The sequence below is a fragment of the Schistocerca piceifrons genome, chromosome 3, assembly GCF_021461385.2.
Source record: "Schistocerca piceifrons isolate TAMUIC-IGC-003096 chromosome 3, iqSchPice1.1, whole genome shotgun sequence".
NCBI lineage: Eukaryota > Metazoa > Arthropoda > Insecta > Orthoptera > Acrididae > Schistocerca > Schistocerca piceifrons.
In genome coordinates this window covers 535,554,913-535,699,091 of record NC_060140.1, presented here as the reverse complement: position 1 = coordinate 535,699,091, position 144,179 = coordinate 535,554,913, and the positions used below count along the sequence as shown (strand labels likewise).

Sequence of the window (144,179 nt, the reverse complement as noted above, 5' to 3'; positions counted from 1 at the left end):
GAGAAATCCCCATTGTAATAGAAACAATCTTTGTATGAAAAAGAGTCTTAACTTCATCCATTATTCATGGCTCCAGACCAAACCCCCCCCCCCCCCCCCCCCATCTCTTAATCAAACACTTTTCTCCTACAACCCGACGTAACACTATTAACTGTTAATTACACTTTATACCAATACACCCATACCGTTCATCCATGGCGCAGTTGTGCGCAACCGTTCCGTATGGAAGCCCACAAGCGACCCGTCTTACACACACGAAGACAGAGCGTGGGTACTGTTCCCATACAAAAGCAAGACAAAGCTTCCTCAGAGAATATGCGTGCTCATTTTCGAAAGTTTCACAAGCCAGTGGTAAGTAAGTAGTGTAATATCGATACGAGACAACATCAAAGATAGCAGTACTCCTAACACAGTCGGGGAGAGACTTAGAGATAGTGATGAGATAGTGAGTTCGCCTTCTGGGGGTATGCTGATCTACTGCATACTAAGTCTCGGAACTTTGAGTCGTTTTCATCCCTTGTTTATCGTCAGTTTGTGACTTATTCCTTTCTCCCTTCATGTCAAACGGGATAACCTTTGCAGTCGAGTACAAAGGTCTTAAGCATTAGGCTGTGCACTGCATTTTCCTTGTCTCACATCCGCCTTCAAACATCGCGATAACATCGTTTCTGCAACACAATTACCGCGAAAAACAGCCTCTCGCATCACAGACACAGGGACGGAGAATCCGTCGACAACCATGTATGTGAAAGGGAGTAAGGACATGAACACGGAATATGAAAGGTACCGGTCATCGACTTGTCGCGACACAACAAGATGTTCGTTGCGACGCGCCGACCTCGCATTCGCCGCTGATTCCTTCATGCAAGAACAGACTCTGCCAGGTGGTGAGACAGTCCATTGGCCCCTCCCACTTTCGAAATACTGAGTTGTGTCAATCTTCAGCCAAATCGACTTTGAAACTTATATTTCCATAAATTATACGCCATTAAACGTACGTGTTTCCATGCTTCAAATGACTCTGAGCACTATAGGACTCAACTTCTAAGGTCATCAGTCCCCTAGAACTTAGAACTACTTAAACCTAACTAACCTAAGGACATCACACACATCCATGCCCGACCGTAGCGGTCGCGCAGTTCCAGACTGTAGCGCCTAGAACCGCTCGGCCACTTCGGCCGGCGTGTTTCCATGTTTTAAGCGTCTAATTAATTTGCCTGATTTGCTTTTCAGCACATCGAATTGACTACACCACCTAGCTGGAAGTTCGCATATGTTGCCTACTTTCGTGCTTCCATGAGTATCCAAACCTGTCTTTCCCAAGATCCACCTGTTTGTGTTTCTAACATACTTCCCGGAAGTATATCTGCACTGCCTGCTGTGCACCTCTCAGTTTGTGAATGGTTTCGCAGTAAAAGTATGCATACTGACGATGACTCTACATCACGTGACACGTGTGCTTATGACAGTTTGATCATGTTTTTGTACCTTAAGAGGCTACAAGTTTTATTTGTTTTTTTTACTACTTTGAGGACACGGATAATTATGATGATGGGACGGTCAGGGTGGCCGAGCGGTTCTAGGCGCTACAGTCTGGAACCACGCGACCGCTACGGTCGCAGGTTCGAAGCCTACCTCGTGCATGGATGTGTGTGATGTCCTTAGGTTAGTTAGGTTTAAGTAGTTCTAAGTTCTAGGGGAATGATGACCTCAGAAGTTAAGACCCATAGTGCTCAAAGCCATTTGAAACATTTGAACCAATTATGAAGATAATATAAATCAGCGAAACAGTTCAGTACATGAAGAAAACATTTATTATCTAAGACCATCATAGATTTCACAAATTCTTAGTCACTGGTTCTATAACTTCCTTAATGTGATCATGTGACGCTTAATAAAAATTCTTTATTTCATTCCATAGGTAGAATCTGTTAATACACACGTCAACTCTTTAATTCAGCCACATCTAAACACCGGTTCGAATACTCCACCTAGATGAACAAAAGAAGTCGAAGCTAGTTTCGGTCTTTCCTGTCAATCCAGTCGTTGTCTTCAGAAACAAAATGTTCCTTAGGTGAATCTACTACGTCGTTGTTACCGTTTACTGTTTTTTTCGAATGTGTTCATTGTATTAGACATGTTGCTGTTGGTTTCCAGTCTATTTTCGAACTTAAACTACGCTGACAATGTCTGTGGTATGTGTTGACTGAAATTTGTTTCTTATGAGACCTAGTTTTTAGTATTTTCAATAGTACATTGAGTATTTATTTATTCCAATGAAAGTCATTTTCCTTACAGCTCTGTTTTTTATTTAATTTTGATGTCTATCTCACGTTCGTATAATCGATTTCGCGACAATATTGTCTCGTCTTTAGGTACTTGTTAGGCGTACAGCATTAAGTGAGTACCTTAAGTGTCGTAACTGTCATTACATCAGTTGTCGCTCCTACAATGCTGAGGAAAAACATTTTGGTTTCATGATGACTATTGGGTGTTTCTAAATTTGCTGGAACTTTTCAAGTTGAGATCTCAACAAATGTCCAGAGTATGTCCACGTGATGCTTACCGGACCTTCAGAAAGGTCTTATCACTGTAATGGAAAGGTCATACTAAAAGATCCTTAACCAGTTAAACAAAGCCGGTCTAGATATCTTGATATGTCAATATTTCCATTGCGATTCTAGTGAGTAGCACTTTGCAATGTGTTATGTAATGCAGGTTACCGTTGCCCGTACTGGAATGAAAAAGAGGTGACGACATGAACGACGCAATGCACAGGGACTACGACGTTAGATGACGAATAGGTTGACAACGCCTGAGATAAGGGGGATGTTACAATCAGACGGTCACGAAGTACCCTCGAGAACGATTTTCTGGAAGCTGAATTGAGATCTCGAGTTGCCAGTTACCATGCTTAGTTTACCGCTGACACCATACCACAGACAATGGACACTCGAAGAACGTCATGACTCACCACCAATAGGTGCTGATATCATTTCCTTATTAGACAACCATTTTCCGTCCGTAGGGCATCATCAGGACCGAGCACATGGAATGTATAAAAAAAACTGGGCAAGTGCGAGTACGACTTGCACACTGCGTGTTCCGTAGAAACTTAATTACGTATGTATATACGTAATTCTGGAACCCAGAATCTGGACGATTTTTGCCTGTTTTAGATATCGATATTGGCAATATATTGATCCCGGGAAGTCCAAGATCGTATAAAAATCTCTACGGTAGTTCCTGAGATGAGCCCCTACATACAAAAAGAACGAGCAGGGGACTTCATTTTATACATGTAGATATACAAATGATTTATTTCAATATTTTTATTTACTTACTAAACCATGACTACGACTTGCATTTTATATTTGCACCCTGTAATATTTTTCTACCATGCATACGACAGATGGTGAATGTAATGTAAGTTATAATGACAAATTTAAGTTCAAATGGCAGATGTAAGTTTTAATGGTAAAAAGATATTTTTATATGAAGTAAACGAAATTTAACAATTTTCTCCTTTACTTGTACGTAATACCTTGCTTCTTAACACATTTCGTGATTCTAGGTCAAAGGGACGTACAAAATAAGTTTTATGAGTGAGTTTGACGGTATCAGAACATTTGACATACACTACGGGCCATTAAAATTGCTACACCAAGAAGAAATGCAGGTGATAAACGGGTATTCAATGTACAAATATATTATACTAGAACTGACATGTGATTACATTTTCACGCAATTTGGGTGCATAGATCCTGAGAAATCAGTACCCAGAACAACCACTCCTGGCCGTAATAACGGCCGTGATACGCCTGGGCATTAAGTAAAACAGAGCTTGGATGGCATGTACAGGTACAGCTACCCATGCAGCTTCAACACGATACCAATGTTTATCAGGAGCTGTGATTGGCGTATTGTGACGAGTCAGTTGCTCGGCCACTATTGACCAGACGTTTTCAGTTGGTGAGAGATCTGGAGAATGTGCTGTACAGGGCAGCAGTCGAACATTTTCTGTATCCAGAAAGGTCCGTACAGGTCCTGCAACATGCAGTCGTGCTTTATCCTGCTGAAATGTAGGGTTTCACAGGGATCGAATGAAGGGTAGAGCCACGGGTCGTATCACATCCGAAGTGTAACGTCCACCGTTCAAAGTGCCGTCAATGCGAACAAGAGGTGACCGAGACGCGTAGCCAATGGCACCCAATACCATCACGCCGGGTGATACGTCAGTATGGCGATGACGAATACACACTTCCAGTGTGAGTTCACCGCGATGTCGCGAAACACGGATGCTACCATCATGATGCTGCAAACAGAACCTGGAGTCATCCGAAAAAATGACGTTTGGTCATTCGTGCACCCAGGTTCGTCGTTGAGTACACCATCGCAGGCGCTCCCGTCTGTGATGCAGCGTCAAGGGTAACCGCAGCCATGGTCTCCGAGCTGATAGTCCATGCTGGTGCAAACGTAGTCGAGCTGTTCGTGCTGATAGTTGTTGTTTTGCGAACGTCCCCATCTGTTGACTCAGGGATCGAGACGTGGCTGCACGATCCATTACAGCCATGCGGATAAGATGCCTGTCATCTCGGCTGCTAGTGATACGAGGCCGTTGGGATTCAGCATGGCGTTCCGTATTACCCTCCTGAAACCACCGATTCCATATTCTGCTAACAATCATTGGATCTCGACCAACGCGAGCAGCAACGTCGCGATACGATAAACCGCAATCGCGATAGGCTACAATCCGACCTTTATCAAAGTCTGAAACGTGATGGTACGCATTTCTCCTCCTTACACGAGGCAGGACAATAACGTTTCAGCAGGCAACGCCGGTAAACTGCTGTTTGTGTATGCGAAATCGGTTGGAAACTTTCTTCATGTAAGCACGTTGTAGGTGTCGCCACCGGCGCCAACCTTGTGTGACTGCTCTGAAAAGCTAATCATTTGCATATCACAGCATCTTCTTCCTGTCGGTTAAATTTCGCGCCTGTAGCACGTCATCTTCATGGTGTAGCAATTTTAATGGCCAGTAGTGTATATGGAAGTATCTTTTAATTGCATTGCCTTATAACCTTAAATTTTTTTCATCGTCAAGGGACCACAGACCATAGTCCTTCTGACATAAATTTGAACTTGATACGCCTGCCCGTTCCTGGGGAAATGGTTCTTAACATACAGGCAGAAGGATAAAAATGACAAAAAGAAGTATTTTTAACGTGACACATAATTACAAATTAACAATGCTTGTATTTTATCCTTTATTTGTACTGTGAAACCTTGATTCTCGCGTAATTTAGTGACTGCATCCGAAAGGTTTTGATGAGCGATTTGGTGAGTGTCAAAATAAGTGACATAAATGGCCGCATCTTTTGATTGCATTGACCTACAAACTGAAATGTTTTACACCGCCAAGGGACCTTAGAATACTAGTGTACGACATAAATTTCGGCTCGATACGTGTAACCGTTCCTAAGAAGAGGAGGTCTTAACAGACGGACAGACAGAGGAACAACAAATGGGTCTTATAACGGTTCCGCTTTTACCGACTGGGGTATGGAAGCACAAATGATTACAAAATAAAAATGTCACACACGCAAGAAAATGTCACACATTCACATAAAAGCATTTGCAACATCATGAAATAAAAGTGCGACACGCTCAATAATGTTATCAACTACGAACAACAGAAATACATCGCATTTACACAGAGCTACCTGTCATAAAATGTATCAGACAGTGTACTGCTTCATGCTATATCAACAGTCAGCTCTAACATTACGAACGTAAGCATTTTATGTACTGTCTGCTGCACAGTTGATCACTCTTCACCAGCTGAACAAAGATGGTCTAGGAGTCTGCGTACATCGATAATCAGTATGATTCACGTGACTATTATCTTACATTTATAAAAGGTATAACTAAATTCCCTTCACAGTCTTTAAAGACAGGTTCCGTACATTAGACAGGAGAAAACATTCTAGTAAACTTGGACCCTATGCTGGGCACTGCACTGTTCCAGCCTCTACAGTATGTGACTCATTCATATTAGCCGCATTTGGCTCCATAACTGCCATATTAGCGTTAGCGATTCCCATAGAGGAATTTAAAAATTTTCAAAAATTAAATAACCACTGTCTCACTTTAAAAACGTAATTCTAATTATATTTAACTTAAAGACTAACGTCCAATAATACGAATTATGCTAGAAATCATGGTTTAACGAGAAACAATCTGGCAGCACCTATTCTGCTTGTTGAAATTATTCATCAAATGACCTCCCGAAAAAAAATTATAGAAGAAAAGTATAATTTAACTTGGATGTGTGACTGCTCTGCTGATGAAGTTCTCTTTGATTAAGCATGATACAACTCAAGCCTCACTTATATTGGTACATGGGACAAAATGTTACACAAATGTTCAAGCAAGTTATCCATCGTAATTATTACCACTTAAACTACCTGGTGGTATAAATGTTGTTTTATGCTCATACAGCTAATAAACTACATCTTTTCAAAATGATACTTCCTCTCGTAAGCGCATTTTCAACATTACAACAAAGACTAATAATATAATTCCAAAGCTTTCAGAAAATTAATCCCACCAGGTAACAGGAATTCATGTCTAAAAAATCTGTCATTGAAACTTTTACGCATACGTAAATGAATATGACATTAAACGTGATTTATCTTGAAATAAAGTATCAGGATTTCGTGTAATTAGATAGTCATACATGATGAATTACGTTTGCCCTGCATTTAATTCAGGTATTGTCAATGGTTATGCCGTAATGGACACACCGATTCCCCTCGGTTCACTGAAGTCATGCACCATCAGGTCTGGCCCGTAATGTTATCTTCGAGCTCGGCGCAGATTTGTTGTTATTGGAGAGGAGCAGGCCATGTGCCTACACTAGGGTTTCACCTTCCAACTTCTCTCATTATCATCCGATACATAAATGACACCGACCCATTGCAGTCACCAACTAGTATTAGCAAGACCTATACAACATCAAACGCTCACAGTTCAGGAAGGAAAGATGACTATCTGTGCAAAGATAAAACACTTCAACAATTCAGGCGGCTGAACTTGGCTTTCGGTGTCTACCTATTTTCTATAGAATTACAGTACCACATAATTTTGGTGCAGTTGGGTCCAGTATTAAAAGTTGTTCCTTTCGAATTTTAGTAAGAAACATCTCCAATTTACTAACATATATTTTTAAGTTTGTTACATATTCTGCACTTAAATCATATCTTGTTTTAATTATATTCCTCAGCTAAAAAAAAATTGAAATTTACTTCTGTAATCCGCCTCTAAGATTACTGTCGCTGACTTACTATTGTTAGCCTGTATTACAAGCACCTGATGTTCTGATACCTGTCATTCTCTGCTTTTGGTTTTCCCTCCTTTTCTTGGGTAGATATAAACTGATTAATTTTGACCACATCTTCATTACGCTGTGCAGTAGATAGCTGAGCTCCATCCAAAGCGCCCACCGTTTGCTCCCGAGAGCATGCTGTTCGTAAATTGTAGGATAAACCTTTTTGTAAGAACTTCTCCTCTTTTTCATCGAATATAATGCTCGCTAGGTTACGAAATCTAGGTGAAAAATGAAAATGAGTTTTTGGGGGTTTCAGTTTCCTAACCAGCCCGCATTTTCGGCATAGCCCTTCCAGTTTCCTTTGATCTATGGATGATAACTTCAGCTTCAGCTGAAATGTATGATAAAGCCACATGCTAGCAGGCCATGTCAAACTGAACACCACTAACGTGCTTGGCCAAAGCCAGGTGGGCCAAATGTAGTTTCCTATTAATGAAATCTTTCTTAATATAGAAGGCTCTGACCTCATTCAGTAATACAAAAACGCCTAATCCGCTTGAGGCTACTACCAGTGATTCTACAGGGTGATTTTTTTCCACCGTGTATTTTCCAGGACTGATCAATGAGAGGACACGTAACAAAAAAGTTCTAATGAAATTATGTCCAGAAATCACGGTTTCCATGTTAGGTACCATTTATTCAATCATACTTTGTTACAGAGACTGCGGTCTAGAAGGCGCTTTATATGCAGCCGTAGTTACAGTGTGCATAGTTTCGTCCTAGATGGTGGTATGGCGGCAGCGAATCACCAGCATCGGTGCAGCCGGAGTGTGCGGGCCGGGATAACTAGAGACCGTATTTTGGGACCAGTCTTCCATCTCGCCTAACATGCCGGAACTATCGATGTTTTTTGTGGATGACTTTGCCTCCCCTGCTGGAAGAAATGCCATTGATGATTCGAAAAGTTATGTGGATGCTACATGATGATGCTCCACCCCACTGCGCCGTTAACTTCCGAACGCATCTCAGTTGTATTTTTCCTGGTCGATTGATTGGATGAGGGTGTCCAATTTCATGGCCTGTTCATTCACCACATCTCAACCCGTGCGATTTCTGGTGACGGAGTTACCTGAAATGTATCGCGTAAACAGAGCTCATTCCAGATGTGGAGACATTGGAACAGCGTATTCATGTTGCCTTTGACACTGTTAGGATGCAGCCTGGCCGGTGTGAAAAGGTGAGATAGAACATGCTACGGTGTGCACTTGTATGAGTTGAGGCACATGGAAACCTTTTTCATTACATACTGTAACTGTGGCTGCATGGTACAGTTTGTATTAGACCGCAGTCTATGTAACAATGTATGATTGAATAACTGATGATGATGCATTAACGGACATAAGGTCATTAGACCAGTTTTGTTCCGTATCCTCTCATCGATCAGTTGCAACCGTAGTTACAGTGTGCATAGTTTCGTCCTAGATGGTGGTATGGCGGCAGCGAATCACCAGCATCGGTGCAGCCGGAGTGTGTGGGCCGGGATAACTAGAGACCGTATTTTGGGACCAGTCTTCCATCTCGCCTAACATGCCGGAACTATCGATGTTTTTTGTGGATGACTTTGCCTCCCCTGCTGGAAGTTGTACACGGTGGAAAAAAAACCGTATATTTACGGCTCAGCATATCGTTAACATAGTTTGGGATCCAACGTCATTTAAGTCGTTCCTTGTTAAATTTTATATTAGCTTTTAGAATCACTATTGTCTTGCTTAAATTTAAAAACTTATAATAATCTCTCTTACCGCGCACGGCATTTTATCACAGGCTATTTCATATTCAGGGCATCCGTGCTATTGAAAGGCATGATGTTAGGAAGAATTACTCTAAAAGCTGATAAATTTGTTGTTTATTGAAAACACAGCCGGTTTCGCGGCGTAAAGCCGCATCATCAGGTGCAACCTACGTGGTAAAAAGTAAAGTATAGTGGCACGACATTTTGTAGATATTAAAATTAATAAACAAATGTCTAAAATACACTCCTGGAAATGGAAAAAAGAACACATTGACACCGGTGTGTCAGACCCACCATATTTGCTCCGGACACTGCGAGAGGGCTGTACAAGCAATGATCACACGCACGGCACAGCGGACACACCAGGAACCGCGGTGTTGGCCGTCGAATGGCGCTAGCTGCGCAGCATTTGTGCACCGCCGCCGTCAGTGTCAGCCAGTTTGCCGTGGCGTACGGAGCTCCATCGCAGTCTTTAACACTGGTAGCATGCCGCGACAGCGTGGACGTGAACCGTATGTGCAGTTGACGGACTTTGAGCGAGGGCGTATAGTGGGCATGCGGGAGGCCGGGTGGACGTACCGCCGAATTGCTCAACACGTGGGGCGTGAGGTCTCCACAGTACATCGATGTTGTCGCCAGTGGTCGGCGGAAGGTGCACGTGCCCGTCGACCTGGGACCGGACCGTAGCGACGCACGGATGCACGCCAAGACCGTAGGATCCTACGCAGTGCCGTAGGGGACCGCACCGCCACTTCCCAGCAAATTAGGGACACTGTTGCTCCTGGGGTATCGGCGAGGACCATTCGCAACCGTCTCCATGAAGCTGGGCTACGGTCCCGCACACCGTTAGGCCGTCTTCCGCTCACGCCCCAACATCGTGCAGCCCGCCTCCAGTGGTGTCGCGACAGGCGTGAATGGAGGGACGAATGGAGACGTGTCGTCTTCAGCGATGAGAGTCGCTTCTGCCTTGGTGGCAATGATGGTCGTATGCGTGTTTGGCGCCGTGCAGGTGAGCGCCACAATCAGGACTGCATACGACCGAGGCACACAGGGCCAACACCCGGCATCATGGTGTGGGGAGCGATCTCCTACACTGGCCGTACACCACTGGTGATCGTCGAGGGGACACTGAATAGTGCACGGTACATCCAAACCGTCATCGAACCCATCGTTCTACCATTCCTAGACCGGCAAGGGAACTTGCTGTTCCAACAGGACAATGCACGTCCGCATGTATCCCGTGCCACCCAACGTGCTCTAGAAGGTGTAAGTCAACTACCCTGGCCAGCAAGATCTCCGGATCTGTCCCCCATTGAGCATGTTTGGGACTGGATGAAGCGTCGTCTCACGCGGTCTGCACGTCCAGCACGAACGCTGGTCCAACTGAGGCGCCAGGTGGAAATGGCATGGCAAGCCGTTCCACAGGACTACATCCAGCATCTCTACGATCGTCTCCATGGGAGAATAGCAGCCTGCATTGCTGCGAAAGGTGGATATACACTGTACTAGTGCCGACATTGTGCATGCTCTGTTGCCTGTGTCTATGTGCCTGTGGTTCTGTCAGTGTGATCATGTGATGTATCTGACCCCAGGAATGTGTCAATAAAGTTTCCCCTTCCTGGGACAATGAATTCACGGTGTTCTTATTTCAATTTCCAGGAGTGTATAACCACAACGTTGAAAGATCATATGCATATCCATCGCTCCTAGTCACAATTTACTATTCAGCGAGTACGTTGAGGTGACGGAAGTCACGGGATACCTCCTAGTGTCATGCCGCACATCCTTTTCCCCGACGTAATGCAGCAACTCGACCTGATATGGGCTCACCAAGTCGTTGGAAGTCTACTGCAGAAATATAGAGTCACCTCTCGATTACGTCCCATAAATTTTCGATGGAATTCATATCTGGCGATCTGTGTGGCCAAATCATTGGCTCGAATTCTCCACAATGTTCTTAATACCAACTGCGAACACTACCATCCCGGTGACATGGCGCATTGTCATCGATAACGATTCCATCGATGTTTAACATGTCATCCACGAATCGCTGCAAAAGATTTCGAATTAGCTGAACATCCAGAAAACCCAGTCCGTCCCACGTAAACAAAGCCATCACTACTGTAGAGCCACCACCACCTTCCAGAGTGCCTTATTGACAACTTAGGTCCATAGCTTTGTGGGGTCTACACCACACTAGAATCGTATTATCACGTCTTACCAACTGAAATCGGGGCTCATCTAACTAGGAGAAGGTTTTCCAGTCGTCTAGGCTCCAATCGATATGGTCACGAGCCCAGGAGAGGCATCGCAGGCGATGTTGTGCTGTTAGTAAAGGCACATGTGTGGGCCTTCTGCTACCAAGCCCATTAACGACAAATTTTGCAGCGCTGTCCTAATGGATACGTTCGTTGTATGTCGCACATTGATTTCTGTGGTTATTTCATGCAGTGTAGGTTGTCTAGTTACCACTGACAACTCTACGTAAATGGCGCTGCTCTCGGTCGTTAAATGAAGGCCGTCTGCCACTGCAATATCTGTGGTGAGAGATAATGCCTGAAATATGAAATTAGATATTCCACTATCCACAGTGTCAATAATGTGTCGAGAATATCACAACGGTTTCCGAAATTGAATGTCCTATGTATCTAGCTCTATCAAAATATGGCTTTCTTAAATTTTCTGTAGGCATTGTGATGCGGTATCCCTCTTTGTGTGAGAGAGCTGTTAATGCAGATTGGGGATTATTTACGTTAAGGTGTTCCTGAACTCTTATTCAAAATAACCTACCTGTTTGCGTGATATATTACTTACAGCAGTCACTGCAGGTAATGCACCATACACCTGCAGCAGTAGGGTAGTGAGGGCATGAGCCCAGTTTTGATATCAAATTGATACCACATTGATATGCAAATTAATTAAATTGATCAATTAATCCCCTCCCCAGACCACGCCCACCCCCATCCCTGCATGATGTAATGTGTTTTCGTCAGCCTGTACGTTGGTCCCAGTCTCTCCCCGTCACCTCCACCACTCCCCTACCCCACCTGCTCCTCCTGGAAGAAAAGCCTGAGAGTAACCCCCCCCCCCCCCCTAACGCAACTGTACCACTGGAGGCGCTTGAAATTGGCAGTATCCAATAGTAGGCAGCATCGAATCGCATCAGGGCTAAAGGCGGGCTCAGCAGCACTGCAGCCTCTGTTACAGTCAGCCAGTCAGTTAGTCAGCATGAAGCGCCAGCCGTAATCGTCCAGCACCACCCAGCTGCAGCAGCAGAAGGATAGGAATAAGCCGTGGAAGTGTGAGTACCCCTTGCTTAACGTCTGTGTTTACTGTTGTGAGAGGAATATGAAGTCTTCGTGCTTCTATTATCGCTTGTAATGTCCTCCAGCCTGTCTGGGTCTGCAACAGTAATGTGTCTCACCCCGTCAGGGCCCACAGTACTGGCAGCCCCCTAGGATCTTGTTGCATATCTGGACAGCTCAATGGGGCTGGACAATCAACTGTTTCTGTAGGTTGAAGTCGCCTAGCCAGCCCCTGACTCACTAAAGTGCACTGGGAGTCCTAATCAGCATCACGCAGGTAGGTACTGGACCCCATCATATGCACCATCGCAGAATATTCCGGTGATACTGCATGGACAAAGTGAGGATGTAGTGGATGAGAAGATACCAACTAAGCCCTGTGCGCCAGTACTGTTCACTTCAGTGTATAATTTAACCTCTATTGGTTGGAAGCGTTTATATATTTGTTTTTTTTATTAAAAATGAAATTCCTCCAGCCGTACTTAAGATTTTATATTTACTTTTAAGTACAGCTGGAGGAGATTCGTTTTTAATAAAAAAAATTATACCAGCTGTGTCCCACCTTTATCCAATTTAAATATGGATGTACGAAGGTTTACATATTGGTATTGAAGCAACTGCAGACAGAGACTGGCGTGTTGAGCTAGAGATCGATAATGCAGCAACAAGTGTTAAAGTGCGGTTTATGGAGGTAGTCGAAAAGAAAATAGGCGACTTAAGGGAAAATAACTGTTACCGAGAAGGGGCAGCAGCATAAAAAGAAGACCGGATATATAAAACCTCACGCTGCACAGAAGTTCGATTAGTATACACCGAGATGTCGACTAAGCATAAAGTCATGAAGGCCGAGAAGATAGTTCGCGAGAAGTTACGGTTACTGAGATTAGGGCATCTGAAGCGAGAGCAGACACTGCGAGAAACTTTAAAACCAGTAGCTGAATCTCTCGATAAACTCTCAGCGAAATTCCGCAACGACGACGATGACGCTATTGCCGATTTCAGTAACCGTAACAGTGAGGTTAGGATAGACAAAACATTCGGTGTCAGTGGTGGAAAACGATATACACTCCTGGAAATGGAAAACAGAACACATTGACACCGGTGTGTCAGACCCACCATACTTGCTCCGGACACTGCGAGAGGGCTGTACAAGCAATGATCACACGCACGGCACAGCGCACACGCCAGGAACCGCGGTGTTGGCCGTCGAATGGCGCTAGCTGCGCAGCATTTGTGCACCGCCGCCGTCAGTGTCAGCCAGTTTGCCGTGGCATACGGAGCTCCATCGCAGTCTTTAACACTGGTAGCATGCCGCGACAGCGTGGACGTGAACCGTATGTGCAGTTGACGGACTTTGAGCGAGGGCGTATAGTGGGCATGCGGGAGGCCGGGTGGACGTACCGCCGAATTGCTCAACACGTGGGGCGTGAGGTCTCCACAGTACATCGATGTTGTCGCCAGTGGTCGGCAGAAGGTGCACGTGCCCGTCGACCTGGGACCGGACCGCAGCGACGCACGGATGCACGCCAAGACCGTAGGATCCTACGCAGTGCCGTAGGGGACCGCACCGCCACTTCCCAGCAAATTAGGGACACTGTTGCTCCTGGGGTATCGGCGAGGACCATTCGCAACCGTCTCCATGAAGCTGGGCTACGGTCCCGCACAACGTTAGGCCGTCTTCCGCTCACGCCCCAACATCGTGCAGCCCGCCTCCAGTGGTGTCGCGACAGGCGTGAATGGAGGGACGAATGGAGACGTGTCGTCTTCAGCGATGAGAGTCGCTTCTGCCTTGGTGCCAATGATGGTCGTATGCGTGTTTGGCGCCGTGCAGGTGAGCGCCACAATCAGGACTGCATACGACCGAGGCACACAGGGCCAACACCCGGCATCATGGTGTGGGGAGCGATCTCCTACACTGGCCGTACACCACTGGTGATCGTCGAGGGGACACTGAATAGTGCACGGTACATCCAAACCGTCATCGAACCCATCGTTCTACCATTCCTAGACCGGCAAGGGAACTTGCTGTTCCAACAGGACAATGCACGTCCGCATGTATCCCGTGCCACCCAACGTGCTCTAGAAGGTGTAAGTCAACTACCCTGGCCAGCAAGATCTCCGGATCTGTCCCCCATTGAGCATGTTTGGGACTGGATGAAGCGTCGTCTCACGCGGTCTGCACGTCCAGCACGAACGCTGGTCCAACTGAGGCGCTAGGTGGAAATGGCATGGCAAGCCGTTCCACAGGACTACATCCAGCATCTCTACGATCGTCTCCATGGGAGAATAGCAGCCTGCATTGCTGCGAAAGGTGGATATACACTGTACTAGTGCCGACATTGTGCATGCTCTGTTGCCTGTGTCTATGTGCCTGTGGTTCTGTCAGTGTAATCATGTGATGTATCTGACCCCAGGAATGTGTCAATAAAGTTTCCCCTTCCTGGGGCAATGAATTCACGGTGTTCTTATTTCAATTTCCAGGAGTGTATGTTGAGCACACAGGCTATAACTTGAAATGAAATATCTATACAGATCGGTGATAAACAGTTTCAAAGAACACCCTGTATACTGAACCTGATTTTTCTAAGACCCAAAAATTGATAATTATTCGCCTAAAGGTCTGCAAATGCATCATGAAAACCGAAGCAATGTGAAATAGAAATCCATTATAAAACATATATTGGATAGTAAAAAAAAGCAGTGGTGATGGTAATCACATCCAGCATAAAATAATGAGCAATCGACTCCCACAGTACGTATATAACGACGGCCCCACTGAGCCAATACACCGGCTACGACCGCTCATGGCATCAGCTGCCGCTGGTAATACAGCTCATTCCAGTGACGTTGTTTCAGTAATTTTTGAGCTTAGAGAGAAAGGTATCATCGAATAAGTATGGAGACAGTAGCTTGAGAATTGCACAAACCAGCACGTAAAACATATGTTCGAAGATATGTTATGATTAAAGGTTTGGACGAATTGTGGCAGGCGGGTCTTGTCGACATGAGGGAATATTCAGGTGTGAATAATGGATTCAAATATATTTTAACGGTCATTGATATGTATTCTAAATCAGCCTGGGCATTACCCATGAAAGTGACAACTGGAAGGATGTGACGCATATGTCTGAAGGATTGCTCCGGACGGGGACGAACCGAAGCCCAGACAACCTTCAAACAAATCGAGGTAGATATTTCAAGAGTGTGATGGAGTTGTATGGAATACAACACTACTTCACGTTCACCCACCTGAAGGTGAGTATCGTGAAGAGTCTGAACAGAACAGTAAAAACCCAAATGTGGATGCAATTCAATCTTCGTGGCTTAACAAATGGACCAATATCCTCCAGCAAATAATTGTACAATATAATCTACACAAACATTGGATAATAAAAATGAGACCAATCGATGATCATGATAGTGACCTTTAGATACGGTATACAATCATATTATAATGCTAGATCCGCGCAAACAGCTATTTAATGTAGGTGATTTTGTACATATTTCAAACCCAAAAACAGCATTTGAGAAGTCATACGTGCCAAACAGTCCAAACAGTCCAACCCAGGTATTCACAGTTTCCAAATTGCAGAGAACGATTCCTAGGACCTACATCTTAAAGCACAGTAGTGGCGCTGAAACTACGGGATGCTTTTACACGGAAGAGATAGAGAAGAGCTCGGAACCAGATGTGTATCTCGTAGAGAATGTGATACGGCATCAAGGGAATAGAGCATTAGTTAAATGGCTTGGCTTTCCGCATCACAAAACAGCTGGATCGACGCTGACTATTTGGTTCGTAACAGGGTACACAGACCACAGCCACCTCAGTAGCATTACATGCGTGAGGGGGAGACACATTACAGGAGAAGGCGGTGTTCTTGACAAACTATCAATCGAATCATACATTCCTGGACATAACTACTATGGAACTTGATCAGTACTTCAAAGAGGTCGACAGGCAGTGATAAGGGGATAAATCTGCTCTTCGAAGCGTGTATGGAACCCGACATTGCATACGCAGTAAATAAAGATCGTCCGTCACATCGCCGATCGAATTTTATCTAATAAAGCTAAGACAATACGTGCGAGAAGGCATAGGGGAATAGGTCAAAGCATTGCAGCATTTGCAGTTGAAAAAAACTATGCGTCGTTAAGTTGGGCTTGTGTGTGAAAAAGGTTAGCCAAATAATGAGCGCTGCATGTAGGACGAAGATGACAACTAAAGGGTGTATGAAAAACTGTATTCTGACAGCTTTGTATGCAGCTAAAAGCTTCCTGAAGCAGAAAGGAGTGGGGAAAAAAGAGATGCTATACTTGGAAAAAAAACTAGCAGTCCTACTAGACAGTGCGCTTACAAATACAGATCTGCTTAAGTTTGCTAAGAAGAAATTCAACATTCCGAGATGTGTTTATGGGAGCACATTACCGAAGGCTATGTGGAAATCGGGAGAATGCGAAATCGTGAATCTGGATGTAGCAGGAGAACCTGGAACTCACTGGTGAGCGTATGTTAAACAAAGAAATACAAATAACGTGTACTATTTCGACTCTTTCAGCGACTTTCAACCCCCAGAAGAATTACGACACTTCACAGGTAGAAGGCAGGTGTGCTACTATTTTCAACGCTACCAAACCTTTAATGCATACATGTGTGGTCGTCTATGCATCTAGTTCCTCCTCACTGGTATAAAGCATCCATTCACCAGCTGATCTTTAGATGCAGTGTCGTACACTCTTATTTGAAAAGAGCGATCATCCGTACTACGTGCGAATTACTTCCCATCAATTGATTAAAGCATTGGACACCGGAGTATCGCGCTGACTGGACTGGAGACGTACAATACCATCCCAAATATCAAAGAGACACAAAAAACTGCACCTGGAAATTAATGGTAAAAACGAAATTGTGGAAAGTGAACCTGGTGCATACAATATTGACTATTTAAGTTTTAAAACAGTCTGGAAAAGGGATTGAGCTCCGGACAGACGTGACCTTAAATCTGAAAATGACGGTGACTGCATCGATTGACTTTAAGCAGAAAGGTTCAATCGACCCACTAATGGGTTTCACAAAGGGAGGGTTCTGAAGATGGATCCCAGCAAACTTTACAAATCTGATCAGACAGTAGATAATCTCCCTTTCAGTACAATCCCTGTTGCAACGAACTCATATCTCAACGACTGATCGGTTCAATCAACTTATGGATTCTTCCCATCAATTGAAACAGGGTATAAGATTGTTGAGACTCATACCGACTCCATATACCTTCCAGTGGCAATTCATACAATGGACTAACTGGAGCTGTTTATTGTGGATCAGAATAACCAACTTGTTGACTTTCACGGTGAGGAAATCATTATACGACTACATCCAAGCAAGATGGGCGTAGGGTATAAAACCAGCGCACACAGCGCACAGCACAGCACTCCGCAGCACAGCTGCAAGGTGATAACAGGTGCGAACAACGAGTTTCTTAAATCAAATAAAACTTCGCAATGACGTTGTCGCTCAGTACATCTCATCCAGTGGAATATGATGAGCGAACCATATGCCAGCAATACTTCTCGCATAAACCTTATGCTTCAACGACATTTAACAAGAATGCTGAAATTAAGATTGTCATCCAGCACCAAGACGCTTTAACTTTTCATTTCAAGAGTTTCGTATAGTTGGATGGATCATTTAAGAAGAAGGATGGCAGTCATACAGTGGGATCAAAGCTTACACGTAATGCTCTGGCATTCTTGTTCAAGGAAATATTTTATGCACTTAATAGAGAGTAGATTGATCGTACATGTAATGTCAGCATAGCATCAACCCTTAAAAATGTGTCTCATCATCACCCTTGGATTTGAATGGTTTAGAAAATGTAGGATTGTTCATAGACGAGCCTGTGGGCAGAACAGGAAAAAAGTACCGCCGATTTACTGCATGCATGCTTTTAAAATTACTTATGGGGTGAGAAAGTGCAGCGAAGTATTATAAATGCTAAACAGGGCCTTATTCTGGTATAGAGTGTAACAGATAGCAACTAATACATTCAACGATCTCAAAAGGAGAATCAGATAATCATCAATAAAATTATATGGAAAATGCCACAGATCTCTGAGCAGACAAGGGGCGTTTGAAGCTTTTAATGGTTCTGAATACCAGTACATGTCTGCCGTTAACTTTCCGCGCATTGGTGGTTTTTGAGTACCTGGTACTACTGACTGTGAGCAGACAAACATGGGCTAATAAAACCTCTATGCAGCTTGAAACACCTAAATTCATCATACCTGCATTTCAGACCAACGGAAGGGAGAATTTAGCAAATGATTCCATCGTATTTGACAACTGTAATTTAACTAATGCCAGAAACTACCTGAATTCAGAATTCTATCCATGTGACAAGTTACTGCTGCAGTGGGATCAGAATGTATACAGTCTAGCATTTGACATGTATGCAAGGTTCTGTGCTTCTCACTATGAAGGTGTTGACAAGAAAGGATGCCTACCCAGTCCACTGAATTTCAAGGAGCTGGCACCAATCATCGTAATAGACTGTTCTAAGCAGAATAAGATAGTTAAAACAGGGCAAATAGATGTACGAATCAAATTGTAATCCTCATCAAATTTCCCAGAACACACTGGTTTCTATGCTCTGGTACTGCATGACCGTGTGATTAACTATTGCCCACTTAGGGACAGGGTCGAGAGAGTACGTGGCCATTCATACACTCCAGAACTTTTCAAAAATATCCGCAAGCAAGCGCACGTCGGTGTCCATGTACACTCCTGCGTATTCACTCAAATTTGGAGTGTGGAATCAACGCCAGACATTCACGGCCTGATCATAATTTGCCCTAGTTATGGCATCGCCTGTGAGAGTATTGGTAACTGCAAATATGTCAGGTAGCCTGATTTCGTCGAGTTTCGTCTTACTGTCCAGATACTCATCAGGGAACATTCCTTTCCTACTCACAAGCTGAAACTTTTCCTCGTCATGGTACGCAGATCAGGTGATATGCATGTCCTCCAGAGGTAGGGTTTCAACGAGTTTCTAGAGTGGCGCCTGCATAAAACGTAGTGAGTCAAGGGAGCGGAGCGACATTTTTTGTATCCTTTGTCTGGAGAATAAAGTATACTTCTCAACACTCTCAGGCGAGACACTAATCTGATTTTCCTCCGAGCCGAAATTAACCAGTGGCTCAATAATGGAAGAAAACGGGTATGTGTCGTGGTAACTGATAATTCAAATTGCATACATTGTGAGGTGCATTGCGGAGCTTCCCTGTAAGGTGACAGTGGTCCCCACGGGGAGATTCAGCTTTTCTGTCTAACGGCAGCCTACAAATATGACAGTTAATGGAATCATTGTATAATTTTTTATCTTCTTCCGATTTGGTCATGGGGATGCTGGTTCTGTAAAGCCTGTTAATAACCCACGACACTTTTTCAAGCTCAGTGAGCAGCCAAACTGCAGGATTATCCCCCAACATAAGATTCATAGCAGTTAAGACTTGAATCATATGGACATGCAAGTTGTTATATCGCCACATACAGTACGTGTTTTTGTGTGAAGGTGGTATGTGAGCCTGTCGGGTTTCCTTCACAGTGGGTGACAGAGGTAAGGAGACATTCGAAGTCTGCATATACAACAAAAGGACACTGTTCTTGGTGGTGAGCATTCTTGAATTTAATGAACCTATTGTCTTCTGTAACCCTACCACCTTGCCGCAGTAGCGACACCGGTTCACTTCGGATCACCGAAGTTGAGCACTGTCATGCTGGGATAGCACTTGGATGGATGACCATGCGGTCTGCCAAGCGCTGTTGGGAAGGCAGGGTTCACTCAAACCTTATGAGGCAAACTGAGGAGCTACTTGATTGAGACGTATCGGCTCTGGTCTCGTAAACTGACAGCCAGCGTGGTGCAGGTGTTTGAGGAAAACATCGCATCTGTTGGGCAGAAACAAAAATTCTTAGACAAACATCCGTTGTTTGCTGGCAAGTGGCTGGAAAATTGGAGGCAGCTGCTAGCTTTACAAAAACACTCTTTCTTCATTCTGCCGCAAACAGATAGCTTGATATTTCTGACATCAGGTGCATCCATCGAAATGTTATTGCTATTCAGAGTATAGCTGTGGGGTGAGGGCACTAACGTCGCCTTCTTTTTCTTCTTCAAGCAGGCTTGGTACAGGTGGTTGCTGTGGGAGACAAAATATTCTGTGAAACAGATACAAGTCCCTTCTGAGAACATCCTTTGTTTCCCGGCAAGTGGATGGAAAATTGGACACATCTGCTACCTTTAGAAGAACACCCTGCATTCATTTTGAGACAGATTGATAGTCTGGCACATCCTGTAACAGCTGCATTCCTCGAAATGTATGTTGCTGGTTTTGTTAGGACATAGCTTTGGGGGAAGCAAACCTTCGAAAAAACTTATTATTCGTGTTAGATGCCCAACAAAGAGCGCCTTGAGAGCAGTACTGTACATTACAATCACATGCCGATTTTCAACTGTTGGCTGCAGCCCCCTTGCGGCGTGTAAGTTGAGGGCCAGGGGACTGTTAGGGAGGCAGAGAAGTGGTTACCAGTAGACCGTCAGACACCTATGCAAGTGGCACATGTGTAGCGGTTATGTCATTTAAGGCAACCTGAGAGTTAGCACACATGGCTTGGCGCCTTTTCATGTCAAAACTCTCGCAGTAGGCCAGGAGGCTGGGGAAGGCAGGTCCTGCAGTATCCCTTGAGGTGGCTGTCATTAATGTGGCCCAGCTGGGGAGGGATCGAGCCGCCAAGATAGTGTTGATTTGAATCCTGATTCTTCTGCCAAGTTTGAATATATTACATACGCATTGTTTACACCAATGTCAAGAAGATCACAGAAAATTCTCAGGTAATACTTAATCAGTGCCTTCCTGTCGATCTCATGTCACTTTCTTTTGGTCCATAAGGTCCACCCCTCCCATCCACTTGTTGTACTTTCTTATCATAAGAGGACACTGAATATTGATCTTTTCAAAAGAAGCAGACTGACGCCTCTTCACTGTCGAAATTAGTCAGTAGAAATACTGGCTTGTTATCCATCCATTTGAGGATTGTCAGACCATTCCTACTGAGACTGTATGAATCACCTCTTTTCATTTTCTTGTCTGGAGGGAATGTCTTTGGGATGTTTTTACGATTGATGCGCACTGTTCCATATGATCTGATATTTTGTAAACCAAGGTAATACTGCACAGCTGAAGAGTTAAAAAAGTTATTTATGTAAATTTCACATCCCAGTCCGGATAGTGCAGAACTACTGACTCACCAAGCCCTACTTCAGGACCCGAGTTTTTCTTTCTTTTGCCAGTGTATAAATCACACTCAAATAGGTAGCCAGTTTCTGAATCACAACTGCACCAGATTTTGAAACCCCATTTGACTGGCTTATTTTTGGGATACTGTCGTATAATATTATGTCCTTTGAATCTGATCATCGACAGATTGAGCCCTAGTTGCACTAAGAGATTCCTGGAAGGTTTTGTTCAAATGGATAATTACAGGTCTCACTTTATATGTGCGTTCTTCCTTTATTGACTGATCTGCATAGTTGGAAAAATGTAAGTACTTTCGAATCTCTTCAGACCGATGTAGTGGCATAATCTGAGCTATATAAGGAACACCTAAATCGGGTTCAGTTGGCCAGTAGCTTCTAAATGTAGGCAAAATATGGTACCCCATTACCAGGTTCATACCAAGAAATGCCTTGATTTCATCTTCATTTGTGCTGAATGCGTTGCCTGATTGTTCTCCACACCGAATGCTTTCAGGAATTAATACATCATGCACCAAATCTTTTAGGCCAATAGTGGAAGACAAAATTTCAAATGGCTGTGGCATTTAACGATATTCACTGACACTAAACAAAAGCACGTTCCCAAATTCATGATTCGTGTTATCACTGAACTGACTTGGTTGGTAAGTTCTGAACCATTTAAATTCCGGTAAATCTGGAGGGGAATCAGGTACCTCAGCATTTGGTTCTGATATTTCGTCTGTATGCCTTCTTTTGCTAGGTGGCCTACGTATTTATTTTTCAGGGTCTTCTATAATAACATCTTCTCTTTCATCTTCCATATCTCCTTCAAGGAAAATTTTATCTTCTTCATCCAGGAACAGATTATCTTCGTCATCACTACTGCAAGCCTCCAAAATCTGCATAACACTTTCACCAGTGATGAAAAATTCTCTTTTTCTGGAGTACATGACCTAAAAGCAGATTTGAAATTATACCAGTACAGATTTTTTTCCGCTTATTTAATAAAATGAAAGATAATATATTTTAAACCGAATTTTAAATACCATTCTGCTCGTTTTTTTACGTAATGCTAACGATTTTGTGACATTCAAAAACAAGTACACAAATTACCATTGTGGTACATTGGGACAACTATGTCCCAAAGAATGAAAATAAAGATTTCCACTGATGAAATACAGTTATTTTCTAAATGAATGGTCTAAAGTAAAAGAGAAACTTACTTGAATATACTTTCAAGCTTTGACAGTAAAGCAGAGAACACAATACGCACAGAATAAGTGACTAAATTTGTGTGTCTGCTCGAAGTGAGAACCACCAACAATAACCGACGACTAATTGTAGTTATAGTAATTGTTGCCACCAAAGATGTACGATACTAAAGAAAACAAATATCTCTGGAGCATCTGCAGCACATCAACTGTGATTACAGTTCAATTAGTAAGTTGATTTATGTTGTTGTTGTTGTGGTCTTCAGTCCTGAGACGGGTTTGATGCAGCTCTCCATGCTACTCTATCCTGTGCAAGCTTCTTCATCTCCCAGTACCTACTGCAACCTACATCCTTCTGAATCTGCTTAGTGTATTCATCTCTTGGTCTCCCTCTACGATTTTTTCCCTCCACGCTGCCCTCCAATACTAAATTGGTGATCCCTTGATGCCTCAGAACATGTCCATCCAACCGATCCCTTCTTCTGGTCAAGTTGTGCCACAAACTTCTCTTCTCCCCAATCCTATTCAATACTTCCTCATTAGTTATGTGATCTACCCGTCTAATCTTCAGCATTCTTCTGTAGCACCACATTTCGAAAGCTTCTATTCTCTTCTTGTCCAAACTATTTATCTTCCATGTTTCACTTCCATACATGGCTACACTCCATACAAATACTTTCAGAAATGACTTCCTGACACTTAAATCTACACTCGATGTTAACAAAATTCTCTTCCTCAGAAACGCTTTCCTTGCCATTGCCAGTCTACATTTTATATCCGCTCTACTTGGACCATCATCATTTATTTTGCTCCCCAAATAGCAAAACTCCTTTACTACTTTAAGTGTCTCATTTCCTAATCTAATTCCCTCAGCATCACCCGACTTAATTAGACTACATTCCATTATCCTTGTTTTGCTTTTGTTGATGTTCATCTTATATCCTCCTGTCAAGACACTGTCCATTCCATTCAACTGCTCTTCCAAGTCCTTTGCTGTCTCTGACAGAATTACAATGTCATCGGCGAACCTCATTTTATTTCTTCTCCATGAATTTTAATACCTACTCCGAATTTTTCTTTTGTTTCCTTTACTGCTTGCTCAATATACAGATTGAACAACATCGGGGAGCGGCTACAACGCTGTCTTACTCCCTTCCCAACCACTGCTTCCCTTTCATGTCCCTCGACTCTTATAACTGCCATCTGGTTTCTGTACAAATTGTAAATAGCCTTTCGCTCCCTGTATTTTACCCCTGCCACATTTAGAGTTTGAAAGAGAGTATTCCAGTCAACATTGTCAAAAGCTTTCTCTAAGTCTACAAATGCTAGAAACGTAGGTTTGCCTTTCCTTAATCTTTCTTCTAAGATAAGTCGTAAGGTCAGTATTGCCTCATGTGTTCCAGTGTTTCTACGGAATCCAAACTGATCTTCCCCGAGGTTGGCTTCTTCTAGTTTTTCCATTCGTCTGTAAAGAATTCGTGTTAGTATTTTGCAGCTATGACTTATTAAACTGATAGTTCGGTAATTTTCACATCTGTCAACACCTGCTTTCTTTGGGATTGGAATTATTATATTCTTCTTGAAGTCTGAGGGTATTTCGCCTGTTTCATACATCTTGCTCACCAGATGGTAGAGTTTTGTCAGGACTGGCTCTCCCAAGGCCGTCAGTAGTTCCAATGGAATGTTGTCTACTCCGGGGGCCTTGTTTCGACTCAGGTCTTTCAGTGCTCTGTCAAACTCTTCACGCAGTATCTTATCTCCCATTTCATCTTCATGTACATCCTCTTCCATTTCCATAATACTGTCCTCAAGTACATCACCCTTGTATAGACCCTCTATATACTCCTTCCACCTTTCTGCTTTCCCTTCTTTGCTTAGAACTGGGTTTCCATCTGAGCTCTTGATATTCATACAAGTCGTTCTCTTATCTCCTAAGGTCTCTTTGATTTTCCTGTAGGCAGTATCTATCTTACCCCTAGTGAGATAGGCCTCTACATCCTTACATTTGTCCCTGCTTAGCCATTTTGCACTTCCTGTCGATCTTATTTTTGAGACGTTTGTATTCCTTTTTGCCTGCTTCATTTACTGCATTTTTATATTTTCTCCTTTCATCAATTAAATTCAATATTTCTTCTGTTACCCAAGGATTTCTACTAGCCCTCGTCTTTTTACCTACTTGATCCTCTGCTGCCTTCGCTACTTCATCCCTCAAAGCTACCCATTCTTCTTCTACTGTATTTCTTTCCCCCATTCCTGTCAATTGTTCCCTTATGCACTCCCTGAAACTCTGTACAACCTCTGGTTCTTTCAGTTTATCCAGGTCCCATCTCCTTAAATTCCCACCTTTTTGCGGTTTCTTCAGTTTTAATCTACAGTTCATAACCAATAGATTGTGGTCAGAGTCCACATCTGCCCCTTTAAAACCTGGTTCCTAAACCTCTGTCTTACCATTATATAATCTATCTGATACCTTTTAGTATCTCCAGGGTTCTTCCATGTATACAACCTTCTTTCATGATTCTAAAACCACGTATTAGCTTTGATTATATTGTGCTGTGTGCAAAGTTCTACCAGGCGGCTTCCTCTTTCATTTCTTAGCCCCAATCCATATTCACCTACTATGTTTCCTTCTCTCCCTTTTGCTACACTTGAATTCCGGTCACCCATGACTATTAAATTTTCGTCTCCCTTCACAATGTGAATAATTTCTTTTATTTCATCATACATTTCTTCAATTTCTTCGTCATCTGCAGAGCTAGTTGGTATATAAACTTGTACTACTGTAGTAGGTGTGGGCTTCGTATCTATCTTGGCTACAATAATACGTTCAATATGCTGTTTGTAGTAGGTTACCCGCATTCCTATTTTCCTATTCATTAATAAACCTACTCCTGCATTACCCCTATTTGATTTTGTGTTTATAACCCTGTAGTCACCTGACCAGAAGTCTTGTTCCGCCTGCCACCGAACTTCACTAATTCCCACTATATCTAATTTCAACCTATCCATTTCCCTTTTTAAATTTTCTAACCTACCTGCCCGATTAAGGGGTCTGACATTCCACGCTCCGATCCGTAGAACGCCAGTTTTCTTTCTCCTGATAACGACATCCTCTTGAGTAGTCCCCACCCGGAGATCCGAATGGGGGACTATTTTACCTCCGGAATATTTTACCCAAGAGGACGCCATCATCATGTAATCATACAGTAAAGCTGCATGCCCTCGGGAAAAATTACGGCTGTAGTTTCCCCCTTGCTTTCAGCCGTTCGCAGTACCAGCACAGCAAGGCCGTTTTGGTTATTGTTACAAGGCCAGATCAGTCAATCATCCAGACTGTTGCCCTTGCAACTACTGGAAAGGCTGCTGCCCCTCTTCAGGAACCACACGTTTGTCTGGCCTCTCAACAGATACCCCTCCGTTGTGGTTGCACCTACGGTACGGCTATCTGTATCGCTGAGGCACGCAAGCCTCCCCACCAACGGCAAGGTCCATGGTTCATGGGGGGTAGTTGATTTATATGTGGGACAAATGTGTTCCATGTACGTGAAAGGGTTAATAACCGAAAATTCATTTGTTTTATTACTTGAGTAAATGAATGAGTAAGTTTTGTATGTATGTGACGTGTGACTCTTTGCAGTTGTAAGTAACTGAATGTATAAGAGAATGGGATTGTTCATCCGTATCGTGTATATGAGTAAGATTCATGTAGGAACACCCATGTACAAGCCCTTTAGCGCCACAGTTGACCATTGTCTCAATCAACAGAGAAGAAATAATATCAGCCAAAGAAGAACTGCTACAAGGACGTTCCAGAAAGCACCAACGTCATTTAGTGTGCATACAGGAAACGCACAGCACCTGCGAAATACATAGACCGATGATAAATGGAGTGCGCCTTGCCATCTAAAGGCCACATGATAAAAATGGAAGCACTATATTCGTTCGTCCAGACGTCCAAATTCTATTCACAGTCTTCCGAGAGGAAAATTACGTCGAAATCCTTACTATAGAAACAGCTAATTGCACCATTTTGTCTCTCTACAAAGTCACTGTTAATAAACTAACAAATTACCAAAAATACACTGCAGATTGTGACAGGCAATTTAAACAGCCATAGTATCTTTTAATGCTATTATAATGAAGATACAAGTGGGGAGGCAGTACTAGAGTGGGCAGAAATGAATCACCTTACCCTAATCCATAATGCAAAACTACCTGCATCATTCAACAGCAGCAGGTGGAGGCAGGGTAAAGTCCCGACCTCATATTCACCACCAACAGCGTTAGCCAACGGTGCATAAGTCTGTCTGTTCTCCAATACCAAATTCACAGCATAGACCAAAAACCTGCCAATATACGCTGTTGTTATACCTGAAACAATCCCGTTTCGGAGGAGGTTTAACTTTAGAAAGGCTGACTGATCAACATTTGCAGATTTACTGGACGTCAAAGTCACTTGTATGGAAACAACAGCACGACACCTTCTCCACGGCCGTGACTGCCGAACACCTTACACATCTTGGCTCACATCAGACCAGGCAGCCGTATTTACAGAATATAGCAACTTCATATTAACAGAATCTTCTGTCTGTTCTTGGTAGAACAGCATTATAATAATAAATGAAAAGTACCATTTTGCAAAAGCAAACTGGTGCTTTTCATTTATTATTATATAGCAACTTACTTAGAGAAAAGCCTTTCAGTGAAACAACCGAGAAACAGGAAACAAACTCACTTCCTCTTTAAGAGAGTCAAAGAGGGTAAAATGGATTAAAACAATAGAAAACCTGGATCTGAAAAGAGACAGTTGTAGGGCTTGGAGACTTCTGCGACTCTTGTGCAGTGATCCAACTAAGACCACTACACACCAAAATAATACCGCCAACCAAACAGCACACCAGCTACTGCTAAATGAGAAGAAGGAGCAAGAGGAGAATAATAACTTTTCACTCCCATTCATGATGGATGAATTATAGAAAGCTATTAATCAGAGTAAAACAGGCAAGTCAACCCCCTTGTACGATGCACGAAATCAGCAAATTAATCTCTTTAGATGAGCTACAAAGGAATGTATTCTCCAACTCTTCAGTAAATATACAGATAGATGTCAAATCCGAAATATATGGCGGAATAGCCGAGTAATCGCTATACTGAAACCTGGTAAACAACGAAAAAGTCCAAAGAATTTTTTGACCAATCGCACTACTGTGTCACCTTCACGAACTGCTAGAGAGAATAATTTTAAATCGTCTCTCAAATGTTTTTGACCCCTTGCTTATACCTTAGCAAGCTGGATTCCGCTCTGTTAAAAGCTGTACAGGACAAGTACTCAGTCTTACTCAGTTCATAGAAGAAAGTTTTGAAGCCTGTAATATGACAGGAGTAGTATTTGTGGGTTTGACAGCAGCGTACGACACCGTCAACCACCAGTTACTATTAAACGAGGTCTACAACCCATCCAGGGACTTCACCAGACTCATCGCTAATCTTCTGCAGAATCGAAGATTCTTCGTTGACCTCCAAGGACAGTATAGCCGATGGAGGCTACAGAAAAATAGCTTCTCCCGGGGAAGCGTGTTGGCTCCGTTGTGTTCAATATATATACTAAAGACCGACACGTAGTCCCCAACTGTAGGAGTAGCAATGGCTACTGAAAGCACAATCTTCGATTCAATAGAAAACACCCTAAAGATGCTCTTGAAGATCTGTCAAAATACTACACAATAAACCAGTTTAAATTAAACCCATGAAAGACACAAGTGTGTGCTTTCCATCTGAGAAATAGGGAAATCTCCATCAAGTTAAAGATATTATGGTCAGGGGTTAAATTGGAACACTGTGACATTTCAAAATACCTAGGAATGACACTTGACAGATCTCAAACCAAAAGTTCCCACCAGGAACAACCTACTGAGAAAACTGGTCGGATCACAGTGGGGAAGTCAAGCTGAAACAATCCGAACTTCTGCAATGGCATTCTGCCGTTCCGCTGCAGAGTATGCCTGTCCTGTTTGGTAAAAATCAACACGTGCCAGACAGGTGGATACTGCCATAAACGACACATGCAGGGCTATAACAGGCTGCTTGCAGTCAACTCGAGTTGAATGGCTCTAATACCCTGTAGGAATTGCACCACCTCCTGTTCGAAGAGCAATAGCAGCAAACAGGGAAAGAACGAAACTGGAGCAGGAAAAAATGCATCCCATTCGTAGGCAACAACCCTACAACAATGACTAAGTTCAAAGAAAAGTTTCCTCAGAACATCGGAGAAACTAATAACCACTGATGACGAAACCACTATAGAGGCAACTATGGAGGGCTGAGAAATCCCACCCTCCTAGTTGGAAAATATTTTCAGAATCTTTAGCCCATGGTCATGATGAGAATGGGCCAATCTAGAAGTCCTTGAATAGGTTAAGGTCAGGACTGGGCAGATCACGGGTTAACCTGGAGAAATGGGGATACATTGAAGAAAACAAAACACAATGTGGCTGCAGAAAGAACAGACTTCTCAACATATGCTTCAGTGTTTACTGTGTCCAGGTACCTGTATAGAAGATGACCTTCACTAGGCAACGGAAAATTCATTGGATATGGCCAAATTTTGGTCGAAGAGTATATAAAGTGTGCTCATTTTTCAACAATTGTACAAACTGTGTTTTATGCGTGTTTCTGAGACGAGAATAATACTGGAGGAAGCCGTGAATTTTAAGAATCCAATTTATTTCTTTTATTTGTTTATCTGAAAAACTGAAATGAGAGATGTGAGTTCCTGGACCAACACAGCATCAGTGGAAATGATGGTGCACACCTCTCAAGTGCTGACAGTGTCAGACCAATAGCAGACTGAATACTCTTGTTCTGAAACAGAGGTATGAGTAAATAACTTCATCTCAACTCAGGAAACAATACCACAGGCTGTATCCGCAGCTCGTGATCTAGTGGCTAGCGTTGCTGCCTTTGGATCACGGCGTCCCGGTTCGATTCCCGGCTGGATTGGGGATTTTCTCTCCCGGGAAATAGATGTTTGTGTTGCCCTCATCATTTCATCACCATCATCATCATTCGTGACATTGGCTATATCGGACTGTGTAAAAAATTGGACTCTGAAAAAATTGGGACACTGTACGGGTGCTGATGGCCGCGCTGTTGAGCGCCCCACAAACCAAACTTCACCACAGGCTGACAACATTTGAAATCACACCAAAACTTTCAGCTAAGCAATGCTCTGAAACTTAACCGGAAATGCATTAAAGAAAACTTCTGACCTTAAATATTAAACGTGACAGCAGCATGCACAGTGGTTAAGAAAGAAGGATGCTCAGTTAAGCAGTTATACACTTAAAGTTTTTCCAAATGCACAGTTAATAATAGAGGTTACTAATAACAGGATTAAAGAGGGCAGCTAACCTGTTTATAACTAGACGGGCTCCAGCCTGGCTAACATTAAAACGGTGGCAGTACTCTTCTCGCAAACCACATGACATCGACCACCGTCACAGTGTCACATCTCAAACGGATGTGCGTACAGTCTTACTTTAATTGCTAAATGTTCGATACAGAAAACACAAGAGACTTTCTACGCGTTTCTATTAAATTTAACCCAAAGCTTATTTCCTCGCCAATAAACTCACTACTAGTATCATACCACTGAGATGCGGAACAAGTCAGATTTCAAGTACGTCCAACAAAGATCTCATAACAGATAACACAAAACACCAGACAAACTGTAAGCCAAGCCACTAATCTTGTACATAGTTTCTCTACCAAAAACACGCACGATACATGTGTGCGTAGCCACATATCACACTTCATAGCAGAATCACTCAGAGAGGAGCTAAAAGCGATTCCCGAACGCATGATATATGATAAATTAGGAACAAATGCGTCAACCAAGCTCGCTATAAAGCCACTTTGATGACATCTACACTACTGGCCATTAAAATTGCTACACCACGAAGATGACGTGCTACAGACGCGAAATTTCACCAACAGGAAGAAGATGCTGTGATATGCAAATGATTAGCTTTTCATAGCATTCACACAAGGTTGGCGCCGGTAGCGACACCTACAACGTGCTGACATGAGGAAAGTTTCCAACCAATTTCTCATACACAAACAGCAGTTGACCGGCGTTGCCTGGTGAAACGTTGTTGAGATGCGTCGTGTAAGGAGGAGAAATGCGTACCATCACGTTTCCGACTTTGAAAAAGGTCGGATTGTAGCCTATCGCGATCGCGGTTTATCGTATCGCGACATTGCTGCTCGCGTTGGTCGAGATCCAATGATTGTTAGCAGAATATGGAATCGGTGGGTTTCAGGAGGGTAACACGGAACGCCATGCTGGATCCCAACGGCCTCGTATCACTAGCAGTCGATATGACAGGCGTCTTATCCGCATGGTTCTGTTTACAGCATCATGATGGTAGCATCCGTGTTTGGCAACATCGCGGTGAACGCACATTGGAAGCGTGTATTCGTCATCGCCATACTGGCGTATCACCCAGCGTGATGATATGGGGTGCCATTGGCTAGACGTCTCGGTCACCTCTTGTTCGCATTGACGGCACTTTGAACAGTGGACGTTACATTTCAGATGTGTACGACCTGTGGCTCTACCCTTCATTCGATACATGCGAAACCCTACATGTCAGCAGGATAATGCACGACTGCATCTTGCAGGTCCTGTACGGGCCTTTCTGGATACAGAAAATGTTCGACTGCTGCCCTGTACAGCACATTCTCCAGATATCTCACCAATTGAAAACGTCTGGTCGATTGTGGCCGAGCAACTGTCTCGTCACAATACGCCAGTCACTATTCTTGATCAACTGTGGTATCGTGTTGAAGCTGCATGGGCAGCTGTACCTGTACATGCCATCCAAGTTCTGTTTGACTCAATGCCCAGGCGTGTCAAGGCCGTTATTACGGCCAGGAGTGGTTGTTCTGGGTACTGATTTCTCAGGATCTATGCACCCATATTGCGTGAAAATGTAATCACATGTCAGTTCTAGTACAATGTATTTGTCCAATGAATACCCGTTTATCATCTGCATTTATTCTTGGTGTAGCAATTTTAATGGCCAGTAGTGTAGGTCGTTGTGTACCACAAGAAACGAAACCAAACATGCTAGTGATGGAACATGACCGAAAGTAGCCATTACCTTCACCTTTCATCAGCAAGTAACTAAGCCACGTAAGAGCGGACAAAACAATTCAAAAACAGTCCCATGTTGAGGCAAAGCGCTTAGCATCTAACTCTTGGATGTTTAGTTACACATGAGTGAACTGTCTGCACGAACGGTGCATGACGAATATGCAATTCGAATAAAGGATTTCAATAGGATTGCGCATCTCAGATCTGAAGTTCACAGTACTAAGCATGTGGAACAAACTTTCGAGAACTAAATCTCCTAACTTTTCGCTTGCATGGTAAATTTAAATAATCCACTATTGACAGCACGTCACAGTCGAAACCTCGCAAAGCGATCCAAAATGACTTCACTAGACGCCAAGCCTAAATCTGCCGGCAAAAAACACGCTCAGTGGTGTCACTCGAAAAAATACAGACAGATATTAACTATTCCTGCACGCGATTCTCACACCACTCAAACGACATGTATCCTTGATCACTATCCACGCGTAGCTTGTTAAATCACTCAGAATGGAGGCCACGTATTTGAGAATGCGCGATTAATGTCCGAAGGAACAGATACCATCTCATATAGATAAAGCTTAACGGCCAATAATCTTCTTCAGTGCAGATGCACTCGCATTGCCCGACTTTCTCGAGTAATCAGCATAATGGGCAGGGGTACCACAAACGTAGTGTGTGGACAGTAAGTCGGAAATGTGGGTCTCAAGGGGAGCGTGCCGGAGATAAGCCCCAGCAATCGCACTATCCTCGATGGCTCAATCGGACAGTGTGTCTGCCATGTAAGCAGGAGACCCCAGGTTCGAGTCCCAGGCGCGGCACACATTTTCAACTGTCCCCGTTGATATTTATCAACACCTGTAAGCAGCTAAGAATCTGAATTTCACTGTAATTTCATATAAGTACATGTCTCAGTCATACAGTGACGATGATCTACCATCCCAACCTCTACAGGCCGCCATTCCTAGTTGCTAGTCCCGCACTCCAGAAGGTCACGAGAGGGAAGACCTCCTCCCTGGCTGCTGCAACGTGCCATATCGCGACAGCAGTCGATAGGGAGCGTCACTTCGACAGGCAGCGCTGCGGAGGGTAAGTGGATTCGTGCGAGGGAGGACAGCAGAACACAAACGTATTATTCAATAGCTTGGTCTAAGGTAACTTTAGAACATGATTCGCTCAAATTAGGAAACGCGGGGTTGTATAGGTCAAAACCATGATCTGATTAGCTACCTTGGAACAGTCAGTCAGAAACAAGATACTTGACGCACATTATGTTTCGAGCGGGATTACAGTCTGGAGACGTAGAAAGTCTGACGATGGTTGGTCGTTCGCCAATGAGCTCAACAAACATGTGCTGGTTTTGAGTAATGGTGAAAATTATGAGGTTGAAACTGTGAGGTGGGGTTGTTGTGGTAGTAGTTGCGCATACCCCTGACACGCAAAATGGAAGTCCTCGTGATCAGAAAGCGGAATGAAGCTATCTGTGCAGTCATATAAATTTACTTTCAAAAGGTAATGAAACAAGTCTCATTAAATCTGAATTTAACGTGGGTAGGCCCTCCTTTAAAAGTTAGTAGTGATCCCTGAAATACGTAGGTCAAACATCACGTGACACCTCATTTCAGTTAAAGGAGGCAGCTAGCTATTGAAATGAAAATGCACGCTTAGAAAAGATGCTATTTATTCCCCTTAACATGCACTGACTAGGGAAAAACTTCAACAATAAAAAATGAAAGCAAATTTAAAGAGACAGTTATGTCTAATTCTGATCTTGGTACCAATTTTGGGATCACGTAATAATGATGATCAAGCGATGAGCTTATAAGGAAATGCGTCTGAAAAGTGAACTCGGAAGAACAAAAACTATTCACAGATGCAAAGTGCATCCTACAAATCAAACAATTATGTGCAGTCATCGATTACAGAAACCACTAACTCAGCAATACCACGTCTCTTGAATGACTCCTCGGAAAAGCAGTATCGACCAACTGTCGCCAAATAAACTTGCAGTATTCTACTGCATGCGCGCCGCCTGTGAGCGGCAGTTAAGAGCGTACTGGTCCCATCTTCGCGTGTTTGGCCCTTGAGGTGCTGCTTGACTCGTAAAGCCAGAAGACAGCGTGTGCCCAAACAGAAATTCTGATTTCTCTCTCAAGTTTTGGGAAAGCTCCGAGTCATCCACGAATGACCACAATGATTCTTAGCGTTCTCGAACCTCTTTTGCCGAGATTGTGACCACCGCTCCAATGAAATTTCAAGATTTCTTCGCAGTCAGACTTTTTGTTTATTCTGTGGATGGGGGATAGGGCAGAAGCTGGCTGTCGTTGTATCCACGTCCTAGAGCAGTCGTTGAAACACTGTGTCTTGCGGTATGCATGGAAAACTTCCAATTGCCACTTTCTGTATCTGTGGGGGATATATGCGATTTCAGTCTTTCTCGGCGTATTCCACTGATGAATTCTACTCGGGTTATCAGCCGAAACTCATTGAAACGTTGCGACAAGACGACGCCACCACTCGGCTGATAACCCGAGAAGAATTCAACTACGGGGGACATTCATGTTGTCATTGCGTCTTTCCACGAGTGCTTTCAAGCCTCCCGGCGCATTAACTCCTGCAGCGTTGACATGGCCAGTCCCAAGTCGAAGGAAGCGCGAGAGTTGAAGCTGCACCAGCCCTGAAGACAACTTAAAGCAATATGTTTATGGCTGTGGCGAATGTTGAGCGCTTGCATCCCTCTACCGTCTCTATCTGCTAGGCTGCTGTACGAATAAACGAAAAAATACAACTTCTCACAAGCTGAAGTGAACAGCTGACTCAATTCCCAGCTTGTCCGCAAGCAACCTGCAGAACTATACATGCATTTTGCAAATAGTAATACGTATTATGAAAAGAACATTGCTATTTCATTATGTTAATATAGCTGGGGAGTATTATTAGAGCATAGGAACATGATCTGAAGATGTGGCGTGGCGCTACCACATTAATTAATACACCACACAGTACCGGACACAATCATTGTTTAGAAATACCTGCAGGTGAAGTTGTCCGAGATTTAAACAAGGCACAAGTTCAACAAGGACATTTCATCTTACTATTTTAATGCGATGGCAGGAACGTAATTTTTGTGGCCTTTTTTGCACAGAGAACTAGTACCAAAATACATTCTAACTATCGTCACTCAAACTCAAAGTCAGTTCTCCTCCATTCATTCAATTAAGCGGGTGATGAACGATTACACAATTTTTTTTTCTTATTGGCATAATCAGAAAAGCAAATCGCCAGCCAGAAATGAACCTCATGCACTCATTTTAGTAAGCAGTCTTTTAAACTCTTTCATACCAATGTACATTACACAAAAACGGTCTGCTTGGAAGGAGAACTTCATTGCGACTCACACGCAGATGACTTCTTGTTGCGCCCCCGATTCGCACACGTGAATACATTACAGTTAACAGAACCTATTCATACTATTTGTTTTACAAAGATTACACATTTTAACACCTCTCTGGCTACGCGAAATACATGAAACGTTACGTATGGAATGGCCATATAAAATACAAAAATAAACTGTGAAACATCGTGTAGATCAAAGTAATTATTTTGTCGTGGAACATACATTCACATGAGCACAAAAGAAGCGAGATTACAATAAATCAACAACCATTATTTCAATCAGGACAATATTGTAAGATGAGGACATATGACATGACATCACAATACGAAACATACAGAGTAGGGTCAACATAGACAAAAAACACAACATTAAAGTCGCAAAATGAAAGAAATCATGTTACAAAGATTCTCATATGCTAAGTTACAACCTTGTTCATAAATTCAGATCAACTTTAAATAACAACAAAAGATGACACTGGTAAATAAGGAAGGAATATCCAAAATAACGTGTCGTTTCCTAACAAAAAAAGTGGCTCTGAGCGCTATGGGACTTAACATCTGAGATCATCAGTCCCCTAGAACTTAGAACTACTTAAACCTAACTAACCTAAGGACGTCACACACATCCATGCCCAAGGCAGGATTGGAACCTGCGACCGTAATGGGTTTCCTAACATTTTCTAGCTTTGAGACAGCAGATCAAAAATCATCGTCTCTTTCACAAACAATCGAGTTTCTATGAGGTGAAGATGTATACGCATTGTTAAATATGGCAGCTAAAAATGTATGTACGCTACAATAAAAGTTAATTATATAAAATTTATTCTGTATTGGCAATTGTCATTACACATGTTTAATGTCCCTGTAAAATATAAAAAGAAAACAATTATACATAGAAAAACACTAGGTATGGATCGAGAAACTGTTCAGCACACGCTAAGCCTTATGCACATTGCGCAGCTTCAATTGAGTTTTGAACACGAGACAGCACACAGCAAGAGAGAAAACGTGCAGAAATCTTCTCGGGGATGCGCGATACGGGTTAAGAGTTCACTGGACAGGCGTGACCTATTTCGTGGCAAGTTTAGGGCCCGTTAAATTTTCATTTGGATGACTGTCGATTGTTCATGTTGTTAAAAACATGACTGTGACAGTTTAATACAGTTTATGATGTGCCGTTTTGGCGGAGTCAATGTGCAAGGTGAGCTGTCATTTGTTTGAATGGTCGTTACTCACAGATACATTTTGTAAGGCTGTCTCTGAAAATAGTTGAGTTTCTGCATATCGCAACTTGGGTGCTGGAGCAATTCATTACACTGGAATTTTGCACGAAATTTTACCGTTCAGTGCACATCCTCATCTACATATGGAAAATTCCATTATTGAGCTTCTAGCGAAGAAGGCTTTTGGGTTGGTGGTTGTAATGAAAGTCTATAAGCTGCTGGTGACATAATACAGATGATGATCCTTCGTTCGTCGCCGGCGGAAGGCTGGCTGCTTCGCGGCAGTCCACCCGCTCCTGTTCTTTTCGTGTCGCCCGGCTCGCTGCAAAGAAACATCGCCCCCTGGCGTAGTGTTGTGGGTCCTCCCAGGTGGGCTCCGTTGAATGTGAACGCCACAGAAAGTTAACTCCAGGGATGCAAGGGTATTTACACACAAAATAAAAATTTTACATTTTGAGTACTCTAAAGACTTTAAATTCGAATTTATGACGAAAACGACCAAAATTCTTTAAAAAGGAAACAATTTCCCTATCACGAGGTAAATTAATGCTTTTACAAACAGGAAATAACTTTTATTCGTTGAATTAAATTGAATAACTGTAAAGTAAACATTTATTTTTAAATCTTCCGTTCAAACAATTAAATGATCTTGTGAGTACTAAAACTTCCGACCACATTAGTGTTAGTAAAATGCTAACTACCGGTGGAATAAGCTCATTTACATGTAGTCAAGACAATCACATTCTTAATAGATAGGACACATTAGTAAAAAAAATAATTTAATTGGTGCTTTACTCTTACAAACCATACCAAATTTCCATTACTGGCGTGCCATTTACGCCTGACGCAACATAATACAAAGATCTGCACTCCCTAGTAACCTTATATGATGGCTTCGTTGATCTCTAGTTCCTGCTATTTGTCTCGACCTGCGAAAAATACGACATTCTGTCGTCTATTTGCTTTATTATGCCACTCACATTTATTGTTGGAACAATTTCTTTGGTGTAACAAGCAACATGTCCAAACTACAAAATGAAAGATATGAATACGTAATAAGGCCACGAATAGGTTAGAAGCATCTTTACCTAAGCAAAATCGTAAAAGATGGAGAAAGGTATCTCATACCATTCCGTACTTGTCTAAATTGTACCTGATCGTTTCCGCTTTCTCGTTACGTACCAACGTATTGCCTTTCATAGAGATCCAGTTAAGCAAAACATGGACATTCTATCTCTACAAGTTTCCTTGCCTCAAGCATTGCCTGGAGTAAAGATTTTCTTCCTGTCAACAGTATATGCTATTTAAATACATGTATTAATTTCGGCGAACTATGTGCCTGCGTCTAAATGGCTTATAAAGACAATAAAAACCTGTCATAACTGGACAGCGCCCCTTTGCGATTGTCCACACGTCAGAGAAAAATCATCATTAACGGCGCTTCCTCGGCCGCTGTAAAATCGTCATATTAGAGCTCTGTTGTCAACCAAAAAATAAAAATACACCAATCAATGGGTCTGCAAAATTGAGTCGTAACCAAACGACGTACACAAAACCATTCTTTACGGCACATTCACTCACCACAAAAAATACCGTTGCAATCGCCTGATCACTCTACCACACACCCAGAGTCATAACAAAATTCTACCAGGACTCTTCTAATAGATCATTTTCCTTCAAGAAATATATATTTTTTTTTTACCTTTGACCACGATTCTTTACGTGATGAAATGGAGTCATTGCATAAACTTAACTGTTTAATAACTTTTACAGTACTATGACTTCATAGAGACATCTTTGGCAACTGCACAATCATATGGCTTACGTTCACTTCGAAATACAACGCGTACAAATTCCTTTAATTTGGAACCAATATGCAGCGAACGAATATACTGCTTATTCAACTTAAATTTATTCATTTTTATCGACCTGAAACCTTTACACATTTCTTACTATGTCTTATAGGGAGAGCTGTCTCCTATTCCTCATGGGAGTCTATTTATTCCGTGCGTTGGTTAGTATGTTCAGACGCATGACAGATCAAAATTTCTCCAACACACTTTGTTATGTGGCTTCCCCTCACATCCTTTCACAGGATAACACATTCCTCTATTGACAGTAAACTCATACTGGCTAATACTGTCTTTTCTCTTCCAAGCAAATATGTACAAAACTAATCTAGCTTACCCTACAATATCATTGAGACCACGCACTAATTGTCAACCTCAAGTAACATTGCGTTGAAGTAGTTCAAGTTGCGCCTCTCTCTCCTTGCACGCAAGCAGAAGGGTTGGCTTTGTCGAGTCTGGAACACATTTATCAACTGCAAAAACACAAAAACATATGTCTTGCTGGCCTCGGCAAAGCTGCCGCACCCTAAGTATTCATTATTGCCTCCTCGCTTGTCCAGACGTCTTCGCAGTCGTCACTTTCATCTGACTATTGCGCTGTGCTCGACCTATCGACAGGGTCACTCTTTTCGGCCGTTACGGCGCTTGGTTGAACATTCACGAACAGGTTTTGTTGGCTCTCATTTTGTTCGTCCATTGACACATTGTCCTCTATCTCTACAACGTGTACACTTTAGACTGTGACAGTGACGATCACTGTTCCTGGCATGCCAAAGTGTTCGATAGTCAGATTGTCCTTGAACAACAATTTAAATTCCCACCATCCGGTGCATACCACCGCATAGCTGTTCTAGATACATGATTACCTTATAAAAGTTTAGCAAATCGATACCCAGTATAGGCCTGACCATCAGAGTCCCCAAAATTACAAAATTTCCGCTCAGAATGTGCGACTTACACAGAAGTGCGCTGTTAGCTGTTCCTTCGCTTCTGCGCATTTCCCATCATTGCCCCACAGGCTCTCATGCTGTGCACGCAGAAGTTCCGCCATTGTCTGTTCATATGTTTCCTTATCTAGACCGAAACTTGCCTCCCAGAGCCAAGACTTCAGGGTACGGTCGTTTCCCATAAGGTAATGTCAGTGGTAGGGTATGCACGGTTCTCTGTTGTGTTGTCGAACTGACTGACTCCTGACATTGTGACGATCATTTCTGTTATTGTGATCTGCATGACGTTGCCTGTCTTCAGACTGGCGTGACTAGAATTAGGCGAGTTATTTCGGTTCCATTGGTTCCTCCTTTGCCCGGCGAATTTCGGTCTCGCCAGATTGGATTTCTGGAATCATTGCATGGCTGTTCATAACGTATTGCAGCAAGTGTATGGCTCTCTTACACTTCACTGTCATGTCCCAGATAACTCAATAATTGCAGAAAAGCACTAACTTCGTTCATACCACGCTCTGAAAGAACTATCTCCCTTTGGACCGCACTCGGCAGCTTGGTTTGGCAAATCCTTATCAGTTCTCTCTGATCGAAACGTACGTCGGGTAATTGGTTTCTTCGTACCATTTCTCTACAGCTCTATGTCGAATTGATAAAAGACAAGTTTGCACAGTGCTACTTCAGGAGAGCGGCGGGCACAATCAGTTCCGGGTTGACCAATACAGGGGGCGGCGAATTGATTGAAATATGTTCGGACACCGTTAGCTCGGCCGTCTACGTTTTGGTGACGCTCCGCGCTACTTGGCTGTACCCTGTCAGTCGCTGCTCGCCTCAGTAGTTGACAGAAATTGAGTATTCTCTCTTGTAATTGTTTTGAGATTCCTCTCGCGAATGTGTTCGGGTTGTGCCAAGGTGCCTCCCTTGTTCATAGTAGTCTGGTCACTCTTGTATTAGGGTGGTTTCAGCCGTTGGGGTGTGCCCACTGCTGCGTGGAACTTAAACTATCTATAAAGGTAACTCTTTTGTGCCTAAATTGTTATACTTCAAAGGGATTTCACGAGTGTATTCAGTGAAATAAATCACTATACAGTTCCTAGAATTCCGTTGTTCTACGATATTTTTATTGGTCTAAGCTTCCCGTTCGTTAATTTGCTCTTTTACTTAAAATTTATTGTCTAATATTCCGAACTGTTGCTTGTTACACCAATGCGGATTTAGCGCCGGTAAAATTCTGTCAAGTTTGTGGGCAATTATGCTTGTCATCCATATTTATTTGGTGCTATATGTTATCTAGTTGAAAGAAGGATCTTTACTTTACTTGTTTCATTCCATTTACTCTTGTAAAGACTGTGTAGGGTTTTTAATTATGTTTGTTATTGGTGACTAGTGGAAGGTCGGTCTTGTAAAAGATTTTGTAAAACTTTTTTTTGGGATATGTGTAATAAACCTTTGTGAATTACAAGCCTGAGATTGCATTTTCTTGTGATTGCCCTTTGTGACTGATTTGAGGATTGTAAATATCACGTCGCAACTGGTAGCAGAGTTTTATCTACGGTGGGGGTGGGGGGCCCTCCCACGTTTCCGCATGGATTGTAGCGGTATTTCCATTGTGTTTTCCTTGTAATATTACTGGTTATTCCAAAGATATTGATCTGTTCTTTGTTCACAGGAGACCATTCCTGCCATGGCTAGCAGCACATACCCGAGAACAGTGTATCTACATCGCCAACATCTGTTGTATGTGCTGCGCTTGCGCGGCCAATCGTGTGATGGAAATGTCATGGACCTTGTGGCCTGTCTCCGTGCATCAGCCAACGCTCCTGTAACCATATCAGCTGACATCTTCACTGATAGTGAATTCCTATCTCGTCTTCCTTCTGCTATCGATGAGCTCTCTCATACTGTAACCTTAGAATCCGCTCAACCCACTCAGTGACAAATTTGTCGTGTTCAAGCACATTTTAAGCATTATAGGCATTGTTTATCTGATATCGCCTCACTTGGCTTGCCAGAGCCCACTGTAGGAACTCAAGCCCGCTTAACGGACACCGTGTGTTTTCTAGTTGTAACGTTCTCTGGCAGCACGCATCCAAAGAGGAAGTTAAAAGAACATTCCGATGTATGATGCTTACTGTAACAAACAATTTATATGTATTTCTGTTAACTGAATTTCAACAGGACACTTAATTTTGTGAGGAAAAGTATAATTACGAATTTTGCTATTATAAATGATTATTCAAAGAGTGTGAAATACTATCTGTGGCGGAGGATGTGAAAACCGCTACAGAAGAAATGATATGTAACAAGAAATGACAAAGACTGTAGAAGAATTACTTAAGATATAAATAGCCAGTATATTGTAATAGAATCGCTTGTCTTCTGCACGGACTCAATGGGAGAGGAACCCGTGACGTTGCATTAGGCTCTTATGTAGTCTTCATTTGTCATAAGTCGATGATCGACGCCATTTGTAGCTAGGATTGTAAAAGGTGTGTAAAGATTTTAATTGTTTCTGTTAAAATATATTTATCTAGTAAAATCAGTTTGTCTCAATTACTGCAAAGTTCACACCGAACATGACCCATTTCATTTAAGAAATTTCACCATTTTATTGGATATCGCTGGCGGTGCGGAGCTGCGCATCTGCAACAGCGGCAGATATAAATATACGATCGCAATAACGACCACATCCTAAAAAGGGTACAGGTAGAGGTGAACGAAAATAATAACGTGTTTCTTTTCACAGCACTCCAGGCGCAGAATAAAAGGAGATAGTAAATTTTGTCTTGTGCATTCACAGGTGGATGCAAGCCGCAGCTTTTGTAAATTGTAAATGTTCATTCAAAAAAAGTGATAAATTCTGGACATATCGTAATGTGTATTTAAAAGTGGATAATTTTCATGAGAGCTTAGCAATATATAAAAGAAAATGTTTTCATATAGTGAACATAGTCTTATGCTTCAAAGCTAGTCGGGGTATATACAGTAAAACAAAAATCCACTGCAACGTGAAAATGTTTGCCAAGTTCGACGGACAATAATATTTTCATTCTTGCACAAACGGCTTTAGTACTTGAATAAAAGTAAAACTTGAGTAATTGTTTTGGAGTATTCAAAGAAATTCATTTTTATTAATCTGCAACAAAATATTTCATACGTAAAGTAATAATCACAGATGAAAAATTTATTGCAACCTTTCATTTCTCGTGTCCATCCATGTATATGTTAAGTTCAATCTCAACGGTTTCCCAGTCAAATTAAACGCAAAAAGTAAAGAAAGTTTAAAACCAGAGCGTCAGCTCCCGAATAATTAAAACAGACAGAATCGCTGAGGGCGTTAAGTTTAGAGGGGGAGGCTTGGGTTCTGAACCCGGCGCCTCTGTGTCAGCGACCGTGGTCGCGTCTCCATCCGGAGTTGCATTATCGGAGCAATTGGCTAAACTGCTTAATCCTCTTGTCGCGTTGCTCAATGAAGTGGAAGTTGTCGGAGACGTTAAGTCAAATTAGATCTGTTTTGTGGTTGCTCGTTCAATTGCAAATTTGAGGATTCTCTCCAGGTGCCACATATAGAGGCCTTTATCTATCAGCTAACTAAAGTGGTGCTCAGTATCATTGTTTCTGAAGTTTTAAAATCTCAGTGCTTTTTGAGGCAACTTCGCCAGCGAGTAGTGGGGACAAAACTGTCCGCGCGGATTCGTGTGAAATTAGAACTGGATTTCTATTGGCACATGCAGGCACAAGACAAAACACTAGCTCAGTACTTCGACCGTATACGCACATAAGTGGTGACTTTTGATATGTAGGTGTCAGAAGAGAGTTGCATGGAATGCATGATTGAGGGAATGAGCCCCAGGACTGGTCGCGTTTCATTTTTTTCGAGGCGGCCCGAGTCGTTACAGCAATTTCAAGAACTCAGTAACTCGGCTGAAGCTTTAGCTTTTGTCGACGAACAGCGTGAGGGGTTGTCTTGCAGGCAGGTTCCTGGGGAAGGAATCACTCAGCAGTTGCCCAGGTTAGTGAACGCAGGGCGCAACCACGTCCATGTTACCGTTCTGGCTCCCCAGGTCAGTTTGCTAAACAGTGTCAGGTACAGCGGCCTCCTCGTCCTAATAGTTGACACCAGGAAAAGGGGAGGGGCAAGAGGCGTCGCCCTAGGAAACGGCTGGCGAATTGTAAGGCGGTCTGTGTACCTGAGACTACTTCCATCGCCTATATCTGCTCCCACTTAGGTCAAGAACCCATCTATGTTTTACTTGATGCAGGTAGTTCTGTCTCCCTGATTGACCAACACTGGTATCTTGAATTTTGCCATTTCAGTACACTGTATGCCCCGCATCTTGTTGAGCGGAGACGTCGGCTCGCTGATAGGCAATGGTTACCTCTGCTAGGGCAGGTGCGGGCAGTATCTCGAGACTTTTCATGGCCAGTTTCTTTGATTATAGCTAGGAGGTTGGATACTCCCCTCATTCTGTGATTTGATTTTATGCATCGTACCGGTCTCATTTGACACTATGAGGGAGGGATTTTTTGTTTAAAGTTCTGTACTGCCAAGAACTTTTCCTTCTGCTCCTGTAAGCTTTCGGTTGGAATTAACGCTGTATCTGAGGAAGGGATGCAGGTTGTGAGTCGTCTCAGTTCTGAATAGGCCAGGCAAGTTAGACGACTACTTAACCGCTATCCTGACGTTCTGTCGGATAGGTTGTGGGTTACGCATCTGGTGGAGTAAAACATCCAGTTAACTGATAACATTCCGGTCGTCACGCTCCATACAGGCTCTCTCCTCCAAAGATGAAGGTACTGCGTGCTATGATTGATCAGATGCTGCAGGACCGAGTCACTAAGCGGTCCGCTTCTCCTTACGCCTCCCCGGCATTTCTCGTCCCCAAAGGGAAAATGTGGGGATTTTCGAAATGTGATAGATTACCGGGTCCGCAATAAGAAGGTTATCTTAAAATCTGCGCCCTTACCTGATCTCCAGAATTGCTGTACGTCGTTCTCCGAGCTACGGTGTTTACTGTGCTGAATTTAAACCAGGCCTATTATCAGATTACTCTCGCAAAGACGTCAAAGCCGGTCACCGCCCTTTCTACGGACTGAAACTTGTTTGAATATAACCGCGATTCATTTGGTCTGGCCACCGGGGCGGCGGTCCTGTCTCGTCCTTTGGATAATGTGTTAGGTGACCTTAAATTTGCCTGTGTTCACAGTTAAGTCGACGACCCGGTTGTTTATAGTCATTTCTTCTCCGATCATCTGGAGCATTTGGACGAGGTTTTTGCTCGGCTGCGCTCGGTAGGTCTTACGGTCAAACCATCGAAGATCACCTTGTGTAGACCACGTACTTCATTCTTGTGTCATTTTATTTCGGCCGGTGGGGTCCGCATTGATCAGAACAGGACCAAGGATCTTAGAGAATTTCCTCCTCCGTGAGATAAGCGTAGTATTGCCCGTTTTGTTGGAATGGAAAATTTTTTCGGAAGTTCATTCCAAATTTTCCACAAGTAGCGGCTCCTCTTAATGACTAGATAAGAAGCACCTGCAGTTTGTTTGGGGACAGAAGCAGCAGGAGGCCTTTCAGACTCTGATAACTGCCATTGCTAATACCCTGGTCCTGGCTGTTCTCGACTTTGTTGTCCAAACGGGTGCCTCACATACTGGCATTGTTGCCGTTCTCCCGCAAGAACAACGAGAGACACCCAGTCGCCTATGCTTCCCAGTGCCTTACCAACCCCGAGCGTAATTAAACCACCTACGAATGTGAAACTCTTGCGGTCCTATTTGCCCTTCGTTTCTTATGTCGAACACCAAGAAATCATACACGAAACGGTTAACCACGCTCTGAGTTGGGTCTCGGCCAGGTCCCGCAAGAGCGTCGTATTGCTCACTGGGCGGTATGTATTTCAGCCTTTCGTTTTGGAGTGCGTCAACTGATAATTATGCCGCCGATGCGCTCAGTCGCATGTATGCAGAAGAGTCGGAGGTAGGGGAAAGTAATACAGAGCCGGACCTCCGATTTAGCGCTATTCTCTGCGAAATGCTCGGGCTCTTCCGCTATCTTAGTACCAACAATCCTAGGATCCTATTCGGGGGCCGCTCCGTTATCAGTTGGATGGAGAGGTGGTTCCGGATTTTGTCTCAGGAAGGGTGTTATTTGTAAGCAAGTTGGGTCCAGTCAAGAGTGAAAGACGTGCCTCCCCAGGGAATTGGTCTGGATGGTACTCCGCTGTTTCCATCTGGGCCTGTATAAGACTTTGAACCCTGTCTGTGAGACATTATTCTGGCCTACATTGTACTGGGACGTTCGGCGCTTTGTCAGTAATTGTAATCAGTGCTAGCACGCCAAACCCGGTTCGGGAACAGGTAGAGGGCTCAAGCAATCCGAACGGGAACAATACCCTCTGGATCGTATGTTTATCGATTATATCGGTCTGTTGCCTCGTACCAAAAGGGGCAATAAGTATATCCTTGTAGCTGTGGACGCCTCTTCTCGTTTCACGTGGCTGCTGCATATGCGACGAGCCACTGCCAACATCATGGTCCAGCGACAATGTAAGATCATTTGTTGGTTTGGTCCTCCGAAGAGCCTGGTGAGCGATAACGATCCGCCTTTTCCTTCAAAGACCTTTAAAGGGTTTTGCTTCAACAATGGGATTAAACATATTACAACCGTCAAATACTACCACAAGTCATCTTTTGCCAAGCATACTAACAGAAACCTCAAGGCCGCCCTGTGCATCTATAGTGCAAGGACGCTCACACTGTGGGATACTACCTTGCCTTGGCTTAATCAGGCCTTTAATCCGGCCAGACATGAGGCTACGTCGTCAGCTCTGAGCTCTCTCATGTTTGCCTATACCCTGAATTCTCCGTTATTCAATCCATGCTATCTTACCCACAGCGATTATTCCGGCGACTCTTGGGGACAATTGGGCATGGGCGAAGAACAATATTCACTTGGCTCACCAAAGACAGGCCATGAGATATAACAGAGGTCGGGATCCATTTCAGGGGAAAAGAGGGGACATGGCCTTCATTAAAAACTTTGCTGTTAATTCCAGCCAAGATAAGGGTAAATTGAAACCACTCTTGCGAAGCCCCTGTGGTATTGTAAAAATTCTTAGCTCAATGAATTTTGAGGTGAAGGGCGGGGGACAGGACCTACTAAGGGGCTCCTCAGGGAGTTAGGCACTTGTACGTGTTTGTGTGGCGGAGGTTAAGCCGTGGGAGAGTCGCAGCGCCAGTGATTCTCTTATCTAGAGGGGACTATAATCCTACTCGTTCTGGCATAGGCGTTTTCTTCTTGGTTTTCCTCTTCTGGACGCTGTTTAAGTGCGATGCTTCCAGCTACGGTTCTCTTGGTTTTCCCCTCCGGGGTCCTAGTGGTCGTACTTGCCCGTTGCTTGGGCATACGTTGTCTCGACGAGTCTTGGAGTGACCGTCATGGAGGAACGCCGGTTGCTACTGGTGCAGTGTTATGATTTGAGGAGTGTGTCGGCGGCGGGCTGGTGGTGATGACTTCCAATGCACTAGCAAATGTGTATTGCACTACCTGATACTGGATGCCTATGTATGATATGTGGATTCTCGTCATTTGTTGCTGCTAACAGTGGGCGTCTGCTATTTCTTTGAAGTTGTATTTTGTGATCAATCGGATCGTAATTTGTGATCACAGCCGGATATGTCATTATCCCCACCGTAGCGGTAATAAGAAATTCACTCTTGGTTACAGTGTATGTTGAGTAGTGTGTTAAGAGTGTAAAACACTGTTCAGTGACTGGAGCACTAAGCATGAGTGGAGTAAAGGCTGCAGGAGTCATTCTAGGATAGTGTGCGGGCCATGTTTAGTGTTAAGTGTGCTTGTAATGTTACTTGAGTATGTTATGACTTTTTCTGTGGTCTCCGTTTGAAGGGGATGTGACTTTGGTGTCTTATATTATGCGTTTTTATACTCTTGGTTCGGCAGGCCATTAACTTCTCCAGACTTTATGCTTGTTATTAGGGCCTGCATGTAAGAGTAAAGAATTATGAGCTGTAAGAAGTGGATAAATTTCCATGCTATTTGTCTGAGGTCTTGCATGTGTTAAGGGGATTAAAGGGGGGGTGTAACTCTGAAATAAGAGGGTTCATGTTGTCTCCTTTGGTTTGGTCGTCTTGTAAAGATTCATGTTTGATGTTACTTTAAGTTTCTTCTCCCTGGTCCATTGATGAATGAATGCGGAATTTCCATGCTTAACAAAATTTATTCACATTGACATTCCAACTGCGCACTCATAATTTATTTTTCTACTCTTGGTTATTGCATACAATACATACTGTCCTTATACCCCTATAGTTCACGACTATTTTCTTCACAATTTCTAACATCTTGCAACACTTTATATCGTCAACTACTTTCTCCAGGTAGACAAATCCCATTAACGCGTTTGGGTTTTACTTCAATCTTCCTTCCACCACCAACCACACCATCCGAACTCCCTCTCTGGCGCCTTTACCTTTCCTAAAGCCAAACTGACCGTCGTCTAACAGACCCTCAATTTTCTATTCCATTCTTCTGTATATTACTCTTGTCAGCAACTTGGATGCATGAGCAGCTGTGCTGATTGTCTGCCATTGCTATCTTCGGTATTCTGTGGTTGATATTTTTCCGAAAGTCTTGAGGTATGTCTCCAGACTCACAGCCTGTACATACTAATTTGAATGTTGCTTCGCTGCCCCTTTCCCCAATGATTTCAGGTATTCCGAATGAGTGTTACCTATTTCTTCTGCCTTATGTGATTGCAGGTCCAAAAGGACTCTATTAAACTCCAATACTAAATCCTCTGTGTCATTCATGTCGACTCGCATTTCTTCCTCAGTCATGTCATCAAACAAGTCGTCTTCCTCATAGTGACCTCTAGGTTTCTCTTCCACCAATTCGCACTTCCCTCCCCAATCAACAATGTAATTTCTGTTGCATTCTTAATGCTGACGATCTCGCTTTTAATTTCCTGAAGGTTATTTTGAGTTTTCTATAAGCTAAATAAATCCTCCAGACGACCATTTTCGATTTCTTCGCATTTTTCCTTCAGCCATTTCTGGTATCACCCACTGTCGATACCACGCCATGCAGTCCATGTGGAGGTGTTGGCAGTAACCGTGTGACTGCACCAAAAGTCTGTGGCAGGCTCTCAGAAACATCCCCTGTAGCATGTGTGGTCAGCGTCACCACGGAGCCGAATTAAGAAGACGGTGCATATACCGCTGGACAGTCTCCGTGTGTTCGTTGAGTTCTGCCTGGGCCTCGAAGCGTCACGGGCACCTCTGTTACTCTTGCGACTGACAAACCAGTCTATCTGAAGGAAAGGGAAGTGATTGTAATCTGGGCTTCTATCAGTCAAGTTAAATAAAAAGATATTACTTAAACATTTCGTGTACATCTCGTTATTTTTCCTCTTCTGTAACTGTCCTTCTTAGAAGTGTAAGTTCTAGAACTAAACTGCCTCTTATGGTGCGCATTAGCGCAACATCTACAACCACAGACAACTTCAGTCGTATCTCTTTATTCCTAAGTAATTCAATATCTTACCTCATTGCCCAGTTATTCTTCTGGACTAGTTTCTTAAACTTCAGCCTGCTCTTTATCATAACTTAATTGTGAGCTCCACAGGACGCTTTACAACCCAATATTTGATTACGCAATCTCTCCCATGATGATATCCGATTCGAATCTTCCGTATTTCCAGGCCGTTTCCAAGTATATCTGCTTCTCTTCTGATTTTTGGGCGCTGTATTCACTATTACTAAGTGAAATTTATTGCATAGCTCAGTCTTTTTCTTCTCTCATTTCTGCTACCTGGCCCATTCTCCAATAAATCTTTCTTCTAGGCTTCCCCCCACTACCGCTTTCCAGTCACCAATAGTTATTAGATTATCATCTCCTTTTACATACTGAATTACCCATTCATTGTCTCATATATTTTTTCTACCCATTCGTCTTTCGTTTGTGACGTCAGCATGTACACCTGAACTAATTTTGCTAACGTTGATTTACTATCGATTCGGACAGAACCAAACCCTACCACTAACGTGTTCATAGTGCTCGCTCTACCCTGATTTCTCATTCATAACGAATCCTGCTCCTGTTATACCATGTTTTGATGCTGTTTATACTACCCTATGATCTTATGACCAGAAATCCTTACGGTCTTTCCATTTCACTTTACTGCCAAGCAATTTTTTTCGTATCACTGACTCCCACTGCATCTAGACTGAGTATTCAGATTTCCGTCTTCATATTTTCTTGGTTCCTTACCACGTTCAGACTTCTCACATTCCATTAATCTAGTTAATTAATTCATTATTATGTTGTGCCTCAATATTTTTCCAGTGATCGATCTGTAAGAAACAAAACGGTTGTGATTCTAGCGTGTAGAATGAACATTCTTTATCTTGATGCCTAATTGACAATAATTTTGCGAAGTAAGGGCTGGATGAAGAAGATAAAGTAAGCACTTCTCTTAGTTAACAATGGAAAAGACGTCAGCTTTCGTTCACTTTACGAGAAACAAGGGAGCACAGGCACCAACGTTCAAAACTTTGTTTACAAGCTTCTTTCAGCCACTAACACAAAAACACAGCCAAGAGACAATGCATGAATTCACGTGATTGTGTTTTACTCTTTGAAAATGGAACACACCTGTGCAGCAGCTGTATCGACAACAGGCTACCGAGAAATTTCAGCAGCTTGAAAACCTTGAGTGAAGGCCGAGGCACATTTAAAGGATCAGCCATAATATGCAAAAGCGTCACTCGGGTTCTGCTCGCGAAGCTGACGAACCTATTGCCATGCTGCTGAACGTCAGAAAATTGTTTGGCATTCTCCTTCTTCAGTTCATCACCTATGGCCAGGTAACGTTTAGACTCGACAAATTTTTTGAACGCATTAGTTAACCGCAAACTTAAGGAAAGAAGACGTCATATTTGTGTACTGAAATGGTAGTAGTTCATAATGACTAGTGCTGTAGCTTTAGAGACCTAGAATAGTAGTTCTAGTGCTGTAAAATAGAATTTAGGAAATATAATGAATATGTCGTGATTTGAGAAAAAGTCGACAGATTTGTCGTAATTGTGAGTTTCCATAATGAAGGTGGGATATCTTCCAGATAACTGATGCATTGTGGACTGTTTGTATTAGTTTCTTCTAAACTTTTCTGAATGGTTACTGGTATGTTATCAACGCCGAAAGATAACCCGTTACATTGAGAAGGGTCTTAAAGAGGATTTATTTACAGAATGGTTTTGAAAGCCTACTGGGTTACATTGCTAGTATTAGTGGGGAGCATAGGATTCGCCTTCTGAACGAAAGAAGGAGCAAATAGACACTACCCACCACTTACTGTAGAATGGGGCTATACTTATACATGAGGCGTTGTTCTGGTTCTCCACTTATTACACATTATACACAAGAGAGCTGTGGCTATATTTATGTTAAGTATATAGAACTGCTGAAACTTGGTTCTTTAATTTACTGTATTTCACAATTTTGTTGCTATACTGCATGGCTGTAATGTGAAAGCATCTCTGAACAAGCATAAGTAGAATTAAAATGTGAAACCATTTCAGAAGACGAATATATGAGGGGGGATAAGACAGTGGAGAAAATGGAGACGAAAGATGCAAGTTGGCAGTGAATGGAAACTGTTGCAAATTAGTAACATATTGTGTATTTAAAATCTTGAACATGCAGCAATCGGCAACAGTAGAATTATGGATACAATGGGACCACACATCCAAGTAGTTGCACCTAAGTAAAGGTTTTAATCAACTTCTGACATGCAACTGGTTTGCTGTGTGGTTCTCGTCGTGTCCGTATTATGTATTTGAAAATAAAATAATATCTGGAACCACTGGGGAAAGTTGACAACGAAGCAACTATTGAAACTGTCTACGAGTATCAGAACATATATACAGACTTTTGGAAAAGTATCACCCATACAATCCCTAAGATAGAAATGGTAGACAAGTGCTAGAACTGTCATACAATCAGCTTAACAGTTCATGCATCCATGTTCCTGACAATAGTAATATACAGAAGAATGCAAAAGATCAGTGGATTCCAAACCAGCAGTATGTCAGTACCATACCAGGTATCTATAATTGTTTTCCGGAAATACTGGTCTTGACTTGTCGTAATGGCTGAAAGTACTCGACTAAGTCGCCATCCACAATAGGTAGGATAACAGGATGTTTTTTGGCAAATTTGTACTCCTATGCCACAGCCCGACATCGATTCGAGAGCAATGAAGAGAAGATGGGATTAATTCCAGGTCGAACTGAAGAAAACGTTTGGTCACAACCAGCAACAAGTCCGTTTATCAGACGAAAATTGAAGAACCAGATCCAATGACAATGGGAAGCGATGCAATACCATTTTTCCCCATGCCACGTTATGAATCAGTATACGACAGAAGCTGGCAAAATCAAGGTCTTCATAACAGGAGTCACAAATGCATGTACCAAGCTCTTCCGGTAAAGGATGTCACAACTACTGAGGAATTTATTAGGTGGTACCAACTCATCGAGCAAATGCTACGAAGGGTCCCTGTGGCAGTTATTGAAGATCTCCGAGTCCTCGTCCCTCTTATATGCCATTAATAAGAGAAGAGATGAATGGACTTCACCAACTCGAACCTGCACCGCAGAACAACCCAGCATCCTAAAAACGCAGATACAACCAACTCCTCTGCCCAGTGTAACGCCCAACAGATGAACAGGTATTTCGAGGACAGAGAATACGCACCGTTACGTTTCTACTGATGATGCACTGGACACGTTGTATACTGCTGCAGAGAAATGTGGCAAGTTTTTGACCATTACTACGCCGTCAGACATCAAACATTACAACAATTTTATTGAAGCCCATCAAATGCAGAGGATTAATAGTTGACCGGTAAAAGAAGCTCTCTGCTGTGTCTTGAACAAGTTACTCCCAAACATGTCGTAGCTGTTCCCCGTCGTCGTACAGACGTACCAGCATTTCGTCTGACCGCCGAATTCAGGAAAACTACCGGACGCGAAGCGACCGCGTGCGTAAGTGGGCCCGACTGGGATGAAAATCCGCCATGGACGACAATCACAAAGATATCAGAAAAAGTTTAACATTACTGTTTAACATCACGTCGACGATGAGATCGTTAGAGATGGGGCGCAAGATGTGGTAGGAAGTCAGCTGTGTCTATTCGAAGGAACCATCCTGGCATTTGCCTTAAACGATTTAGGAAAATCATGGAGAACCTAAATCAGGATCGCCGGATGTGGATTTGAAGCGTCATCCACCTGAATGTTAGTCTAGTGTGCTAACCAGTGCGCTATCTCTCTCGATCCCAAGGTGTCAGTAAATCACCATGACGCCATCATCAACGACCAACCTGTTTGGTCGCTGGGCGACTCAGGGACTTCTCTTTCAGTAACCTAAAATGTTTATGCCACCAGCTAAATACAGATATGTTTCGTGATACGAAAGCGACTGCTGTAAAAGTCGCAAAAGGGAAATATGTCCAGCAGACCAGAACATGTACTGCAAGAATAACTATCAATGACAGAACACAGCCCTTCGAATTCGTGGTTTTAACAAAACGTAGTCATAATGCTGTTTTCAGATACGGGCATCAAAAGCAATCATAGACTATGGATGAACAGAGCTCTAGAATTACGGTGGTTGTTTGCCGTTGTAGATTTTTGCTATCCCTCTGCAATCAACGAGACGAGTCCCGGTCCTCAGTCTAGGTATTCAGTTAACTGTGAGGGTTTTATAGATTGCAAAAAGATACTCAGTCTCACAAAAGAAATCTACATGCTAGTGTTATTATTATAAGCATTGCAGAGAGACAAGAATAACTTCATATTACTAACTATAACGAGAAGCCACGATTCTGTCCTGAAGAGGGACAGCTGAACCAGCCCGAGAATGGCAAGTTAGCGACTAGTAGTAGAGCAGTGCTCTACTACCACTGCAAACGACGCAGTAGAGGAAGCTACTGTCTAACTGAAAATGGGAATTGGCCTCACCAAGGACCAATGAGGATGATAGTTATCCATTCTCAACAAATTTTCGGATGCGTTCAAATCAACAATGGATAACTTTGGTAATGTTATGTCTCATGGTAAAGAACCGAGAAACATCTACCAATAATCCAGATTTGAAACAAAGTGTCGCCTGCTCAACGACGTACAATTAGAGGCGATGTGGAAAAAATGCTTAAAGATGATATTATTGAACTCTCAGAGTTCTCAGACTTCTAGTGAGCAAAAAGAATGGCACAAGGCGATTCTGTGCCTAGTCCCAGCCACAGTACAAAATCACAAAAAAGATCATCTACCGATTCCCACATACTGACGATAACCTAGGCTGACAGGAGAAAGCAAAATACACACATCAAAAAAAGTTTTGCATCACCCTGTTTCCCAGAACTCCTGGAGATAGACGATGAATATGGATATTGTATCACAGACACAGTCCCTTTGATTGTTCGGAGATGTCACCAAAACCGGCCAAAGACGTAAACAACCATGCATGAGCAGCGCTTATTAGACGGAAGTGGTCCGACAGCCGATCAGTTCCAGTCATTCCATAAGGAAGGAGGTACACGGCTCGCGTCGTCTGTAGTTCAACTATACCTAGACGGTCAGGACCATGGTTCGATCGCGTCCTCATTGTTACTTGGTGCCAGGAAGGGCTTTCAACAAGGGAAGTGTCCAGGCGTCTGGGAGAGAACCAAAGAGACGCTGTTCGGACATGGAAGAGATACAGAGAGGCAGGATCTGTCGATGACATGCCTCGCTTACGCCGCCCAACGGCTACTGCTGCAGTGGATGACCCCTACCTACGGATTATGGCGTGGAGGAACCCTGACAACAACGCCACCACGTTTAAACTGTGCGCAATAGTTTGCTTGATGCGCAAGCATATCGAGGTCCATCTTTGCAACCACACCATGCAGCGCGGTACAGATGGGCCCAAAAACATGCCGAATGGACCGCACAGGATTGGAATCACGTTCTCTTCACCGATGAGTGTCGCATATGTCCTCAACCAGACAATCGTCAGAGACGTGTTTGGAGGCAACCTGGTCAGGCTGAACGCCTTAGACACACTGCCCAGCAAGTGTAACAAGTGGAGGTTCCCTGCTGTTTCGTAGGATGGCATTCTGTGGGGCCGACGTACGGCGCTGGTGGTCATGGAAGGCGCCGTAACGGCTGGACGATACGTGAATGTCATCCCCCTACCGATACTGCAACCTCATCGACAGCATATTGGTGAGGCATTCGTCTTCATGGAGGACAATTCATTCCCCCATCGTGCACATCTTGTGAATGACGTCCTTCAGGATAACGATATCGCTCGGCTAGAGCGGCCAGCATGTTCCCCAGACATGAACAAGCCTGGGATAGATTGAAAAGGGCTGTTTATGGACGACGTGACCCACCGACCACTCTGAGGGATACACACTGAATTTCCGTTGAGGAGTGGGACAATCTGGACCAACAGTGCCTTGATGAACTTGTGAATCGTATGCCACGACGAATACAGGAATGCATCAATGCAAGACGACGTGCAACTGGGTATCAGAGGTACCGGTGCGTACAGCAATCTGGACCACCACCACTTGAGGTCTCGCTCTATGGTAGTACAACATGCAATGCCTGGCTTTCATGAGCAATAAAACGGCTGCAATGATCTGTATTCCAATTGTCTGTTCGGGTTCCATAACTATGGGAACAGAGGTGACGCAAAACTTGTTTTGATGTGTGTATTTATCAACCTCGGACACGCAAACAGGTTCATGAGACTGACTGGGAAAAGATAAAAACTCGTGAAGGCCTCTATGACTTCAAAGTACGCCGTTTGTACTCTGTTAACACTCGAGACATCTTCGAACGTATGATGGACAACCTGTGCCGACAAGTTAAATGGACAAACTGTCTTTGCAATTTGGATGACTATGTATTTTTTTCTTTTTTTTCTTTTGAAACCTTTTATGAACATATAAGCTGCCTGCAAAATGTGCTGAAGTGTGTTCAGAATTCAGGTCTCCACCTAAATCCGAAAAAGTGCCTCTTCATCAACCAATGAAAATCTTGGGGCATCTAGTGACTGGCTATAACCCGCCCTGCTCCAGAGAAAATAAGAACAGTCACAGAATTTTCGACTCCCCAACACAATTGTGATGTGAGAAGCTCTCCTGTAATATGCTCACCCTACCGTCAATTCATGTAAGTGTCCTGTACTAAGGTGCATCCATTGCAAGCATTAGTGCAGGGAGACACCAACATTCCTAGGAACAAGGTGCAAGGGAATCCTTCATTGTCCTTAATGAGGCACTAACATATCCTTCAGTTAAAGCATTGTATGAATAGAATGCCAAGAAAGTAATTCACATTGACGCTAGCGGTTATGGGATAGCTGCAGTTCTAGTACGAATTCAGGAAGCTGCTGAAAAGGAGATAGCTTATGCTTCCAAGTATTCTCCAATACGAGATGAAGTACCAGTAGTAAGTAATGATCTCTGTGATTCAATGCAAGGAATGGATTTACGTTACCAATGTGAAATGCAACGAACACAATCCAAGATGGCGGCAGCCACGCACCTCCCCCATGTCTGTCATCTGACATGGCCTTTCCCCACTCTTCCCTCTAGCTCCATCAACTTTTTCCCTCCCCCCAACTGTTTCCAACCAGTCACAGTGCAGTAATAAAAAAGAAAGATCCAATGAAAAATCGAACACTGCGAACTACATAGCCCAGTTGTGCATTATGCTCCACCCACCTCCACTCCTTTCCACTCAATCACAGCGAAATATTAAAGTGAGACACCAATAAATAAATATAATAAATTTAAAACACCTGACTATATGAATTGCGCTTTGCACACTCCCCTTACTCCTTATTTCATGCCAGTCGGTACGTAGTATTAAAGCGATGCCGAACTCAAAGATATGCATTATTTCCGTGAATTTACATTAAACTGTGTAGTACTAAAATGATACAATATAATATAATAATATAAAGGTAAAATATATGCATTATTTCCATGGTGTGTACTTAAAATTGTGAACAAATACACACTTCTGTCGCCACCTTTTCACTTGAAAGTCTAAGATAATTATGCAAACACACACATAACTCTGGCATAAAATTGAATAAGAGAGAGCCACTCTCAGCGACATCCATGAATAACTGCTGAGGCGGGTGTTTGTAGATTACATATTCTGGTGGTTTGGAGGAGACATAGTTATGCGTCACGGGCTGTAGCGCCTATTGTGACATGCTTATGGAGTTTGGGTACCCACAATGGTACCAAAATTAGTGTGCAGCATCGCCGAATTGCATAAGATGCCAGCAAGAAGCAGTACCTGGAACCAGTACGAGATGTGTGACACTGTTGCAATGTGCACGCATCAAGGAGTTTGTCTGCTGTGATTGTGACCGTTTGTGTCCATGCAACAGAGTGCAGGGGGGGGGGGGGGGGGGGGGTTGTTCCACCGCAAGTGACACTGAGTCTAATCTTGGGATGCTGTTACTTTTTGCCTATGACTAAAGATACTGAACATTCTGTCAGCCATAGCCAAGCGCCATCTGTTTGGCTCTGTCTCATTCGCAATTAAACTAAGTTGTAGGTCTCTTGGTAGGTTGATCAACAACAAGGTACACAGCGTGGCATGCGATATAAAAGGTGAATGAGCTGAGGTGTGGAGGCAGAGCCAGAAATGGGAGAGTGTACAATCACCATGTCTGATCTCGTACATGACATTTCGAGATTTGCTGTTCCCACATACAGGACTATCTTCTGTAACAGCACTGCCTTTGGTGTCTCATGTCTATTCCCAGCAGGAGGCAGCTTGATGATATCATAAATTAGTTCAGAGTGGCTGGCCAGGTCACTAAACGTATGCGTATACTTTGACTGGTCGTCGAAAATGCTGTTTGTCTGAAGAAAATACTCGATGTTCGTTAACCACATGCTCAGATTCTTGGAGTCGAAAAGTGGCAGTTTGAGCTGAACGATACATGAACATCTCAGTTTACCAGTGGTCGCATTATGTTCGTGAAGTATGTGGGCAAGATGGCTGCCGATTGTTCATGCGTAGTTGGTTGTAGGATGGCGAATTGCGAATGTTGAAATACGTTGTGTGATGTGTGGAAGACACAGGTGACATGAACGTAGTGTTTATTTATTTATTTATTGCCAAATTATAGACCTGTTACCTGATGTTTAAAACAGGTCGTACATCTTACAATTTTCGTTTTTCATTCTTTGTAAATAAAACGTAGTGTTGCAGACATGGTTAGAATCGAGGAGACCCTCAAAGGGGTCTACGTAATTCACTGGATATAAATCAGTTAATAGGTTCACAGTATCCGCCATTGTTGATGCGGCATCATGCCACTGTTGACTATTGCTAACGAAAACATGCAGTATTCAGAGTCGGTTTCACACACTGTCCAAACCGATCCTAAACTGTATTCTTGCGAGCAGCATCTGTTGATCTAAGTAGAATAGCTGGTGCATGATGGCCACGTTATCACTACACAGCAAACACGATGGACTTCAGAGAAGAATTTGAGTGTATTCGTGGTTGATGTTAGGTCTCCAGTGTGCAAATTGGGATACTACGGCAGTAGTAAGCCACCGTCGATGATAAGAATACTCTTTATTAAGCTGAGCATTAGAACAGGCCGTCTCGTCTATCACATTCTAGCTCACACCGAAGACTGTCCCAAAGATCTACCACACCACCATGTTTTGTCTCTCTGAGACGAAAGTCCCCACAACCGTATACAAAACTAAGGTCGTTTGCTACCCCTGTGGGATCAACTTGAGTACTGGCACTAACGTGCATACTAATAAACAAATACATACTTGAATCTTACAGCTAGGTCATCAGGCAATTCACTTCATTCAGGGTCGTCGGTAGTATATGAGTTTTAGAGTTTTGCGGGAATGTAGTTTAGAAACCTTTTATAATATTTTCTCGTAGTACCTTACACACGAAATAGAATATGTCATGGGAATTATAGAATGTCAAGTGACCTTTATTCACGTGACACACGAACGTCTGACATATTTCAATTACACCATACACACAAGATTTGAAATTCAGGTTACCTCTCTTCACAGGAGTCCACAAGAAAAGACAGTACTTGCTAATTAATTATTTTTTTAAATTTTTACGCAAGGACTGAGATCTAAACTTTGTATGAGGCAGTCCGTCAAGATGCTCTGGGCAAGTGAGTGCAATGTTATTAAATCCACAGTAGAGGAATTAGAACGCGTCGTGCTTACAACCAGTAAGAATGTAGCTTTAATTTATGACATATCTGATGTAAGAGTGAATACTAATCAAGCTACATTGTACACTGAAATACGATTTCCAATGGTAGGAATTAAAGTGCAATAGCAATGTTACACGATACATTCATATCTGATAAAATGGAATACAAATGGAAAATAGATACAGATACAAACTCGCGAAGTGTTATTAGTTTCTAGATGAAGAGATGCTCTTGCCATTATTTCTGTAGCATATTTAAAAGATTGTATTGGTGAAAATGTTATTATTTCTGGTACAACATGTGAAATGCAGTGCCGCGCGGGGTTAGCCGAGCGGTCTAAGGCGCTGCAGTCATGGACTGTGGGGCTGGTCCCGGCGGAGGTTCGAGTCCTCCCTCGGGCATGGGTGTGTGTGTTCGTCTTAGGTTAATTTAGGTTATGTAGTGTGTAACCTTAGGGATTGATGACCTTAGCAGTTAAGTCCCATAAGATTTCACACACATTTGAACATTTTTTGAACAAATAAAGCAGACGTAAAACTTGTTCTTGGTCTGTGAGTATAGTTTTTTGGGCTAACTGGTTTTGGTATCAATTTCCAACATGACAACGGAGATGATGGCAAAAACCTTTGTCAAACAGCATTGCCTTTTGTAACTACTTGCGCTACTTTTGCTTCCAGTGAGCACTATGAGTGAAGTTGTGACTACAGTCCGCAGCTCGTGGTCGTGCGGTAGCGTTCTCGCTTCCCACGCCGGGTTCCCGGGTTCGATTCCGGGCGGGGTCAGGGATTTTCTCTGCCTCGTGATGACTTGGTGTTGTGGGATGTCCTTAGGTTAGTTAGGTTTAAGTAGTTCTAAGTTCTAGAGGATTGATGACAATAGATGTTAAGTCCCATAGTGCTCAGAGCCGTTTGTGACTACAGGTTTACATGAAAGTAAATTCAGTAGAAATCCCTCCTTTTAGAATTAGGTCCTTCCCAGAACCCCCAAGACACCCCTCACATCCAACTTCTACATGCTCCGCGAAATCCACAAATCTTACAGTCATTGGCACCTCATTGTTACAGATTGTTCTGTCCCCAATAAAAGAATTTCGGTCCTCGTTGACCAATAGGAATCTAAACAGTCGCCTGTTATCTAGCTTCCCACGTCAAAAATACCACCTCTTCCTTCACTGACTTCCACCATTCCTGCCACTTTTACTATTGACGTCACTTCCCTGTACATCAATATATCTCACGTTCATGGTCTTGCTTTTACTGAAAACTACCTTCCCAAACACCCCTCAGACTCTGAACCCACAACCTGATTCCTCATACATCTTACCAACTTTATCCTAGCTTACAACTAATTCCCCTTTGAAGGGAAGGCATACAAACACCTGCCATTGTGCCCTGAATTGAAACACATCCTACCCAAGAGCGTCCCCACCCCTTGTAAGGTGGTGTCCCATTGCCAACCCAACGTCACTGAGTCCCAACTTCAGCACCATGCCACAGGGATTGATATCCCTGTGGCCTGCCCAATCCATGCATCCAGTCCTTTCTATCCCATTCCTGTTACTGGCTTATCCTACCCGCATCAGAGACTAGGCCCCCTATGAAAGCAGCCATGTCATGTAGCAGCAATCATTGCAGAGCTTCTTATCTTGGTATGACTACCAACTAGTTGTCCACCATGACGAATGACCAACGCCAATCTTTGGCCAGAAGTGTGGTAGACCACTCTGTGACACATGTAGCTGAATATTACATGCTCAATTTCAAAGGCTGCTTCACAACCAGATCCAGCTGGATCCTCCCCTCTGCCATCAGCTTTTCGGAATTGCACAGCTGGGAATTATTCTTACAAAACATTCTCTGTTCCTCAAATTATCCTGTCCTTCACCTGCAGTAACTTACTGTCCTCACACCCTCCACACAACCGTCTCTGCCCCATCTATCCTACCACTAGCTTCCTGTTCACGTCCACTCACTTTCATTGTGTACTGCCTTATACCTACACATCTGCCCATCTTTCCCATTCCCTTCAACTCTCCTTTTCAGGTGTCCTTCCGCCGGTCCCCCAACACCGGGCCTCCTTCGACGCTGCGCCTTGTTAAGCCTCCATCTACTCCGTTAACTCTCGACCACACAGCGCTCTTCTCTCCCCCTACCCCCTGCCCTGATACCCCACATACTTACCTGCCACACTCCACGTTGCTACTTTCGCTCACTGTGACAACTGTATTCCGGTCCAAACTGCTGGAGATGGCACTCATGTGTGCGTGAGGTGTCCTTGCTTGTATGAATGTGCATCTGTATTTTCCTTTCTGGTGAATGCTAAATGAGTAACAGTCTTTTCGTTGTCGCTATCTGCATCTCAACAAATTGTCTGTAGAGTCACTAGCAATCTATCGTTTTCCTGATATTGTTAGCAGTCAACATCACGTGTTCACTGACGGGGATGAAAATGTGGAGCACAAATAGATAAAATTGAAAAGTATTGTTCCGTATGCCTTAGACAAGCATGTTTCGAAAAGGATTTTAATGGATGGGAAAGATCCACCATGGTTTAATAGCCGTGTAATAACACAGAAGAAAGCTTTATCGCAAAGACAAGTCAAAATCAAGCTGACAAAAAAAAGCCGAACAAAGCGTCAACGAAAATTAGGAGAGCAACGAAAAGAATCGTTCAGTGACTTCGAAAGCAAAATTTTGCCAATTGAGCTGACTTAAAACTCTACGAAATTCTGGTCTTCTACAAAATCAGCAAGCGTATGTAAATAATCTATTCAGTCACTCTTTGGCTGTACTCAGAAGAAAACGGAAGATGACAGACAGGAGTCCGAAATACTGAATTTGGTCTTCCGAATCCGTTTCATCGTGGAAAACAGTACTATAACAGCTTAGTAGTGGAAAGGCTTCTAGACCAGTGAGATTGTACAGAGATTATGCGAAAGGAATTGCTAGGTGGCTGGCGACTGGAAAAAAAGCGCAAGTAAGTGCCATTTTCAAGAAGGGCGTAGGACAGATTGACTTAATTATGGATCTACATCACTAACGTCAGTCTGTTTAGAATTGTGGAACACGTTTTAAGCTCAGGTATCGTGACGTTTTTGAAGAACAGAAACATCCTCTATCAAAATTAACATGGATTCTGCAAGCAACTCTCTCTGTTCCTCCATGAGATCCGCAGAATTGCAGATATCGGTGCACCGTTAATGTCATGACCCACGACTTCAGGAAGGCGTTTGAAACAGTTCTGAATTGTCGCTTTTTGGGAAAAAAACCACGAGTTTACCCTGTATCGGAAGAGATTTGCGATTGGAAAGACTTCCTTACAGATAGAACTCAACACGTCGCTCTTAATGAGGTAAAATAGTCAAAAGTAAGGGTAGTTTCAGGAGTATCGCAAGGAACTGTGACAGGGCCATACCTGTTTACGTTATCTATAAATGATCTAGAAGATAACGTTGAAAGTTCCATAAAGCTGTTGGCAGATGATGCAGTTGTCTATAAGACGTTAATAATAATAATGGCGTGTGACGAGGTCCTCCCGTCGGGTAGACCGCTCGCCTGGTGCAAGTCTTTCGATTTGACGCCACTTCGGCGACTTCCGTATCGATGGGGATGAAATGATGATGATTAGGACAACACAACACCCAGTCCCTGAGCGGAGAAAATCTCCGACCCAGCCGGGAATCGGATTGACAGTCTGTCGCGCTGACCACTTTTTTTTATTTTTTTTAAAAATTCATTTTGTTCATCGTTGATCGTTGTGTTTGGTCGTTGCGGACGTCACAATGACATCTGTTCAAGTTCGTTTGTTGATCATTCCATTCAGTTTTTTTTTATTACAGAGGCCAACAGGCTCTCTGTCCGAACACGCTGAGATACCGTGCCGGCTAAAAGTATATGATTTAAGTAAGCACTTTCAACTGCAGTGGTGGTAAGAGTTTCACCGATTTCGAACCGACAGTTTCATCTTCGTACTGCTTTCGCTGTTGTTGACATTGCTTGTTTGTTGAAACAACAACAAAATGAAATACACTGCTGACCACCGTAAATGCAATACCCTGAAGGAAGCATCCGAATCAAGTGAAATTTACACCATGAGTTTGCAGCGATGAGATATGCAACTGATTAGAATTTCAGCGCAGACGCACATCACGCGCGCCTGTGGCGCCACCTCATAGCGCCATTTAAGGCTTGGCGATTTCGACGAGTGTACGTTCGGCACGTGTGTTTACCTTGTGGTTGTTTCACAAGACGATCAGTTATGCCTCGTAGACAACAGCGAACATTTTTTGATCAAGTATCCGAGTTCGACAGAGGAAGGATAGTGGCTTACCGAGATTGTGGATTATCATACAGAGAAATCGCTAGTCGTGTTGGACGAAACCAAACAACTGTAATGCGGATATGTGACCGTTGGATGCAGGAGGGTACGACGGACCGACGTGTTCGATCGCATTCACCTCGGTGCACCACTGCACGTGCTGATAGGCAAATTGTGCGCATGGCAATGACGGATCGCTCAGTGACATCCCGAACCATAGCACAGCACATTGCGTCTGTAACGCATCATCCAGTGTCTGCGCATACCATTCGACGCCGTTTACAGCAGAGTGGTCTGTCCGCAAGACGTCCATTGCTTCGTCTACCATTGACGCAGAACCACAGACGTCTCCTTCGCCAATGGTGTGATGACAGACGGATGTGGACGGCAGAATGGAATGACGTTGTCTTTACTGACGAGGCACGCTTCTGTCTGCAGCACCACGATGGTCAGATTCGAGTGTGGAGACACCGTGGAGAGAGGATGCTGGACAGCTGCATTATGCACCGCCACACTGGTCTTGCACCGGGTATTATGGTATGGGGCGGTATTGGATATTACTCTCGCACGCCTCTAGTACGCATTGCCGGTACTTTAAATAGCCGGCGCTACATATCCGAGGTGCTGGAGCCAGTTGTCCTTCCTTACCTTCAGGGCTCGGCCACAGCCATATTTCAACAGGATAATGCGTGACCACACGTGGCACGCATTGTCCAAAGGTTCTTCGTCAATAACCAGATTGAATTGCTTCCCTGGCCGGCTCGCTCTCCGGATCTTTCGCCGATAGAAAACATGTGGTCCATGGTTGCTCAACGAGTGACCCAGATTACATCCCCAGCTGCCACACCAGATGATCTTTGGCAACGTGTGGAAGCTGCTTGGGCTGTTGTACCCATCCAACGTCTCTTTGACTCAATGCCGAGACGTGTGGCAGCGGTGATCTCCAACAATGGCGGCTACTCTGGCTACTGATTCTGGCAGGAACCACATGTCACAGACGTCTGTAAACGTAATCATTTGATACTTGGTCAACATGTTATCTACAAAATAAATTTTGTTGTGCTACCTCTTGTCTTTCTTGGTGTTGCATTTACGGTGGCCAGCAGTGTATACACTCCTGGAAATTGAAATAAGAACACCGTGAATTCATTGTCCCAGGAAGGGGAAACTTTATTGACACATTCCTGGGGTCAGATACATCACATGATTACACTGACAGAACCACAGGCACATAGACACAGGCAACAGAGCATGCACAATGTCGGCACTAGTACAGTGTATATCCACCTTTCGCAGCAATGCAGGCTGCTATTCTCCCATGGAGACGATCGTAGAGATGCTGGATGTAGTCCTGTGGAACGGCTTGCCATGCCATTTCCACCTGGCGCCTCAGTTGGACCAGCGTTTGTGCTGGACGTGCAGACCGCGTGAGACGACGCTTCATCCAGTCCCAAACATGCTCAATGGGGGACAGATCCGGAGATCTTGCTGGCCAGGGTAGTTGACTTACACCTTCTAGAGCACGTTGGGTGGCACGGGATACATGCGGACGTGCATTGTCCTGTTGGAACAGCAAGTTCCCTTGCCGGCCTAGGAATGGTAGAACGATGGGTTCGATGACGGTTTGGATGTACCGTGCACTATTCAGTGTCCCCTCAACGATCACCAGTGGTGTACGGCCAGTGTAGGAGATCGCTCCCCACACCATGATGCCGGGTGTTGGCCCTGTGTGCCTCGGTCGTATGCAGTCCTGATTGTGGCGCTCACCTGCACGGCGCCAAACACGCATACGACCATCATTGCCACCAAGGCAGAAGCGACTCTCATCGCTGAAGACGACACGTCTCCATTCGTCCCTCCATTCACGCCTGTCGCGACACCACTGGAGGCGGGCTGCACGATGTTGGGGCGTGAGCGGAAGACGGCCTAACGGTGTGCGGGACCGTAGCCCAGCTTCATGGAGACGGTTGCGAATGGTCCTCGCCGATACCCCAGGAGCAACAGTGTCCCTAATTTGCTGGAAAGTGGCGGTGCGGTCCCCTACGGCTTTGCGTAGGATCCTACGGTCTTGGCGTGCATCCGTGCGTCGGTGCGGTCCGGTCCCAGGTCGACGGGCACGTGCACCTTCCGCCGACCACTGGCGACAACATCGATGTACTGTAGAGACCTCACGCCCCACGTGTTGAGCAATTCGGCGGTACGTCCACCCGGCCTCCCGCATGCCCACTATACGCCCTCGCTCAAAGTCCGTCAACTGCACATACGGTTCACGTCCACGCTGTCGCGGCATGCTACCAGTGTTAAAGACTGCGATGGAGCTCCGTATGCCACGGCAAACTGGCTGACACTGACGGCGGCGGTGCACAAATGCTGCGCAGCTAGCGCCATTCGACGGCCAACACCGCGGTTCCTGGTGTGTCCGCTGTGCCGTGCGTGTGATCATTGCTTGTACAGCCCTCTCGCAGTGTCCGGAGCAAGTATGGTGGGTCTGACACACCGGTGTCAATGTGTTCTTTTTTCCATTTCCAGGAGTGTATATGTGAAGAGCCATCTGAAGATGAACCTGTCTATTCGAAAACCGGTGACGACAATATTATCGAAAAAATAGCGTTGTTATAAATGCTGGTAGCTGTTTCCTTCTTTTCAAGTAAAAGTAGTATCTAGTGAGATCCTGGTTCGTTATATACACACATCAAAAAAACTATTGCATCACCTCGGTTCCCAGAGTTCCGAAATCTGAACAGAAAATTGGAATAGAGATCAAAACAAACATCACTTCCATCCTTTTTATTGTTTATGAAAACCACAAATTGCAATTTGTACCACCATACAGCGAGACCTTTAGAGGTGGTGGTCAGATTGCTGTAGACACCGGTACCACTAATAACCAGTAGGACCTCCTCTTAAATTGATGCATGTCTGTATTCGTCGTGGCATACTATCCACAAGTTCATCAAGGCACTGTTGGTCCAGATTGTCCCTCTCCTCAACGGCGATTCTTCGTAGATTCCTCAGAGTGGTTCGTGGGTCACGTCGTCCATAAACAGCTCTTTTCAATCTATCCGAAGCAAGTTCGATAGGGCTCATGTCTGGAGAACATGCTGGCCACTCTAGTCGAGCGATGTCGTTATCCTGAAGGAAGTCTTTCACAAGATATGCACGTTGGGGGCGCGACTTGTCGTCCATGAAGACGAATGCCCCGCCAATCTATCGGTAGGAGGATGGCATTCACGTATCGCACAGCCGTTACGTCGCCTTCCATGATTACCAGTGGCGTACGTTGGCCCCACATAATACCACCCCAAAACAGCAGGGAACCTCCACCTTGCTGCACTCGCTGGACAGTGAGTCTAAGTCGTTCAGCCTGACCGGGTTGCCTCCAAACACGTCTCCGACGATTGTCTGGTTGAAGGCATATGCGACACTCATCGGTGAAGAGAACGAGATGCCAATCCTGAGCGGTCCATGCGGCATGTTTTTGGGCCCTTCTGTACCGCGCTGCATGATGTCGAGTTGTAAAGATGGATCTCGCCATGGACGTCGGGAGTGAAGTTACGCATCATGCAGCCTATTGTGCACAGTTTGAGTCGTAACACGACGTCCTGCGGCTCCATGAAAGACATTATTCAACATGATGGCGTTGCTGTCAGGGTTCCTCCGAGCCATAATCTGTAGGTAGGGATCATTCAACTGCAGTAGTAGCCCTTGGACGGCCTGAGCGAGGCATGTCATCGACAGTTCCTGTCTCTCTGTATCTCTTCCATGTCCTAACAACATCGCTTTGGTTCACTCCGGGACGTCTGGAAATTTCCCTTGTTGAGAGCCGTTCCTGGCCCAAGTGACAAAGAAGACGCGATCGAACCGCAGTACTGACCGTCTAGGCATGATTGAACTACAGACAACACGAGCTGTGTACCTCCTCCCTTGTGGAATAACTGGAACTGATGGGCTATCGGACCCCCTCCGTCTAATAGGTGCTGCTCATGCATGGTTGTTTACATCTTTGGGCAGGTTTCGTGACATCTCTGGACAGTCAAAGGGACTGTGTCTGTGATACAATATCCACAGTCAACGTCTATCTTCAGGATTTCTGGAAACTGCCGTGATGCAAAACTTTTTTTGATCTGTGTGTAACAAGAAATTTTTGATCATACAAGACAAGTGAGTGACATGCTCTTTGTTTTCTCTAAATTTTTAATATAACTGATTGCAGAGTTTGGCCACTGTGCACTGTGAAAACACTGGCACAGTCAAAACAACAAATGGAGTATATAACAAATTATATTTGTCACTTGTAGACAACCTGACCGTGGAAAAAGTCGTACCGTGAGAGATCGTGAAATTTAAATCAAGGCTAAGGTGAACGATTATTATTTTTTCTCCAGTAATGGTCGTAAACCATATTAAACCTAACAAAGAGCAAAGGTCTCTAAAACTCAGATCAAATTACAAAACCACACTAACACCATGGGGAGGCACCAGAAATCGTGGAATATTGTATGGAGAAAGCGCAACATGAACTGCTCATCTGAACAGCTCACGAAATCATACTTAAAGAAACAACAAAATGCCACAAATTACAACCAATCTGTGGTGGTTACATTTCTCCAAATCAGCTAGCTTCTGCCAATAAGCACCAGACGGTCCACAGAGGTGACATTCTCTCAAAGATGGCCAGGAGAGGAATGCTCAGAATCTAAGTTTACGGCCCTCCAATTTCTACTTTCAAGTACTTTACATGGAGGAGATGACTCAATGCTGTTTCCGATTTGGAGGACGAGTATATTGTTTATTTCACAGTAAAACGGGGGAACACACACAGAAACTTCCTGATCTTTTCATTCAAAACGCTCATTGAGAAATATGAGTTTGGTACCAGCCAGGAGCAGCGTTTGCTCCACTGGTCGGGCCATTTGCACCTACTGTGATGGGAGGGTAACTCAGTTTGATTGGATAGCCAAAATTTAGAAGCAAAAGCAACTTTCCTCCTCAAGCAGGCCTCAGTATATTGACCTTTGTAGCTCATGTAGAAAAGGGAAAAATGTGCAAATCAGGTGTGACAGTGACAGTGCAGTACCCCTGCCCAGAGCTAGTCCTGGGCGCCAACTCTGTCCATAATACCATGAAGCAGAAAACAGCCTCACTTCCACGTTCCACGAAAACTGCCCATCTCCCAGGGGAGGCATGCCTCTCCTAGTTATATTCACTGACTGCCTTGTGAGGAAAACAAGGCCTTGAGACCACACCATTAGTGCCCCATTCCATTGCGAAAAATGCAAAGTTTTCTCCAAAGCAAACGGAATGAAGTATGCACAGTATAATAACCCTGAAGCACAGGCATAGAATGAAACAACATCACATAGCATATGTGACAGTAATGTCAAAAACGAGTCAACTGGTATTTTATACACAACCACAGTCTCGAAATGACAGTTTTCTACAAAATAACTCTAGTTTGAATATTTCATTACATTATGAGTGATGTCTGTGAGAATTTAGTATTTCTTTCTTTCAGTTCACATCACAAACTTTGTAAGATTACCCATAGAACTTTACATACACGTCTAACAATTTATTATATGATGCACTTCTTGTAAGCCACTCATATTTGTAATGTATTCTATAGGATGAAAGTTACTTAAAATGACAACCTTTTGGAGGTTGCACGGGACACCAAAACAAATATTTTTGCCTGCTGTCATAATTTCCTGTGAGCATTTTTTTAATTCAGTAGACGGTCTATTCGCTGTTCAGTTGAAACGTCGGATTTGTTGTTGGAACGATTCTTGCTGTAATGGTAGAAGTCCTACGTCACTCTTCAGTTGTAATAGCTGTCTCACATTCACATTTAAAAGTTGTACGTTCTGGCCCAGCACAGCACTTGTTTACTAATGGACCGATACATTTTGAATGACTACACTGACGTGGTTGGTGTTAATTACATAGTGAGCTACAATGTTCGAACAGAGAGTTTATCAATAACAATATCCTAGTTGCCGTACCGCACAATATCTGAGGTATACTGCTGCGTAGCAACAGCTGAGTGGGGCTGGGTCATTTAGCAGAGTACGTGGACAGGTACTAAGTCGTACAGTGTGGACTCGCCAATTTGAGGAATCTGTCTTCCGAGCGTGGAGCAAGATCATTCCGCCAGTACTTGTGCAACTGCGGGCAACGTGGGGACCAATAAGACGAATGTCAGAAACGTCCTTCATGATCAATATTGTTACATCCATTCCACTTATGGCGTGTGTACAATGTGGAACCAGATGATTATCCACTTACAGCACAATTTTCGCAGTCGTACCTGGAACGGTATCAAATGCATACTGAATTTCCAACCTCTGCTGTGTTTACAGATGCAGCAACGTTTGGGTGTGATCGGTTCTTTAACTTCCACAATGTGCATATTTCTTGTGAGCTTAACCCACATGTCACATTTACTCGCGCTCTTCAAGTGCGTGAATGTATGGGCAGGTATTGTTGGTGACTGTTTAATTTGTCCCATTTACCTCCTACCTAGGCCATTAACCAGCCGGCTTTATTACAATTTCCTCGCCAGAGCATTGCCGGAATTGCCGGGTGACGTGGCACTCTCTACAAGACAGCACGTGCGGTTCGAGTACGATGTGGCGCCCGCACATTTCAGTCGTCCTGTTTATCAGAGAAGTTGGTTGGCGGAGGTGGTCCATTATCGTGATCTACTACCATGTCCTACTTGATTCCCCGATTTGATCCCCCTGAATGTTTGGTCTGGGAAGAGATGTGCAACTTAGTTTTAAAAAATCCTGTTGAATAGGAAGAGGACTAGTTGTGTGCCGACAGTTCTAGCAGCAGCAGGAGAAATTAAGAACAATCCTGCTGTGTTTGATTGTATTAGACAGAACATGACCTGCCAGAGTAATCTTTGTTTACAAGTCACTGGAGGCTCTTGAACCTCTGCTATAGAAGTAATTGTGTTGTGTTAATGTTGTTGTTTCTAGGTAATAAAGAATCAAAAATTGTTTGTGTTAGTTTTTGTCTACTGCAAGTAGGATTAATATCCTCTTAAAACGGTGCCTCACAAGAAAACACTTTAGAAAAGTGTTTCCATGATCCCCAACAACCTCCCAGAATTGACTGCTTTAATTAATTATTAATCAAAGGAAACAACCTCTACTGGTTTAAAAACTTGTCACAGGAAAATATGTCATTAGAGAAATATATTTGTCTCAATATCCCATGCGACCTCGCGAAGTTTGGTGGTTTAAATCATTTCCACCCTGTATATTAAGGATTCAGCGAACTTCTTCCTCCTTTTATACCCAACAGATATTATCTGATTATCGTTGATGATAGAGATCTGTAGCGTTTTCCACACAAAATTAATGAACTTGGTACACAGGTATAGAGACCATAATGTACAAGAAGCTATTTTCGGTAATCAAAATTACATCATTGATGGAAGATGATGATGCTGAAACTTCCTGGCAGATTAAAACTGTGTGCCGGACCGAGACTCGAACTCGGTCCGGCACACAGTTTTAATTTGCCAGGAAGTTTCATATCAGCGCACACTCCACTGCAGAGTGAAAATCTCATTCTGGAAACATGCCCCAGGCTGTGGCTAAGCCATGTCTCCACAATATCCTTTCTTTCAGGAGTGCTAGTTCTGCAAGGTTCGCAGGAGAGCTTCTGCAAAGTTTGGAAGGTAGGAAACGAGGTACTGGCAGAAGTGAAGCTGTGGGCACGGGGCGTGAGTCGTGCTTGGGCAGCTCAGTTGGTAGAGCACTTGCCCGCGAAAGGCAAAGTTCCCGAGCTCGAGTCTCGGTCCGGCACACAGTTTTAATCTGCCAGGAAGTTTCATATCAGCGCACACTCCGCTGCAGAGTGAAACTCTCATGAAAATGATGCTGTTGGTAAATCACCTATATAAGTTGTAGTAAATATGTAATTTCTCTACAGGCTGAGGACATACTGGTGACCGTGGACGAGGGCACGCTGCTGGGAACCACGGCCACCAGCCTCTACAACACAACGTACACGGCCTTCCTTGGAATCCCATACGCTGCGCCGCCGCTTGGAGCGCTGCGTTTCGCTGTGAGTTTACTGCCAGCAGACAGTGATAAGTAACAACCTGTTCACTGATACTGTGTCTAGTTGACATGCGGTTACAGCTTAGTTGATGAGGAAAGTGTCCACGAGGAACGTATTGTATGAATCAGCGAGTAATGGAGGAAGATTATGTTTCAACGTACTGTCGAGAACTACCAAGGAACCCCTCTGAGTGTGAGGTCGCAAAAGGTCAATAACGTTTATGAGCATGGTTAAACTGGTCGGAGAGTAACTCACAACAGTGTTACGATGCTAGTGGTGTTGATATAAAGCAGAGCGATAGCAACGGTAAACAAAGCAGACATTCCATTATATCTACAACAACAACTGCCGAAGTTGACATTTTACTAGAAGGGAACCAAAAGAATTTCGCAGAGTGAGAAAGGCGTAGCAGATGAAACATTAGCGTCTCTGCACGAATGTGTGATGTCGTATATGCTCAACTGTGCGGACAGTGTACATGAGGAGTTCAGTGAAGACGATGCCTGCTTAACAAGTCAAAGTGATACTGAAACAGGTGTCGAGCTATGTAGTTCATCATTCTTATCAGATAGGGAGTCACAAATCCTGTCGCCAGTGAAACGCAGTAAAGGACAGTCGTTGTCCAAAGCGAGGGTACTAAACAAAATTACATACATGGCAGATCATCTGCAGTACAGTAAGAACCCAATTATGAACAAATTTCGAATAAGTCCGCAGCAATATGACCATGCAGTGCTAAAGAAACACTACGGATAGTCAAGGGAGGACATGGCGCACTTGTTGCAAAAACTAGTCTTTGAGTGTTTCAAGGTTGCTCGATTCAATGTGCATGATAATGATGCACATGAAACTGCGCATGATATAGCTTACAGTGATATAAAGGTAAGCAGAAGATGGTTAGACAGCTTCAAAAAATGCTAGAGAATTGGAAGACGTAAGATAACGAAATTTGAAAGCGTCAACTTGACGACGCATATCAGATTGCGGAATCGGCCAGAAAATTTTTAAATGAGATAAACAAACCTTTCTCATCGTTCACTAAGAAACTTTTTTTAAACTCCTTCCATCCGGGATTTGAAAAGGAAATTCATATGAAAGGAAACTTGGAAATTAGAAATACGAAGAGAGTTTGAAACGGTACAGTAGTTTCCGCTCTATAAGCAGCAGGTTTCGCTGCTCGCTCGCACCAGGAAACAGAAACAGAGGCGGCTCCGCAGCCAATTTTATTACACGACGCGACCGGCCGCGGGTGCAACAGAACCCATGTGGAGGGGTGGAAAGAAATGTGTCAGGCTTCATAATACGTATTTATATGTGTCGTGTATTATGCATTTCTTGTACGTGGATGTGAATCTGCACATGAACTTTCCTAATCCTCCTCACACCTTTCGGTAAAGCGTGGCCAAATCTTAATTGGGGAGTAGTTCCGTAGTATAGTAGTGCCAACCTTACTCCTGGGTAGGGGATCAGAGAGACAGCACAGACAGGTAAAAGTCAAAGACTTTCCAGTGTCACAAGATTTGGGGTGGAGAGGTTGGTCACGGCCAAGTGGTTCAACCACCCCCTCCACCGGGGCCCAGGAAGACCTCCAGGTGCCCGCCATATTCCAAGAGCGTTACAGAAGACGGGTAAGAGAGCAGACGTGCCCTCAGTGCGTCTGTCTCAATGTTCACGCATGGAAGAGAGGTATTTGAATGTTTGTACTAATTCTTTTATTTCCAGCTTCGGATTGTGTAAGGTAATGAATGTGCTCGTTTAATTCCGGAAATTTGACCCCCTGTGTTAAAGCATCTGTTCCCCAGTTTTCCCGTTATCCTCCTCACGTAGTGAATGTCCTATGTAAAATATTGGGAGACTTTGGTGGTATACATTTGGCCAACGCAATTCCATCCTACCCGTAGAAATGTGGGTGTAGATTAGTATATAATATAAGCGAGCTATAAGTTGTAAAATTGTAATATCTGTAAACTGAAACAATTGCTGCTATCGCTGTAAAGTCGAGTGATAATGTTTAAAATAAATAGGAAATCAACTTTCATCAATCTTTAACATACCTTAAAAATCACAAAGAAGTCAAGTTAATGGAATTTATTTAAAATAAAAGCTATAGAATGCAGGGACCCACACATCAGCTTGTGAGCCCTCCAGCCCCCTGCCTAGCATCGTACAGAAAGGACACGCTCTCTAGGTAGCGCTCTCAAGCTCCTCTCCCAAGTTATCCGTTGCGCAATTTAGATTCAGGGCTTGACGACATCAACTTTCATCTGGCGTCCCTAGGCAAGGAGGTAAGACGGTAAACTTTCAAGTTGTACCAAGATCAATTGACATCAGTTCCTCAGCGTATTCTTAAACAAATATGCCGACAGTTGATCTGGATAGCAAATTGGCTGGAAGGTTATTTATTGTACAGTGAGAAGTTGGAGGTGCTCCACCCCGTACTATTCTTTCTCGTTTGCGTCGTCTAGCTAGGGCAGTAGGGAATGTTTACTTCACAGCAAGCAAGAGTGGGAAAATTGGCGTAAGACAACTACAACTATGGTATGAGCACTGTTTTTTGCCAGTGACTGCTCAGAATAATTTGCTTTAGTGTGATTTGTGTTCTTCTTTTTGTTCTTCTTGCGGATATCTACGGCTGGCGCCGCTTCTTCGCCCAATTCACCATTTCCTTATGTCTTGACTTTCCTCAACATTCATACTTATCGCTTGCATTGCATTATAGTGCCAGTTGCGTCATAGGTGACCCCTTTTCTTCCGCTGGGATGGTATCTATCGTAGTACCCTATTTGCTATTCTATCTTGCTTCATTCTATTCAGAGGGCCAAATCACATCAGCTGTTTCTGTTAAATGTTGCCACAGATATCCCTATCCATTTTCATCTTCTGTCATATTACGTCATTTCTTAGCCCATCCATCCTAGTATAGCTTGTGATTCATCTTAATGAGAAGCAGATTTTTTCCCTCTAGCATCCCAGCCTTCCGATCCCCAAAACTACCCTCTGACTGTAGTCTTATACAGTATCTTCTTGATGTTCTTTTTATCTTTTTGTTCCATAAAACGGAGTTCATTGCCCTTGTTACAGCTCGTCCTTTACTAATCTTACTAGTAATATCGTCATTCCTTGTGCCCTGTTTATTAAATAATACCCCAAAATACCTTGCCTTTTATACATCTACAATTACTGCTCCATCTACCTCGAAGTTTTTTATTTTTTCGTTCCAAGAGTCAAGTATTCATACTTCTGCATGTTCATCCACAGGCCAGCCTTATTGTATTCATCCTAAAGTTTTCTTATCATATAGCTTAGATAATCCTTATCTTTTGCTAGTACATCTGCAAAATAAAGACTAAATGTCTTGCTGTCCTCTGCTGTCACTGTTACAACCTGGCATTTTCCATACCAAAACTGCAGGATTGCTCTTAGAAGCAGCTTAAATACAGTCGATGACAGCCCACATGCCCGTCGCAAACTCTTATTAACCTCTGTTCAACTATTCCCATCCTTACTCTCGATATGTTATTATCATACAATTTCTTAACAACCTTCAGCAATCTTTCATCTGACCTTATCTCTTTCAACAACCCCCACAGTTTTCTGATGGGTCGATTATTGTAAATTAGTCAATGCAACATGTGTCTCCAGTCCAGCCTTCGTGCGTTTTCATACATTAGTCCAATCGTGAAGGTGTTGTCCATCACCCATCTTCCAGCTCTTCTTGCTGTCTGTGACTTGTTTCTTTCTCTATCAGATCTGTCAGTACCTTCGAGTAGTCTTCAAACGAGAGGTAACACTGCCAATCCCCAATAATTATTTGGATCATTACGTGACCCTACATTATTCACTGGTTTTCCATTCCGATGGAACATCTTCTCCATTTAATACACTTTTAAGCAGACTCCTTAGCATCTCAGACAATTTCGGTGGACCAAACTTTGCCAGCTCTGGATATATTAATCCATACCTGAGGCCTCCTTTGTCATACTGCACCTCATATCCTGTTAATGAATTTTTATATCTAAACACCATAATCCGTTCTATTCCATGCTGACCTCATATTTATACGAAAATTCAGGCCGATTTTCCTAGAACAAATCCTTAAAATACGTTGTCCATTGATCATGACCAATATTATTATGATGTAACTTTTCACTAGTTAACACACGCAATGACTTGATTGTTCTCCATGAATGGTATGCGTGTATAACTAGAATAAACTGCCCTCATAGAAAAGTGTTTGACTCTTCAGTTCGTACCACCTGGAACCACTGGACCTATTCAGCATCTGGATGTTTTTCTGTGCCTGTAATATATATTATCGCACTGTCTGCAAATAAGCCTTACAGGCTTGATAGCTTCACGACAAGCTCTACAACTGACTCTTACGCATTCTGTTGCATGCCATCGCATTCCATAAGTTCTCATCACCCTGTCAGTCATAGCGATATGATTCTACATGCGTTCTTTAGGAGTGGAGCCGGCCGGGTTGGTCGAGCGATTCTAGGCGCTATAGTCTGGAACCGCGCGACCGCTACGGTCGCAGGTTCGAATCCTGCCTCTGGCATGGATGTGTGTGATGTCCTTAGGTTAGTTAGATTTAAGTAGTTCTAAGTTGTAGGGGACTGATTACATTACAAGTTAAGTCCCATAGTGCTCAGAGCCTTTATTTTATTTATTTATTTTTTAAAAATAAGAGTGGATACCCAGCTGGACGTCGTGCACAGTTTGTAACTCCCATTTGTAACTCCCATGGAGTTCGTCTTCGATCTTGATGATGCGAATCTTTCTGAACACTGTGGTGCGCCGTTTTTCATTCGGTTTTCATGATGCAACTTAATGGACATTTCTTGAATATCGACGATGTTCATGTTGTGAAGTGTAATACATACATCCTACAGAAGGTTGAGCTTTGCACCTCCCAGACACTCATTTCCTGTCGCCCTCCTGATGGGCCTTACTAAAAGTTCAACTTGCGACCTCGCACACAAGGGGCTCCGTGTGAGTCATTAGCTATGGAGCACAGGCTCGATAAGATAAGCATTAGAAGGAAATATAGCGCTTCTTTTCCGAAGGATCATCCGAATCGATTCAGGGGGAAAAAAAGGAAAATCTAAATTGAGGTGGCGTTTACATCTATGTACATATGCCATAGGCCACAGTACTGTGCTTGACTAAAGATACCATGTACCACTGTTAGATGTTACTTTTCCTCTTCCTCGCAGATGGAGTGAGGGAAAAAATTTCTTGTCTTTACAGCCTTTATGCGAGATGTTCGTTAGTGGCAGTAGAGTGGTTCTGCAGTCTGATGAAAATGCCATTTGTCTAAACATTTTCAATAGCGTTTAGCGGAAAGAACGTCCTCTTTTCTCCAGGGATTCCTTTTTGAATTCACGGAGCATTTCCGTAATACAAGCGAATTCATCGAACAACCAATAAAAAATATAGAAGTACACTTCAAACCACCTGGCGCAGATCCACAAACTAAGAGGAACTCAGTGGACAGTGAGAGTGTAATTAATGGAATTTCTTATGCTAGAAACGTAACCGAACTGATCTGTGAACATGCTGGATTTGAAACCCATTACAACACGAATTATTTATTCTCGCACTAAAAACTTACATGGTACAGACATTTATGACTATATTATTTTTGGCCAAAACTTGGCCTCTTCCAATGCATTTTCTGTTCGTTGATTAAGATCATCTTCTTGTTGGAGGCTGGATGCAGTAGGCACTGAAGCATGTGATGAACATTCTGGTCTTCTCCACAGTAGACTGAATATCATATTGACCATCGTAGCCCCATCGTGCCAAATTAACCTTTTATCTGCCAACTCCAGATTTCAGTCTGTTCATGTTCTTCCGATAGTCAGGAGACAGAGCTTCTGAAACTCTTTTTCCAGCAAGGGACAAGGTAGGTCGAAGCGCTCCATAGCTCCAACCTAAGTTTTGCAGCACTTGCTCTAAGAGCCCGATGTTCCAGGGAAACTCCTCCTTGACTCCAGGAGTTGCGAGTGCGGTTCGCACCAGTACAGAGGATGCGTTCTCTTCTGCTCCACTTCCTTCCTTTCCTCATTTGCAGGCACTTCTCTCCGAACAGGAGGTCGTGCTATTGCTGCGATGTGGTAAAGTCATTCGCGTGGAGTGGATTTTAAGCAATCTGTTATGATTATGCTGGTGTCATTGGCAGCCATGTCCATCTGTTTGGTATGTATTGAACTGTGACAAACAAGAAAAGCATACTCTGTCACAGAGGAGCATAGTGCTATTGCAGAAATTCGTTGAGTTTCAGGTTAACTACCCAATGTGATCCGGCCAGTCTCTGTAGAAGATTGTTCCAAGTGGAAACATTTGACTTGCAGTTCATGCAGCTCTCCTTGGTGTTTTGAGGTCTCATAGTCTTTCAGTTTGGCACCTGACTGTACTATCTTTAATTTGCAGCAACTTACCCTACTTCTCAAATGAAAAGCACGTACTTGGGCTTTTGTGAGCTTTTGTTTCAGTTGGTTTGTGTTGCAGTATATGGAAAATTGTTTAAGGCCATTCTTGAGGGTGTTCTCCACTAATTCAAAATCCACTGGATGGCTAGAGCAAGGGCAGCGAAATACAAGAAACTCCTCCTTTTGAGTGCTATGCGTTTGCCATTCGTGTACACACTGATTTGAATTGGAGCCAGGAGAGTTCCCTGCGAAAGCCCGCTTTCCTGTACTCTCCATCGACTATGCTGTTCTTGGTAGCCGACGAAGAACCTGCGATTCTGCAAAAGAGTGGCGATGAAACTAGTTAGACTTCTTTGGCCAGGCTTTAGGCCCTGGTTAGTAGTAGCTGTTGATAAATCGACACATACCACTCCTGTCACCTTAAGAGGTTCAACTCCATCAAATCTTGGTTGATTCGGTACAATTAAGCGGTCAATCGCAGTTGACAGGCGATTCAAAACGAATCTTTCCAGAAATTTGTAAGGTAGTCATCATAGTTTAACTGGTCTAAGATTACAACACGAATGTAGGGGCTATATGTGGTCTTTCAGCTGGGTATAATATTCCACGAGGAAAATAAATCTAAATTTATCATGGCAGTAAATCACTTACGCTGCTGGGGCTGCATTTTTACTATAATAACCCCAGAAATGTCGCCCGTCTGCATATTACAATACTGTTCGTATTCCCACATGATGACCAATGCAGGGAAGAAAACATCTGGCAGGTTTTAAGCGCTTTCCTACTTACATGTTGTAATCCAAATGTTGTGATTTATTTTCATGGTTTTTGCGACGTACTCTATTTCTGTGGTCGGATTTGTAAATATCTGTGACGATATAAGTATGGATTATTTGTGTTGGGTAAATAATCGTTATGAGTAAGTTAATGGTGCGCTTGTGTATTCATTTTGTTATGAATAACTGTAACAATGAACAAGTGCACTGATTAAAACTGCGTTAGATTCAAAATCTTCTGCTTCGAAATCTGCAGCCACATAATGGATCACCATCAGCCCAGTCGTATGCTCATACGAAATTCATTACAATACTGAGATTCATACAGCTTAGTGATAAAAAACTGTACTTCAGTACTTCTGCTCGCATCCTGGCCAGCAGATATCAGAAACGAAACTTTGACCTTTTGTGTAACTTCCTACCTCCACGTTGAGTACTATTCTGAGTTAGCGATGTTGGACGGAGAGAATCTGACAAAAATTCCAATTCTGAACTTGAAGAGAATTTACTTTTACCACGAAAATTTAGTACAGTATAACTGTACTTCACAACACAGGTAAGAATACTCGAGCTGCCTTCCTCCCAGTACAGAATGCGATGGCGCACAAGTAAAACGCTGGACTCGTATTCTGGTGAACGGCTTTCCAAGACACCGTCCTGCCATCCAGATTGAGATATCCCATGCTTTCCTAAATGATGGGGAATACTGGCATGCTTCTTCGGAAGGCACGATCAGTTTCTTTGTCATCCATCCTCAACATAAACTTGTGCTCTGTTCCTAAACACCTCGACGTCGACAAGATGTTGAACTATTACCTACCTAGAGCGTTTCTCGAGATGATATCCTGGTATCAAACATTCTCGAAAATGTTTCATATACCAATCTTTCTTCGTTCAATTTTTCTTTCAACGAAATTTTTCATGCAGCATTTGCTATTTCCTTATTAGGAGTTATATGATGTACAGATAAGGGGATACGAATAAGACGAACACTATCTGATACAAACGAGTCAGTCATTTATAATATTGAAGCAATACTTTATGAATGAAACACACACGACACTGGTGTAATATTCTACGGTATTGATAAGAATAGTTGCATAATATTTGTAATAAATTTTACACCATTGTCGTTTGTTTCATTGATAATGTATAGAATATTCTACAAAGAACCGACGGAGCAGTCAGCCAGTGCAACTGAATCAACAGCTTAATCGTCAGATAAGTGTCGTATCTCTCTCTGCTCATTTGTGTGATGAAAAGCTGTTATTTCTGCATTCCGTAAGCCTTCGTCAATGAAATTGCTATATTTTTAACTCTCGTTTTTTTTTTTTTTTTTTTTTTTTTTTTTTGTCATCAGTCTACTGACTGGTTTGATGCGGCCCGCCACGAATTCCTTTCCTGTGCTAACCTCTTCATCTCAGAGTAGCACTTGCAACCTACGTCCTCAGTTATTTGCTTGACGTATTCCAATATCTGTCTGCCTCTACAGTTTTTGCCCTCTACAGCTCCCTCTAGTACCATGGAAGTCATTCCCTCATGTCTTAGCAGATGTCCTATCATCCTGTCCCTTCTCTTTATCAGTGTTTTCCACATATTCCTTTCCTCTCCGATTCTGCGTAGAACCTCCTCATTCCTTACCTTATCAGTCCACCTAATTTTCAACATTCTTCTATAGCACCACATCTCAAATGCTTCGATTCTCTTCTGTTCCGGTTTTCCCACAGTCCATGTTTCACTACCATACAATGCTGTACTCCAGACGTACATCCTCAGAAATTTCTTCCTCAAATTAAGGCCGCTATTTGATATTAGTAGACTTCTCTTGGCCAGAAATGCCTTTTTTGCCATAGCGAGTCTGCTTTTGATGTCCTCCTTGCTCCGTCCGTCATTGGTTATTTTACTGCCTAGGTAGCAGAATTCCTTAACTTCATTGACTTCGTGACCATCAATCCTGATGTTAAGTTTCTCGCTGTTCTCATTTGTACAACTTCTCATTACCTTCGTCTTTCTCCGATTTACTCTCAAACCATACTGTGTACTCATTAGACTGTTCATTCCGTTCAGCAGATCATTTAATTCTTCTTCACTTTCACTCAGCATAGCAATGTCATCAGCGAATCGTATCATTGATATCCTTTCACCTTGTATTTTAATTCCTCTCCTGAACCTTTCTTTTATTTCCATCATTGCTTCCTCGATGTACAGATTGAAGAGTAGGGGCGAAAGGCTACAGCCTTGTCTTACACCCTTCTTAATACGAGCACTTCGTTCTTGATCGTCCACTCTTATTATTCCCTCTTGGTTGTTGTACATATTGTATATGACCCGTCTCTCCCTATAGCTTACCCCTACTTTTTTCAGAATCTCGAACAGCTTGCACCATTTTATATTGTCGAACGCTTTTTCCAGGTCCACAAATCCTATGAAAGTGTCTTGATTTTTCTTTAGCCTTGCTTCTATTATTAGCCGTAACGTCAGAATTGCCTCTCTCGTCCCTTTACTTTTCCTAAAGCCAAACTGATCGTCACCTAGCGCATTCTCAATAAGCAGCTTCGATGCATGAGCTATTAAGCTGATTGTGCAATAATTCTCACACTTGTCAGCTCTTGCCGTCTTCGGAATTGTGTGGATGATGCTTTTCCGAAAGTCAGATGGTATGTCACCAGACTCATATATTCTACACACCAATGTGAATAGTCGTTTTGTTGCCACTTCCCCCAATGATTTTAGAAATTCTGATGGAATGTTATCTATCCCATCTGCCTTATTTGACCGTAAGTCCTCCAAAGCTCTTTTAAATTCCGATTCTAATACTGGATCCTCTATCTCTTCTAAATCGACTCCTGTTTCTTCTTCTATCACATCACACAAATCTTCACCCTCATAGAGGCTTTCAATGTATTCTTTCCACCTATCTGCTCTCTCCTCTGCATTTAACAGTGGAATTCCCGTTGCACTTTTAATGTTACCACCGTTGCTTTTAATGTTACCAAAGGTTGTTTTGACTTTCCTGTATGCTGAGTCTGTCCTTCCGATTATCATATTTTTTCGATGTCTTCACATTTTTCCTGCAGCCATTTCGTCTTAGCTTCCCTGCACTTCCTATTTATTTCATTCCTCACCGACTTGTATTTCCGTATTCATGATTTTCCCGGAACGTGTTTGTACTTCCTCCTTTCATCAATCAACTTAAGTATTTCTTCTGTTACCCTTGGTTTCTTCGTAGCTACCTTCTTTGTACCTATGTTTTCCTTCCCAACTTCTGTGATGGCCCTTTTTAGAGATGTCCATTCCTCTTCAACTGTACTGCCTACTGCGCTATTCCTTATTGCTGTATCTAAAGCGTTAGAGAACTTCAAACGTATCTCGTCATTCCTTAGTACTTCCGTATCCCACTTCTTTGCGTATTGATTCTTCCTGACTAATGTCTTGAACTTCAGCCTACTCTTCATCACTACTATATTGTGATCTGAGTCTATATCTGCTCCTGGGTACGCCTTACAATCCAGTATCTGATTTCGGAGTCTCTGTCTGACCATGATGTAATCTAATTGAAATCTTCCCGTATCTCCCGGCCTTTTCCAAGTATACCTCCTCCTCTTGTGATTCTTGAACAGGGTATTCGCTTTTACTAACTGAAACTTGTTACAGAACTCAATTAGTCTTTCTCCTCTTCCATTCCTTGTCCCAAGGCCATATTCTCCTGTAACCTTTTCTTCTACTCCTTCCCCTACAACTGCATTTCAGACGCCCATGACTATCAGATTTTCGTCCCCCTTTACATACTGCATTACCCTTTCAATATCCTCATACACTTTCTCTATCTGTTCATCTTCAGCTTGCGACGTCGGCATGTATACCTGAACTATCGTTGTCGGTGTTGGTCTGCTGTCGATTGTGATTAGAACAACCCGGTCACTGAACTGTTCACAGTAACACACCCTCTGCCCTACCTTCCTATTCATAGCGAATCCTACACCTGTTATACCATTTTCTGCTACTGTTGATATTACCCGATACTCATCTGACCAGAAATCCTTGTCTTCCTTCCACTTCACTTCACTGACCCCTACTATATCTAGATTGAGCCTTTGCATTTCCCTTTTCAGATTTTCTAGTTTCCCTACCACGTTCAAGCTTCTGACATTCCACGCTCCGACTCGCAGAACGTTATCCTTTCGTTGATTATTCAATCTTTTTCTCATGGTTACCTCCCCCTTGGCAGTCCCCTCCCGGAGATCCGAATGGGGGACTATACCGGAATCTTTTGCCAATGGAGAGATCATCATGACACTTCTTCAATTACAGGGCACATGTCCTGTGGATACACGTTACGTGTCTTTAATGCAGTTGTTTCCATTGCCTTCTGCATCCTCATGTCGTTGATCATTGCTGATTCTTCCGCCTTTAGGGGCAATTTCCCACCCCTAGGACAAGAGAGTGCCCTGAACCTCTATCCGCTCCTCCGCCCTCTTTGACAAGGCCGTTGGCAAAATGAGGCTGACTTCTTATGCCGGAAGTCTTCGGCCGCCAATGCTGATTATTTATCAAAATTTAGGCAGTGGTAGGGATCGAATCCGGGACCGAAGACGTTTTTGATTATGAATCAAAGACACTACCCCTAGACCACGGGTCCAAGACACGATGTATCTAATGTCAGATAATGGAGTACAAGCAATACATCAGATGGTGATCAAAGTTCTTGGGACTTGGTACTGGGTCTTCATGTCCAGAATCTTCGGGACCGGCGTTTTCGCCCTCTTGCTGTGTCTTTCTTCCGGGAACAGGTTGCAAGCTGTTGCGAACTGTCAAGCTTTCGTATATTTAAGGAATTTCCATGTTTATCGCCACGAATGTTCATCAGGGTTATTCAATAACGTTGCTCTGATAGGCTGAAGAGTTTATCGGTGCAACACGGGCAGGAGAGCGTAGCGTGTGTCCTCGTAGCGCTGACAGTCAGCCAAGACGCCGGGAACCAAAGTACGTCGCCACAATTAAAACGGTTCGTGTGTTTAACAATCTCTTCTAGCGCTCTAGTTCCTCTTTCCACTGGTACGATGCGCTTACCGAAATGCGAAAATTAACAAAGTCCATATCTTGATCGCGCATTTCACTTCATTCATTTCGGCTGAGTGTTGCGTTATTCAGGCGTACAGGTTGTTCATGCTGTTATAAGCATCCTTTAACTGCACGAAATCTCTGCTATATCATACTGGCCCCTAATTTCGTATACTACTACAATCTACAGTGGCTTTGGTCGGTCTTTCGTCAATCTCAACGTATTTTTTGCTTTATGATTGCTTGGAAAATAAAGCTTTATATGACACTGATTTTAATTTCATATAATGTTATAACATGCTAATGATTTTATGTCAAAACAACAAAGACATATTTGTTGAAGTAATCATTATCATCTGGTGCATTTCCACAAAATATTCAGATTACTTCCTGTTTTAGGGACTGTCTCTAAGAAAATAGTGCAGGTTCCATAAATCGCCTAGTACAATCGTTTATCACGATACGATTTTTCTCCCTTGTCTCAGGCCCCGCAGCCAGCAGCAGGCTGGGATGGAGTGCGGAACGCCACCCAGTTCGGCAGCGACTGCGTCCAAGAAGACGGCAGCGGCTCAGAGGACTGCCTCTACCTGAACGTGTACGTGCCGGGAGTGCCAGAAGAGGGCGCCAAGCTGCCCGTCATGTTCTGGGTGCACGGCGGGGGGTTCGTGCGTGGTGGGGGCTCGGACCGCGAGTACGGACCAGACTTCCTCGTCTCCTACGGTGTCATACTCGTCACCATAAACTACCGGCTGGGGGCTTTAGGTATGTGCTGTTATCCTGATGGAGGTCATATTTTCAATGCCTTACACAAATACCGTCTGCAACCAGATCGCGACACACTGTATCATCATACCACCTGACCAAAACTATCTGTATGTAAAGCCATCGGCACACGAACCGTGCATCCGAACGTTGAGCGTTGAGCGTGCCGAGTTTCTGACGTCATAGCGTGGAATAGCACGCTCGGGAGTCTTTCCGAAAGTGCAGAGCAATATCTAACATGTCCGATATTTTGATCGTGCGTCTGAGCGTTGACCAATGAGATGGCACAACGCCACCTACGTCACACGCACTCCGTCTCCCTTCAGTACAGAGTTGTGAGGCGCCATATTGGCATTTATTTCAAGCCTATGTGTATATATGCTGTTTCTGAGCACCAGCAAATTGAGAATCACAGGAAAACCAGTTGTTAACTGTGTGATTCGTTACAATAAAATGATGAGAAACATCATATTCGTGGCAAAATAATTATTTTAACTTGTGTATTGCGAGAGTAGGGTATTTGAAGGCAGCGACACACTGAAGATCCACCCAAAACGTATTGTTCTTGGTACAATTTGTTATAATTAAATTTCAGTTAGTAACATATCTACGATTAAGGATTTCAGCAACGGGTAACATAACCTGATTACTTGTAAAGGGTGTGATGTTGGTTTAGCTACTGGCACGGCAGCTCAGCATGCTCGGTCAGAGGGTTAGCTGCCCTCTGCAATTAAAAAAAAAACTGAGTTAATGGATCAACGAAGAACTTGAACAAACGTCATAGGACGTCCGCCTCGAACACATAGAACAAACTGTAACGATCAAAAAAAAAAAGCGTAATGAGTAGAGTCACTGACCAGTGAAGAGTTTTATAGCAATGCAGTGGTTCGCGTCTTGAACTTACCGAAATTTTTCCCTAACATTCGTGTTTTTATTAGGTTCTGATACTTTATTATTAGTTTAATATAAGCATATACTATAATATTTGATGTTATGTAAATATAAGTTCACCGTTTTTTTGAGGGTTGACTTTGTTGGATTGGCTTAATCTACAGGACAGCTTGCGCTACTTGTATGAAGATATTTTGCTCCTTTTTCTTTTACGCCTCGTAGTTCACATGTTGCAAAGATTCTGCTACTGCGTAGGAACAGTGATCAAGTAAGACTGACCTTGGGGTGTTACTAAAATGTGGGAATGATGAAATAATGTTTATCTTATGCAGTTCACCGTTTTTTTTTTTTTTTTTTGGGTTGACTTTGTTGGATTGGCTTAATCCACAGGACAGCTTGCGCTACTTGTATGAAGATGTTTTGCTCCTTTTTCTTTTACGCCTCGTAGTTCACATGTTGCAAAGATTCTGCTACTGCGTAGGAACAGTGATCAAGTGAGACTGACCTTGGGGTTTTACTAAAATGTGGGAATGATGAAATAATGTTTATCTTATGCAGAGAAGTATTCCAAATTTGTAATGCACTGTTTGTAATGGAACTTTTATAAGCCTGTTTCCTTATTAATTGGACATGGTACTTTCCTTTTCGTGGACGATGGAGGAAATTTGCGTTTTAATAGAGCTAGCGCGAGAATTTTACGCGCGACCGTTGAGTAAACTGTGTGATTACGAACTAGAAGCATCCTTCAACTGCCGCTGGAGTGCGTTGCGATCGCGTATAGCACTTTGGGTCCCACGTACCATATGCACAAGTCGCATCGTTCCTGAGCGTTGAGCAGCACGTTGAACTTGCCACGCTGCACGTTAACGTTCGACAGCACGGTCCGTGTGCCGACGGCTTAACGCAGAATTGACCTCCACATATCAAAAGAGGCGGACCCGCACTACAGAAGCAGTCGGGGTGTGTTTTGTAGTGAAAGATTAACAGCAGATTTCAACCCTTGGATGCTGTCCAAGTCGACTGTAGACGAAGTCATCGTGAAATGGAAATGGGAAAAAACGACCACAGTTACATCAACACCAGGCAGACCTCACGCACTGACAGACTGGGACCTTCGAGCACTGCAGAAGGTGGTTGTAAGAAATCGCGTGCAGTCAGCGGAAGGAGCCGCACTAAAGTGTAGTGGCGGACGGAGAAACGCTGGAGACATTTGCGGCGGCACTGTAGAAGGTCATGTCAGACATGATGCACGTCTGGAGGAGATCGACCAGCAGCACACGCAAAATATTAAATCACTTTATTAAAATTTGAACAACATAAAATACTTAACTTTGAAGCAGTCCATGTGCACAAAAATGACTACGTACTCGTATATATTACATCGTTGAACTCTGTAACTTGCCACTTTGGACACAAGACAGAATGATAGTCATATCTCAATATTCAGTTGACTCTAAACTTCGGTTTACTGTTCTGGCTTCTACTACAAATAGTGCAGTTGGATCTGACTAACAAGAAACCCTTTGATTGCGAGGTCGCAAGTTTAGTCTTCAGTAATGCCCATCTGAAGGTGCAGTATAAACAATTATGATAGTAAAAATGTTTCCAGAATGAGATTTTCACTCTGCAGCGGAGTGTGCGCTGATATGAAACTTCCTGGCAGATTAAAACCGTGCGCCCGACCGAGACTCGAACTCGGGACCTTTGTCTTTCGCGGGCAAGTGCTCTACCAACTGAGCTACCGAAGCACGACTCACGCCCGGTACTCACAGCTTTACTTCTGCCAGTACCTCGTCTCCTACCTTCCAAACTTTACAGAAGCTCTCCTGCGAACCTTGCAGAACTAGCACTCCTGAAAGAAAGGATCCTTTCTGGCCGATTCCGCAGTTCTCTGTGCATCGTCAAGTTGACACTTTGTTTGAAATTTCCTTATCTGACATCTTCCAATTCTCTAGCACCGTTTAAAGTTGTGCAACCATCCATTGCATCCCTATAAAATGTAATCTAATTCGCACCAAATTTGATACACATCACTGTCATGCACATCGCACAAAGTACATCGAGCATCCTCGAAACATGCAAACACCAGTTTTTGTAACAAGTACTTCTTATCATCCCTTCAGTATTCGTAGCTTCTCTTATGAACTACACGGTAATATTGCTGCGTATTTATACGAAATACTTTCGTAATTACTTCCTTTATACACTGCGAATGATCTTTGATGTACGTAATTTTGTTTAGCACCCGCTTCTTGAACAACGATTGTCCTTTAGTGCGTTTCACTGGAGACGGGATTTGTGGCTCCCTGTCCGACAAGGATGATGAACTCTATGGCTCGACACATGTTTCAGTCTGACTTTCACTTGTTAAGCACATATCGTCATCATTCTAATCCCAATGTACATTTTTTGGGTTTGTTTCTAATGAAATGTTAAATTCGGTGATTGTTGTTGTAGATATTATGCAACGTCTGCTTTGTTTATTGTCGCCATTGCTCTACTTTGTGTCAACACCTCTAGTACTTTAGCACTATAGTCAGTTACTCGCCAACTAAGCAGTTCAACTACGCTCCCTAGCCTGATACTGCGCTCACCACTGTCTACCTCCAGTCCCGCCCCCCTGCTGCCATTAGCAGCCAGTATTGTAGGTGCGTGGTATACAATGAGTGGGGCCTCGAATGCCGTAAACATCACCGGTCTTCTGCGACCTCCCACTCAAGGGGATTCCTTGTAAAACGTTCCTGTCGTCGTAAGCGAGGATTGCGGAGTTGTCTGAGTGGTGCTGCTCTCAGACGTAAGTAATCTTCCGGTAGCGGTGGTGTCTACGCCGACGTCTCTCATTCACTGCTTCGTCAGGCAGCGAATGTCCTTACTTGTAGTTCCGTCGTTTTTCGGACGACACCAGTTAGTGCTAACAGCACTTAACCCAACACAATCACTATGCGTAGGGAAATATGAAAAACGGGGTACGATAGTCGAGCAGTTCATCACAAATCACCCATATCTGTAACCAAAGTTAAGTGCCATGCTTTTGGTGATATAAAGAGCGACTGCACTGGGCAATGAATGGCAGAAAACGAGTGAATTCTGGTGATAAATGAGGCTGCACTCTGGGGCAATGCCATGGAAGGGTTTCGGTCGGACGAATGCCTTCAGGACGTTATCTGACATCATGTGTAGTGTCAACTGGGAACTATGGAGGAGGGGGCTTTGCTGTACGGAAGCGCTCTTCGTGGTTGGGGTGTGGTCTCCTTAATGTACTTAAGAAACGCTATTTCCGGAAGGATACGAACACATTTTGAAACATTATACACTGTGTGCAGTAGAGGCACAGTTCGGAAACTTCGATTCTTTGTATCAGCGTGACAATGCACCCTGTCTTAAAGCAGCGTCTGTGACACAATTGTATGTAAACAACCACATTTTTGAAGTGGACTAGCGTCCCGACTTAAGCACAGTGGAACACTTTTAGACTGATTTACAACGCCGACTTCGCTCTGGATCCAAGCGTCCAACATCACTTCTTCCTTGGTTTCGGTTCTTGGGAGAAACGGGCGACAATGCCTCCAAATTCACTCAGAAACCTCATTGAGAATGTCCCCAGCAGAGTTCAAGACATCATAAAGGCGATGGGTGGGCACACTTACAGTTGTCCGGACACCTGTTTAGATAGTGCGCCTGTCTTACCAACTGTTCTGCTCTATAGGGCGAAATTAATAGGCTCATGATAATTGGACAGTGAAAGGAGGTAGGGAAATGATTTCAGCACCTACAGAGATACTAAAAGTGAATCATCTCAAGGACCTTCCAATAGAGCGAGTTAGTTAGTATTTGCGTTGTCTGGAAACAGTTAACAACAATAATCAACCAAATCTGGTAGTTATAACTATTTCATACTATATGTGTTTAGTGAAATGAAGCGATCGTATGACACTGAGAAATCGGGAGACTCCACTTGGAGAAGTTCGAGCACCGAGTAGCAAGTCCTTTTAGTTGACGCCACATTGGGCACCTTACATGTCGACGATAATGAAAATGATGAGGGCAACATAACACCCAGTCCCTGACCAGAAAAAATCTCCGACCCGGCCGGGAAAGGGACCTGTTACCACTGCAGCGTAATCATACGAGCTGACCACTCAGCTAAGGGGGCGCACTTTGTGTAAAGTAATAAATGACGTCAGTCATCGAAGCGTTTTCCCTTCAAGTGTTCAGCTACGTCAAACATCGTCCTAATTAAGTCCCATTTTTTCGTAATAACCACCTGTAATCATACATTTAGGATCAAAGTAATCCTGAATTCAGGAAACGAAATATATGTTTAAGGATAACTGTCAACTGACAGACAGAGTCTTGGTAAGAAATATGCCTCAAGTGTCCCTTTGGAAACCACACTGTTCCACAGTGCACTCCTCAGTGACACAGAGTAAAATACGAAAGTATGAACTTACGAGAAGCTAAATCTGCAACACACATCTCTCTTTTAATCGCTGAGTAGTTTTCAGATTTTTAATGGCTGTCACATTAAGACACCACTTCCATCTGTCCACATCATAATACGCCGTATATACTGGTATTATGATCTCCATTTCAGAAACACCACAATCTTCGTTTTCAAAACAGTCTTTAGTTCAGTAGTAGCACTCCTGACCTCATTTACTTCTCTGTTTGTTCATTTTCCTATCCATTTTGCTCTTGTTTCAAACTGGCTTCAGCGCAAAAAAATTATATCTTTTCTTTTAATCGGAAGTATTTTCTTTTCGGTATGTTTGTGCATTATTTTAGACTGCGACAGGTTCAGGTTCGATTCTGGAAAAATGTACGAATACGAGAGTCCATATTGACTCTATGACATAACTTACAAGATAGTTTGAAGGAACGGAAACCCATATTTATGGGATTCACAAATTTAGAAAAATCTTTGGCAATGTTGACTGAAACACACTCATTGGAATCCTTAAGTTATCGTGGATAAGATATAGGGACCGAAACGTTGCTCCTAGCTTGTATCGATGTCATAAAACTTGAAGGAAATCTAATAAGGCAGTGGATGAGAAGAGAGTAAATGTTGTAGCATGTCCCTCACGTTGCTCAATTTGTAAACTTATCTAGCAGTAAATTTTGCGGAAATTTGGGAAACGAAATAAAATTTAGGGAAAAAATGGATCAAATTAAGGTCTGCTGATGACATTGTAATTCTGGTAGAGACGGAAAAGGGTTTGAAAGATCAGGTAAATAGAATGGATATTCTCTTGAAAAGAGTAAATTAGATATTGAGACCATAAAGATAGTAGATGACTTTGTTGTTTTGAGCAGCAAACAACGTGAAATAAAGAGGATATAAAATGCAGACTGGCAACAGGGAAGAAAGCTTTTCCTAAAAAGAGAACTGTACCATATCCAAGATGTTAGGAAGTATTTTCTGAAAGTTTTTGCCTATGGTGTAACGTTATATGCAAGTCAAACATCCGTACACGAAGAGTTTACTGGCTTTTGAAATGTAATGTTGCAGAAGAATGCTGAAGATAGGTGGAGAGATAGGCTAACCAGTGAAGAGGTTCTGAATCAAGTCGAGAGAAATGATCAGACTAGAAAAAGAGATAGGTTGGCAGGACACAACGTTAGATATTAATGATAGCTAGTTTGGTAATAGAAACAAGTGTGTGAGTGTGCGTGGGGTTGGTGGGCATTGATGGTATACGGATAAAAATTATTTGAGGAAGGCAAGCTCAAATGCATGTAGTCTGCAATAGTTACACCTGGAAAACTAACATCGAGAGCTAAATCAAACCATTCTTCACCTTGAGGAGCACAACAATAATATACATCCTCTTTTTTTTTCTCTAAGAGACTATACAACTTGCTATGCGTATTAAATAGTAAAGCAGATTAGGCCAAATATATCACAGAGGGCTACGAAAAAGTAATGAAAAAATCTTTCTTTTCCCTGTTACTTCTTAAGTGACTTAAAACTTCCAAAATACAGGATTTATTTACAGGAAGGAACGAGGCTACATTGATACATGTTAAGAATTTTCTTTAAAATCATTATGTTCGCTGCTGATTGGAGAAATAAATAATTTTCTAGAGTCAACGGTGAACATTACAGCTTAAAAAAAATCTGCATCACTGTGCACCCTGATCATGAGAAGTTAATCACAAATTTAGGAATTTTCAATCAATTTGGAGGACAGATCCTGCACTCTTCCACTTTCGATGATTGGGTTTTGTTTACCTCTAACAATACCAACGCATCTTCCATAACACTCATTACCATCGGGGGGAGAAGGAGGTACTTTATGCTCACCCCAAAAAAATAAAATATGGATAATAAAAATCTGAAAATATCTTTTAGCACACTCTTAGCAATATCAACACATTTTCAGTAACGTGTAGTACCGGGAGGGAGGTGGATACTTTAATGCCCACCATAAAAATTCGAATTTCGTCAACTGTTGTTTAGTCACAACATAATTTTTAAAGAGATACTGACGTTCAACTAATGTTCCGGATCTGAGAATATTGAATGTGACATTCATTGGGAAAAGTAAGGTCTACCACGAAAACTTAAATTTTTGGTTTAAGTTTAACTGAAAACTTTAAACAGTTGCGCAGTTTGGTAGAAGTACTCATTACAAACGATAAATATTTTTCAGAATTTTAAAATATAGAATGATTGATAATGTTACAATATTTTCAGATGGTGAGCATAAAGTCCTCCCTCCCTTCTCCCCTCGTTACTGCGAGGATTAATATTGAGGAAACACAGATTTTGTTGCAGTCAAAAGTCATTTCCTTAGCAACCTTACAGAAGACAGGGGGCGATGAAGGAAGGACAGAGAATGTTATGGTTCATGTGACCATTTCCTAGTTTCTTTTAGAAATCGTAATGTTTTACCGAATAAGAAACATGAACTTCTACATCCGAATAGGGCGAGATATGCGGGTATTTACAATGCTACCTCATGCGACAGGGGTGCCCTTCTCACTCCTCATATTACTCATGGGCAAAGTAAGCTACCGACTTAACAGCCATAATGCATGCATTCTGCTTATGCACCAGCTGCTTCGTCACCCATGCCCGCATGCACTCGGCCCCTGCAGCTCCTGCGGTGGGAGTGACAGCGTGTCAGCTGTTTGTGCACCCCTCCTCAGCTGTGCTCGTGTTCGCCCAGCTAACACTTAGTGGACATCTGCTACAGCCTGACGCGAGATTCAAGTAGAGAACATACCGTAAAGCCGCATGTTTCACAGGGTTCCTGGGTACGGGAGACGAGGTGGTTCCCGGTAACGCAGGCAACAAGGACCAGCAGCTGGCGCTGACCTGGGTGCAGAGGAACATCGCCAGCTTCGGCGGCGACCCTCAGCTGGTCACGCTGTTTGGGGAGAGTGCTGGTGCCATGTGTGCGTCCTTCCACCTGGTGTCACCGCTGTCTGCAGGTCAGTACTCACTGGTGTTCACACCAAACTCTACCTCTTACACCACTGATCGTTTGCATATATTACAATGGTGCTTTAAACTGAACACCATCACTGGTAAGGCATGCGTCTACATGGGTGTTTAACACACCAGGAAAGAAGATAATTACAATTCTGCGACTCCAGAAAGCCCTACTAGGTTTCTTTTCCAATTGGTCCACAAGTCAAATCAGTTTATTAAAACTGTGGCATGTATACATTATTCTCTAATAGAAAAGAGTCTGTGTAGAAGGACTAGAACATAGCAGGTTGATGAAATGTTGGCATGTATAAGGATACAAAGGATGTTAAAGAAACTGACCATAGAAAAAGCGCTTCGCTCTAAGAACATTTACTCGCTTGAGGCATTAAAAGGAACACAGTTTCTTTTAATCCAGCCCAAGTTGTTGCCTATTGATCTTTGACCATCTGTAGCTAGTTTCCCATTATCTGATTTGATGATGCATTTGAATTTCTGTTTTATTTTTTACACCTACATTTTTCCTACTATTTTCCCTCAAAAGCATGAAAAAATGTCAAATAAAAGAAAATGACGGAATGTTTCCCGTCATCAAAACTCCTGTGTGGTAAGAAAGGAAGGTATGAAGACTATAGTTTAACACCTCGTTTACATCGATATCATGAGACAAGTACAGAAACTGAAGCAATGAATGAAGGTCAAGAATCGAATCTGAGCCTTGTGCATACCGGGCAGATGCATATGCACTACACCACTCAGGCACTAGTCCAATGTACTCTGTATCACAAACTTCAGTTCACACATTATGGAGGTGGAGGGAGAGCATTGGAGTAGCATAGTCCATGCAGCTGTGTCAACCACAATGCCAGGCTACTGCACTTCATACACATCTGCCTGGTAAGCAAGAGGTCTGCGTTCAGGTCCCGTCCTTGACACAAGTTTTAATTCTATTCTACATCTTCTACCCTTATAGAAGGTAAAGTTGAGACACTATGTCTCCAGGAAAATGTAACTCCATCCTGTATTATTAGAGACGGAGCACAAGCTAGGACTGTGTCAAGGATGGGGAAGGAAATCGGTTGTGCTCTTTCAGTGGAACCATCCCAGAATTTGCCTGTAGCAATTTACAGAAATCTCGGGAAGCATAAATCTGAATGTCTGGGCAGGAATTCGAACTTTCGTCCCCCCTAAAGCAATGCGTGTCTTCTGAGAAAACTAGAACATACTACGAAGCAGTACTGTAATGAATTAAGTGTTATTGTTTAAGACATTGACGGTTAATGAACGTCACGGAATCAAATACCGAAAAGATTTTTCAGAAACCGCTCCCAGTTATTGAAAGCATGTTATTTTGTTGCTGAGAGAGATTCATCGATAAATCATCGTTACGTATCGCCTTTCACTCACTTGAAACACCATCAGGGCTTTGAATGTGCTGTACATAGCAACTCTGGTAGCGAAACTGATGGCATTTTACTTGCAAGGAAAGAGAGACTGGTTGACTTGATGGATGCGTTAGCTGGAGACCGCTCTCAGTGATTTAATAATCTCAGGTATCAAAATTAAGACAGTAGTCGTTATTGAACAAGGAAAACAAGTTCTCTATTTGAATCCGTAATATTTATAAGATTATAATAAAACCTGTTAAATATATAATTTCTATAATTTAACAACCAATCCAAGATCTGAAACATTTAAAAAAAATACAATACACTTGGTGTGGATCACAGCTTCAGAAGTTGTGAATACAGCACAATATGCTAAGGAAAAATATCTATGTTTCAAACAGAGCAATAGCTGTGTGAAGGAGTGCAATAGCAAGACCGTTTTATATTGTTCAAACATCCACTTGCTCACAAAATAGGTTCCAAAAATCAGTCTTGCAATCACCAATCATATAACAGCATTGCCTTAAAAAACAACGGAGAAATACACTGCGTGAAAGAACGCAAATAACACGGAAGAGATGGTTGGATATCACTGTAAGTTCGTATAGTACACACTATCAGCAAGTGTGTAGACAACAGATCTGCAGTTCTCTGTGACAGAATGGCCACCATGTGAATTACTGTTGTTCGTGTTTAGTGTTGTTACCAGTTGAGGTTGGGTATATAAGGGGCGCGAACAGTATCAGATATCGAGTGATCGCTTTGCAGACCACGTAGGTGTCAGTTACTCGGGCGAGACAGCGTTTTCACTCCTGGAAATTTTTAAAGGACGCCGATCGTGGGTTTTCATTGGGCCAGCTGGTCGAATCACGTAATATCTAAATCTGTGGGGCATTCGATGGGACAATGCCCCAATGTTAGACTACTTCGGAACGTGAGGGCAGACTCATTCGTCTAACTTCCGATCGACCCCATATGACCAGCACATTTTAACCGCTTCGCGTTTGAACCTACCATCCCAGAATAAGTGATGGACTCCCTGCGACTTTCTGTGTCATCCCTCACCGTTGCTCGGAGACTACCAGCAGCCTGCGTACTGAATTACCACGCCAACCTTAGGTCGGCATTACCACCACAACACAAACACGTACATTTGGAGCCATGGCGTTATAGAACCATAGACCGACTATGGGTGGTGTCGCATTGTATTCAGAGATGAATCACAGCTCTGAACTACGCCAGTGGCCTAGATAGAAGTCCCATTCTTACAATGTTTTGTAAAGGTGTAGTGATATTACTCCTGGCGTTATGGCGTGAGAAGCTCTGTGGTATAACTTCATGTCGTGGCTGAGGACTGTGACGGCACAACAGTACGTCACAGACATCTTACTTCCTGGTGAGCCGGGTAGCTAAGATGTCTGTGTCGTACTGTTGTGCCGTCACAGTCCTCGTCCCTTACACGACAGTATCGGACTGCAATTTCAACAGGATAATGTTGAGCAGCGTGTGACCTTGAGACACTCCTGAGGTCAGAAAAAACCTCACATTTATTCCCAAAAGAATACGTGTGTGGGAGCAGATCCAGTGTCAACTCCATCCGACTGCCAGCATCCAGGATATCAGGGACCTGTTACAGTAGCTGTTGGCCAACTTGCCTTGGGTTAGGATACAATACCTTTTTGACGTCCATGTCATCTGGGCCAGTGAATGCATCCTGGCCAGATGGTGTGCAACATCCTGGTAAGTTCTTTGTAAATTCAACTCGATGCCACGACCACTGAAATAACAACACATATCCTCTAACCCCTGAAGTATCATTGCGGTTCCTTCTCCCCTTCTGCGTTCTTTGCTTATTTGGTCAGATGGCCTATCGGAGGTAAGTCACAAGTTTAGCAATTTCAAATGGTTCTTCTTATTGCACTGCCGCCGAATCCAGATCCCCCCACCTAGTGTTTTCCTGAAGACTGAGTTGTCTCAGCCACACTAGACGGCGCATCCACGCGGCCATGACAGTGCAGTGGTCTCTGCGCGAGTGGCAGTTTAAATTGTGCCGGAAGATCTGGCACACCAGTATACGGAGCGAACAGGTAATGCTTCGACGAGGTTCGGAGGGTATTCACGTATATTTTCTGAGAATTTTGGTACAAGGAGCCAGTGATTTTCGGCGGTTCGCTACAAAGTAATTGCATATCGTTCGATCCCTTATCGCCGTACCTGCACAACCATCGAAATATTGGCGATATGTCCTGAGTGTCTTGTTTGGAAACAAATGTATTCCATTCACTCAGGGTAATTGCTGTTTACAGCAGTAATGTTCACCTTCAAGCTTGCATTCAGTACTGCTCGATTTCATCTTGGGTTTCTTGTTCTGGCAGTGTTAGTTGGGCAGTAAAGATACGTTTGGTGATGAATATTTGGCCGATTTAAATCTCGTATGTTCCTTCATCATTTTGTTCATCAAATGCGATAAAAGAGCGGCACGACGACGCAGTGCTGAATAGTTCCTGCTGGAGATGGGCAGAAAGATTGTTTTCGAGGGTCTGATTAGAACCAATAATTCACTGGAAAGGTCTAGCTAGCTCTTCCTCATCAACTAGTTACTACTTCCTTATTTAAATAAATGTAAAAAAAGTGCTTTTCTTTTTCAGTCCAAGTCACTGTATTAATTTTATCCCGTTTTGAAAGAACTTAGAAAGACGGTTAATAGTTTTCCACTGCCTCCACTGTGGGCTTTAACATTTTATAAATAATACTACATTTATTGTACAGTATAAAATTTTAAAAATCACAAGCAAATTGGTATATTTTTTATGAAATTATGAAACTGAAAATATATAATTTTATTGAAAAGAAAATTTAGTACAAAAGCTAGAACAGAGGTTAATTTTTTGGTACCTGAAATTACTTGTTGCCATTGTTTCATGCAATACGACAATACACGTATCTAAGAAGTAAAACTAATCAGCGTTATTACTTACATAAGAAAGGTATGCAACGTGCATGTACGTGTTGATGAGGCCTTTCAAGTAATTACAGTCAACCTACTCAGCCAACAGAGTACGTCCACCAAAAAATTTTGATTTTATTCAACTACTGCAGTTCATTCTTAAATATAGGATTATTTGTTAGTACCTTGTGTGTGAAAACCGTAAGACATACAGAAAGTAGACACATCGGTGGATGGGGCATCTCACCACGCTCAGGCGATCAATCGACAAACGTCAATAAGAGTGTGTGATTCATAGAAGTCGCACACATGAACTTCCTGGGAAAGAGGGACAGAAACCTTATTTGGAATTCTGTTCATTGGGCTACCTATCTTGAGGCACGAACTAATTCCGTTCGCACCAAATGAAGGACATAAGTCACAGTAAATGGTTCCCAGATAGTCGCATCAATACGAAGTGTACTCCTTTTTAGCGGCAAAGCCGGCGTGCATTTTCGTATACACATTCACGTCCCGAATGGTAGCCTGATATAGATTGTCCAAGCATCCTGTTCCTTTTCTTGAAATTCGGTAATGATTCTTGCAGGCCCTACGTTTTCAATTGGCGAGAGATCTGGTGATCTTCCTGGCCAGGGTAATAGTTTTACACCGTGAAGAACACGTTACGTCGCATCAGCCGTGTGGGGAATTGCACTGTCCTACTGAGAAAGTATATTACTGTACTGTCGAATAAATGGCAGTAGCAGGGAGAGAAGAGACTTCGCACTGATTACTTTACCCTGCAGAAACAAAAAATGTGACCACCAGTCACAAGTGATGACTCCACCCACACGAACCCTGAAATTGGACCAGAGCATCGTGGCTGAATGCACTCTGGAATGTGTAGCTCACTAGGTTTCCACCATACCCTTAAATGTCTGTCACTCGCTCACAGACATAACCTACTCTCATCACTAGAGACAATGGAGAGCCATTCCACTCTCCAGTTAACTCTTTCATGGCACCAGAGTGCCATGTCTGGCGGCGTCGTCGTGTCGATGGTAGCCTAGCCGGAGCGACATGTGATCGAAACCCTGCTGCAAGTCGACGCTTCCCAATGATCCCTAGTGGCACAGCAGGTGCTATACGGGCCCCTATTTCGACCGTGAATGATGTTCGGTCGGCCACATCTCGAATGCTGCGTCGATATTGACCTGCACCTGTATTATGCGGACGTCCAGAATGTTGTCTACATGTGTGGGAATGTTCCACAGGGCACTGATGAGGGCAGCTAATCACCACCGATACATTACGTCCAGCATGTGCAGCATTCCGTCAATACTTCCAGTCTGCTTCCCGGAAGCCCACAATGCGATCCCATTCAAATGGCTGATGGTGTACAATACATCTATGTATTCGTCAGTGGGGCATTGCTGTACGCTAGAATGAATGTTACACAGCACTGCTCCCCTCTTAAAGACAAATTACTGCCTACAGAATCAAAACAGAAGATACACACAGGAGCCTTCTGAGCGTCTTCTGATTACTAATAACGGAAATGTATCACTAATACTACAAACCCTACGCTGCAAGCTGTTTGGCACGTTTCTTTGTCCTGCTGATAAGTGTCACTGTGCCGAGGAAAAACAAAGGACATGGTTCTCAGTGATAGACCAACTCGTGCTGAGCCATTGTGCCTTCCAGAATGACAATTATTGCAGGGAATTTGTTTTCAGACGTTTCACACTGTACATGCCAAAGGTTACCTGTCGTCGCTCAGTGGAGGTCTAGTTGCAATACTGGTGTGCGAGTTCCAGTTTTCGTCGCTAGTGAACAGCAGTCAGCATGGGTGGATGGACCAGTCGCCTACTGCAGAGACCAACATGTAGCAGCGTTCGATGAACGGTCGTTGAGGAAACACTGTTGGTATCCGCATTGTTCATCTGAGTGGGGTTAGTTACTCAACAGTTGCACGCCTGTTGGCCATACGCAACTCCGCAGCTACCATTCACCACTGTCATTTATGGAGCAAGGTGCACCACTGTTGCCTCGTAGCCAGTTTTGGACAGCGCCATTTTGCCAAGCACTGTATAACTTAACCACGGCGTCAAGCGGAGAATTTATAAATTAAGCCATTTCGGAAACGCTTCCATCCTTGCCCCTATTGCCAACGGTCGTACCCTTTTGAACGTCAGGTAAATCTCTCCATTTCCGCATTATAAAAACTGCTACACTGTTTTCTGCATCACCCCAGAACGCTTTATACACCCTCGACTGCCAGTGCTGCCACCTGCGGCCTGTGAGTGGTTATTTCATGTTGACTTCGACCATAGGCGGTAGACACAGTACAGTGACTGCAACCTGTATATACTGGATGTCTCTCATACGAGCAGACTCGACAGGCGAGTTTTTTCCGGTGTTTAGGCAAGTATTACCAGTTTCGTTTCTGAATGCGTATCTAGGGACGGCCAAAATAAATCAGCCAAAACAAAAACTATCGATTACATGTTTTATGCTACACCTTGTGTCAACAGAATGCGTCGGTTTCTTTTACGCTACAAACAAAAAAATTACAATATTAAAGTAAAATTTTACATCTACACTCCTGGAAATGGAAAAAAGAACACATTGACACCGGTGTGTCAGACCCACCATACTTGCTCCGGACACTGCGAGAGGGCTGTACAAGCAATGATTACACGCACGGTACAGCGGACACACCAGGAACCGCGGTGTTGGCCGTCGAATGGCGCTAGCTGCGCAGCATTTGTGCACCGCCGCCGTCAGTGTCAGCCAGTTTGCCGTGGCATACGGAGCTCCATCGCAGTCTTTAACACTGGTAGCATGCCGCGACAGCGTGGACGTGAACCGTATGTGCAGTTGACGGACGTTGAGCGAGGGCGTTTAGTGGGCATGCGGGAGGCCGGGTGGACGTACCGCCGAATTGCTCAACACGTGGGGCGTGAGGTCTCCACAGTACATCGATGTTGTCGCCAGTGGTCGGCGGAAGGTGTACGTGCCCGTCGACCTGGGACCGGACCGCAGCAACGCACGGATGCACGCCAAGACCGTAGGATCCTACGCAGTGCCGTAGGGGACCGCACCGCCACTTCCCAGCAAATTAGGGACACTGTTGCTCCTGGGGTATCGGCGAGGACCATTCGCAACCGTCTCCATGAAGCTGGGCTACGGTCCCGCACACCGTTAGGCCATCTTCCGCTCACGCCCAACATCGTGCAGCCCGCCTCCAGTGGTGTCGCGACAGGCGTGAATGGAGGGACGAATGGAGACGTGTCGTCTTCAGCGATGAGAGTCGTTTCTGCCTTGGTGCCAATGATGGTCGTATGCGTGTTTGGCGCAGTGCAGGTGAGCGCCACAATCAGGACTGCATACGACCGAGGCACACAGGGCCAACACCCGGCATCATGGTGTGGGGAGCGATCTCCTACACTGGCCGTACACCACTGGTAATCGTCGAGGGGACACTGAATAGTGCACGGTACATCCAAACCGTCATCGAACCCATCGTTCTACCATTCCTAGACCGGCAAGGGAACTTGCTGTTCCAACAGGACAATGCACGTCCGCATGTATCCCGTGCCACCCAACGTGCTCTAGAAGGTGTAAGTCAACTACCCTGGCCAGCAAGATCTCCGGATCTGTCCCCCATTGAGCATGTTTGGGACTGGGTGAAGCGTCGTCTCACGCGGTCTGCACGTCCAGCACGAACGCTGGTCCAACTGAGGCGCCAGGTGGAAATGGCATGGCAAGCCGTTCCACAGGACTACATCCAGCATCTCTACGATCGTCTCCATGGGAGAATAGCAGCCTGCATTGCTGCGAAAGGTGGATATACACTGTACTAGTGCCGACATTGTGCATGCTCTGTTGCCTGTGTCTATGTGCCTGTGGTTCTGTCAGTGTGATCATGTGATGTATCTGACCCCAGGAATGTGTCAATAAAGTTTCCCCTTCCTGGGACAATGAATTCACGGTGTTCTTATTTCAATTTCCAAGAGTGTAGATTCAATAGATCGGTCCCAAATTAGTGTTGTGCAAGATTCGAGACAACTATTTTGGCTTGAGTGCTACTAACTTCACCACTATGGCAACTGTTTGCCAGAACTTGATGGAAATGAACAATTTATAAATCCTTCCACTTCGCAGCACTTTGCTGAGGACTACAAGCGAAACAAGGAAGTGGATAATGAAAATGCTTGCATACAGCCCCCGAGGTCGATGTTTGGATGGCTTGAAGGTTGAAACGATTTTATGTACCGGCTGGGAGCGTGCAAAATCAGAAATTGCCGTGTTGACCTCGGAATTGTTGGAGATAATCTACGTGCCCTCTAAGGCGGAGGTAGTGTTTTAAAGTGCTGAAGGTGTAAGGAGTTGACTGAAAGCTCTCGGGGTTGTAGGCACCAAGGATTGAGCTCTGCGGAGAGGAGATCACATTTTAAGTGTTGCATTTATGATGTAGGGAGTGAGTGGTCCTCGGTGATTCTTAGTTTATCCTCTTGGTACAGAAGGCTTCAAGATTTTCAACGTACGTTTCCGAGTGCGGTCGTGGATTTCGGTTTACGTCATTTTCACTGTTCTGGGCTAGTATTTCAGTTTTGTGAGTGAGTACATTCTAGTTTCAAGGGGCGTTCAGTAAGTAAAGTAACCTTCTTTTTATGAAAGCACGTTGATTTTATTCGGGATTACAACACCACATTATTCCCCACTCTTTTGCCTACAAAAACCTATTTTTCAACACAATCTTCTTTAAATGCTTCTTATTGCGACGGTCTGTATGCCCGCATACTGCCGCTCTACAGGTCGACGACGGAGCCGAAGGTTTCTGCATCAGTAACCTCCGCATCCTAGACGTAATGCTTCCCACGGAATGCAACCTTCACTTGGCCAAACAGATCGAAGTCGGAAGATGCGAGATCCAGGCTGTATGGCGGATGAGGAAGAATAGTCCAGTGAAGTCATGTAAGCTCCTCTCGGGTGTGCAGACTTGTGTGAGGCCTTGCGTTGGCGGAGTTCCACAAAACGTTGTTACTATCAGATACGAAATGCATAAGTAACTCCGCTACGTCTTTGTTTGGGAACCTTCGATCACCTCGAATGAGAGTGACCAGACGTTCCAAAATTTCAGGAGTCGCAGCTGTGTTCGGTCAGCCAGCATGCGGGAGATACGACAGGTCTCCGTGATCTTGTTGCAATGGTGACAGACATCCTGCTTTCGTTCATTGTCAGGTCTCCGTAGGTACTCTGTTAACAATGAATATTTCCGATGCTCTGGATTACCACCAGAAGAAACTCAAGGTCACCTCTCTGCTTGGAACGCATCTCGTTTACAGATGCAATTTTGAAAGACACTTACAGCGCCGCCACCAATTGGAACATCATGAAACTATACGTACTGAAGCTGGAATATTTTACAATGTCCCACAACAAATTCCGCATTTTCTTAACCAGAACTGACAGAGAGAGAAACTTCGATGCATTTCTTGTCGATCACCCCTCGTAGACAGAGATCTCAGATTGAGGAGACATTAATTAGCTGGAGGTGGCGCTGGATGGATGTGATGGATTTTGGCTCTGATTCAACCAATGAAAACTAGACTTCATTTCCATAGAATGTATTGTTGCGAGTTACTAGAAACGGTCTGGGAGCGCTGTAATGGCGCCTATGAATTTTTTTAGACGTAGTTAAAATGGTACAGAGCAGTTGTTAATGGTACACTAGTAGTGACAATTTTAATTGTATGTCGCGGGTCAAACGGAGGTTCTATTTAGATTGGTAAGATACCGTATTGGGTCCAGCAACAAACGATTCTGTTTGAATCTGCGGCCTAATTTGTTCATGCGCTACATATCGAGTGCGTGGAGGTGAGGATTAGGGGGGACTTGCATGAAATGCATTTTCTTTTGCTATGGAACAGTGTGCCTAAGGTATTAAAGTTGAACAAGTAAAATTTTATGTGGTTTTTAGCAATAGTGCTATGCAACTTTAAATTCAGTTTTCAAAATTTTTCCTTCGATTTTAAAAATTACTATAAAAATATCAATTATAATACATCTGCACTTACTCCTTTTCCTCATCACCTATTAAACCAATCATCGCCAAAGTTGATCTGTGTTATGTCTACATAAATATAAACCACTATACGTAACAAATTTTGAATACCTTTGATAAAAAAGATTTTATAAGGTTGTTTGTATTTTTGAAGGGAATCGGTACAAGTTCAGCACCTTCATTTACACAATTTGTCTTAAACAAAACATTATATATCTTAGCTCTGTGTGTTTGTTTGTTGCACATTGGAAGCATATGGGGCAAATATTAAACCATTATAGTACAAATGTTCTGAGGAAAAGGAACAGAAGGGTCAGAAAAAGTAGTTTCCGAGAAAATAATTTAAAGCTTAACCTCATATTTCATTCAATTACACCTTCTCATAATACTCCAAAATTGTGCTCAGAATTTTCTCTCAAGATCTTCCTTTTCTAGGTCCTGAACAGACATTTCAGCTCTAGACACACAACATAGATCAATTCTCTCAATAATTGTTAGAGTCAATGCGCCAGTCATATGTTACGGCGTCTACGTTTCATGTTACGGCGTCTACGTTTCAAGTTTTACAACTGAAGATGAAAATGTTTTCTTGGGGCAAGATAACATTCAGGAACCCTTTTCTTGTCGGTGTAGAAACTTTTATTCATCAAAAAGTTGGGAAAGGGAACGTGGGCAGAAAACACTAAACAACATATATTTTTTCCATCACTTCCCACGTTTTTTCGAAAACGAAATTTTGGGAAATAGCTGTCAGTAAATTTTACTACTGAATATAAACAAAATCAGAAAATGAAATTTTTGGTCACACTGGCTCACGTGCCGGCTGGTGTGGTCGAGTGGTTCTAGGCGCTTCAGTCTGGAACCGCGCGACTGCTTCGGTCGCAGGTTCGAATCCTGCCTCGGGCATGGATGTGTGTGATGTCCTTAGGTTTGTTAGGTTTAAGTAGTTCTAAGTTCTAGGGGACTAATGACCTCAAATGTTAAGTCCCATAGTGCTCAGAGCCAAACTTTAACTACAATATTCGGAAAAGAAAGTTTGTAATACTTTGAATGCTTGCGAACTGATACTGAACAAGTTTCAGGAAAAAAACCACCAATGTCAACGACTCTTTAAGTACGATATTAATGAAAAAACTGCACAAACTGACCGAAGAAGCAAAAAACAAAAAGTCATTGCGCACTGGTAGTATAAACATTTAACTAGGTGAATATGCACCTGATCAACTAAAGGAATGACCTTAAAACTTTATGAATGTTCGCTGGCTTCGCCAATACATCGTGGACGAAAGAAATGAAGCTTTGATATGAGCTTACAACAAAGGCAATAAATCACAAAGCGCAAATTACCGAGAAGTAAGTCCAAAAACGTTCTGTTACAAACTGTACACTGAAATTATGAAAAGCGATTAATGCCTTTCGTAGAAGTACGTATATCTGAGACGTAACATGGTTTTAGACAAGGCAGATCATCTACTGTCTATTCACTTTGACGCAGGTAACTGTAGAAAGAACAGAATTTAGATTACCAACATTATATTTTTATCGATTATGAAAAGGTGTTTGACAAGGTTAGACTGAAAATGTTATCGAAATCTCTGCGCATCTGATTACAGTAATTCAGCCATTAAAAAAAATACGAAAATGAGGATCCTCACTGTAAGAACTAGGGCAGAATCTGCCAATAGTAATAAAGTAGTTGAAAAAGGCTGCCCACTGCCCACATCTTTTTCAGTGTTTACATTGGCAATTCATTCGTAAATGGCTCATTATATTAAGTGACACATTAAGAGGTAATAATTTTAATTTGCGCTGCTACTGTTTATAATCAGTTTACAACGGAAGACTCTGAAGAAAAGGTTCAAATTACGGTGCATAATTTGAATGAAATAGCCACTAAATAAGGAATGAGAATATCGACAGATAAAAAATGTGAAAAATGTGATGGAATTTCAAGAACTGGAGCCCATAAGAACTAAAATTATTATAGCTAAACAAATAATTGAACGAGTAACAGAGGTTAAATACCTACGTGGCAATTTTAGAATTCCCAAGTAAGAGTATGGAGAACTAAAATTGCTCAGATATTTATTTAGCAACACAACTTACATTGAAACATAACGCACTAAAATAAATATTAATTAAATGTTAGGAAGTAATAGCTTTGCCTTTGCTGTTGCTTGGTGATAAATTACGACGAATCGTATCATCAGAGATGATGTTCCTACGCTTGGTGTGTGATATTCGTTACTGGATCAGATAAGAACTAAATGTTGATCCCATTCCAGCTAAAAATGAGAAACACGAGACAACTTTGGAAATACCATGTCCAACCCATGTCTAATAATAGAATAAGAAACCTGCAAAACAATGTGTCCGAGTAGGAAAGAAAAACGTTAGACGTCCCTTAAAGACATGGGGTCAACAGTTCTAACGCAGAAGAGACAAAAAGGCCTAATCCTTAAGGACGGTTATGATAATGATGACAATGACGATGATGATAAGATGTAACAACCATTCACCTTGTACCTATCTCCTACTTCTCATTTTAAGATTTTCATGAATATTGTTTGACATAGGCCTGAATTCCTACAGGACTCTTCTCAAGGATCATTATTCAGAGCGGCAACTTCATCGGACGTCCAAATACCTTGGAGCAGGCCCGCTGGAACGCTTTCAGACTGGGATCCATACTTGGCTTGGAAACGAATGACTCACAGGAGCTGGTTGAATTCCTGCGTTCTCGCGACGCAGTGGACCTGGGCGTTGACCACTCCGTCTTCTTGACGGATGAGGTACGTATCATATTGGCACAAGCGATAACCCACACACACACACACACACACACACACACACACACATACACACGTACGCACACATGTGCAGATGCGCACACGCTCACATTACTCAAATACATTGAAAGCAGAAAGTCTGAAAAGCGTCAACTTGGCACAACAGCGACAGACTTGCTTCAACAGTTGAAAGAAAGTTTTCCTTACCAAAAATTTCAAATGACTAGTGAAATTTCGAACTAATATAGTAAACAAGTGAACTGGTATGTAATTCAACGTCTAGTCGTCATTGTGCTCGGTAGAGGCGAAATACTAACAGGAAAGAAGTAGGAGAGTGAAAGAAATAGTCACACTACTTCTTTAAGAGGAACAATCCAATGGTAACAGGTTTTGTAAGAATCACTAAACGTTAATCTGTACGGTGTTTTAGTGCATAAAAGAACCGGCTTTGGTAGTTAGCACTGTGTGTTAACGTCTGTTTATTGTATGTTCGTAGTTTCAGTTCATGCTTCACCTCTTGTTGCTTTCTTGTGACCAATATTTCTCTATGAAAGCACTTTCAAACTCGTCGTATGTCACCCTAAATTCAGGGAATCTACCCAGCTGGCTGCTCCTTCTTCCATCTGCCTCCATGCAAAATCTATCTTTTCTATGTCTGGCCATTTCAGCCCGTGAAAAAACGCCAATGAATGCAGTCTTCTTCCCTGTCGGAATCTGTACCAATCACTGTCTAAAGCTTTTACTTAGACCAAACTAATTAGTACTATGTTGTTTACTCGGGGTGTATTGAGGGTCGTCGCTTCTTTCTCTAAGGTATCTATCACGAAGTCACCCTAGTTATTGCTGCTAGTTCTCACAGTGCCAGCATCCTTTGTCAATTCCGTCTTGACCTTGGCGATTTCCACCTCAGTTGTAATTCGTTCACTGGTCTCCAGAATTAAAGCAACAAAAGGAAATTTTGGAAGGTTGTGTTTATTTTTTCCACGAAATAGTATAAACAGGTAATAGTAAAGTAGAAAGCATAACGGTGCTCAAAAATGTTCTTCGTTTCTTTCCTACTTAATGGGTTTGCACACACATTCCGACAACTGGTTAATGTGCTCAGTGTGTGGAGTGACTACCTCTGGCAGCATTGTAGGCTTGTCAGGGGCATTTTGTGAATTGTGTCATCAGTCTCATGTTGAGGCAATAACGCCCATTCTTCCTGCAGAACTGCTGGCAGTCTTGGAGAGTTTTTGGTGGATACTGACGTAATGCAAGCTGTCTCCCTAGTGCACCCCAGACATGGTCTACGAGTTTCAAATCGAGAGAGTGAGCAGGCCACGCCATGCGTGCAAATATATCCCGTTTCCAAGAAAACATCAGCCACCCGTGTTCTATGAGGTCGAGAATTACCATCTGGGCCCAAAACACTTCGTAACGACCGCAAATTAGGTCCCAAGATCTTGTCACCATAGGTGTCAGTAGTTAAACCTTGCCCATTCACCCATACAATTTCACGAAGAAAGGGCCCAGAGGTTGACGTAATCCTTGCCCACAATATTCAGTCTCTTTAGACAATGTGTTCCACGTTCCCTCCAGATGCGAATCCATTGATAATCACTCTCCAGACTAAATCAGAACTCATCTATGAAAACAAAATTGGCCCAGTGTTCGAGCGCCCAGGTGGCATGTTGATCACTCTACTCTAGACGTACCCCTCCGTGAATACCCGTCAATGGAAGACATGCAGAAGGTCTCCGACAATAAAGGCCACTCTGCTGAAGCCTTCACGAGACCGTTTGCCTCTATATAACACGTCCAGTGGATACTGCGAACTCACATGCCAGTTGCCGTGCAGTACAAAGGCGGTACTGCCTTGCCCCTACCGCCAAATAACGGCCCTCTCTTCTGAAGTCACACGTGGTCGGCTCTGTCCTGGTCTTCAGGACACAGTTTCCGTCTGTGTACACTCCCATATCTGAGAAACAACAGAACGATTCACACTAAGCCATCTGGCCAAATCATTCTGTGACTGTCCTGCTTCCTTTCTTTGCTGTCTCTCCACCGCAAAGAGTCTGGTAGAAATCTCTGTACTATACTGCATCGACTGTGTACACAGCGATTTTGGATGTGGGGCTGCCCAGCAAACACTACATCGTATCATAGGTGCTCTGACGTCATCATTGACATGGTCGACCGGGGTGCAGAACACGATCGTATGGACACCTGGTTGACAGTTTGTATGATTATATCGTGAATTAGACACAGGACGGGGAAATAGCGATTTCTTGCTTTAATTTTAGACACCAGTGTACATACCATATTCTTGCCTTGCATGATTCAATACAGTCCCTTTCAGAGATTATTAAATCCTAAAATTTCGTCGTGTCACGGTACGCCACTTGTAATCTCCATTCCAGTAAATATAATAGATAGTAAAAGAACTTAATTTTTCATCTTCAAACAATGGAAAACGTAAGTTGCTGTATTGAATGCATTCACTTTGATGATTCTGGCATTGTAGAAAGTCATTCACACCAAAAACATCCACTGACTATTCAGTATTCCTATTCCACTGGAGCATTTCCTTCAATGCACTGTTAAAAACTTTGTAATTCAACTCTACGTATTTCTCATTCATAGCGCTTCCGCCGTGCGAGATAGCCGCGCGGTCTAGGGTGTTTTGTCAGGGTCCGCGCGGCTCTCCCCGTCGGAGGATCGAGTCCTCCCTCGGGCATGGCTGTGAGTGTTGTCCATAGCGTAAGTTAGTTTCAGTTAGATTAAGTAGTGTGCAAGCTTCGGGACCGATGACCTGAAGGCAAATATCTAACTAGCCTTTTCATCAAATTTGTTTATTTACATTTTTCGGTTACTCAACAATCACAAATTATCTGTCAGCTCATCTACACTAACGCGTTAGCAAAAGGAGAGTCATAAAAATTTAACATCTTTACCTTGCTTGCGCGAAGACTTCTGCTTAGATGGTCTCGTAATTCCTACATTAATCTAACACTTGGTGGCTTCACAGAGCGGCTATATTAGCGACTATATTAAAGGTGGGGAAACATATTTTTTCTGAATGTAGGGCTTTGATAAAAAGACACAACATGCAGTTGAAATTCTGTGTTGTGATGGGTAATATCTAAGGGGTGGGCGGACATTAAACATTCCATGTTAAAGGTTTCAGGTGTAAAATCTACAGTTTGTCTACGGGTGTAATTTTCTGTATGGCTATTGCTTTAATTATATGCCTATAAACCAGGAGGATGTTAACAACGCTGATACATATATCATACTGAAGTATTATACACGCTTATGACAGGAGCTTTCGTATCTAGGAAGAGGATTGTGTGGCTACTCGGTGGATTGTGGTTGTCCAATATTGAATGGGCTGGTAATTTGTTGCACTGTGGCCTGCTCTTCGCCTGTTAAAATCTACACTTGTCAATGGCGACATGTGTCAGCAGTACATGGCTCCCGATGATAGCAGCATGTGTAGATCCTCATGGTTGCGCAGTCTGTTAGATATCATGTCCCAAAGCATGCCAACTCAACATTTGGCTGCTATCAAATGCTCTGATGTTATGTTTCTCCCCCATTCTACTGTTGTTTCTCATGCGGGCAGTAAATAAATATGCTGTTTTAAACAAATTGCTCTTTTATTCGGGACATTGGAGATTCAGTCTCCATCCTGCCATCTTCATTTACGTTTTCCATGGTTTTTTGAAATGATTTCAGACAAATTTCAAAAATATTTCTAACATAAGGCGACGACCAACTACATGTCCCATACACTAAATTGTGAGAATGTAAATAGGTGTTTGAATGAATTACGTCTTTCTTTCCGTTTAAACTGTAATAGATGACATGTTCAGTATCACTGTAAGAGTGATCCAAGATAAACTGAATAAAATTACTATTTCTATCATTACTAGTATTACAGGAAAAATTCTTGTCAATGAGTGACTCTCCGTCTACACATTCTTACAGTTAATCACACATTTATGCCAAAATCATATCAGATAAAACAAAAACGTGATATCCTAACTCAGCTTAGTAGCTAAAGTAGTCTGTGCATACATGCGCTATACTAACACTGAATTCGAGGTGATAGATTCGAGTGATAACGGTAAAAAAAATTATAATCATTGCTATTTTACCGATAAATAGAGTACAAGTGACAGATAAACGTCATTGTCAGATTACATACTGTTTGTTGTCACCTAAACGCTTTCATAGTGCTGCTTGGAAGTGAGGACACTTCAGACCGTATACGGTGATCCATCCACAGGATTGCGTCGCTAAGATAACAACAACAACAATAAAAACATTCACTACAAACACATTCCGAGCAAAAGTATCCAGATGCTAGTTAGTGGACATTAATATGGGATGTATCCAATATTCGCAGTTAAAACGGATTGAACTTTGATGGAACATTTCCAGCGAGGTGTCTGCACGGATGGCACCCCATTCTTCCTAAAGAGAGGGAACCAGAGAAGGTAGTTATGTTGAAGACAGTGGTCTAGAGCCAAGGCGACGTTCTGACTGATCCCAAAGATGTCGCAAATGGATTCAGGTCTGGACTCTGAGCCGGCTAATCTGCTTCAGGAGCGTACTGTCCACAAACCATTGCCTCACAGACCCTGCTTCGTAACAGGGTTCACTGTCATGCTAATACAGTCATCGTCTTCGAACTGTACCTCTACGGCTCACAGTACATAATGCTGTAAAAGATATTCATATCATTCCACATTTAACCGTCTTCAAGAACAATAAGAGCACCACGTTATAACCACGTTCTCCAGACATTCGACAAACCCAAACCATCGGATTACAGCAGGGCACAGCGCGATTTGTCACTCCAAATCATTCGTTTGGAGTCATCCATTGTTCAATGGCGTCGCTCTTTCACACCGCCTAAAACGTCACTTAGGACTGACAATGGAAATGTTGGGTTTGTGGAGCTGCTCGACCAGTGTACCCCACTCTTTTCAGTTTCCTATGCACAGTCATTGTATTAACTGGACCGCAGGTAGCAAGCACTCTAGAACTCAAGAGTGATTCCTTCCACTGATTTCGTACCAGTGTTACAAACACCGTCCGCACTGCTCGACACTCCTTGCTCGTCAATACACGAAGCGTGCCTGCTGTTGGTTTAGCTCGGGTTGTTCCTTCCCATCTCCACTTCACAGCTGCAGCACCCTCAGTCATCTTAGACAACTTTAAAAGGTTTCAGATGTCCGTTATAGATTTGCTACTCAGGTGACATCCAGTGGGTAGTCCGTGTCGCTGAGCTCTCCTGACCTACCTATTCTGTTGTAACTGCTTCTGTATAGACATTACGTCGCGCCTCTTTTTGAACTTTCGGATCAGCCTCCAGTGACACCTAGTGATCAGCGCCACATTACACACTGGTTACATCTATGTGGTTCCATTACTTGTTAGACAGTCTGTTGCTTACTTGACGATGAGAATGGTAGGTACTCGCGAAAGGTCTGACTTTCATATAGAATTAACGCAACAAGTGTACGTAGAACATTCACTAGGATATTTATAAGAGATTTTTACATAGAACAGTAATCACAATTTGTGCCAATGTGCAGTAATAAAAACCGTCCCACTTATCGACTGAACATGGAATCTCTGAACCAATAATGCCATGCGCCTTTGCTTTTCTCTACTCATGTCGTTTAATATATAGTATCGGGCCACAACAAAACCGAAGTGATGTTGTTCATTGTGAGGTTGTTACAAAACCATGTTCCTTTACAACGTTAATCCGCAAATGACTGTTCGTTTTTTATAAACACGTTTCATGCCACAAATTGTTTCCCAATAAATAAAACATATTTCCTGTCACCAATAAAAGAATTAAAGAATACTTTGTGTTAATCGCTATTTTTTGTTACAGCTGAAGGTTTTATTTAGCTACGGTGTGTGGTCACCGCACGTCGAACCAAACCTCGAAGGCGCCTTCCTCACAGAGTCTTCAATCCAGACGCTCATCGACGGCCGTTTTCACAGGGTGCCCGTCATGACAGGAGTCACCTCCGGAGAGCTGGGTTCCTACTTTAATGTTACAATGGCAATCTACATTACTTCACTGTATACTAATATCTAGAAGCGTAATTTAAACGATGGCCATTCACTCATCTCTCCTATCTGAATTACTAAACAATGGATTGTGGGCTGCAGAATAACTGATTTTACATGTTGCTGATATGACAGAGATTAAACTCTGCAACTGTAAGCGTTATGCAAACAGTGTCTGACAGAAAGAGAAGCCGCGCGGTCAGATTCGCCTTGCCACTGTTCGCGCGGCTCCCCCCGTCGGAGGTTCGAGTCCTCCCACGGGCATGTGTGTGTGTGTGTGTGTGTGTGTGTGTGTGTGTGTGTGTGTGTGTGTGTGTGTATTTGTGTGTGTGTATGTGTGTGTTGTCCTTAGCGTAAGTTAGTTTAAGTTAGATTAAGTAGTGTGTAAGCCTAGGGACCGATAACCTCAGCAGTTTCCTCCCACATGAACTTACCACATTACATTACATTACCACAAGAAAAATAACAAAACTCCTGGCGTTGCCAAGTTACTATCAACCGTCTTGAATTACTTAGCTATTGCTTTCTGACCTCTACGCTGTCACATATTTCACGATAGTTAATTAACCCAGTGGCAGTGGACGGGTAGCTTACTACAGACGTTTTATAGGACCCCGTCGGAAAACATGTATGACATCTGACTCAGGGAGGCTAACACAGTGACTGCATGCTTACTGAATAAAGGGCCTTCAAAAAGCTTGAGCCGATTCCGCAAGACCGTATCTTCAACACGAATGAAGATAGAAACTTGAAGCGAAACTATAAATTTCCATCGGCGCCAGCTGTAAAGGGCCGGTTCATGTTGTTCACAATGGTGTTCTCTCTAGTGCAGTTAGCGCATTCATACTCAATCTGCGACCATTGAAGGTGGCGATTAGAAAGAAACAAAAGCCGTTTTGCGGCATCCGTTTCAACAGCTCCAATTCAATCAATACGTGGTGCGCAGGTTTTGTCGACAGTACAGCCTCAACGATGGATCAGCCATAAGTGGAGAACCGTTCTCAGATTTTACCATTTACCTCCAATGTTCCCATGTGGCCGTATCTTGCGCTATGTAATTATTGTGGAGGATTGTGAAAGATTTTCTCCAACTGCAACAACTTTAGATGACCTACAATTTCGCACAGGCGCAGCAGTGAATGCAATAACCCTGGACCTTGTAACCTAACCTAAATTTAGGTTCATAATTTTTCATATTTTATAGAAGAAAAGAATTGTGTGAGAAATTTCTCATACCAACTGTACTCTCGTTTCGGTAGAAGCCATCACACCTGGCAAACGACGTTATTAAACATACCTGAATGAATATATGTAATGCAATAAATGTTAATAGAATTATCATTAATTCTCATTTTGTGAAAGAAATTGACTGATGTTATCTCAGGTTTAGTAGTTTACAATCAGTAAAATAATGTAGATGGAGTTATGGGGGGGGGGGGGGGGAGGGTAAATGTTGAGTTTTCCATTTGCCAGACAAGCCAAAGCCGTATGCAAGAGGTGAAAAAAGCACAGATGCGTAGAGCTCCATATAATCCTTGTTTCTGTAATCAATTTACTCTTCTGTGTGTTGGCTTGTGTATGTGTATTGAAGTCCACCATCTCATTCTGTTAGTCATGTCATAAGTTTTACTTTTTGTGTTTCTGTGTGTACTGTAGTGTCTATTGTTTGTGGGGTTCGGTTGCGTTTGTGTTCTCGAACTGTTTTCATTTTCTCTAGTTATACTTTGATTCTCTGGTTGAGTCTTTGTACTACATATGTGTTATAACCATTGTTTGAGGCTATGAGTTGTTTGGTTTGTAATTCTTTTTCATAATATTCTTTGCTTAGTGGAATATTTTTACTCTCAGTCCACATTCTGTAGTCTTTAGACTGTTCATTTCATTCAGCAAATTTATTCTCCTTCACTTTCATTGAGGATAGCAATGCCATCAAAGTATTTTATCACTAATATCCTTTCACGTTAAATTTTAAATCCACTCTTGAATCTTTTTTTTTTTCTACTGGCATTGCTTTTTCGATGTACAAATTGAGCAACAGGGGCGAAACACTACATCCCTGTCTTACACGATTTTCAATTCGTACTTTGTTTTGCACTCTTACTTTTCCCCCTTGGCACTTGTATATATTGTATATTCCCCTCCTTTTCCTGTAGCTTACCCCTATTTTTGTCCCATTATCAAACATCTTACACCTTTGGACATCGTAGAACATGTCTTAATTTGTTCTTAGTCTTTCTTCCATTATCGATCCCAACGTCAGCACTTCACCTCCCGCGCCTTTATCTTTCCTAAAGCCAAACTGATCGTCATCTAAAGCATCCTCCATTTTCTTTTCTATTCTCGTACATATTATTCTTCTCAGCATTTGGATGCATAAGGAGAATTTTAGTATGGTTAAATCTCTACCGCTATTTTACTGAAAATACTTATCTATCGTTGTCCGACAGGTTACCAAATACTGAACAGCACAGAGAAAATCGAGATACTCAACAGCCAATTTGTCGAGTCGGTGGCGCCCTGTTTGCATCTTTCGACTGCAGAGCAGCAACAGGAAGCAGCTCTCAAGCTGAGGGAGTTCTACTTCGGCAACGATACTATCTCTACGGACGATGCTGAATCTCTTGTGAATGTAAGTAATCCAGAACCTTTTTTCTCAGTTTGTAGGGAAGTCTCCCGAGTCGAACGCTAGTTCACTGATAAAGGAAACCTTGCCTATTTTCAATGTAGTTTGTTAAGGTCCTTTCTACGAGTAAGCCATGTACATTTGTTTGAGTGTGCGTAAGGTTATATTTGTTGAGAGTTGTCTTAATATTGCATCCACCAGTTGATGCTAATACTACACACTTATAAAAATGTCATGACCTATAACAGTTTTACAAACATAGAATTACAGTGAATTTCGCGATTAATATCACCCCCCTCCTCACATTTCCGCTTTAGCTCGTCGAAAAGTACGACAGTCATTCACATCTGTTTCTGTTTCGAGTTACCACCTAAATTCACGTTGGGGTAATGTGAGGACATCAGAGATCTACATACATTCTTCTGCATATAATGTAAATTACAGATTGCAATTGTTTAAGACTAGCTATTAACCCGCGGCTTCGCCTGCGCGCTTATATCTGATTTATATTTAACAATTATGTACAGTGTTGTCAGGAACAGTTTGAAAAGGTTGTAAGGGTATTGCAGGATAGGCTGTGCTGAGGGATAATTGTTAAGAAAAAATTCGATACATTGCTCTGTATGCTTGGTAATTAGAATTGAATTTAGCCAATCAGGCCGCTGAGTGAGCAATTTCAAGGAAGAAAAGACGAAAGATTGGCTTTAACGTCCCTTCGACATCAAGGCAATTAGAGATGGAGCACGAACTCGGATTGTGTATAGGATGGGGAAGGAAATCGGCTGAGTCTTTTCAAAGGAACCATCTCGGCTTTTGGCTGGAGCTATTTAGGGAAATCACGAAAAAAGCCAAGTCCGGAAGCGGGTTTTAGACGTCGTCCTCCCAAGTCTAGAGTGCTAACCAGTGCGCCAACTGGCTCGACGCCCGATTTCAAGCGACCCGCCAGACACGGCGTCGGCAAACGGATTCTTCGTTTGGTTTTCTAAACCCAAACAAGAGAGCGAAACAAAAATTGTACAAGGGACGGTAGTTAGGATCGAACCAGAGCCAAAGGCTGAGCAGTCTCTTGCGCTATTACCTACGCTAAGAGAATAACTGACACCAAACTGCATCTGGCGGGCTGCTTGAATTAGCGCTCGCAACAGGCATAATAATTGGCTGACTTAAATGTTGATTTATTTGGAAATGGCGCAACTTATTAATAGTTTCAAAACAATTATTTTTCAGCATAATCTAATTATATTTTATATACACATTTCACGCATACCTGTACACATACTTCGTCTCTAATGAATTTCTTACTGCAGTTTCATCCGAATTCGGAAGAAACTTATAATTCTGCCAGTAATCAATTGTCATTCCGAGAAGAAAACTATCGTAAGGAAGTATCTATTCTCCTCTGTTTATCACCAAGCGTCTCCAGAGGTGCACTGAACAACATAAATGAGATTGGGATTCATACTTATGAAGTGTTCTAAATCAGTGCAGGAACGTCAGATAAATAACTGGTTCAGTTGTATATAGTTTTATTGGTTCGAAATCACTTGTTAAGTCGGTATTCAGGTTTTCAGGAACCGTGAGACGCCTTGCAGCCGCACTCCGTGAACCCTGGGCTGCTGGCAGGTGACAGCCGCATGTGAAGCTTCATAGTACCTTTACACCTGAAGATGGACTTATAATTAGCCGAAAACCGGCCGTGATTTTGAACTAGTAAAAGTAAATACAAATGAATCAGATATTTATCTGACTCTGCTATGGTGCTCAGATGTGGGTTTCCTTCGAACCAACTTTATTATAGGAAAGATTGTTTACGGACGTTTCTACATGCCACTCCACCTCATACTCACTTGCGGCCCTTAACAGCAGGAGGGGACATGTGTATACCAAATTTGATTCCAATAGTTTCTGATTTATGCGTTTGTGACACATCTTTCAACCCCAAAACCTCAGTCGTAGGGTTGCTAGAGGCGTCTTCAGTTTCACTAGTAAGTCTAGCGACGCCAAAAACTATGGATTTGAGACCAGTATCGGTCAGCATCGAATATTTTTACGTGTCGTATTTTCTCACTACTGCGTCGCCTCTAGGGCTGCTTACAGTATATTGACCCCACAATATTTTTATACAGATAATTTTACAAATAATATAATGGATATAAAAAATTTGGTTGCATTTGTTCCAGATGTTTCTGAGTTAATTTTCTATTACATCCAATCAACCTCATATGTATGGGTGTTAGGTGGATCTTAGCCATACACAGGCGTGTGCACTAATACCCAACAACGTTTTTTATCAAATATGTGATATAGGAACACACAAAAGACTAATAAACAAACAAACAAGTACTAACATTTTTACACACATCAAAAAAAGGTTTGCATCACCTCGGTTCCAAGAGTTCCGGAACCTGGACAGAAAATTGGAACAGAGAGGGACATAAACATCATTACCGCCCATTTTATTGCTCATGAAAACCACACATTGCATGTTGTACCACCATACAGCGAGACCTTCAGAAGTGGTGGTCGACTCTGATGTACACACTGCTACCTCTAATACACAGTAACACCTCCTCTTGGATTGATGCAAGCCTGTATTCGTCCCGGTATACGTCAAGGCACTGTTGGTCTAGATTGTCCCACTCCTCAACGGCAATTCGGCGTAGATCCCTCAGAGGGGTTGGTAGGTCACTTCGTCCATAAACAGCCCTTTTCAATCTATTCCAGGCATGTTCGATACGATTCATGTCTGGAGAACACGCTGGCCACTCTAGTCGAGCAATGCCGTTATCCTGTAGAAAGTCATTCACATGATGTGCACGATCGGGGCGCGAATTGTCGTACATGAAGACGAACGCCTCGCCAATATACTGCCAGTATTGTTGCATTACCGGTCGGAGGATGGCATTCACGTATCGTACAGCTGTTGCGGCGCCTTCCATGACCACCAGCAGCGTACGTCGGCCCCACATACTGCCACCTTGCTGCATTCGCTGGACAGTGTGTCTAAGGCGCTCAGCCTGACCGGTTTGCCTCGAGACCCGTCTCCGAAGATTGTCTGGTTGAAGGCATATGCAACACTCATCGGTGAAGAGAATGTGATGCCATTCCTGAGTGGTCTATACGGTATGTTGTTGTCTCTCTGTATCTACTCCATTTCCGAACAACATCGCTTTCGTTCACTCCGAGACGCCTGGACACCTCCCTTGTTGAGTGCCCCTCCTGGCACAAATTAACAATGCGGACGTGACCGAACCGCAGTACTGACCGCCTAGATATGGTTGAACTACAGACAACACGAGCCGTGTACCTCCTTTCTGGTGGAATGACTGGAATTAATGAGCTGTCGGACCCCCTCCGTCTAATAGGCACTGTTCATGTATGGTTGTTCACATCTTTGGGCGGGTTTAGTGACATCTCTGAGCAGTCGAAGGGACTGTGTCTGTGATACAATATCCAGTCAACGTCTATCTTCAGGAGTTCTGGGAATCGGGGTGATGGAAAACTTTTTTTGATGTATGTATATTAGATATAAGTTAAATGTGGATTTTATATAAGAAAACGGATTTCGACTTCTCAAGTGTCAAATGAACGGTCCTTTTCTTTCACGTTCGTCCAAAACTGGAAATAAGTTGTCAAACGTGTTTATATTATAGTCATGCCTTTAGTCTATTGAATCTCATGTGACTCACAAGCCAATGGTGCAGTCCGACATCTCGAAACTTGCTCTGAAGTTTTATACAGGACAATTACACCAAAAGAATCACAGTGTCAAAATTTTAGCTACCAAGACACACTGCAGGTATTTTTATAGAATTTTGAAAACTGGAAAATTCGTAGCCCGCCAGATCGCTGGAGGAATATATATCCCTTTTTTACAGCGCATGCGCAACACGGCAGGCACATACACTTCGTTGATGGCGCATTAGCAAATAGAAAACGAGGCACAATGCAACTGTAATTTGTAAGCCGAATTTCAGTTTTTGTTGATAGTTTGTCACAATTGTACACAGTTACTAATCATGAGAATTCAAAACTCTTTTAATATCCATAACAATTAGCAATGATTGGTAATAACATATGTCTTTGTGGAGGTTCCAGAGCTTCGCGGATTATGAAATTCAGTTTTCAACCTAGCAAAGATGAAATACGAAAAACTTGATGCGCTGTCGACATCTCCCATTTCTCCTGAAGACCTACGTATTGGTTATTTATGAGTTAATTTCTTGGAAATTCTCTCGAATGTTGTCGACATTTCGTTACAAATTGAGGAAATACAAATATTAGAAGGAACATGAAATAACTTGGGCGATTCTGTTTATTGTAGTTCGAACTATGACTGTTGTGCTAATAAAACCCCGGAACAAAAATAAACTACCCTTCCAAGACGAAAGTAGACATGTGCAATAATAGTTTTCAGTGACAAACTAAAGGAAGTGAATTTTTCTTACACAGTGGGGGGAGAAAACATTTAAACGTAAGGAGTTTGCGTAGCCAGCTTCATTTCGTAATATCTGAACACGAATTCTATAAATACAAAAGAGATTTACAGGAAAGTACGTAATGTCCACCAAAGTGAAACTGTCAAAAGCACGAAAGAAAAACTTTTCGAAAAATTAAAACTGCTCTTGAGATCTAGTGCACTGTTACCGAAGAAGATCTACAGGACTGGGCGCTCTGAATTACAAATGGATGAATATTACTGATTTCCAGGCTACTTTGATTTGGTTAAACAGAGTCGGGAAATTATAGGAAATGGAAGTCGCAAAATTACGAATTTTATCTCGAATATTCCTGTAGATATGTCATTAATAGGTAATACTATAGAAAAATTCGTAGCTGTTTTCGAAACGGAGCTGCATCTTTCCTCTAAACTGCTGTGTATAAATCAGGTTCCATGCAGAAATTTCGAGCAGACCTCAATTTATTTTTTCGAGAAGATAAAAAGTATTTATCTATCTCCAGGAACATAAAGGTAAATTAGCACAACATTTATTAAAAAAGACTGTTTACTAGCCAAAATCTTGTAATCTACATAGCAAAACAAGGAAAAAAAACGGGAGTAATGTTAAATCTGAAACGTCTTCTTACCACTTGCAGAAAATAATTCATTGCTTTTGTTGGACTCTTGACCTGGATGTAACAACACATCTGTCTTTAGAAGGATGCCGAAAGGATTCAGCCTCTCAATAAATTAATTTTTCGACATTATAGGTGATTTTTCACCAAATTGTCAGAAATATAATTTCCAAAAGCTGATTGTCATTTCAGGTTTATGGTGGGACAGTATTGTTAAACTTGAGTCATTTCTGCATTTGCAGTTTGCGTCACCACATTTGTCGAATTTGATCAAGTATGACTCGTACACAGCACAATCTGCAGAACAACGGATATGACGGTTTCTTACTCCATTCCAGTTTCGATAAATAAGTCTAATAATTACCGTGAATTCACTGAATGAAACAATATTTTGTTTGGGGTACGTGGTGTAAGAAAAATGTTTGTTTTTATCATCCAAGAGACACTTCACACTTTTGTGAAGACTACAGGGAACAAGCAAGGAAGTTTTTATTGTCAGTAAAACATACATTGCTCAAAAATTGTCATAAGAACTATGCTACAGGAATTGCTATAAAATAATTAACGCCAAAAATTAAAGTCCCGACTGATGGAAGACGTCTGTAGTATGACACCGTACATTCCCTAGGTTTTCTGTTCTTTCTGCAACAGTCAAGCTGTCGATATTAACTGCAAGTTATTCAAAAAAATTAATGATTTGATACATTTTCGGTATGGTCTGAATGCTCCAGATTTGCGTGTGTGCACTATGGACTTCGCGCTACGCGGCACTACGTTTCGTATCACGGCTGCCTCTGCTTATTCGACGATCGCCCTGTGTAGGAAGGGATTTACAAATCGCTGTTGTTAAGTGGTTCTTCATGCGCCAAAAGTTAGTACCTTTCACGTCTTTTTAAATACTTCAGCTAAAATTTTGACAATGCATTTCTTTCGGTGTATTCTTCTTGTGTAAAATGTTTCATGTTAGGTTTCGACATATCGGATTCGGCCATTCCGTTGTCGTATTCCTCATATGAGATGCTCCAACAAAATTTCTCTAATATTACTTTAAATGGGACCGTACAAGCATCTTTAAATCGTAGTACACAGTTTTTCTGCAGTCTGTTAGTTCTCTTCTTTCAGCATTTATCCGTTGCCTGGTTGTTTGCTGAACAGATTTATTGTTACAGCAACTGCTAACACAGGTCTCAGTACAAAAGAGCTGACGACATGTCAGGTCTGTTATGTCACCCTCCGGTCAATACCAAAACGTAGATGTGAAACATTTCTTTTCTGGACAGTATGTCAAGCTTCGAAATTTAGTTCAGACTTCGTTGAACTTCACTTACGCAAATAGTAAAATAATTTTGATTGTTAATAACACGCAAAAGTGGTCTAAATTATTTGTAAGTATAGTTCGGGCCGAGAATGGAATTGGGAGGAATTAAAGGGATAGTACTGCAACAGATTCCAGATAGTGAGGTAATCACATTCCTTTAAAATCACTAGAATTAATTTTCAGCACAGACCAAGATACACGTAACTACATGTGAAGATGAGAATTAATGTACTGTGCGTAAACGACCATTTATCCCACCTTTAATCACTTCCAGCACAGATATACATTCGGATATTAATCAAATAAAGTTGAACAGGAAACTAAAATAAAAAGAAAAAATACAAAAGCTGAGATGTAAAAGCATGAAATGATAGTCCAAGGAAGAACGGTTTATAAGAATCTGAGTCTGGTCGCACCACTATTTATACCACTGGAAATACTTCAAAGGTTTTACTGGTACTTATCAAATTCCAAAGACAGAATTGCGGGCGATGAGCTAAATCTATTGTTCAAGATCTTCTTTGCAGAACATGTTCGCAGCTTTAATATATCAAGGAGAAAGAAGAAAGATTACAAAATAGTACATGACAGTTTGTATTTCGAAACAGTAAAGCACTCGCGACGGAATTCCAATTTTGCCTACTACCGGAGCAAATAATTGGAAAAATTCGTCTGAATGGTATTTAGAAGAGCCTTTCACAGTGAAAACTGTAATTTTTTTGTAATGTAGTGACATATGAAAATACAGTACAGGGGGTGGGAGGGGGGCATTAAACACAAGGTGTACAAAATTTTAGAATGAATAATATATGTAAAAAAGAAAGTTAAGCCTAACACAGAAAGAAGGAAGCAGTTGTGTGTAGATAACAGACAAGACATTAAAGGACTACGCACAGAATATTTGAAAATGGAAAGTGTACTGATGCCATTGATTTATAATTAAAGATGAAACGAAAAAAATGAAAAAGGAAAATCTAGCACTGGAGACACATATATCAACTGAGTGGAAAAGTAATGTCGGAAATAATTAGTGAAGTCAATAGGTGAATAAACGTTTAACCGCGAAACTTGCTAAGAGCTAGAGTTTGTTAGTGGCAAATTAGTTTATCCACTTACGTTTGGGAAGAGTAAGTAGACGATCGTTACCTATGAAGCAGTACAGGAAACTGTTACAGAACAAATCGAATTGATAAATTGTGTTCAAAGAATATAACTCCATAATTTCAAAGAAAAAAGACTGTACTTGATAAAAGTAATTTTTTCTTACTATATTGATTCATATAACGGTTGAAATAGCTACCTTTTAAACTAGTGTGATAAATCACAACTCAACACATAAATTATGAAACTGCAGCAACATCAATCACAATTAACGGACAAATCATTTCTTTTCTTATAGTTCAACAACGACATGATGTTTTTCGAGCCAACGGACGCGCTGGTTAGGAAAGTGGCCGAGCTAAGTGACACACCAGTGTTCTATTATGAATTCGACTATCGTGGGGATATCGTCGAATCAACTAAGTGGGGTGAGTATAAAGAAAGTAACGCACCTAAGTGAATCTCTTTGCTGTCAAATATCTCATGTTGCTGAAATAATGCAGTGACATCGAAGTAAAGTTTGCTAAAAATGAGAGCAGTCGCGCTCATCTGTGAATGTAGTCCAAAAGCTAATCAGTTTTCTCACATAATATGTCTGCGCCACAGAGTAGCAGTCGACACCAACACCTTTACCATCCAGGATGCCCACTTCTGCCCCAGAAAGGCTTGCGTAGGTTCGGCGGGTGGTGGTCTTTCACTACTGTAGCGAGGGCGGAGTGAGAAATGCTCACTCAAAAAAGCGACTGGCAGTGTGCGTGACCTTAATGATACTGAACAGCTGTCTGCTTTGCAGCGGTGTAGTGAGACAACTGACTTGCGGGGTAGACAGGACCGTGCAGGTGCTCCATGTTGAACACAAGGCATTTGCAGTCGGCCAGAGTATCAGTCGATGACACAGGACGACTCCTCTTGTCAGTGGTATCAGTTCGACGTCCGAAGTCAAGCTAGTGGCTCGAAGACCATCAAATTTTCATAGCTGATGACACTTCTCACTTTTGCGGGTTCGCCAAACGTTGCACTGAGAGCTGTTGTGGAGACTGTCACGGTAATACGGTAATGGTGGAATTTGGAAGCCAAAACACCAGTGCTGCTAATGGCTGAGCGGGGGGGACATTTATACCTGGCTGTCCCGAGTATGTTGTGACAGTAGTCTGGTTCCCATCACGGCAGCTGAAGTGCGGCGTTGCGCCTCGGCATAAAGCAACACAGGCCACCGCCACGGCAGACGGCTGTGTTACAGGATGCTACTCCAGTACAACTTCAGCACCCAGCTGGAGCACATCGCCGGTGGCAAGACTGCACACCCTTCGGCCGGTTGCAATGTCGTGCCTGTGGCCGATGCCGCAACAGTATTCTCTTTCTCAGTCGACGTATGACTCGTCAGCAGGAAAACAGGATACACCGTAACGGTAGTGTTTATTTATTTAGTCGCACATGTAGGAACTACACAATTCAGCCAGATCATTATAACCACCTACCTAACAGCTAGTATGTCCATCTCTGCCACGAATAACAGTGGGGACGCCTCGTGACATTGGTAGGTCGCTGGAAGGAGTTGGTACCACATCTGCACACATAAGATGACTAATTCCTGTACATTCCGGGAGGATTCTATGAGCTCTGACCCCACATTCAATCATACCATACATATATTCGATCGGGTTCAGGTCTGGCGAGTTTGGGGGCCAGCACATCAATTGGAACTCGCAACTGTGTTGCTCGAACCACTCCATTACACTCTTGGCCTTGTAACATGGCACAATATGTTGCTGAAAAATGCCACTGGCGTCGGGAAACACGATCGTCATGAAGAGGTATGTGCTCAAATGTATGTGAATTGCTAAGGGACCAAACTGCTGAGGTCATCGGTCCCTAGACTTACACACTACTTAAACTAACTTAACACTAAGAACAACACTCACACCCATGCCCGAGGGAGACTCGAACCTCCGTCGGGAGGGGCCGCACGATTAGTGACATGGCGCCTCCAACCGCGCGGCCACTCCGCACGGCGTCATGAAGATGTGTAAGGGGTCTGCAAACAGTGAGCTATACGCCTTGACCGTCACAGTGCCTTACACGAACTCCAGTGAATGTCACTCAGACCATAATGGAGCTGTCGCCAGCTTGTCTCCGTCCTGCTGTACTGGTGTCAAGGAGCTGTTCCCCTGGAAGGCGACGGATTCGCGCCGTCCCATTGGCGTGATAAAGAAGGTATCGGGATTCATCAGACCCCGCAACGCTCTGTCACTGTGCCAACGTCCAGTGCTGATAGTCAAGTGCCCATTTTAGTCATACTTGGCAATTTCGTGGTGTTAACATTGGCACATGCATAGATCGTCGGCTGCGGAGGCCAGTCGTTAGGAGCGTTCAGTGCACTGTGTGTTCAGACACACTTGTACCCAACCTACGACGTCTGCCAACTGTAATGAGTGGAGAGCGCCCAACCCCACGACTTCTGGACGTGGTTTCTCCTTGTTTTCGCCACGTGTTGAAGACACTCACTACAACACTCCTGGAACATACGAGAAGTCGTACAGTTTCTGTAACGGTCGGACCGAGCCTCTGGGCCATCACAATCTCCCCCGGTCAAACTCAGATAGATCGTGCGCCTTCCCCATTCTACACACGGACAGCACGCCCACTGCACCGTGCGTGTGACTGGCTAGCAGCCATTCCTCGCCAGGTGATGCTGGTATCGCCTGGACGGATTTGTATCGATAGTAGGTCGGTGGTCATAATATTTTGGATGATCAGTGTATACACAACAAGTCGAGAAAGTAGTTACAGTTACTACTTTAAAACCCACAGATACAAATTTTTACCGGGCCTGTGTACACCGTTACATTGCTATCATCAAATTAAATTTTACATGTTGTGCGTATACGTGGTTACGTCGGCTCAGCTTATGCCATTTGACGTTTATTCTACCTCTCTGACCTGGTTCGAGCCTCATTTACGCGTCTCTGAGAGTTAGAGCAACACGGTTGACTACTAAAACTTCATCCTTCTGAATGGCGAAGCTGCTCGTCGCCTTCATCAGGATCGTTCTCCATAACGTCCGACTTCATCACTTACCCTTTTCGACAAAATTACACAACGGGTTTGAGAAGGGGTAGCTTCACCGTCAGGAGGCGTGACAGAGGTGTTCCAAGGAGACACCAGGGGAAGACAAAGACCCAAGAAGACCTCAGTCCTAAATACCGATTTGTTTTGTTAGATCTAGGCTAAGGGGAAAGCGTCTGTGCCACCGCCTGAGGGGTCAAAGACAGACAATTGGCATGAGTGGCCTCTGGTACCGTTTCAGTGAAGCGAAATGCATCGAGGATGCGGTACATCACACAATGCTTACTGTGAACACTTCAGACGAGAAGCATAATGTTTCGTATAGATAGGCCATTCTATAACTTATTATGCCTGCCGTGTTCAAAAGACTGAAGCAGATGAAACCCCCCCCCCCCCCCCCCCCGGTGTCTATGTAATAGCCTGTGAGATATTGCAGTCAGACAGGTGAAATTGGAAAGCTCCGGAAAGAAATATGTGAGAAACACAAGGATGCCCTCAGGGCGCAATTTGTGGTCCAGAGACCTGGGATGTTGCCTTAGAGCCATTACTGAACCAGCTTCGTAATATGACAAATACTAGGGTGGCACCTCCTACACAGATGATCTGCTAATTATAGTATCAGCCAACACAAAGATTAAAGTACAAACGGTAATAGGGAAGTTCTTGTAACTCTTAGAAACTGGTGAATAGAAAATAAATTAAGGATAGCAGCACACAAAGCAATTTACATGTTACTAAAAGGAACATGGTCATCCTCGAGAAAAACCCATAATCAGAACAAATGACCAATCTGTGAAAACAAAAGGTAAATGTGAGTTCCACGTTATAAACATTGACAAAAATCAAGACTTACATGCACACTTAGGAATAGTTACCAGAGAGGGATATTAAAATACTCAGCAAAATAGCCTCTGACTGCAGTAACAACGTATCACAACGCAATCATAACAGGTATTGTGAGCTAAAGGTCGAGTGTGAGGGTCCATAGAGCCAGAAAGGTAATGACAGCACAGGCTTTCTGGGGAGAAGTGTACTTCTTCGCCTGATAGTGGTGTACAGCTCAACACTGCCTGAGGTGCTGCGTGTGATCTTCGGCCGTAAGAAAGAGAGGTGGACAATATTGGCTCAAAAGGGAGAGCACGTTTACATAAAAGAGATACTGTTCACAAAAGCTACATGAAATACGGAAATAAAGACAGTAATTAGCAGAAAAGGCAAGAAATATGCGACAGGTCAGAAATATGGAGTAGAACCTACAAGTAGCTTCCTGACATAACTGAAAGATGAAGAGTATCACACCTCCTTCCGACCAAGGGAGCTACAGCTACCTGTCGGGATATGGTCCGTATTCCAGAGACTCTTATGAATGTGAAGCATAACCTCTGGGAGTGTGCCATGAAACAAAATGCTACAGACGAGGACACGCTGAAAGTCCACTGGTGACGTCGAAGGCAGCGATAGCAATGTCGGCGATGGTGTGGCTTGATCATGATCTGTTATGATGATAGAAGTGGTTGATGAGACTAGCAAGGGCAGAAACTGTTACGGTGATGCTGGAAGGTGCCTTTGCTGGTGGTGAGTGACGACATTTGATCAACTGTGAGTAGCCTCCACTTCGACCGCAATCCACCAGGGTTGAATTCCAAAGCTTCTGGCCTACATAGTGGTGTCAGGATGCCACCAAAAGGTGTAGTGCGCACGCTGAAGTTTCTGAAATGGTGAGCCACCAAAGACAAGAGCATCTGAGATATACGCAGGATTCTTGTTATTTGTTTGCTGTTCTCCAGTATGTGCTCATAAAGTGAATGAGAGTCGACTTACAAGATGCTACAGCTGAATATTTCAACATCTGCTACTTGAAAGTCTTAGAAAGGCGCACCGTGTCCGCAGTTATTGTGGACGAAATGAGGCCAACGTGAGGCGAACATCTCCGTTTTGACGGTAAAATATTTGGGGATATTATCTGGTGTGATGTTCAACCTTTGCTTCAATATATAACGACTGGATCCCTGTGTTGCGACCCCCCTCCATAAGCGTTCAGGTGTCAAATGTAGGTTGAACACTTCCGTCTTTTAATAGAATTCGGAGAATTTCTTTAAATGACCTGAAACTGATTGATGAAACCGTCTGACACAACAGTAAACGATAATGCTTCTGAGAGCAAGGCTTTTCTTATTACTTTTGGCAGTTATATTTTAATTTATACTAACATAGGGGTAGTATGATAATGCCATCGAAACAACTAGAAATACAGATTTTAGCAAAGCTTTTAGCTACATAAGAGTGTAAATACGTTATGACTCTGGTGTTAATGCTCTGAAAATATTCCTCATTTCATAAGATTGGTACCCGTAAATTAACAAACATTGCGATATGACTACCATTAATGTAACAAGTCACTGTGAGCAAACTCTCATAGCGTAAAGGAATACACAGGGTGTTCAAAAGAAAGTGTCAAATACCTTGAGAGGTGGCAGTACTCATCGAAACAAGAAAACTAAGTCCAATAAACATGGGTCCGAAAACGTATACATTCCGAGATAAACACGTGTTTACAGGAAGCGCTGCGCGACGCTTGGTTGCATAGGCGTTGCATTGGTGGTCCGTCAAAAGTGTTGGCAGGGTATTATGATGTCTTACAGTACTCTACCTACCTTTACGTGATCTGCAGTCAGTTGTGGAGCTCGAGTAGTCTTGTAGGCTACGTTAGTTTTCGTCGTGTTTGTGTGCCTTATTGTACAGTCAACCCTGGGTACCTACCTATCGTGGTGTTTTACCTTCTTCTAAAGAGCAGATTCATTTATGTGTTTACTGTTATTGCACTGTTACCAATGTAAGCCTACTACTCGACAAGTGAAATGGTGGATATGATATTCTGCTATGGTTTAGCAAATGGACGTAGGCTAAGAGCCTGTGCCGTCTACGCTGAAAAATATTCACAGCGCAGAGCGACCTCTGATAAGCTGAGCGGAAGGTTTTTCCAGAGCCTGAAGGACACAGGTACCCTTGCACTTCGGAAGACTGACAGTGGAAAGCCCCGTACAGCTTCACGCCTGACATGGAGGAGTATATGCTACATTCTGCGCGCGATGATTAGCGGCAGCAGAAGGTGTATCTCACTCTCTTATCTGGACGGGACGGGGAGCTTCATGAACAATTGCTGTACCCATATCATCCACAGCGCATTCAGGCCCTAAGGCCACATGATCATCATGGCATAACGGCGGTTCTGTCAGTGGCTGTTGCAGAAGTGTGCTGCAGATCCACCGTCCACAGTCAAGATTTTACTTACCTACGAGGCAGTGTTTACAAGAGATGGTGATGTGAATTTCCATAACCAGCATGTATGGGAAGATGTAAATCCCCATGAAACTCAGCAAAGAGGGCATCAACACCGATTCCTAATCAATGTATTGGCAAGCGTGCTTGGCGATATATTACAGGGCCATACGTGCTACCGCTAAGGTAAACTTGGGCGCATTATCTGGACTTGTACATCTTGGCCTGCTCCTGTTATAATTTTCAATGCTTCCAGTAGACTTTTGGCTATGGCGACATTTGAAGGAATTGCTCTACGCCACTCCAATCAACGATGTGCGGACACTACAGGGTCACGTCTTCAATACTTGCCAGCGGATACAACAACAACCAGGTATACTTCAAACGGTGCGTCATTCCTTACGCCGGAGGGCAGCGGGTGCACTGTCGTGAATGGACGCCACGTTGAACATCTACTGTAAACACTCGTTTACCGCACAAAGTATGCATTTCCGGACCCATGTTTATTGGACTTATCTCAAAACTACGCAATTCCAGACCTATGTTTATTGCTCTTATTTTTCTCATTTCGATGAGTTCTGCCACCTGGCAAAGTATTCGACACTTTTTTAACACCCTTTATAAAAGGGCCTTTTATTTTGTGTAAAATAAGGCAAAATTACATACAAGCTTTTCAACTGTCCAAATACAATCCGTCAGTATGTATGCATCTTTCCTTACTTAAAAGACGTGTACAGCGTAAATGGTACTGCATTTAGTATGGCCTAATATCGAACAACCAAAAGAATTAGTAACTGGAAGTCTCAAAATCTTCATGAGTGCACCACCGGTTCCGAAGTTCTGTGGAACTCGCAACTTACATTAATTGAACTGAAAATCGTCTAGAAAACTAATACACATTTTATCTTCTGAGGGCAGTTAATATTAGCCCGGATTTTTCTGAAGGCAGATCGTTTACAGAACAAGGGCTAATCGAACATATGTCACTGACTCCAATAGTTCTCAAAATTTGAGAATGATCTCGGGAGAAAATAATGTATAGGACATTTAAGACTAATTTAAATCATTATTAAAATCGTGAAAATTCTTGAACCATAGATACAAATGTCCACAATGGGCCAAAGTGTTTGCGCAAATACCACACGTTCACAAAAAGAGACAAGATCCCAATATACTTTCATATCCCTGTAATACTATAAAATGAATGGGAAATCAACGTTTAATTCTACCTATATGCTTATTTATTTATTTTATTTATTTACATGTCAAGTTCCGTAGGACCAAATTGAGGAGAAAATCTCCAAGGTCATGGAACGTGTCAGTACATGAACTTACAACATAAAAGTAATAACAGATAAAAATAAATGTTCATGAACCTGAAAGAAAATCAGTCCATAAGTTTAAGCAAATTCTATCAGCATTACAATGAGAATCAGCTTAATTTTTCAAGGAGCTCCTCGACAGAGTAGAAGGAGTGACCCATGAGGAAACTCTTCAGTTTCGGTTTGAAAGCGCGTGGATTACTGCTAAGATTTTTGAATTCGAGTGGCAGCTTATTGAAAATGGATGCAGCAGTATACTGCACACCTTTTTGCACAAGAGTTAAGGAAGTCCGATCCAAATGGAGGTTTCATTTCTGCCGAGTATTAACCGAGTGAAAGCTGCTTATTGTTGGAAATAAACTAATATTGGTAACAAGAAACGTCAATATGGAATATACATATTGAGAGGCCAATGTCAAAATACCCAGACTCGTGAACAGAGTTCGACAAGAGGTTCGTGAACTCACACCACTTAATGCCCGATCCGCCCGTTTCTGAGCCAAAAATATCCTTCTAGAATGGGAAGAGTTACCCCAAAACATAATACCATACGACATAAGTGAATGAAAATAAGCAAAGTAGACTAATTTACGTGTCGAAGTATCACTCACTTATACCGTTCGAATAGTGAAAATGGCAGTATTCAGTCTTTGAACAAGATCCTGAACGTGGGCTTTCCACGACAGCTTACTATCTATCTGAACACCTAGGAATTTGAACTGTTCAGTTTCACTAATCTTATGCCCATTCTGTGAGATTAAAACGTCGGGTTTTGTTGAATTGTGTGTTAGAAATTGTAAAAACTGAGTCTTACTGTGATTTAATGTTAGTTTATTTTCTACAAGCCATGAACTGAGGTCATGTACTGCACTACTTGAAACCGAGTCAATGTTGCACAAAACATCCTTTACTACCAAGCTAGTGTCGTCAGCAAACAGAAATATTTTAGAGTTACCCATAATACTAGAGGGCATATCATTTATATAAATAAGGAACAGGAGCGGCCCCAACACTGATCCCTGGGGCACCCCCCAGTTGACAGTATCCCACTCAGATCTCACATCACAGCTGTTATCAACATTGTGAATAATGACCTTTTGCTGCCTGTTGCTAAAGCAAGAGGTGAACCAATTGTGAGCTACTCCCCTTATTCCATAATGATCCAACTTCTGGAGCAATATTGTGAGATCAACACAGTCAAATGCCTTAGTTAAATCAAAAAATACGCCAAGCGTTCGAAACTTTTTCTTTAACCCATCCAGTACCTCACAGAGAAAAGAGAATATAGCATTTTCAGTTGTAAAACGACCTCTAAAGCCGAACTGTCCATTTGATAGCAAATCGTGTGATATAAAATGATCAATTAACCTTACATACAGAGCCTTTTCGATAAGTTTTGCAAACACTGATGGCATAGAAATAGGTCTAAAATTATCTACATTATCCCTTTCTCCCTTTTTATAAAGCGGCTTTACTACTGAGTACTTTAATCGCTTAGGAAACTGACCATTCCTAAAGGAAAAATTACAAATATGGCTAAATACAGGGCTAACATGTGCAGCACAATACTTTAATATTCTACTAGACACTCCATCATAACCATGAGAGTCCTTAGTCTTCAGTGATTTAATTATTGACTCAATCTCCCTCTTGTCTGTATCACAGAGGAGTATTTCAGACGTCAGTCTCGGAAAGGCATTTGCTAAGAACTTTATATGATTTCCTGTAGAAACTAAATTTTTATTTAATTCACCAGCAATGCTCAGAAAATGGTTGTTAAATACTGTACATATATCTGATTTATCAGTAACAGAAATATTATTACTGCGAACTGACTTTATATCATCAACCTTGTGCTGCTGACCAGACACTTCCTTCACAACTGACCATATGGCTTTAATTTTATCCTGTGAATTAGCTATTCTATTTACATACCACATACTTTTTGCCTTGCTAATAACATTTTTAAGCACCTTACAATACTGTTTGTAATGGGCCACCGTAGCTTGATTGTGACTACTTCTAACATTTTGATATAATTCCCGCTTTGTTCTACATGATATCCTTATCCCACTAGTCAGCCAACCGGGCTGTCCATTACTGCTAGTACCCCGTTTAGAATGTTCTAATGGAAAGCAACTCTCAAAGAGTATGAGAAATGTGTTATGGAGAGCATTGTATTTATCATCTATATTATCGGCACTATAAACATCTTGCCACTCTTGTTCCTTGACAAGTTTTGAAAAACTCTCTATTGCTGTTGGATTAACTTTGCTACGTAGTTTGAAACTAAATACGACGTTGGTTTGAGTACAAAAACATTTTAATGTTAAAATTTGTGCATCATGGTCTGAAAGGTCACTGACCCTTTTACTAACAGAATGCCCATCTAGTAATGAAGAATGAATAAAAATATTGTCTATGACTGTGCTACTATTCCCCTGCACAGTAGTTGGAAAAACACAGTTTGCATCAGATCATATGAATTTAGGAGATCTACCAACATCCTTTCCCTTGAACAATCATGTACAAAATTAATATTGAAGTCACCACATATAACTACTTTCTGGTACTTCCTACAAAGTTAATCAAGAACCCTCTCTAGCTTAAGCAAAAATGCTCTGAAGTCGGAGTTAAGGGACCTATAAACAACAGCAATTAGAAGTTTAGTTTCACTAAATTTAACTAATGCTGCACAACTTTCAAATATCTGTTCAGTGTAGTGTCGTGATACGTCTATGTATTCAAATGAAACACTGTTTTTTACGTACAGAGCCACTCCCCCACCCCGCAAGGAACTCCTTGAGAAACAGCAAGCTAATCCATAGCCTGGTAAAGGAAGCCTCTGAATTATCAAATTATTTAAGTGGTGCTCTGATATACCAATAATTTCAGAGTTAACATCTGTTAGCAGTTCACTAACTTTATCTGTAATACCTCTTATATTGTGATGAAATACGCTAATTCCTTCTCTACTTGGAAACATTACATCCTCTGGAGGTGAGCCCTTAGTTAGAGGCACTTCCTTTAAGCAGGTATACCTATCAGCTGACTTCAGTCTAAAAAAGATGCAGTTCTAACACCAACTACTACAGGAATTTTTCCATGCGTGATACCACTACCACCACCACCACCACGACCCACTACACTGTCACCTATAAGCTTAGCCAGGCTTCCCTTTCCATACCTATTGAGGTGCAGGCCATGCCTAGTGAAACACCATCTACTGATAGACCCAACTGGCACCACTGAGATGTGATCCATGCCCTCCGCCATCAGTGCCCTCCCCAGCTCCACATTAACACGCCTAACAACCGCATTAAGGTGAGGCCGATCATGACGCTGAAACATTTGCACGAAATGCACATTAGTGCCACGAGTTTGAGTAGCTACCTTAACCAAGTCACCACTGACATCATATTCCCCGTCCATATCGAGACTGTTCCCTGCTCCACCCACTATCACTACCTGATTCTCTTTCGTAAAATTCTTACATAACTCCCCTATGCTTTCAGTCACCTGAGCCAATCCTGCACTAGGTTTCACAATGATGGTGACCTGGTACTCACTCCCCAACACTTCCTGCAACTGCTGGCCCACACCTCTACCGTGGGAACTACCTAGCAGCAGAACCTTCTTTCTGCAAGACTTTGCAACTAACCTAGGCCTGCTAATTTCTGAGGACTGCTGCAAGTTACCTACATCTACAGCTACACGAGGCTCCTCTCCACTCAACTCTGACAGTTGGTCGTATCTATTGCATGTATGCAAAGTAAAACTATCTGAATACCTCCTCTTCCTAGCTACCTTCTTGCCAACTGCCAGTTCCCATTCCCCACCACCCTTCACCCTCCTCAACCTATCTAGTTCCTCCTTTGCGCATTGTAACTGCACCTGAAGGGCACAGATCTTGCGCTCCTGCTCCTCTATTAACTTGTTTCTACTACAGATTCTACATTCCCAGGAGAGGATCTCCCTAAAATGACCACTGGCTTCCCCACTGCATTCCCGCCAATGAAAATACTTTGAACAAATCCCACACCATAATCCACTACTCACAGACATACGACAGAGCCCACACTTTTCACTAATGGTAAAAATTTTACAGTTACTCAAAAAACTAAAACTGTTTAAGAACCAACAATAATGGTCTCGAAATCCTCTGCCTACGAAGAAAGCAGCTACTTGTATTAATACTACTACAACACAGCCGATACCAATACCAGCAAAACTTCACAAAATTATTAGCTAACACCAAAAAATTAAAACGACCACTGTAACACAAAGCGAAGTTAAAACACTAAATGAAAATTTTACTGAAATATTTCACTAGAAAGAATAATAAACGTCAGTTGACAACTAAACCACGAAATTTACTAACGAGTTCAACACACTGAAAACTATGAAACACAGCGAGCGAACGATTACAAAAGTTTATTAAGTCGTTATTTCGCCACAAACGGCACGCAACACCGCTGAAATCTATTAAATTTAATAACTGTATTACAGAGCACAAATAAGTTTGTCAGTACTTAGCTTATATCCGCTACAGCTGCAGTGCACGCCGCAAAATGTAAGCACACTACTGAGGGACGAGGCTTAGACGAACGACGAAAGCAGACTGACAAATAATAGACCACTCGAGTCAATAACACAGGAAGAAAGACTGAAAAAATGGTTCAAATGGCTCTGAGCACGGCCACCGCGGCCGGCTGAAGAAAGACTGAGATTAATGAAAATCCACTAATAAGTTACTTTTACGGCAAATATTAAAACAAATAAACTTTAAAATAAGCAAATGAAGTCTAAAATTTATAAAATATTAACAAGCTATTTCAACAGCAGTGCAGCACACGTGACGTCTCACCAAACTCCTGACTTACTGATGACTTACTGAAAGATAGATATTGATCCTTGCACAGTCGGAAAAATTCTCGATCCAAACACACCTGAATACTCAAGTGCACTGGAAAACCGTGTAAGATGTAACCACACCAGTGAAGCGCAAGTATGCAACATTCTCACAAAAATTCCATGAAACTGCAGCTGCGTAATGGCCATGTAAAATTATTCACAAGACAATGTACGTGAACTTTTACTAAGTTGCCCTCAAGCAGTGCGACGTAAACACCGTCTCCAGCTGCGAATGAAGCGCGCAAACAAGAAATAGTAAGTGATTTGCCCTAACACACGATGGCCATGCGAACTCCAATTTAACCGCTTGGCTACCTGATCGGCTGACAAAGCTCGGTGCTCGAAGTATTGCTTGTAGGTATATTGCATAACCAAAGATAAGACTGCATTCGCAAACAAAGCTATGGGCAATATAGTCTTCGTATCACGCATGTGAATCATAACTCTGCGAGTAAATTTTGTTTCAAACGCGTTTCTAACATATTTCTTTCAGGCTACATTGATAAAACCAGCTCATTGTCATGGTTCCGTAGGAGCAATACAGGGTAAAAACACTATGCTCCTCCATGATGGTCACCAGATACTCGACAAGTCCCCCATTAAGAATAAACATGGCCTAGGTGGGCGATAAACATAACAACCACAACAGACTGGTATCAACGGATGTTTTATTTGTGAAATTCCATCTTCATTACATAAACTGCACAATATCGGTTTTGGCTATTGCGTTCTTCAGATCTGGTAAAAATAGAAAAACATTCGTGCAGCAGCCTCATTTGATTTAGATGAAACAATTTGTGCAACAGGTCTAGTGATACATAAGAAAAGTAGAAGACAGAAAAATAGAAGACACTAACATGATTACCAGCCATACATATCATAAAAATATACTGATGTAAGTACGAAAGTCAGTCTATATAACTAGGTGCATGATTAGTGCTGCTAATGGCTTGGGTGCGTCCTGTGTTTATACAGATAACTGTGGCCAGTAGAGGCCACTCATGTGAGGGTACATGAGTAACCAGAATTGTAAATTCAACAGTTGAAAGGCAGTAAACATAGTCATTATTTAAAATTATTTCACATGGCGAAAGGAAAAAAAATGTTCAAATATGTGTGGAATCCTATGGGACTTAAGTGCTAAGGTCATCAGTCCCGGATTAGCCGAGCGGTCTCAGGCACTGCTGTCATGGACTGTGCGGCTGGTCCCGGCGGAGGTTCGAGTCCTCCCTCGGGCATGGGTGTGTGTGTGTTTGTCCTTAGGATAATTTAGGTTAACTAGTGTGTTAGCTTAGGGATTGATGACCTTAGCACTTAAGTCCACACACATTTGAACATTTTTTTCATCAGTCCCTAAACTTACTCACTACTTAACCTAAATTATCCTAAGGACAAACACACACACACGCATGCCCGAGGGAGGACTCGAACCTCCGCCGGGACCAGCTGCACAGTCCATGACTGCGGCGAAAGGAAAGAGTCTCACAATAAAACATGAACTGACATGCAATATGTGGAAATAAAATGCATACTAAATATCCGCATAAAAAGTGTAAGGAATAATAATACGGACTTCATAGTCCGGCAAAATAAATAACACTTAGTTGTATAAAAGTCAGATTAAAAAATTTAAAAGTAAACATCACACCTATAAACCCAAAACTTTTAGTATGACAAAAGAAGCAAGCATAACGGTAAGTGTGAGATAATTAACAGGACAGTGACTATTAATTGAACTCTTGATAGTCGATGAGACGTCCAGAGTAGAATCTCCGCGGTAAGTGTGAGATAATTGACAGGACAGTGACTATTAATTGAAATGTCGATAGTCGATGAGACGTTCGGAGTAGAATCTCAGTGGCGCCACCTTGTAGCTTCTCTGAAAGAAGTTTATGTTTTCCTGCGGCGGAGCTTGCGGAAGAAGCTCAGTCTCCTTCCGTTGGCGGACGGCGCACTCTCCCACAGGAAGAACTGCTGCGGCGCGCGACGCTGCGCCCAATACATCGAAATAAACATCCAACTTAATCTCATTCTATTCAAAAATGGTTCAAATTGCTCTGAGCACTATGGGACTTAACATCTGAGGTTATCAGTCCCCTAGAACTTAGAACTACTTAAACCTAACTAACCTAAGTACATCACACACATCCATGCCCGAGGCAGGATTCGAACCTGCGGCCATAGCGGTCGCGCGGTTCCAGACTGAAGCGCCTAGAACCTCTCGGCCACATTGGCCGGCTCATTCTATTCATTCAGCAGTAATACCTGTTGCTGTTTCCTTCGTACATAAATTTCCAATTCTTCTAGTAGGTTCAATAACAGTCTTTTTGGCACCTTACGCAACACTTTTTGGTATATGAAATAATTTTGTTTAACGACTATATACATCGTATTTTAACCATTCAATTTACAATGCTTGTTACTCATTCATCTTAGAATTAGTGCCCTCTACTGGCCTCAGTTATTTGTATAAATACAGCAGGCCTCCATCCCATCACCAACAGTTACTATACACCTAGACATATAGATTGACGTTGATAACTAAATCATACTACTGTTATGGTACATATGGCCGTTAATTATTTTAGTGCTTTTTTGTTTTTCTAACTTATCACTAACTTTTTAAGAAACTGCTTCAGTTAATACAACTTGTGCTGTTACAAGACAGCGTTTCTACTATTTGAAACGGATCTGAAGATGGCAACGACCGAAACCGGTACTTGTGATTTTATGTGACCGAGACCGACCTTTAAAAATAAAGTTCCATAAAATGATCGCGGATTCATTTACAGACTTCTTCTCTTCAGTTGGTTTAACTGTGGAGAGGTAAGTGCGAAGAGGGACGCAGGCTTTTCAGTAGTGGCAGAGGCAACAAGCGGCATTATTGACTGTTATGGTAATGCCCTTCTTGTGTTAGTACTGCGAACGACTGAAAGCAAGGGAAAATTACAATCGTTATTTCTTCCCGACAGCATGCAACGCTACTGTTCGGCTTAATGATGATGACACCCTCATGAGCAAAATACTCCGTGAGTAAAATAGTCCCACCAGTAGGATCACAGGGCGAGGAATACTCAGGAGTATTTAGTCATCAGGTAAAACAAAGCTTGCATTATGTCGGCCACAGTGTGGAATATTTAATCCCTTATTCGAGAAGGTGAGTTACAGAATATAAAAAGGGAATCGAATAGGGTAAGGATAGATACAGTGAGTATTAGTGACGGTGGCAAGAATATCATGACTTCTGCTAGGTCAGTACGTTGTTATAAATACAAAATCAAATAGGGATAATGCAGGACTAGGTCTCTAAGAAAATAGGAATGCGGATAAGCTGTTAAGAAAACCGTGGTGAAAGCATTATCGTAAACAATATAGACACTAATCCGACACCTGTTACAGTAGTAAAGGTTTATATGCCAACGATCTCCGCAGATGATGAATAAATTGAAAGAATATAGAGGGACCTAAAAATACATAAACTGTTTAATTGCCCATAACTCCGATAATAACTGATTAATTGACGTCACGTTTTCGTTGAAAATGCAGCCTAAAGATCAAATTATCGAAAGCAGTACAGGTGTTCGAAGTGTCCACCATTAATACCCACACATAGGCGACGCCGCTGAACTGCTGCACCGGCTACCGACTGCAGTGTGTCCAGCTGGATTCCTGCACAGGAATGTTCGATGCATTCTGGAGGCTAATCCAATGTGTTTGGTTTTTGTCGAAAAAAAAGAAATCCTTTGGTGCTCCTCAAAGCTAAAAGTTCAGAGACCTTAATTTGGAGAAAATAGTGGAATTGACGGCACCTATTCATCCTCCTCATCACGCGTACATTTTCGTAGAGGTACTCCGTGAAACGATTGTGTAAGTGTGGTGGGGCGTCCTCTTGTTGACAGTAAAACCTTTCGTCTCCATACATCTCACAGATGGCAGATAAAATTAATCTCTCTAGCTTCTTTAGGTACACCTCACCCATACCTGTGCCATCACAGAACAGCCAAATCGAACCCCGATAATGTAACTCACACCACACGTTCCCTCCAAGTTACTTCACGACTTTCTCCACATTAACGTGTAGAGTTGAGGCGGTTCAGTAGACGGAATTTTGGCGGTTTATTGTACCATAGAGTTTAAATTGCGTCCCACACAATCATCTCTGCAAACACTTCATTGATATACACACCTTACCATTAAATCACTCGCAGTACTCGTTTCTACGATCTGTGTCGGAGTCGTTAGTTGCGTATAGCAGATTTAACATGCAGCACTTACACTGAGCACGCTTCAGAAAGCGTTGATCACTTGAGTGCCTCACCATGGTTTCACGGAAACACTGTCTCACAGACTTATGTGGAGAGAGAGTGAATTGTTGTTAACACAGCACTGGAGTTCGCTGGACTTGCTGCTGTCGTCATAGGTCCTATATCGTAGTTTTTGTAGATCTTTAACACGACCTCAGCGGAGATTAGTTTAGGTTCTGCGAAAGTGTTACAGCACTTGAGGCAATACTGAGCCTACGACGTATCTAAGAAGATGCGTTGAAGAAACGCAAACCTACGTTTATAACATTTATAGATTTAGGGGCTATGGAAACTCTGGAAATTCCGAATGCTGTTGATCACGAAACTATTCCACCAACTGATGTCGGTGTTCTTCTTCTCGTGTTTACTGCTGTTGTTTCAATCCTACTTGTTGCAGATACTGTTCTTGTCGTTCAAAATGTTTTTTCTTGTTGTGAGTCTCTCCTTACCACTTCGTTTTTCACACTTGAAGTACTTGTTTCCTCGTCATTAATTTTGTAATTATGTAGATTAGATAAAATTACATTAGATATTCTCTTGTTCCATAGATCCATAGAAGAGACTCTGAAGAATGTAGGAAGTGTCATAAAACCACAACAAGTAATAACATACGTGTAAACAAGGGCCTTACTAATGTACTAATGCTCCTTCTAGAGGACGTAAGTGAAATGGTGCTCATGGATGTTGAATAACTCAAGACAATACTTAAAGCTATAAAAGGAACAATAAATTATGTACTGAGTGTCTGATGGACTGATAAGAATGGCTTCAGATACAGCCACTCCAGTGAAAATTATCGACTGCCAAGAAGGTGCTATCATGAACAGCGAACGCAAGATTCTGAAGAGCGTCCATAAACGAAATCCGTATCCCACGCCATTCATCTCTGCGTCATCCTTCATGATTTTGAAGAAATGGTAGCACCCTCGAATAGGTGGTTTTAATCTTGCTTTGTGTCATTACTATCACTGCACAACAATATAGCGCCTCTCGTTGTAACTTCACTACAGCCTTATACACTCTATATAGTGTTGACTACTATTTCTTCGTGATGAATGCCCTCGTTAAAAGGAAAGTGTAAGGAGTATGAAGACTTTAGATAGGAAATATTAATGTGAAATGATTATTAATATGAGAGGAGAAGAATAAATTAATAATAAAAACTTAAAAACTTTAAGGTAAAGTAACACCGTCATTTTCTGAGCGGTCGAAGGAATCCGTGTAATAACAGTATATGAATTTATGAAGATCCTTTGCGTGATTTCAACAGCTTTTTCTTCGTCCATCTTGGTGTTTCAACAAAATAATGCAGATCAGCTCGAAGAGAAATTCAGTCTAGAATGCTTTTTATAATTCAGCAAGCTCAGTTACGTTATGGAATGGTTTCTGCAGTTATGTAATTATCAGAATGATTCTTATCTCCTTGTTAGAGGGATTACAATTTTTTGTTCAGTGCCTGTCATTGCAATATAAATTATCAAACTGTGGTCGCCCAGAATGACACACAATATTTTATGATGTCTGTTACGATGTAGATGACACTTGATGTATTTTCATCCATAAAAGAGAAGAGAATTTCAGGGTTACACCATGGTCACATAGAGCTATAAAGTAATAATTTGTGAATTCAAAACAAAGTGCATCTTCCTCATGTATTTCCTAAAAACACTCAGACTAGTAATTCGCACTCAAAGGGGAGAACTTAAGACCTATTGCCATCGAAAAACTGTTCTTTGGTATTAATCGCGATTATGAACACAAGTGTACGCTCTCCTGGTTTAAAGCAGGGCCCGCCATGGCGAGCCAAACTTCACGTATGCAGCCTGTGCGGGCTGCGAGCGGACCATGGCCCCTCCTGTCATTGGGCTTTTCTCGGTCCTTATCGGTAGTACATTTCATTTAGCATTGCGGTGCGGCATTTTGCGGTCGGAACAATTCTCTGAGTTCGGTAGAATCGTGGTGTCGGTGCTATTTACTCCACGCTATTTGTTCGTATTATGAAGACGTTCATAGGTCCATTTGCTGTTTGCACAAAAAGAGGCAATCTAGCAATCTATTGTCACAATCCCTTAAAATGAATGGGAATCACTGAAGAGAGGGACCAGAATTCTCAATTTGCATAAGCGACGGATACTGCTTGCTTACTAGGAAACGACGTTATAACGTTGCGGATAGAATTAAAACTTTTAGACGACAATGAAAGACCAACAACTCCGAAAGGTCGACAGACGGGACTCATTGTTCTGCACATTAACAAGCACTTTGTGCTAAATTTGCAGGCGTGGAGCACTTGAAGGAATTGGCGGTACCAATAGTAAACTATCTGAAGTCACGCACATTATTCCATTTCCAGTTTCAACAGTTTTAACTTGGAATGAACGGAGAGTATGGAAGCTTCATATATTACTGCGAAGTTTGTTTGTTGAGACAAGGGACATGCCTGGGCCTATTTTTCGATTTAAATATTGCTGTTAAATTTATGGTTCAAACGGCTATGAGCAATATGCGACTTAACTTCTGAGGTCATCAGTCTCCTAGAACTTAGAACTAATTAAACCTAACTAACCTAAGGACATCACACACATCCATGCCCGAGGCAGGATGCAAACCTGCGACCGTAGCGGTCGCTGTGCTCCAGACTGTAGCGCCTAGAACCGCACGGCCACTCCGGCCGGCTTTCGATTTATGAAGTGAAAAGGAGAGCAAGAAAGAAAATTAGAACACGATATTGCAGTGAAGGTACACCGTATCGTAATTCGGAATAACACAGGCACTGCAGTATTGTATTTAACCGCCGACACCAGCAAATGACTTTCAAACAAAATTTCTCTCCTGTACGGGAATATACATAACGGATGTATGAATACAGGTTGTAGACAAACGGTTGGCGACATGTGGAGATTAGGATCTGGCCGTGAGTTATGCTCAGATAGCCAGGTGGTAAGGCGACCACTCGTGATAACCAGGAAATTCAGGTTCGAGTCCCGGTCCGGAACAGATTTTCATTGCCATCATTCCATTATGCAGCTGTTGGTTATCGATATTCGCGACTACTATTACATTTAGTGAAAATTAGAACATCCGGAATGGACTACAGACTTCACATCTTAAGTAGACCTGACTGCACACAGCTCAGACATTTCGAGATAACTCCTTCATGATTTGATGGGGATGCGTTTAAAAAAGATCGCGTTGTAGAATGGACACATTCTGACAAAGACAATCCAGTTCCCTAAGCTCACTGGCTTTAAAGAAAGCTCGAGATATGAAGAATGAGCCGGTTGCGGTGACCGAACGGTTCTAGGCGCTTCAGTCCGGAACCGCGCGACGGTTACGGTCGCAGCTTCGAATCCTGCTCGGACATGGATGTGTGTGATGTCCTTAGTGTAGTTAGATTTAAGTAATTCTAAGTTCTAGGAGACCGATGACCTCAGATGTTACGTCCCATAGTGATCAGAGCCATTTGAACCATTTTTCTGAAGAATTCATTGTGACCTAGCAAGAATTACAGTGATAGCTTCATAAAGGTTTTTCATGACATATGTTCTCGATCTGAAAGGAACCCTATGCATGTGCAAATGTAACTGACTGGCCTCCAAGACGATTCCAGTTTTAATTATAAATCCTTTAATATTAAAACTGTCCAGGATGTCTTCATTGCTTTTCTCAGGTAGATTTTCCAAGTCTCCATAATGAGGTTGCAAAAGTGCTACAATATTTCAGTCGACGTATTTATGTGAAAGACTTCTTTGGAATTATGAACTAAATAAGTCACGATTACTTGGCAACTTGAGTGTAAAACTTTGTAAAATTGTCTGCGTTTGTCTGTATGCCGACAGTTTGTACCAGATAAAAATTATGTCTTCAGCGTGCCAAAAATAATTAATTAATACTGAAAACTTGTTTTGCTCGTCCTCTATGTTCTTGAGAAATGTGAAATAGAAAACCAAGTAGTACGCAGTGCGACCGCACTACCACTTACATTCTGACAGCGCAGTGTGGCAGTGCAGGAAATGTGAAGCGAGGCTGATCGCTTTGGCAATCAGGCCCAGGCATTGTCCATAAGCCGAAATCTTGACCATCCTTGGTTTCAAAGATACAACAATGACGCCAGTAACTACTTTGTATGAAGCACCATAGTAATGGTAGTACTAGAGGCGCTCGTATTTACCATACTAAAATAATGCAAGATAATATCAGAGACAGAAATATGACAAGGTAATGTCACTTCTTTATCAAAATATCTAAAGTCATAACCACCTCAGAACCAGATCAACAATCTCCCACAGCATTAACAATATACTAACGACTGTTTTAACATAATACCCGTCTTTCAGGGGTGAATCACGCTGGTGACATATTCGTGCTTTTTGTGAGAGATGATACTGTATGTAACCTGGATCCAGAGTCAGAGGAGGATCAGGTGCGCAGGAATATGGTTCGGTACTGGACCAACTTCGCTAAGTATGGGTATGTACAGACATGATTAGTTCTTTCTTCTTCTGTAATCAGATTTAAAAAATTATTTCTCAAATTTTGCTTTCACTGTCGTTAGCTGAACCGTCTGAAGTAGGACATTAAATACAGTTTCGGCTGTTTGCTAAAAATTCCAGCAACTGCTATTCGTTCTAAACGCTTTCTTAAAACTATAGTTGCCTAAATCATGTACATTAAAAATGTAATTCCTAAGCGTCAACTGATTTACATCAACTTTGTTTTTCCGCAGAAATCCAACCCCGGAGGCGGATCCTGTGATCTGGGAGCCGTACGACAATGTGACCCGCAGCTATATGCTGATGCAGTCCAACTTCTCCCTCGCTCACAACAAAGACGCAGAGCGGATGGACTTCTGGTACCAGAACGTTCCGCTGCAACCATACGCTGACAACTTCTAGAAAAATATGGAGAGATTTCACAACCTAAAGCTTCCTGAGACATGAGACAAAATGTTCACTCTATTATTATAATTACATAGTATCGTTTGATGGCCTAGTATTCTGTTACCAATATGTAAAAATGACTACAACTTCAGCTATGGATAAGTTTTTATTGTTCTACGCAGATTAATTCAGTACAAAGAATTATCCGACATTTACTGAAAGATGAAAATAAATGCTACTCAATGTTTTACATAACTCATGATTGGAATAGTGTTTATGTGATCAGAAACCCTTTCTCGATGCTCTTTTGACCACGGTCAATCGCTACGAGCAGTCGCCTGCGTAATGGAGGTAAAAGCGTAGCTGAATTAACAAATGCTTTAAGGCGAGTGCTTTGTGCCTCCAGTCTGTGAACCAGAGGAAGCGACTCCTGATGGCCGTTGTCTGTCAATGTTCCTCGAATGTAACTACAAGCGATTTCTC

General features: G+C 42.7%; 1 protein-coding gene across 1 annotated transcript; it reads left to right on the top strand.

Annotated features, from left to right (window-relative positions):
* Positions 1-50,263: 50,263 nt before the first annotated feature.
* LOC124789774 (juvenile hormone esterase-like) lies at positions 50,264-143,928 on the top strand. The gene is made up of 10 exons (XM_047257240.1): positions 50,264-50,379; positions 71,066-71,200; positions 83,957-84,233; positions 92,379-92,564; positions 105,539-105,738; positions 111,632-111,782; positions 114,261-114,442; positions 122,230-122,359; positions 143,154-143,286; positions 143,543-143,928. Exons 1-10 carry the CDS (start codon positions 50,266-50,268, stop codon positions 143,709-143,711), a joined length of 1,677 nt encoding a protein of 558 aa, XP_047113196.1. The 5' UTR covers positions 50,264-50,265; the 3' UTR covers positions 143,712-143,928.
* The last annotated feature ends 251 nt before the right edge of the window (positions 143,929-144,179 follow it).

What these genes read in the sequence shown, in the direction of transcription:
- LOC124789774 (XM_047257240.1), top strand. Translation starts at nt 50,266, where the DNA reads ATGCAAAAGCGTCACTCGGGTTCTGCTCGCGAAGCTGACGAACCTATT. An exon ending in GGTGTCACCGCTGTCTGCAG is followed by an intron (nt 92,565 to 105,538) that starts GTCAGTACTCAC and finishes GAATTCCTACAG; the next exon opens with GACTCTTCTCAAGGATCATT. An exon ending in CGTCGAATCAACTAAGTGGG is followed by an intron (nt 122,360 to 143,153) that starts GTGAGTATAAAG and finishes CCCGTCTTTCAG; the next exon opens with GGGTGAATCACGCTGGTGAC.